The sequence below is a fragment of the Pipra filicauda genome, unplaced genomic scaffold (genome assembly GCF_003945595.2).
Source record: "Pipra filicauda isolate LSUMZ 115617 unplaced genomic scaffold, ASM394559v2 scaffold493_size893225_pilon, whole genome shotgun sequence".
Classification (NCBI taxonomy): Eukaryota; Metazoa; Chordata; class Aves; order Passeriformes; family Pipridae; genus Pipra; species Pipra filicauda.
In genome coordinates, this window is record NW_024104635.1 from 521,134 (window position 1) to 653,729 (window position 132,596).

Here is a 132,596-nt window from a genome sequence, read left to right on the forward strand (position 1 = left end):
CTAGGATCAGTTCTGGGTGGTCTCCAGTTGCACTGGAGAGACTGTTTTAATACAGATAATTTAACATTGTAAAGTATTTGGGGGTCTTTGGGGAACGATGGCAGTGAGAAAACTGTGGTATTTAACGCAGTTCCTTCAGCCTCTCTGTGAGAGGAGCCTCACCAACACCTGCCTATGTCACCTTTGGTTTGTTTGGACTGAACTTCAGCCAAATCGTTCCAGTGTCAGCCACATGCTGAGGCTGGGAAAGGTGCACCATGTGCCAATCCACCGAGTCTGGTGGACAAGGCATTAGACTGGGACAGGGAGCTATGGATTTGCCCCGAGTTCACTCACTTAGCTTTGGCAGTCTCTCAGCAGCATTTTGCACAAATATCTGCACCTGTGGGCAGGCTGGGGCTTCCCGTGTGCTACAGTACAAACCCAAACAGCAGCAGCAAAAGGGGCTGTGCCGTGAGCTCCTGATCCGAGGGTGCCGACACACCAAAGCCCAGGAACTGCTCAGAAGCTGGTTCCCCCCCTTTCCCACCGGGAAAGCACCAGGGTAATGCAGCTACACTCCAGGTTGTGGCCTGCTGGGAATTGCCTCATCACATGGCATTTGCTCCTTGACTTCTGAGCAGTGGAGCCCATGAGGTGATGAGATACAATATCTGTTCTGCTTTCCCAGTATCGTGTTTCAATGAAAATCATTGCAACAGATACCACAGAAGCACAATCTGCGCTCAGAAACAGCAGGAAAGGTGATCTGTGATACAAGCTTGTGTGAAAGTGTAGTCTACCACACAAATGAAATCAAGTCTCTGACAGACAGAGGAGGAGAGCAACACAACCCCAGCCCACAAGCCAGGGCATTCAGATGCATTAACAAAAGATCAGGGCCAGTCATACAAAGGTACATGAACACAAAGCCCTTTTGTGGCATCAGAAGATGATTGTGATCTCATAAGTCCAGCTCAATATCCACCTGAAGCACTTTAAGTTTGCTTCTGTGCTTCCTCACTTTTGCTTTCCAGCTTTAGGTCCACAGCAGCATCTGAAAGAAAGCTGCTTCTGCTGAACCCCACAGATTGTCACCCCATGCTCTTTATTCACACTGTGCCAGTACAAGCAACACTGTAAAGTCACAGAGGTGATTCTAAGCCACAAACAGTTACGTGGGGGCTCCTTTCCTCTGCAAAGTGTTGCTCTTTGAAGTGGCAGTGTTCTGACTTACTCTGTCTTTGTCAGAAGCTAAGATTGTGCCACTGAAAATCTATGGTGAAATCTGTCCCCTACTGAATGACAAAACTCTCAGCAAGTTCAGCAAGGCAAAGAACAGATTTCATCCCCTGTGTCTACAGCAACTCAGAGGCAAAATTGCACCCATGGGACCTTATAAGTCAGAAAGCAACGGGTGGTAATCATAATGAAGCTGTTTTTCCCAGGATTCCTAGAGAACAGAAGACAAATAAATAAAAATCCAGAATATTTTAACATTTAATTTCCCCAATCCCTCTTCATAAGCAGCTACAAGTCCTCAGACTTTCCCACTGCCAGTGGTCAATGACATCACTCACAGTGATTTTTCTACACCCTTCATTCGCTGGCCTTTCTTAGGGTTGTTACAGTTTCCTGTGGGCTTTGGTGTGATTTGTGTTTTTCTTGGCCATAAGCTGACCTGAAAATATGAGGCTATTTCAGGCAAAAGTCTCAAAAAACAAAACAAAGTATGCTTTTTCAACCCCTGTGGCCACACCCCTATGCCTCCTGCTATTCTACCCACTTAGCATTTTTCAAAGCATGTCATTTATTCATTATTTATTTGTGAGTTCAACTGAAATTGCAGGAGTACTCGAGGCAACCAGAGTATAAATACAGAGGCTGCTATCTGGCAGTAGAAATCATGTTCATTTGATGACCTGGCTGAGGGGATTGAGGGAACCCTCACTCAGTTCACAGGCAACACCAAGTTGGGTGGGAGTGTGGATCTGCTGGAGGGCAGGAAGGCTCTGCAGAGGGATCTGGACAGGCTGGAAGGAGGTTGTAGCAAGGTCGGGGTTGGTTTCTTTGTCCAGGCAACAAGTGACAGAACAAGAGGAAATGGCCTCAAGTTGCATCAGGGGAGGTTTAGGTTGGGTATCAGGAAAAATTTCTTCACTGGAAGAGTTATCAAGCATTGGAATGGGCTGCCCAGGGAAGTGGTGGCATCACCGTCCCTGGAAGTGTTCCAAAAATGTGTAGATGTGGCACTTAGGGACATGGTGGAGTTGGCAGTGCTGGGTTAATGGTTGGAGCTGATGATTTTAGAGGTCTTTTCCAACCTAAACGATTCCATGGTTCTATAAATTCTTGCCAAAAGGCACGTGGAGCAGCTGTGCCGTGACCGGCTCCTTGGTTTCTCCCATCGCCCCCAGCAGGCCTCCTCAAGCCACAGCAGCCTGGAAGAGCAGCCCTCACCCTGCTGACCAGCAGCACCTTCCAGCACTGCCTGGGTGTTCCTGCAGGGCTTTCCTCCACGTGCCTTTGCCCCAGCACACTGATGGGATGGCAGGATTAGGGGATACCACAATACACACAAAGGCTGCACTTCCAGCCTCCCCTTTCTTCTCAGGAAACCTTCCAAGCTTGCCATAGTACAAATTGACAGAGTATTTTAACAGACTGCTTATATCTATGTGGACAGCCAAACATATAATTGAAGGAATATTCTAATATTCAATTAGTCATATTTTTCAACTGGTATGAGTCTAACACTGTAATCATGACATTACAGGACACTTGCATGGTTTGATGTGGTCTTTCTATAATAATATACAAGGCAATGGCATCATTTTGTCCAACTGAAAATCTACATGGTGGCACTGAATCTAAGTTTTTCCAGTTGCTGAAATGAATCTCACTGTTCAACAAGACATGAAAAAGCCCTGAAGTCAATAGTGCTTCTAATTTACTGAAAGGTGCACACAAAACAAAACAACCTCCCACCCAGAACCCCATAGATTTATCCAGCCCTCCTTTCATGTTAAGGTGCAGTCATGAGGGAACTAAATTACTCAGGATAAAACTACTGTTATTGTGAGTGATGCTACTCAATGCTGCATTCCTTCTTACTGAAGAGATGCACAGACAGAACTACAGACCAGTCTAACTGCTGCAAAACTATTTTGAAATAAATAAAGTGATTGAAGAAAATGGGAAACAATTTTACCAGTGAGATGGAGTAAGTACAAACTGTGAAACACTCTGAATTTTGTGCCGTATTCTGACAGATTTGCAGCAGAAGGCTCTCATGCTCTGATCCAGCAAAGCAGGCGGGCACAAAAACAACCCTCTGAAGCAACAGAGCTCACCTGAGTCATCACACCCAGGGTAAAGGTGGGAGGGAGTCTGAGGGTATCTACGACCTGGGTGATTCTTGGAGAATTTTAATCCAATCATGGCTTTGGAAAACGTCCAGTCTATGGTTCTAACAGTCTATCAAAGTGTGTTCCGTGACCAGAAAACTTGTGAAACAGCTATCTGGACAAGGCCAGTGAGACAAGGCTCCCCCCTCAGAGCCAAATAAGCTGTACAGTGGGTATCTGGTGGCCCCTCAGCTCCACAGCCACTCATCAGAGATGCACAGGCAGATGGTCCCTCTTGCTGTTGCTCTGATTGATCTGGCTTCTGTTCCCTACTCCTACCAGGCAGCAGAGGCATCAACAAAGGCTTAACACTGGACCACAACCATGCATTCAAGTCACCTCTCCCCTGAAGAGCCCACCCGCTCCTGAGGTCCTGATCTCCCCTGTAAAACAAGCCAACACCCCTCAAATATTCTGTACCACAGCTGGTAACTTCTGTCTTGCCAGTGCTCACCCTCCACACAGGGCTTTGTCTGAAGACATCAGGAGACTGGGGACACACCACTGCCTTTAGACTCTTGTTGCAACACATAATTATTCTTCATTTAATCATTTCCTTCAAGTGCTCCAGTGACTCATTATAAAGTCAGTGATACTCACCCACATGAATACAAGCTCACAGGGCTTCAGACAAAAACATGCAAAGTTTTTTATCTCTGCTTTTCATCTGCAGCTGACTTCTCTCCAGCCTTGCTATGGCTGCTTTGATCTCACTCTGGCCGGCTTCCATGCCATCTTTCACTTCTTTTGGGAAAGATTGTACTGTGTCATTGTCAGAGGGGTTTTATGCCAAGCTCCTTCTATTCAGAGATGAAATTTCCCAAAGTGGTACCTAATTCTCCTTTCCTAGACTCATATTTGAGCATTTGGTAATCGGTTTTGGCTTTCAAAGATTTGGAGCGTAAGGCATCTTCTGACAGGAGGTATCAGGTGCAGCTTTATGGAAAACAGAGAGCTTGTTTTCATATTCCTAAATAGCAAATTAGAATTACAGGTTTCCATTTGTGGGCTCAGAGACCTTGACAGGAATGCCTATCCACTGGATTATAATTCCACATCGTTTGGCAGTGATCACTCAAGTTGTCATGAACAGTTTAAATCTCCACCAGTCACATAATTTGCTCACTGGAAGCAAGTAGCTGGGTAAAACCAGATGGTGCAGGATCAAAATGTTAAGAGGTGTCCACATGGCACAAAGCTGGGTCCAACAGACAGAGTTACAAGACCTCTAAATGGTACCAGAAGTAGGCGAGTGCCACATCACAGTTCCATAAGTTCAGCCCCTTTCTAACTCTTTCTGGACAGCAGCATACTGCCTTGGGATGGGATTCCAAACTTTCATTCATCTAATACATGTATGATCTCTTTTAAAATGTTTCATATATTTAACCTTAACTCTGTGAGACATTAACTTTTAGATTTAGCCTGGATTGTTACCCTGGCTGTGGAACAAACCTCACTGATCTTCTGGATTGACAGTTCTCCAGCCTCTAAACCCAATGGCATTCTGCAGATTTACTGGTATCAACCTCTGAGGTGGCTAAATCATCTCGGGCATTATTTAGCCACAATTTGCTCTATGGATATTTGGGAAAAAGCACTTCAGCCCAAGGGAAAATAAAACAAAATAAACAAGCTGGGCTCCTCTCCCTCAGGCCCCTTAACACTGCTGTGTGTGCAAGACACACTAACAGCTAAAGTTTAAAAAAAGGGCAAACAGCCTCTTATCTTCTGCTTTTTATGCTACTCTTGTCACTCAGACCTGGATTGGGTTGGATGGACCAGACACGACAACCTGACGGAGGCTGCCCACGAAAAGTGGAAACTGCAAACATCCCCACAGACTGACCCTTTGGAGCACCCCTTGTCAGCATCTCTGATGGACACTGTAAGCTGTTAGGAAGCTGCATTAGGCTGACCAGATTTCCCTCACATCCCTACCTCTCTCCTTGGCACTCTAAGGTAGCTGTAGCCCATGCACTAAAACCTGGAGGAAAATTTAATCTTGATCACTGCCTGCCAACAAAAACCTGTAGGCTGACTGGTACAAGTTTAGGACATTTCCCATATGTCTACTCAAATTAGATGGCAAAAGATGTCCTACAAGCACATTCCCTGTAGCTTTTTTGATGGGATTTCAAACCATATTGCACTTCCTCTCAAGGAATGCATATTTACTCTTTACTCTTTAGTTTTAAAAGAGCCACTGCTCTTTCCTGTTCTAGCAGTAGGTGAGAGGTTTGCTAGCATGACGTCTCTGTGATATGGGATAACACCTTCTCCTGTGGGAGCTGGAGGAACATGACTTTATATACCAAGAATTGTCCTTCAAAGTTGCATCTTCCGCCCGAGTCAGAAAACGATGGTGGTGTCACACATCCCACTCTGAGGGACAGTCTGCACGCCCTCAGCCCCCCACAGCCACGTCCTGTGTTAATCCAGGGCAACATCATGTTACTCCAATCACTGGAAAGCTTCACAGAAGTCAGGGCATAAAAAGGTCACCAGAGTCAAGTGAAAACAATCGTGAATCAATGTTGCGCTGCAACATCAAGATGTTCCAGATGGATTGTAAGGACCACAAGTGCAGATTGTCAGTGGTATTTGAAGCCTCTGCTGAGTCTGATTTGTAGATTTTTCCTTGTTTCCCTCCCCCACTTTGCTCTCCTTCACCCCCACCTTATTTTCATCATGTCCCTTTAACAGTGTTCTCAAAGATCCCCATGTGAATTTGGTTTCTTTGGACGGGAGCCCTGCACATAAAATTATCTGAAGCAATCTTCCTTTTATTCTAATACTGACATTCATAATCCTCTAAGGACTTAGAAGTAAAAGAAGGAATAATATCAATTATGGGAAAAAGGCTTTCATAAACTGTTTGATCTGTTTTGATCTGTTAAAATAAAATTTAAAAAAAAAAAGCACCGTCATTTGCATAACATTTCCCAGGCTAATCCCCAGTATAATTCAAATGACATGGTTTAGCATATAGAAAATAATAGAAATTCTTTCTATGGGACAAAACCACAAGGTTTTGTTTATTTAAAATAATTGCAGCTGTGGGACAAAGAACTTTCGCTGCACCAAACCATCTTCATTAAGATATTACAAATAACTGCTTTTCCTCTTCGTTCTTTTTAGAAAAGAAAGGTGATTACAAAGAAAAAGAAGTCCAACAAATCTCAGTTGTTGGCTATTTCAGCTCTTTGGAAGACTCAGGACCACCTGCACTCCCTTCAAGGGTACAGGAAGGGACAGAAAGAGATGCCTTGCACAAGTAAGAGGAGAACATCCTCCTCCCCCCCAGCCAAGGGTATTAATAACCCTGTGGGAGCTGCTAACCCCTGTCTGCTGCCAACAGGCCTGTTCTGTGCTGACAGATGATGCTCTGACTCCCCAACTCCCCAGCTGTGCCCTCAGACCTGGGAAGATACTCCACGTGTGGTAGGTATGATACCCCAACATATAGGACATCTTCAATTAAACATAAATATTGGCTCTAGACTGCCACTTGAAAACACAAGCATTTTAGAAATAAACCTAAAAAACTTGGTTCCTCTCCCTCTTGGTTCCTCTACCTCTGCTTGCGCTCCATACCAACACAAAAACATCATACTTGCAATTTCACTGACAGGTCAATATTTGGGAGGATTTAGCTTAAGTCCCTGCATTGGTTCAATTTCTACATTCCTCCATGTTCTCTGAAAGTATCTGTCACACAAATAAACAAACTAGTCAAGTCTTTTCCCGCTTCCCTGACAAACAAACCAGGAGAGTCACAAGGTCTGGTAGCCATATGCTTTTTCAAGCTGGGACAGCTCTAGGAATTATGAATCTCAATTATATTTTTATGCCATGGTTTTCTTGTTCCAAGTGAAGAGCAAAGCCCTGATTCATGCTCTGGACACTTGCAGTTGGAGTCAGAGCTGGGACTAGGATTCACACTGCTCTAATTCTTGCTCGTGTTGCTCCTCTGCATGAAAGAACAACTGCCTTAGAGTTCTGCATTTGCTGTCAGACAGGATACATTCCCAGAGCTCCTGGACTCTCCATGCCTTCCTCTCTTCCCCACCTGATAGACCCCTCAAGCCCAACTTGGAAAACTTGTTTGTAGTTTTATGGATGCTGAAAAGAGATGGGGCTATTTTTTTTTTTTTCTTTCACTGCTGGACCAAACTCGTCCAGCTTTATTTTTTCTGTCCTTCTGTAATTCCCAAAAGAATATCCTGGTCTTTTGCCACCTCTACTTCCAGTAGAAAGTCAGTTTCCAAGGCACACACAAATGGAAAAGTGTGGGAGCAACGTTAACCTTCCCAAAGTTCATGTAAAGTATCAACAGAACAAACAGCAGCTGAGGTGAAGAGGGATGCATTCACTTTTCATTAACAGATTTCAAAACAGTTCATATTTTGAGAGGGTATTGTTACTGTAACTCTTAAATCACATAGAAATGCCACCTGTCACATTAGCATACTCAAATAAATTATTATAAAGTGCTTTCTTATATCCAGGTGAACACAGACTGCATAGCTGACAGTCAAACAAGCAAAATTAATTGGCATTAACCTGTTTCTATTGAGTTGCATTGATATATCTCACAGTATGTGATGCTGATAAATTTTACAGCCACTAGGAATAAGGGCTTGTAACTTGTAAAGAAAAATGTGTTTCTGAACCAGGTGGCTGCAAAAAATCGCTAGAAAGTGTAACCAGTGTTTGTGTCCAAGGTTCAACCCTCCCAGTTTCATACTTTGCATTTCACATTTTTAATCCAATCACCTAATTATTAGCCTCATGATTCCTGAACACTGAAGATCCCACAGAGGACTCACAAAGCTACCTGTGTGGAATTTCTTCCATGTCTTTCTGCCACTTCATTGCTGTGGAGTAACCAGAAAACTCCCTGTCTGCCCTTTGTGCTGCTGTGTCCCACACGCAACCCAGTATGAACCACAGATGCTGTCAGACTTTGCTTTTTTCTTTAGGTTTAGCAAATGCAACACACTTAGAAGCACAACTTAGAGGTCTTTAGAGCACACTGCTCTCTACTAATTCCATCTAGGAATACTCTGCAGCCATCTGGTTTCTAACCCCTTACACTAAAAAAACTATCAAACCTTCAGACAATTTAAAATGCTGATTTCTGTAAGATTCAGGAGTTCAACAGTATAGGGAACATAAGCAAGAGGAACTGTCCCCATCAAAGGCAAACAGATGTTGCTATAACCTTTAAAAACCCCCCCTGCTCTTGGAAGTGTTATAGTAAATATGTAAATATGCTTTGAAATTGAATATCCTTCCTGAAGTGGAAGCCCTGGAGTACAAGGGCTCTTTGAGAGGATGTTTTGGTTTTGTGGGATTGTACATATGCAATCCTGAGCTGTGCCCAGCAAGGCCAGGAGCCACTGCTACCGTCCCCTCTGGCAAGAACTGTGCCAAGGAGAGGAGGAGATCAGGAACGTGTGTGCCCTGGGACAGCAGCCACAGGCCTCTCACCGGGCACCACCAACCTAGCACCCCAACATACCACAGGTAGAGGGTTTCTGCCTTGATATAAAACCATCTCAAACATTTTTCATGTCCCTTCCCATCTCTTTCATGTGGAGTTCCCTCACCTCCCACAGCTTTTCACCTGTCTGTTCGTTAAGCTTCTGCTTCCAGCAATAAAAGGTCTCAGAGGTGGCAGAAGTTGCATTGCCATAAATTACATCTGCACTATTAGAAATCAGCTGCACTTTCTTTGTTTACTCTGAAAGAGAAATCAAAGTCCAGCCCCCTCATCATCCCCACAGCCTCCACTGGACTTGCTCCAGGAGCTCCCTGTCCCTGCTGTGCTGAGGAGCCCAGAGCTGGACACAGCCCTGCAGATGTGCCTCCCCAGTGCTGAGCAGAGGGGCAGGATCCCCTCCCTGCCCTGCTCCAATGCTCTTCCTGATGCCCCCCAGGACACCACTGGCCTCCTTGGCCTCAGGGCTCACTGCTGGTCAGGGACAGCTGGATGTCCTCCAGAACCCCCAGATCCTTCTCAAACATTTTTCCTTCCCAGAGGTTTTCCCTCAGAGGGTTCTGGCTCCAGCCCACCCATACACTGACGAGGGTTGGGAAGCAGGAGCACCCATTGGTCTTTGTCCTCAGGAGACTGTTTCTAATTGTGGAACATGGGTTGGTGCTGATGCAGCGAGTTATGTCTCAGCTGTGGTGCAGGTAAGGACATTCCTGGGCCAGAGAAAAGCAGAACAAACCCAGAGGGTTTGGGGGATTCAGCAAGAGCAGAGACACAGGCACCTCGTGGAAGGGACAGCATGGGGCTGGGTACAGGGAACGCTCTCCGAGGGGAAGGCACAGGATGATGACAAGGTGTTTGCTGTCAGGCCAGTGCCCTGAACTTAAAAACTCTTCAAGGGTGATATTCTGCCCTCGCAAGCAGCCAGTGAACAGTGGGTAGCTCATGATCAGCTTGAATGACTGAAACCAAATCACGTTACAAAGCATTTCATCTACTGCACAATCCATGTCTCATAAATTAGAGGCAGGGGATTCATAAGCTACCCATTGCTTGTGAAGTATCTTCCACAAATATTCCCTTGGCCCATCTCCAGGGGAAAGAGCGCTCTCTCTATTCTGCAACTCCTTCAGAAACCTACAAAGAGCATCTGGAGAGAGTTCATACGCAGAAAACCCCAACAACCCTTTGCTTTACGCGTGTAACCCCAACATTTCAAAGGGCTTTCTCCTCTGAGGGGCTGCCAAAACTTGCTCTGTTCCCAGACAGACTGTGTGGATCACACAGCCACACAGCAGTGCCCACAGCTGCAGGACCAAGGGGGAGGGCTGGGCTGAGATGTGACCCCTGGGCAGTGTGGGGAGGCTCCTGCCCTGGTGTCTGTGCCACACTGGGGCTGGGCTGGAACACAGGCAGGCAAGTCCTGAGGAGGAGTCAGGGGAAGCAGCTGCAGAGAAAGCACGAGGAAGAAACAGCTACTGCTCAGTTCTGCTTTGGGACAAAACACAGGCAAGATAGGAAACACCTGATTTACCTAATCATGCTTCTAATTTTCATTATGGAAAGATAGGGCACATCGACTGCTGGAAAATCCACCCAAACTCCAGCCTCATCCTTTATTTTTCCCTTTCCTGCACTCATAGAGGGGCTGGAAAGTTGATCATGAGGGAGGGTCCTCATCTGCACTGTACTGATTTGCAAAGGCAGTCATTCAAAAATAATATTCTGGGTAGAGTTCCTGGAGAGGGATGTTGGGGTTTTGTGGTGGGGAAAAGCTGGCAACCTCGACTGTAAAAATCTTCCTTCACCCCTTACACGTTTATTGGCCTGTTTTCACACCTTGCCCTCTTTGAAGAATTATATGCAGTAACACAATGCTGGCTGGAGCTTCAGACTTTTCAAAGGTGCATTCAAGCCTGAAGCAAACCCTTGCACCCCAAAAAATACACCCCCCCCAAAGTCAGATCTGCACTGATTGTCTTCCTAAACTCTCCCTGCCTATCTGCGTGTGAAAGAACTGTGCCACTTATGTGTGTTCTAACACATCCTTCTTAACTCAACAAAATTGCCATATCTAAAGCTTTAACTGCCATATGTCCTATGCAGACATATGAAGCATATTTCTGCTTTATTCATATTTTATTGGAAGCTTTACAAAGCACACAGAACAGATGCCAGTACATCAAATTCATCATGCCGAGCCTTGATTATCCAACTCCTGAAGCCCCAGCACTGCCATACAATCCTTCCTTTCAGGAAATAAAAGCCCCAGACCAGTTTTCCCACAGGACCACTTGTGGGTAGGAGCTGAAGCCCTTATTACCGGAGGTTCCTTGGATACGATGTGAGGTTTGAAAGTCCCTCAGATGGCTGTTCACTCATCATAACACACCTCTCAAAGGCCAGGCTTGCTGCTCAAAGCTGGTACACCCACCCAAAACCAGGGAAGCACTCGGCCAAGTATCTACTTCCAGCTTGGTAGCAGCAGCCTTCTCTTTTTCTCTGAGTAGGAATGCAGCAGATAAGGAGGCATATAAACGTACACAGAGGGCAACATCCCAAATATCCACCATCAGAACTACTGAGGTGTGAGGAAACTTCATGGTAGTCACAGCAAAACGGGTCTGTCACCTGAACTAAAGCTACTTTGCAAAGAGGAGATAAAAAAGATTCCCTGAGAGCTTGATATGCTGTGCCATGACAACATACCAATTAAAAATGGACGAATAGAGCAAGATTATCACTGGCCAGACATTTCCTCCTATAGTTTGTGGTGTAAATCAAAGCATGACACATTCCAGAATTTTAGATTTATTTGCATGTGTTTGGGCTGACCATGTTTACTCACTCAGGGTTTCCACTCCACCACTTGTTAATGCACTTGGCATGGTCTCATGTAAATACATCTAGGATTTCAAAGGAGGGTCACTCTCTGTCCCCCCCTCCATGCAGGGGGAACATGCCAGAGCTCTGCTGAGGATATGGAATGAGATCACTCCAGCTCAGTCACTGTGGGTGGGTAACGATGAGGTTCCCTCTGGTGTGTGCCGATGTATTCCAAACCCTCACTATAGTCATGATATATTCACAGGAACACAACAAACCCATCTTTGAAACTGTTCCTCGATTCTCAGTCTACTTGCTGCTTTATGGAAGCCCCTCCTGCAGTGCTTTTCTGCTGATGTAAAGCTGAATGGCAGCAAACAGGGGGGAAAGGCAGTGGGGTGGGGGACGAAGCAACATTCACAACAGAGGAAGGGATACAAGGGAATGCAGGGAAAGGACGGGGGAGGAGAAGGATGGAAAACCAGGGCTCCAGCACGTATTTGAGGGTGTAACTTCAGAGCAGCTCTAACCCCTGTTGGTAAATCACTATGAGGGGCCAGCTGTGTGTGGAAATCCCAACACTCCCATGTGTGGCCAGGCCAGGGGGAGACTGTGCACTCAGGGTCACACCCTGTCAACCCTGTGCTCCTTTTTGATATTTAGAGCTTTGCAGGTAAAGCAAAGCTTCTTACAACTTAGCCAAGCACTGGAAGCTGCAAAATTTTCAGGTTTTTTTGGTCAAAAAAGGGGTTCAGTGCTACACAAGAGTGGAGATGCCTCTCTCAACCATAAAACCCCTGTAGCAATTCCCTTCCTCTGTGAGTCCAAGGAAGTGCCCTGGTCCCTGGAGAGGCAATGCCCTGCAGTGCAAAAACATCAGTTCTGGTCCCAGCTGACATGGAGGTTTTTTCATATTTATTCTGTGCTGTTGTGGGAATAAAGTCTATGTTGGTCCTTGGCTTTATTTTTGAGACTTTATGGTAAAGAGTTTTGAATTTATTTTACTTAGAATAGAATTTTCTTTCTTTTAAATACATCTGGCTAGTTGGCATAAAATATAACTACAGCTGGCTCAATCCCTAGAGTTTAAAGGAATATTTCTGGTCACAGGGGATTTAGCTCAAAATTTATTTCAGGATTATGCACTCGAGGATTAAGGCAAAACAAAATCCATGCAACACTTACTATTTTATATTTAAAATTTAGAACTGCTTTGAAAAACCCAGCCAGAAAAAATATATTTTTTTAACTTGCAAAAGATTATTGTTAATCTTTCAAGTTCTAATGATGAAGTTATCTTTCTGGAAACTGTACATATCTGTGAAATGCCTGTTTGCATGAAATGACAGGCTTTCTTGAGGTCATACTTCAAGTGGGGCTTTTTGTTTGTTTTCTATTTCTTTTAAGGGATGCACCACATTGATAACACTAACTCTTCTTCTGTACTTAGGATGGGATTTCTGAAAGCACTTATTATTGCATCTAACTCAAACCCAGCTCCATCCCAACGGTGGCTTAAATGGAAGCAGAATTATGTCATCTTAGAAGACTCTTGAAAATCCCCAATTCATCCCTATTTTTACCTCCTTTAGACCATGATAACTCATTTTTGCAGGGTACTGAACTAACACTCTTAAGAGCACTGTTTTTCATGGCTTGAGAGGAATGTAAGGTGGAACTTTACCAGCTGGGTTTCTAAAAGCCCAGAAACATTGGCCTTTCCCCTGGGTTTGGGGGAGACAGCCGCAGCAGGAGCGATGCCCGGTGCTGTGGGGCTTGTGGGGCAGGTGCTGAGCTCGTGTAGGAGATGGAACTCCTCTGAGAGACACTTTTCAGTGGAACTACGGCAGCTGAGCTGCTGTGTCTAGCTTCAAACCACCTCTGCATGATTTACTGAGTGCTTTATGTTGCTCAAGGACAGCTGGCACATGTGACCCCCTCAGGTGAGACCCCACCTGCAGAGCTGCCTCCAGCTCTGGGGAGCAGCACAGGAAGGACACGGAGCTGCTGGAGCAGGGCAAAAACGAGCTTGTTTCCTGGTGTCCCGTGTAACACCCCTTTCCTTACACCACATTTAAATGTTATCTATCTGCTGGTCCCCTCCCAGCCAGCTCCCAGCAGAGCTGACCACAGCAGAGCTAACAGCTCTTGTGACCTTTGCCGTGTGCTGATTTACCTGAGTTCAATTTTTGTATGAAACTGCCCAGCTCAGATGAGGGGCACTTTTAATACTTCTTGGGAAGGGCAACAGCAGCGCTGAGAGGGATCCAGCACTTCCAGCAAGTGGCAAAAAGAGGAGAAGCTCAGAGGAATCCAGCACACGGATGAACGGTGCGAGGCTGGGCACAAGCGCGTTGGAACGGCCGTGAGGAGGAGCCCCGGCAGCACATCCAGCTCCCTGCCCTCCTCCTGGAACAGGCATTCTATGCATTATTTTTTTCTCATCTTTAACTGAAGTTTGACTGAAACTCCTCCTAAGCAAGCCCCTTCCCTGCCCCACGGCTCCACAGCACAGCAGTTGTGTTTGAGAAGCACGAGTGGTTTAGTGCAGGGTTTGTGGATGTATCCGCTGCGGGAGGAGAGACTATTTTTAGACATATCCTGATGCATCATTGTGTTTATGTAGAAAATTTAAAAACAGTTGGTCAGAGAAAATTTGCCTTTTACCATGTTAGCACATGAGTGAGAGCTGACTCACATTTTTATTATCTGAGTGGGTCTCATCTACTGGAACCATCATTTCCAGCAGTCATATCTTGTACTTCTCACATCATCAGTTCCTTCTCTGCATGTCTCTCCCACACATATTTAACCTTTCCAGTATCAAGAATAAGGGAAGTGGGAACACCCTATGCATTGCAGTATGCAAAATAAACCACTCTTTTGGGGTTAAAATCAGAACAGCAATTCCAGGATACAGACACTGCTCAGCATCTCCCAACTGCTTTGTGCAAAGGTGCTCTGGAAGGCCCAGGGGAAACCCCAACAAGCAAAGGCTGCCATGAGTTTAACAGAGGAGTCTTTGCTAAGCTATTCCAAATAAAGTCAATCTTCAGGATACCAATTTTTTTCCAGTGTGGTATTTTCACAGGAGGATTAATACACCTGAGTTTTGTTGCATGAGACAAGTCTCGTGAATCATAAACAAGTCAAAGAATCATAAACCTGGAAGACATCTGAAGACATCATGTCACGCAATGCTCCCATCCTAGGACAGGACCAGCCCTAAATGTTACAGTTCTTCAAAACCTTAATCTCTCCACTCTCATGTTCAGTGATAGAAATGACACCAATTTCCTTGGCAGTCCTGTCCCAGTGATTCAGATTCTTACTATTAATTTTTTTCCTACTGTCTATTTAAACCCAATCCTCCTCCTGACCACCACTGGTGTAAGGACCAGTTTTCCTTCTAACACTGTGGCTTCCTATTATGGGAAACAAAATTTTGAATAAGGGAAATATGATTTTTCTGAAAAACAAAGCTAGTACTTGAGATTGCAAAACATGAGTTTTGGGGTTTTTTTCTGTTTTAGTGCATGTCTCTGCTTACTGGTTTTAGTCAAAAGCATTATGGAAAAAAAGCTGCCTTTATGGTGTCTCAGAAATCCAGTCCCAATCTGATTATGCAATAAATAAGGGAAGGCAGACTGCTGTCATGGGACTGAAGGCTGATTTCTGGACCAGAATGGTTTCAGGAAAGTTAAACTTTTCGATTCTTATCTGAACCAAGCAATTTGAGGCTGGCCTGTCACTTGTTAGTAGTCTGGCTTTTCACCTCCAGAGACTTCAGTTTAAATCCTGGTTTAGGTCACAGTGAAAATGAGTTTGGTGGTTTGCATCCTAGTGGACTTCTGTCAACAGTGAGAAACCACCACCCAATCCTGCCCAACTGGAGAGTTTTGCTCAAGAGAAAGCCTGGACTGGAATCCCAGAGGTGACTGCAAGGCAGGACACCAGGGCAATGCTGCAGCTGCACGAAGTGTGAGCAGCACCTGCCACAAGGAAGGCCAGGGATCAGCACTACAAATGCACTGCTACCTTTCCTGGGGCCTACCGATTGTTTGCTAAACTCATTTTGAAACAGCACCTTCAAATATTATTCAAAAAAATCTGATGAGAACCTCATAATGAGCAATGGTGACAGGGAAAGTGATCTCAGACACTGCACTTGAAATTAAATGGTTTGCAATATGCTTTGCCATCATCCCCACAGAAAAGAGCTGTTAGAGAAATGATGTGTTTTACAAAAATATTTCTGTATGAAGGTATATTAAAAAGTCTGATATTGCTGACCTCATGGGAAATACTGAAAATAAGGAAAGTCAAAATAATGGTGAGTTTCAGATCAGAGTACAGATTTTACATTTACTATACTACAAAGAAAAAATAAGCCTAACGTAAAATTAAAAAATGCAAATAATGTCTTCCTTGCCTTTTGCTCCTGTGGCCCTTTTCTCCTTCAATCACACACAGAGAAAAAGAAATTCCTTCTCAGCTTCCCTGCAAACACAATGGCACAAAAAGAAGTAGAAACACTCCCTTTGTAGGCAGATGCTAAGCCCAAGTTTCTCAGTTCAGGTGTTCCAAAGCTGCAGATGCCACCAGTGAAAGGGCTTCCCTGTGACCCAAGGACTAAAAGGACTTTCCACCAGCTTTCCAAAAAAGTACACATACGGTTTTAAACCAGAGGTGAAAAGGTTTTTTCATCATTCTATTTTAAAATGGGAACCCAAGAAAGCAGAACATGGTAAACAAGTAAAATGTCCTTAAAACAAAAGGCTCTTAAAAGCCTCCTCATGGCAAGAGAGAAGGTTCTACAGAGTTTAACTTCCATGTTTGTTGATGTCCACCCAGAAACATCAAGGATCAGCTCAAGGCATTTATAGCAGCTGGTCCAATCCCAGTAACTGTAATATAACCAGGAGGTCTTGGGATTGAGATAAAAAAAGGCATCAGATAAATCCACGGCCAATGCCTGTGTCAGTAGCTGTGAAGAACAGGAGTGCAGACTGAGCCTCTGTGCCCCTGACAGCTGGAACCTGGGAGGGGGCTGGGGGAAAATACAAGTGGCACTTAATGAATGCCCCCATTAATGTAAGTTATGCACTGTACTCACTATTTCCCAGCTATAAAGAAATTGTTTACTGCACAATTGATTTACCCAACAGAACACTGTAAAGGCAAGAGAATGGACCTGCAAGTGGATTTGCTCAGATGGACACAGTATTCTAAACAACTGTTCTACTAAATTAACTCCCTAGACCATTCCATAGATTCCTTTAGGTTGGAAAAGCCCTCCCCGACCATCAAGTCCCCCCTGTGCCCGATGCCCACCTTGTCCCCAGCCCAGAGCACTGAGTGCCATGTCCAGGCCTTCCTGGGACACCTCCAGGGCTGGGCACTCCAAACCTCCCTGGGCAGCCCCTGCCAAGGCCTGACCACCCTTTCCAGGAGGAAATTCCTCCTGATGTCCAACCTGAGCCTCCCCTGGCACAGCTCGAGGCTGTTCCCTCTCCTCCTGTCCCTTGTTCCCTGGGAGCAGAGCCCGACCCCCCCCGGTTCCCCCCTCCTGTCAGGGGGTTGCAGAGCCAGAAGGTCCCCCCTGAGCCTCCTTTGCTCCTGGCTGAGCCCCCCCAGCTCCCTCAGCTGCTCCTCATAGGATTTATCTCTAGACCTTTACCAGGTTCCCAATGTGATACTGTAGCTCTTTAAGAGTCAATGACAAACATCTATGAAATGTAACCCCACACCTACTATTTCAGTGCAGACTGGATGTTGAAGTGTCAGATTAGACAAACAATTTGGATTTTGTAGGCTTTATTCCATATGATAAGAGTGGCTAAAAGAGCTGGATAGGGAGGAATCAGAGTGTTATGATACTTGTGTTTGTCTTTCTGCAATTACAGGGAAGAATTTAGATGAAACCATTCTGCTGTCTGTGGCTTTAATGAAGACCACTTGCCTTGCCTAATCAAAAAACCAAGAAGTATAGAGTTGAGATCCAAAAATATCTTGGTTTAATGACGCACACAGGCAGAAGTTTATAAGTGGGTAAACTTCCTTGCTGCTCAGCCCCACTGCACCTGTGCAACAGCTGGATTTAATCTGTCGAGGACTGTATTTTAGTCTGGATTTTAGGCTGGAAACTGAACAGTGCCCCACCCAGCCATGCTCCAGTCCACAAACTACTTTTAACATTTCAGTGAGGGTAGAACAATTGTATTCTGTGGGTTAAAGAAATCCAGGGATGATTTGTGTGTTGTTGGGACTTTAAGGAAAAGAAAAGAGAAAAAAAAAAAGAGAGAGAAATTCAGCCAACAAGAAAACAACCCAACCATTTGGCCTAGTGCAGCAAACAGAACATCTGGACCTACTGATAAACTGATTGATACTTGTGCTACATTCCTTCCAGAACAGTATGGACAGACAGGACTCTGCTCAGTACCACCTAAGCTTGTAATGGTCATAGTTAAGAAATAAGATCTGCTCTTCTTCCCTATCGTTCAACAGTCACAGACCCCAACAGTCTGCACCAACAAACACACAGACTGAGACACAGAGATCCAACACTGCCAAGGGCCAAGCACAAGTAACTATCAGCCAAAGGCCAGAACAGTAAATAAGCCCAGCTCTGAGCCTACAGGCTTTCCCAGCAGCCATTTAGGAAACCTATCTTTGGACACTTTTTTCCTCCTCCCCCTCCAATCATGGGTAAAATCTTGATACCACTGACCTAAGTGGAGCCAGGTTTTTAACTGTCAGCCTTACCATACACATCCATCTGTTAAACAGATGGTATGAGCTCAGGCTATGATCTCATACCTTCTCAGGCACATTATCAAACCCCAAAGCATCTACAGCAAAGGACCTGCATGTGACAAGACCACCTCAGCATCATGAAGATGAGCAGAGTTCTCTCTGCCAAATTTGCAGAAGGCAGATTTTTCAAAAAGGACCATAAAAATGTTGTTTGGCTGCTCTGTGAGCTCTGGCACTCCAGGACACTATTCCTAAGGCTAAGGGTTGAACGCACTCCTTGAGACACTGCCCCTTCTCCCTCCCATTTTTGAATCCACTCTTCTAGCATTGAAGTTCACTGGACTGAAAAGTGAAACACATTGTAATAAAATTAACCAATATCCAACCTAATATCCAATCTAAACCTCCCTCGGTGCACCTTGAGGCCATTTCCTCTTGTTCTGTCCCATGTTATCTGGGAGAAGAGGCCAACCACAACCTCCTTTTTTCCAGGCTGAGCCCCCCCAGCTCTCTCAGCCACTCCTGGTGCTCCAGACCCCTTCCCAGCTCCATTCCCTTCTCTGGACATTCTTCAGCCCCTCAATGTCTCTCTTGTCACGAGGGGTCCAAAACTAAACCCAGGATTTGAGGTGTGGCCTCACCATTGCCCAGCACAGATGCACTTTCCCTTTCCATCAGCTCCAGATCAACATCCTCTCTCACTCCATGGCCCAACAGGTATCTGATATAAAGCTGCTCCTCTCAAGAAGCTGACAAAAACCTATCCCACAAGCTATGACATTCCATTAGTTAGACATCCATCTAGGCCTGGGACCCTGGATTGAGTTCCTTGTTTTGGGGCCTAATTATGTGTGACCTCCAGTGCCATTGCAATGACAGAAATTAAGAATCCTCCTGAGTCCGGTGACCAGGACCAAGCTCTGGGAGAAGCTCTGCTTTAGATCAAACAGGTCATTCAAGGCTGAATGAAGTGGGAACACTTGCTTTTCATTTTAATGAGGGAGAGGGAGGGAAACTAGCTGCAGTTGACCTGAAGCAAATGTTTTTTCAAAAAGTTTTGCTGAACTGGAAAATCAACTTTTCACAAAGCCCCTGATCAACACAGGGTTTTATGTTGAATACAGATGGATAAAGCCCCCTATTGTATATTACATTTTTTTCCTTAGAAATACTATTATTTTCTTCCTTTGTTCCATTTTTCCCTGGGAATTAGCTTTGCTTACACTAAACTAAAGTTTGAGCTTAGACATTCAGAGGTGCAAGGTGAGATTCCTAATCCCCTAGTGCAGTCTGTGGAAATTGAGAAAACCTTCTCATTTTAAAGATTTATCAATGAGTTTCAGTCAATCAATCAACCACAAAAGAAGGACCTCAGCCTGCATATACGGAGAAGGAAAAAGCAATTTAGCAGACACATGCATTTGAAAATATAAAATAAGCCCCACCCAAGCCTGTGCCCGAGCAGAGCAGCAGATGTGAGCCGCCGAGGCCGTGGGGTGAGACCGAGCGACGTTCCCGCGGTGTGAGAATGTGCACACACCAATTACATCTGGAAACACACAACTTGGGGTATTATCTGGGGGCTGAAAGTTTCACCACAATAGAATGTGAGAGGGTCTTTCTGTTGGTGACAAGCCCTTTCACATGGCTGTGCCCTGAAAAGAAAGGAATGCCAACACACCAAGTCACTTCTGCATCTCCTGTCACCATATTTTTCTTTCCCATGCTCATCTTGGCCAGCTGTTACATTGTCCCAGCTCCTCTTTATTTGAACAGCTTGAGGGAATTCTGGAGCAGCAAGGCAGGCAATTCCCATCCTTATCCCCAGCTCTTCCTGGTCTCAGCCATATTTCATCACACAGACACACAGCTGACTGACTGATTTACACACAGATAATGGTGGGTGGTAGAGCTCTGCAAGTAAACCTCATTTATTTTTGGTTTAGTTCTTCTTAGGAGCTTCAAAGCAAAAATTAGCCCATTTTCTTCCTTAACAACAAGCTCTGCAGAAATTCCTTTTGCGGAAATTCCCAAGAAGGAATTTCAACACAGCTTTATGCAAATCTCAGTTTGAAATGGCAGCTCCAAGTCTTCCACTCGCCTTTGGTCATGAAGCAACTAGATATTCTGACAATGCAAGAAAGAGTACTCACCACATTTCAGTGTATGTGTGACTCCTACATCACTGTGCTATTTGTTTGCTCAAATATTTATCTAAACAATACTGGTGAATGGTTAAGAAGTGTTCTGAATTTCCCATCCGTAGAACAGGAATTAGACACAGAGACACTAAGGACCAGCCACTCTCTTCCTTTCCTGCCAAACTCACAATAAAGAGCAAAGTCTGAACATAAGCATCTAATGTTCCCAAAGTGAAATTTGGGCTCAGAATCTGAGCACATCTTTCACAAACACAGTGACTAGGCAAAACATTTTTCAGTAAAAAAAATATCTAAGTACCTAAAGTTTTCCCGCTCTGCTTGCACAGGACTGAAACCTTCTCATCAGGAAGGAGGTTTCATTCTTATCCCATGGAAAAGCCTGTTTGGGAATTAAATACTAGGAGGAGTCCTTAGGCCTAAAATCCCTTAACGAGTCTGAGCATACCAAAAATACGCTTCCTAGACTGAGTTCAAAACCTAACACAACTGACTTTGTATTCAGCATCTAAAGAAAATGTATTTAAATTTGTTCAGTTTTATCTGAACGGGAGACACCAGAGCTGTTTGGGCAGAATAACTGCCATGGGGCAACGACTGCTTTGATCTGCAGCTGCAGGCATGGCAAAAGTCCTGCCCTGCAGCAGAATAAAGAGCTGCCAGGCCCAGAACACAAGGATGCACTCCCCAGAGGATGCAGGACTGTGGGGACGGAACCAGAGGTGATACAGATTCTCTGGCCACTCTTGTTGTAGAAAATCACTGCCAATCTGAAGATGATGTGCATCTCCCCAGGCAATCACATTGGATGCTCAAAAATCTCAACAGGCATTGAGAAAAGCAGATCCCTTTGGCCAAGGCCTCCCTCTCGCCAGCAGGGACAGATCCCTCTGTGTCTCCACTCTGAGGTGCAGTTGCGACAGAGGTACCTCGTGCTATCAACCTCCAGCCCACATCACTGGGCTTCCTCTGCACTGCTCACAGCTCTAGGCCTCCCCACAGCACCCAGCCTTCCATCCAGGCAGATTGCTTGGCTCTTTCTGCTCACAAGAAGAAGGCTGGTTGCAGCGTTTGCTTTGGCTAAAGTAAAAACACGCTGTAGTGCAGGGACTCTCCTCATCCCTCTGTGAGTGGAACCCCTACGGTTCCAGTTCACAGTTCTGACGGACACAGCAAAATAGCTCACAGCTGCTTTCCAGGCCGTGGCACTCTGCAGGGAACCCTTCTTTTCACACCTCATTCACAGGCTGAGCTCCCACAGGAGCATGAAGGGCAAGGTACTGGTGGAAGGGTTTTGAAGGATGGCACGGGACAGGGTTCCCAGGGGCGGCGTAGAGCACAACCGAGGAATACTCAGTCTAGTGTGGGAATGGAAAGCTACCCACCCACACAGCCTGGGGCTCCTCGGGTACCAGCTCCCCCTGTCCCCAGCACCAAGCCTCCTTGGCTCACCCTAGGCTCTCTGCAGGTTAGGCATACCCAGGGTGAAGTGTCCCACTTTCACTCCTCTGACAGCAGCTTGGGAAGAAAAAGAGAAATAACGCTTGGAAACCTTATTTTCTGACTTCGTGCTCCTCCTGGTTGCTGGAAGAGCGACTCCAAATCCTCCTCATGGCTCATGCTCTGCTCACTAAGGCTGCTGCCTTTGCCTGCACAGTCCCCAGCTCCCTGGCACATCTCCTGGCTGTAAAACACAGCCACCAGCAGGAACTTGTGATAAGCCTCAGCGTGGGTCCAATCCCACAGTTAACGGAGACAGAGAAAAACTATACTGAGCTGGGACAAATCTGTAAATTTAACCCCCATCTTTTGTATCATCCAACAGTATGTCAGAAGACCATAACACAGCCTGAAAGAGGGTAGGACAATGTGGTTTCCTGAGACTGGGAGAGACTGGAGCCAGTGACCCAGGAGGTCCCATCCCTTCCCATGCTCTTCTTTTCTTTCCATGCTCCCTTCTTGCTGCTACACATCTAAATTTAGGCTGTAAACTAATTTTAACTGTAAGGGGCATGGGGTTGACTCTTTTGAGTGTCTGACACACTGTAGGAGCAGGGTAACTAAAACACAAATGCTTATGTAAATTCATCTTTGATTTTGTAATCAATTTAGTTCACTAATTTGTTGCAGGGATTGGCTGAAGTAACATGCCAGAATTTTTACTGCCTCTGCCATAAAACTGACAAGTGTAGGTTTTCTGTTTTTGTTTTTACTTCCTTTCAAGTGTAATAACTTCCCTTTTCATAAAATGCCAACATATTCTTTTAAAACTGTCAGGCTGCCATCAACCTGGTCATGATCCAGTGCCAGGCCATAGCCAGACAAGATGAGTTACAAGGTAATCTTTTCCCTGCCAAACAATACAAAGATATTGGCACCTTTCTCACGGCTGCAAATCAGCTCAAAGGGCCACAGAAATCAGAAACCCAGGAATTGCTTTTTCCTCTTTTTGGTGTTTGCCTTGCAAGGAAAGTGGTGCTCTGCAAGGAACCTAATGTTTTCATTACTAGCACCCTGGCTTCTTCCCTTTCTCCAAGCCTTTTCCTCCACTAAAGCCCTGGATATGATTTTAATGAAGTTGAGGACACCCTCCCCCTCTCCAAGTTACACACTGGATTCCTGAACACTGGTTTCAAGGAAACAGTATTCCCAAAATGAAATACAAAGCAGCTGCACAGCTTTGGCAGGGGGTACTGCACAAATGCCACCAAAGAGTGAATCACTCTCTCAACCTCACCGGACGTGCATCAATATTCCTATTCAGGAAGGCCATCCAGCAGTGGAGACCATCCCTTACATAATGTAGAAAAAATAGCACAAAAGGCCACAGAACTGGAGGGTTGACCCCATTTTTTCATTTGGCTGCCATGGAAAATGAGGCTTTCCACAGCTCCTCTGCTGGTAAATCAACACATCAGCATAGTCAGAGTTTTAAGAGAGATCTTTAAAGCACTGGTAGTTTCACCTGATTTTGAGACTGCACTTACGTCCTTTGCTGCTGTAATCCCTCTGAATTCCTTTGGCTTTCAAATTCTTTGAGATGCATGAGGATGGTACTGAACTTCCACCTCCTTCTTCCATCCCCCACTTGGGATTTCAAAGGAGGACATGCCAGCCTCTTAATTTAATAGCTCTGAAAGGGCCTCAAGAACAGGGATGGAAACAAGTGTCTCCATGCAGCGTTTCCTGGGATAAGTGCAGAACTGGCAGGTTTGCACATGCAGAGATCAGGTAGGGACTGCAAGAAGATCCAGTTAGTGCTTCTGGGAGAATACACTGTTTTTTAAATATTTTTAATTGTATGACCATACAGCACACAGTCACCCCAGCAACACTAGTGCATCAATCCTTCCTCACACCAGTTTGCTGAGCAACACAGTACTCACAGTGGCCAAGCTGAGCACAGTCAGCCTGGACTCTGCTGGAGACACCCTGGGTTTCACTTTGCCTACCTGGCAGCCCTGGGAACAGAGATCCTGGGAGCCAGACCCTGCCTCCTACTCAGTGTGTTTCCAATAAGGCAGAACAAGGGGATGTCAAAGGCAGGATTTGCACCCACGGTAGCAAAATAGTTAACAATGCCAAGACTTACTCCCAAACGGAGACACTCTCTGGCAAAGCTTGCAGCAATAAAAATATAAATATTAATTCTTTTACAACAGCAAGCATATAGGGATATGTTATCAGGTATTTGCTGATAATGCTGTGTTATGGAGCGATAATGGTATGGAGGAAAGGTGACATTTTTTCAGAACGATTTTTCAGCACAGAAATGTCCTCTGGAAAGCACTGAATTAACTGATATGTTACTGGTAGTTATTGCTATAATGACTGGCTATTAGAACAAGTATCCACATGTGGTACTCACAAAAACACCCATACAACAAGTGTAGTACCCATCACACACATCCTTTTTGAAAAGTGAGGCTGTCATTGGAATTTAGTCAGCTTTGGGCTCTACACAAACTATTTAGCAAAAGACAGCAGCCATTTAGTGGAGAGTTGCAGCAAGGTATTATCTTTAGGAAACCTGACTTGGAATTCCCAGGTAGGTTACAGGTCCCCAGACTGGTAAGGGCACATAACTCCAGTACTCACAATACAGTGTTTGCTCCCTTTAATCCAACACAAAGTATCATTAGAAAGGTAATGTTTGCAGTCACGTTAGAAATCCCAAAGCCCAAAGCATGCAATATTACAGTGATGGCAGCTGAATATCAAACACACTATTTCAAGGTATGAGGTTTGGGACAAGCACACAGACCAGGATACGAAAAGTTTCGCAATCCTTCAGCTCAATTGTTCCGGAAGCATGAAAAGAATGATTAAAGAAAATAGAAAAGAAAGGGGACACAGCTCACTGAAAGCATGAAGTGATTTAGGAGTTTGTCTAGTTCTGCTTAGGAAGCCAAACGAACCACTCACCAAGGGAAAATGATATCCAGTAAGGAAAGGAAATCAGATGAATACACAATTTACACACCGTCCAGATAAGAGATATTTACCTTCAGATAACTTTAAATTCAACTACTGAAATCAAGTATTTCCGGTCTCCAAAACTCTTATGACTTAGACCAACATCTTTATAGCTCTAATCCGTGTAGTTGGAAATGAAAAAAAAAAAAAAGGAAAGAAAGAAAATCAAACAGAGCTTGAGGTACCTACACTCCAACTCCATCAGTTACTGGACACACAGCAAGATAAGGTACAATCCATAAGGAAGTCCTCAGGCAATCTTCTGCCTATAGAGCACTCCAAACAAAGTAGTCCTCTTTTTCTTCCTCAGTATATTTCATTTGAAATGTTTAACTAGAGAATGGGATTAGATTAAAAAGAAATTTCCAGGGAGAGCTGCACTTAGGCTGCAGCCCAGTGAGAAATATTAGACATGCAAGCCATGATGATGGAGAAACCAAATTTCCACTCTTAAATTTATATAGTATAATTAGCAACAAATCTACCCAGAAAAAGATTTTAAATATATTAGTGGTTAAGCAGCACTTTCCTTTGTGATGACATAATGCTATTCTTTACATTAAATCCAACCTCACAAAATCCAACAAAGGGTTGCTTTTGACATTAAAGTGGAGCCCAACAGTATGAAAGTGAATTAAAACTGGTGTGAAGTTGAATTTTACATGCTCTCCAAGACATCTTGAAAAAAGTGGTCAGGGTTCTCTTGGTGTTATTGACACCCAGTTTCTTTCCTAATACATCTTCATGTACCCACTGGATCTCGGTGGGTCAGGAATCAGCACCAGAATCATTCTCCTTTCCATCTTTGTGCAAGTCTCCATGAAATGGCCTCTCCTGATCCCAAAGGACAAAGCATCAACATTCCCATTTTGCACATGGTGCCAACAGCCTGGAGGGTTTTGGACAAAAGCACGTGGAAGGGTGTGAGGAAAAGGGAAAAGCCTGCAGTGTGTCCCCACCAAGGAGCTCACCATCTCTTGTAAAGGGGGCACTGTTTGATGCCAAAGCTCTAACAGCATACCAAATAAATAACTAAGCTAGAAGATAGATCTTATAAAAGACCAACCTAACTCCTCTCCTAAGGAAAGGACTCACTCTTCCCAGGAAATCCCATCCGCTGTAGGATGTATAGAGAGGGAGCACTCATTATGGGCAAGGATTGAGGTGCTGGATGCACCTAGAAAGTCAATTTGCTTCTTGCCTCAGAGAACTTCCATATAAAGAGGTCAAGAGAGAAGACAGAGACTCAGGCAGACAGGTAAAAAGCCAAAAGGGACACAGGGACAAAGGAGAACAGCCTTGTAGAGGTACCTGCAACAAGCTGCACACAAAACTCTTTGTAGGCATTCCTGAGGTGCAGGCTCAAGGAAGATCTTGAAGGACAAGGACATAATATGTGATTCTGTATGACTACAGAAGAATCCTCTGACACACAAACAGCAGCAGTAGAAGGGAAGCTTGACATATTCAGCATGTGGCAGTGCATAATTTTTAATAGAAAAATTACAAAATAGCTCTTGAAATGTCACCAACAAACCTTGAGCACAGAGTGATATTTTTAAATTATCTATATTTGTTTTGACATTTCAGCCTTTACTATTTACATACTCTAACATTAATGTTGAACCAATCTGGCTTTATTTTAGCAGGCAACACTTTATTAACACTCTAAAACTTCAAGTTTCCTCAAAAATGCCTTCAGCATGCAATTTGGATGACAGCCAGGTGTGAAAATTCACCTCTAGCTGCAAAGTACTAAGAAATGGAATGAACTTTGGAATGGAGAGTATGTGAAGTTCAGTTACCCAAGTCTTATGAAAATACAGCAAACATGCAGAGTAGCTGGTGTGCCATCTTACACAGGCTGATTGCCCAATCCACATTTCTTTGGTGGACACTTGCTCATAGCAGACTGGTGAGTAAAGCAGTGCCAGGGCTGTGAGTCACATTCACACCCCACTTCACACTTTCACTGTATTTAACAGATTTGCCTTACAGAAGAAAGAGTCCCACAGTAATCTCAGACCCCACACCCCAGGCACATCTCCTCTCTACAGATAGGAGAGGATCACTTTCTGCACCACAAATGGGAGTGAGAGAACCCTAAACATGATTTGAAAGGCCCAGCCAGTGACTTTCTAAAAGCAGTTTACCTTGCACATCCCTTTGGGCTGACGCTCCACCAGCACGGCCAAGCTCCGGGCAGCACAGGGGGGACTCCCTCCACTCCAGCTCCAAGGGCAGCTGCAAACAGTCACAGCCATGTTCTGCCCCAGCTCTTCTGCTTCAGAGAGAAAAGACACAATTAGAACAGAAAAAGGAAAACAGGGCACAGAATTAGCACTGTCCTTTTTACTCTGTGGCGGACCGGGAGTGAGGATCAGCTTCCTTGCAGAAATCCTCCAGAAGGGAAATAATGATACTTTGCTTGTTCCTCTTCTTGGGGGTTTAAAACATGATTAGATTTTAGGAACTGAACCAACAGGAGAGGGAAAGTGTTCTCACAACTAAGTGCCTTCCTTGCATTATTTCCTAGCTTTCATGGGACAGAAGAAACCAAACCAGAAGAAAGTGACTGCCCTGCCTCACCTGGTCATTTTTAATTACTGAGTTAATCAAACTGGAAAGGCCACACCACCCCATTTAGGCAGAATCTTGGAGAGAAATCACCTTCTTTTTTTTTTTTTTTTTAAACTATTAATCTTCCACTGCTTTTTAGAGGGGAGAGGGTAATCAGAAATTGTCATTTTCTCACTGTGTGGACAGGCAAAAGCCAGAACTGACATATTTAACTTGGGAGGAGGAAAGGTGAGACTTCTGGTGAATGGCAGGAGTCAGTTAAAAACTAAACACCTGTCATATTAAGTAGAAAGAAACCTGCTATCTACCGAAACTATGGAGCAGAGTCTGACCCCACCTACAGAGAGCTTGAATTACAGGCTATTTGTTACAACAAACAGAAAAATCCCAGGGGACCCAAGCCAGGAGTGGGGCTGGGCAGCCAGGCTGGGCAGTGTGTCACAGCTCTCTCCCCAAGGTGACAACCTGTCCCTGGTGCAAAGAGCAGCCCAGCTAAGGAAAAATGTGTTCCTTGCCCAGCCAACCTCCTTTTTCCCCCTTGGCCCCTGAGCCAGGAGGAAGGCAGTTCTGCTGTTCATCACATAGGAAGTGCTGCACCTTTTCATACAGGGAATGGGAAATAAAATGTTACACATGAAGTGCAGATATCCTTCAAAAACCTTCAGGTGGGAAAGGGTAGGCCTGTCAGTGGGAACAAACTCTGTAATACACATCAAGTCAGTGTAGAGTGGCACAGTGAAGTGAGGTATGTCCTTCCTTCTTTGCTGTCCTTCACCAGACAAGCAAATTACACTAATGTCACCATTTGTGCAAGGCGAAAAAGCATTTCTTACCATCCTGACTCTCTAACTGATCATCTGGAGACGCTTCCCAATGACCAGCCCTCAGATCTAACGTGGTAAGAAGCAGGACTGCCCCAAGGAGTGCAGGGCATGCACTCACTCCTTGGAATGCAGCCTATCACCCACTGCGGTTTGGGCCAGTTGATGAGAGAGCAGGGCCACAAGTGCCTTCTAAACCAGAAACAAGGCTCATGGCATCAGACCTGTTACAGCAGGGCAACAGTGGCAGGAAAGAGGAACATGCTCTGTGATACCTTGACGTAGGAGGGGTGAGAAAACAAAAGCCAGCTCACAAAAGAAGTGTCTAAAAGCGAGCCAGCTTAGGCCAAACACCTTGGATGTCCTGAACAAGGTCTACACAAGAAATGGTAGGTTAAACCCCATCCTCATCTAGAAAAGTCAACTGTAAAAAGGAACAACTCATGTTCTGCTTTGGCATGCAAACCCAGAGGGACACAGAGAAAACCCCTCCATATGTCACCCCTCCCAACTTCTGCTGCTCCCAGAAATACAGAGGGACTGAAAACAAGTAGTTTTGCAACTTTTTTCCTTTCCATACAATGTCAATAGGATAGAACAAATTCAGAAAGTAATTTGGAATACAACAAATGCCACATAAGAGCTAATACAGCTGCCTCTGCGAGGACTGGTGATGATCCATGAGAGAACTAAGGCAGCACAGAAGGCCAGTCACTGCCTTCCATATACAAACCAAATATGCTATAATTATATCAACCTTCTTACTAATAAATCAGAATTTTAATTGAAGGTCTAGTTAATCTTAGGAAGCAATGGCAAGTATAAGCCACAGCCCACTTGCTTGCCAGTGTATTTGAATACCATTACCAAAAGTGCATGCATACAGCTGGAAGGTAGAACAGCTATAATTGAGGGGGAAATTTGGCCTCGTCTCTAAAATCAATCTAAAATGATAGATTCATATTAAGTAGGAAAAAACCCCCAACCATTAGTTTCCTAGTTTAAACCTCTCACTGAAAACACACTTTAAAATCTGATACTAAACTGCCCAGCCATAGTCCTGGTACAAAATACAGCACTACAGATGACACACTGGGAAAAATAAAACAAAATTAACATACCAATGTTTGTGGCTGGACCACTGTACCATTACTGGCATTTTGCTTATGTAGTGATTCCATTGGTGTTTTGCATTACATGGCAAAACCATAGGTTTCCCTTCTAAGAAAAGAACTGTTTAATGTGCCAAATGGTACATCTGGAGAGAAGTACTGCCAGCCTGCATTGATAACAACAAAAAAAAGATTAATCCAGTGCCTGCTGGCACGGTTCCTAAATGATGATGCTCCTCACAATATTCCTATTAAGAATCATATTTTGGTAATGCACTGCCTAAAGCTGGAAGGCTGGAAAGCATTTCTAATCCATTATTCTATGGCTTTTTATTTTTTTGGCAAATCCTACAGCTGCAGGGGAGACGACTGGGGTTTTGGTGAGATAACATGTATTATTAGTGCTTTGCTTTAGCTTTTTAATTAAGTTATTCTGTTGCCTTTCACTGTCAGAGACACTATCAGGCACAGAAATTGTTTGATCATCAAATAAGCAATTTAAAATGTAGCCTTTTGCCTGGTAGTGTGGATTTAGTGTCATGGGGTATTTATGGTTCAGTACATGCATCACAGAAAATGGGTAGAAAGGATCTTTTAGGTCACACATAACACGTACTTCCACAGTGTATTACACTACTCTCACAGAAAGTCCAGTTGGCCCTTCCAAGAGGTGACTTCTGCCACTCCTCTGTGAGGTTCCTGCACAAGTCAAACTGCTTCTGGCAATGGCATTCCTGCAGGAGGGACCTCAGTGCCCCTTGGTACAGGGCTCTGTGTGGCTGAAGGTCTGCCACTGTGCATGAAGCCCTGCAGTGTAGCAGACCTCCAGCCAAAGCTTTAAATTTCAATTATGCCTCCTTTTTAGCAGTGCCTCCTTCCTGACAATTTCACTGAAAGGAAGCAAAAGCATCCCAAGCATTTCAGAGCTCACAGAGTGATCCAGGCAGCAGCCAGGTCTGCTGATCAACCCCAGGGCCAGCAGATACCACCTCTGCTCGCAGAAGGAGCCCAGCAGATGTTGTGGAAGATGCTACTGCAGCAAGGCACACAAGTAATTCAGGGTAGGTTTAAAACATCAGCGAGCCCATGTGTCCCAGCAGACAGGGCAGGGGCACAGAGATGCCTTGGAGCAAAGCTCTGTGTTGCCTGAGCTGTGCCAAACCATCCGAGAGCCCAGTCAGGCAGATGTGCAGCTCTTTCAGCAGCTGCAGGGGCTCTCTGGTTTTGAGGCTTGTAACTTACAAAAGACCATCCAAAAAATATGAATTATGATTTTTCCAGTAAAGGTGAGTGATTTTCCAACTGAATACCTCCCTGATTTGGAGGTTCTAGGCACGCTTACTGGAGTTCTTGGAAAGAGTCCTACCTTATAGCTCTTGGAGCAGAAGTTCACCAAAACATGACTTTGGAGTTGTTCACCACCAGTCTGAAATAGCCTGTGGAGCATATTAAATACTCAGTGGAGAAAAAAAGGTGATGCCTTTTCCTAACAAGTATTTCACCCCAGAAAATTCCAGAGTGCAAGCTGACATAGCTGAGGGAGGATATTTCAGGGATGACACATCAGTGCACGTGACAAAGTAGACACAACACAGGTGAAGTATTTGGAATTCTGTAAAAGCCTATGGGTCATTATTACACCCGTGCTGCTTTCTTAGGGCTGGGGAGGGGTGAGACGTGGCTCTCAGGGTTCCACCCCTCAGAAGCTGCCTTTATGTGTGAAATTTCTCCACAGTTAGAACAAGGACACTCACAGGGTGGGCTCAGGGAACTGCTGGTTTTGAAGGGCACATGTACGGCCCCATGGCATCACTGTTCCTTTGGGTGTGTGGGACTGTGCTGCAGAGCACCTGCAGGGGAGATGTACCCCTGCACACTTCAGCTAGCTAATTACCACTTCCCACAGCATCAGTGAACACTGACAGAGTTAAACCCATCCTTTTCAGAAGTCTCTGTCATCCTCCCCCCACACTCAAATTGCCAGGCGTCACAGGGAGCTCCCATGTTCCACCCTGTGAGGAGTGTCAGTCACGGTGACATTCACCAGTGCTGCCCACAGCTGGGGGCACCTCCCCACAAACTCACCGGGCACAGATAAAGGCACACTTGGAGTTTGCAAATGAGTCAAGTTTGGCAAACAAACTCACCTGTCCTCCAAATATATTGACATTTTTCATCTCGCACAGTAGTTCCTTTACTTTCCCGAAGATCAGAATTTTTACATTCCAGGAGGTAGTTTTCAGGAGTGCTCTTCAGCTCCTTCCTGAAGAAACATGTTTGAAAATTGATCTTATCTAAGTTATTTCCTTCTCTGACACAGAATATTGGCGGAAATTTGAACAACGGGCTCAGAGCAGCATCCCTGTCAACAAGGGAATGAGGAGTTAGACACAGGCTATGGAACTTTCCAAACAGCTTTGGGGAGCTGATCTCCACAAAGTCTTTGATCATTTGTTTACTTTCAATGCCCAGACCTGTGCTTCATTTTATTGAACAGTCAGCTCTGAAGTCTTCCCAGGGGGATTTAACACGAGCCTCGTATTTTAGTGTCAGACATGAAGTCCACAAATACAGCTCTCATGTCATGCATCGTGAATTTCTGCTTATTTTTATGCAGTGAAAATGTTGTTTTTCCTGAAAAACAATGTAACAGCAAAAGAACAAAGTTCACAGTGAAAATAGATGTGGTGTGGTTTTATCCTATGATAATGTAACAGGTCCTTAATATTTAACTTCCATAATAACAGCTGAATTAGACACATGCTTCCAAAGCCTAACTGTTCCAAGCCTGGCTGTTTCACAGACGGTGGATGCAAAGATTAAGTGACTGCCTGAAAAGTAATACAGGAAGCCTGTGGCAAAGCCAAAAACTGATTCAAGAACTCCTGATCTCTATCCATTGTGGGAACCACAAGGCTATTGTGCCTTCCAACTGGTGTTATTATTTTGTACCTGTATACAGTGTTTGCACTCACCATTAAAATTGCTCTCAATACCATTAGAAAACACCAGCTCTTACCTCCAACAAGCCCCATGTTCGGTCTCACCAGCCCTAACCCCCCCTCAGACGTGGATGGAGGCCCAGGAGCACCTCCCACCACGCTCCCAGCACTGAAAGCCCCCCTCCCAGTCCCATGAACACAACCCCACAGACCCCCCCACCTCCCCTGAACACGACATGCCTCGCCATCTGTCTGCCAAGCCCGCAAATCTGGCAGCGTGGCGGGGAAGTGTCACCTGGGCAGCAGTGTCTGGAAGGTACCTGTGGTTCAGGAGCCCTTCCCAGGGTGGTCTGGGAGCCCACACTCACCTGGCACCCAGCAACCCCCACCGCAGGAACGAGCTGCGGGGGCTCCTGGGGGGACCTCTGCAAATAGATCTTAGCAGGACTTCAATTCCAGGGAAAAAACCCCAGAGCTTTCACCTTTAATTTGGGATAGCTGAGAACGTGGAAAATGAAAGCCTGTATGGGAGGGATGCAGGCAAAGGCAGCCGGCTGTTACTGCTCCTGTTCCTGTGCCGGGGGAAATAAACCCCAGCTTGTGCCCTCCACAGCCTCCCCCGGGATGTGTCTGCAGCTGCAGAGCACACAGCACAAATACAGCCCAGCAACTGCACACCAGTGTGCCCTGGCACTGATCACCCTGAAACAGCTGCTGCACCTCGTGTTCACACGGCACTGCCTCGCTCAGGGGCTTCCTGAGTGAGATCCTGATGTGCCAGAAGCCATCAAATCCAGCCTCCATACATCTGCTACAAATGCTGAGGGAAAAAACAAAACATGAAAAATGTTTGTATAGAGCAATAAATGAATATGGAAGTCTATAGCACATCTAAAAATCTAAAATTAATCACTATTTTAAAAACAGTCGTTATTTATCTTTTAAAAATGTCTTAATTTTCACAAACATGCATACCTGTGTTTATTGTTCCATAAACCAGCTCATCCAGATTTGTGCCTATTTGCCAGATTCCATAACATACAGTAGATCAGAAGTGAAAAGCTGGATCCTGTCAAATGATGCCAGAAAACTTGTGATTAAAAAAGATTTCAGGGATGAAGTTTCCCGAGTAACCACAGCAAAACCACATATTGATCACTCGAGCTCAGCGCTCTCCCTTTCCCAAGGGAAAGGACTGTTTACATCAGTTTGAGAGGAAGTGGTAGAAAGAATGACTGTAATAGTGCCCTGTCCAACATTATTTCCTGATGCTCTCAGCATCTGCTGGTGTTTGAAGTGCCTGTGCACAAAGTGTACCTTTGCTAAACTTCTCACAAGATGTGAAATCTCAACTTTTTTTGGAACAACAAAATCAAAATTAGGTGATAATGGATATGTAAAAATCTATGCCACCTTCTCCTTCTCTCAGTCCCCCAGCAGGAGCCAGCAAAAATTTGTGTTTGAACCCCACCAGCACCAGTGGAAATGTGTTATTCAGTAATCTTAGAACAGAATTTATTTCATTAATTTCTATTCCCTGTCTCCAGTGGGAATAGTTCCCATAGAAAACTCAGGGAGTTGTGGAATGGCCATGACAGCAGAGAAGGAAAAGAGTATTACCATCGAAGAGACTCTACAGTGATCACTTGTCAATATTAACATTTGCACATTCTTTTTATTATAGACATAGAAATGCTGAGGAAATATTCCTTTCCAACTGTGACGTTCTCCCAGGGGTGATGGTTTTGAAAGGAATACCTTACTCATGCTGTTCATGACCTGAACTGCACAACCTGGAAAACAGGACCGTGCTTTTTCCAACAGGCCTTGTGTGGAGACTCACCCTGACCATTGGATCGGGAATCCCTGGAAGACACTCAGTCATTGGCAAATCGTCCTCCTGCTCCACAACCCGCTGGACAACTCACTGACAACTTCTTTCTCTGACAGCCTCCAGCCTGTAGCAGGCTCCAAAAGATGCTGCTAAGCTCCCAGTGCCTCACAGGTTCCAGTACTGATCAAAACAAGAAAGGACAAGATGCTGAGCATTTTCTGTGAGGGTTCTCCAGCTTAGCAATTCACAGCATGGAATTTATAATGCCATTCACTTTATTACCTCACCAGTAAGACAGGATATTTTTCTCTTTTAGGTTTGTTTTTATGGAATGACAGCAGATAGCAGGACAGCAGTGAGGGAAACAGAAGGCATCTGCTTGGCATTCAGTGCCTGATAGTCACTAATGTCATGGGTTGGAAAAGTTTATTCTAGAATTTGCCTTAAAAGAAAGAGGTAAAAATAAGGGTAATAAATAAAAGGAGATATGCGACTGTGGTGGAGGAAGAGAACTATCAGTGGATTTGGCACTCAAGGAGAAAGAGCACTGCTCTTCTCTCCATACCAGCTTCCACATAATCCTCCCCCCCATCTCCAGCACACCCTTCACAGCAACAAGCTGTCCTTGGCATGACCCATGCTTCCAGCTAGTAAAATCCTCCTCTCTTCCCCCATTCCCTCAGAAGGCATCAGTTTTCTATTTTAAAAATATCAAGTCACCCTATCTCAGCTGCATTATAAATGAAGACAAACAAAACAACCCAAAACAGTTTTGTGTGTGTGGAACAAGAAAAAAAAAAGCACTTCAAACCCAAAGAAGTTTCCAATAAGTCACTCATTGAAATTCAGGAAGAAAAAACCCCAAAGGGTAAAAATACCCCCACGTATCCAAGTTCTCTGAGGCCATTTCTTTCCCTCATCTGTGTTCCATCATCTTCTTCCTTATCCAAAAAAGTTGTGGTGTCCGTGGGAGTATGAAAAAACATTGGTGTGACCACCGAAAGGAACTCTCTGTCTGGCAGCACAAAGCCACGTGTTATCCCGTCTCCAGGAACCCAGCCCTGCTCCGACGGTCATAAATATTCCCTGATGACAAAGCAAAGGGTGGTCATTCATCCACACTGAATAATACTGGGAAACCCTGAAAAGCACACTGGGATCTGTGCTCTGTTCCCAGCAGCCAGTGCTGCCACCTCCACCCTCGTGGGATCCAGGCAGGAATGCTGGGCTTCTCCCTCTCGGAGGTCCCAACCCACCCGGTGGCCATTAAATTTATCTCAGGACAGTCTCATCCAAAGCAGCCCTGAGAAGGATTTTGGGGTGCTGGTGGGTGACAGGTTGGACATGCCCCATCCCAGAAACCCCCCATGTGCTGGGCTGATCCCACAGCGTGGGCAGCAGGGCAGGGAGGTGATTCTGCCCCTCTGCCCCTCAGGTGAGACCCCCCTGCAGAGCTGCTCCAGCCCTGGGGAACAGCACAGCAAGGACATGGAGATGTTGGAGCCAGTCCAGAGGAGGCACCAAGATGGTCAGAGGGATGGAGCAGCTCTGCTGGGAGGAAAGGCTGGGACAGTTGGGATTGTTCAGCCTGGAAAGAGGAGCTTTGGGGTGACTGAATTGTGGCCTTCCAGGGCCTGAAGGGAGCCTGTGAGAAAGAGAGTCTCTATTTACAAGGGCCTAGAGCGACAAGGAGCTTTCAGAGCTTTACAAAACATTTATCCACATGTTTTGAAGAGGGAGGGGAAAAAGACTCATTACACTACTGACTTCACAGTACACTGCATAATCAAAGGTCTCCCAGTTTTCAGGAGAGTGTTACTCAACATCTCGTTGCACAAACACTCTGCTTGGGCACGCAGATCCGAGAAGGATCAGTAACGTGTGTCACAGGCTGGCAAAAGTTATTGATGAGAAAGTTATCTTCATGAGCAACCTTCCCTTAGTCAGTGGGAAAAAAAAAGATCTAAATGCAATTCACTGTCCTCTGCTGGTCTCCCTTTCCAGCCCCCGGCCTCAAAATGAACACATTTACAATGAACACATAAACACTGTGTTTACCTGTATGCCTTCTCCTCTTATGCTTTTAAATTCAATTTAATCTCGCCACTCAAGGTAGAAACAAGTAATAAAGCAACCGGTTTATCAGCCAGTGCAGTTTGAGAACCCTGTTGGCATTTGTGGCCCTGAGGACGTGCGGGGTTGTTGACACAGCGAGGCCAGCCGTGCGTTCACGGCGCGGGCGCTCGCTCCGTTTGCTCACTGCACAGGTGACTGCCACCAGAGAATGCCATTGCTCAACAGCCTGCCCAGGGACCCACGGGAAGGACTCAAGTCATCTGAGACCTGCATTGGGAACCTGCCAGAGACCCCAGTACCACCTCGGATTTGCACGGAACGGAGGAACTGTGGCCATCTTCCGCAACAGGACAAGGGAGAGAGTCAGGAATAGCCAAAAAGGCCCCCCAACCCAAAATCTGGTTACACTTTCAGCTGGCTAAATAAAGGGTTTAGTAGTTAAAAGCTAAACAAAACAAAAAAAATCAGATTTCCAAGTTTCTGGTTTAAGAGAAAGATGAATAAAAAACTTTACATTAAAAAAAAAAAGCGTTCACATTTTTTTATTTTTCATTTTCAAGGAGTCCAGGATGTGAACAGTGTGGCCACCTGGCCACAGGATCCTAGCAAGTGTCAATGTCTCCTCATAGAAAATGATTATGACATGCTACTTTTCAAAATTATTTAAAAAAAAAAAAAGTATTTCTCAGAAAATTGAACACAATTAGAAGGGGGAAAACTGTTCCCCAGATTCAGGAAATAAAAGCTCTAAGAGCAACAGACTTCCAAGTGGACAGGTCAACATCGGTGTGGTACAGTCCAGCACATGAGATGATCTGCACCAGGAAGAAATTACCTCACCAAGAATTAAAGGCTCAAAAATAGATGCAACACCTGACTGAAAAAATATTAATGGACAATGCAATCTTTGTACCATCTGCACCTTGGCTTTATTTCTTTAATCACGTATCAAGTTAAAGTGAAACAGCCAGTGATTGAATACTAGTGAGAGGCAAGTAACAGCCAAAGCTCACTGAACATTGCAAATCAAGCAGCACAGTGTAGGATCAGCTTAATAAATCAGAATAATTCCCATACCTCTCAAGGATGCAAGGGCCATAGGATGAGATCCAGCTTGGTGGGTGCCTGCTTTTAAGCCCATAACTACTTCCATTGATAATGAGAATGTTACCCAAGCCCTGTAGTTCAGGTATATAGATATGAAAAGTAATACCTGTGTGAGTGAAGGTCTAGGTTAGGAATTCATCACTGGAAGCACTGAGCAGCTTTCCAACCCAATGGAAATTGTAACTCTCTCCAAGACCCACAATAACATAAAGAGATCCCGCACTTAAAGCAAGAATGACCAGAGGCCTCACTGGCTTGGGCAAACCCAGAATATACAGCCTCTCCCAGCATCCCACTGGAGAAGTGTTCATGAATTTTCCAGATGGTTTAAAGGATGTTTCCTGTCCACCTTTCAACAAGACACAGCTCAGAAGAACCTGTCCACTCTAAAGGTTCACCCCAACCCCACAACAAGTCATGTCCCATGACGTGACGCTCAGCTCAGGGCCCACATGTGACTTACTCTACTTTAAAAAAAAAAAAAAAATCAATCCTACAGCAGTTCTGCTAATTTCAGGTTAGTCTTTCAAACTAGTCCTTCCCCCCATCCCTCTCTCTACTTCTCCCTCCCACCCTGATCTGATTTTTCCCATTTCCAATGAGATTTAGGAATCTGCCCAATGGCAGGTGGGTGGAGGCACTCCAGATACTATGTTTGTTGGTAGCCCAGCAGTTATTTGTGGTCGACTTTTTTGGTTGCCCACAGGAATTTCCAGGGTGGTGTAAACAGACAGATGTGGGCTCTTTTCTGCTATACAGATCACACCATAGAGAGATATCAAAGGGAAAAACCAAACCCATGAATAATGCACCAGTGGCAGCATCTGCAGCTCTGAACTTTAAAGACTGGCCTCTGAATTTATTGGTTTAATTGTTGGGTAGGGACATTCAGGCCACCAGATAGCTTTGGAAAACAAAACATCACTTGAAGATTTCCCGAATATTTACAAGTGTCTACAAAGCATAAGAGGGCTCAAGTATTGGCAAACTCCGAGCTGCTCCCGCCCTGACAGCACTGCCCTCATCTGACAGGCTAAAACTGCCCCTTCCTCCTTGCCCTCAGCAGCACAGTGGTTTGGTCTATTCCATAGCTCATTGCTGCTGTAATAGTGGGAAGCTCAAGGGGAGGGTTGTCAGGGTAAGGGTGGTAAAGTAGACATTTTGCTGGTGCAGATTAGTAAAGCTCCACTGATCTCAGATTAACTCATTTTAGCCAGGAAATTCGCCCCCTTGTTCTCTTTTCTTGTTTGTTTTCTACTGTTACCATTATACAAAAACTACTTTTGCCATGTGCTTTTTGTGTGCCTTGTGCTTGCACAGGAGACACATGGTGACATCTTTTCCCTTGAGATGAACAAGCAGCCCATGATTAAAATCATGTTGAGTCAATGGTGCAACTTGCCAATCGTTCTTACCCTGGAATTGCCAGCTACAGCTTTTCTTGTCATTTATTTTTCCAGGAGGATTTGTATATGTTCCTGTCAGTCTATTTTGGAGCATGGCAGGTTACAGAGGCACTTTGATTCATGGCAGGACATGGATTATTTTAAAAAGAAGGCAAAAGGAGTGTTGGTTTTAACAGCCTTGCACTGTCATCTTGCGGTTGCGGCGCTCAGTTCCTCACCCTTATTTGGAAATGCCTGGAACAGGAATTTGATGTGAGCAGGAAGAAACGGTGATTGCCTCACTCCCGGGGCTCTGGTTTGTTTGGAGGCCTCCTTCCTGCCACTCTTGTGACAACAAGACAGACTGACCTTGCCAACTCTTTCCACTCCAGTTCTTTCCATCTCCTTCCTTGGTGAGAGGAAAGCATGACCTCATCCATAAAACCATCATTATTTAGAAGACTTATCTCCTCCAGACTTTCAGCACTTCCACCATGAACACATTTTCAGGGCAGAGCTGTGCACATCCTCCCTCCTGCCTCAGCTTTACAGAGGGAACACTCTGCCACTGTCAGCTCCTGATAAGTGTCACATCTTTTTCACAACTGAGGCAAATCATTTCCAACACCTTCTTGGCTTTACCCGCTTTACAGATCTGCAAGCAGCAACGATTTTTGCCTCTTTCCTGGACTCCTCGAGATACCAGCCAGTGTGGAATTCTCCTTGTACACTCTTTCAAGAGTTAATTTCCTGACATCTTCCTAATGTTGAAAAGGTAAGAGAAAGCCCTGAGCCAGTCTGGTTTCCCTTCAGCTCCTATTCTGCTGCTCCCAGCCAGAGACTTACTCTCCCACCTGCCTCCTTATATCCTCCTGATGGCTAAAAATAACCATATTCCTCACTGACACCCAAAATCCATCCCCTCCCAGTGAAACCTGACCTAATCACCCAAGAGTGAGTGACCAGAAATGAGGAAATCAGCCCAGCTAGTTACTTGAAGTACACAGATTCCAAAAGCTGCAATCTCTACTATCCTCCTCTATAGGCAATACTTAAATCTCCTGTTATACAGATCCTTCCTTACCCTTTTACCAACACCAAGAATCAACAGCTTAAAAGCCTACATTATTTCTACTTGTGCTCTTTACTTCAGTCATTTTTTTCAAGTTAGAAAAAAACCCTCATAGGGTCACTATCCTTACCTTCCGTTTCAGCTTCTCTGTTTGGGCTGCCAATACTCTGAGGGAATGCTTATTTTTACAGAAACCACTGTTAACATTAAAAGTTGGGGCAAAAAATCAGAAATGTGCTTCTAAGGGGCTTAGTTTAGTACCTGGAAGAGAAAACACTGTATTTTGATTAGAACTGTTACTATTGTTCCCCTGAATGGCATACGGGGTCTGGATAGTGAATTCCCATTTTCAGAAAGAACTTTCTACAGTTTAAATACTGTAATCCATGTTTACTTCGACTTCTATATGTGAAAATTGTCATGATCTTGCAAATGGATTGCCACAGATAGATCTGTGCATCAACCCAAAATCTCACTGCCAGCAGAGGGATCTTCTGTGGGCTTTGGAATCCACTAAAGCACCATTCAGAGTGCACATGGAGGTTATACTTTAAAACTCCCGACATACAAGATATTTATGCAAGAATTTTTTTCCAGCTACAAGGGGTTTTAAAATGTCACAATTATGTATGTTATCCTCACACTTTGAAAACAACTGCATTTTGGGTTAGCTTCAGAAAAAAAACTTCTTCAGGGATAAAATGTAAAACCACTTCAGAAAGAGGACTTCAAAATGATGGTGTGGTATGGAAACTTTGGGAAGGGAGACCTACCACCAGTGCGACTGCTGTTGTCAAACAAATGGACTGAAATCATAGAACCATCACAGAACCATGGAACCATTAGGGTTGGAAAAGACCTCCAAGATCATTGAGTCTACCCTGATGAGGTGCCCCATCCCCACCTTGTCCCCAGCCCAGAGCACTGAGTGCCACGGCCAGGCCTTCCTGGGACACCTCCAGGGCTGGGCACTCCAAACCTCCCTGGGCAGCCCCTGCCAAGGCCTGACCACCCTTTCCAGGGAGAAATTCCTCCTCATGTCCAACCTGAGCCTCCCCTGGCACAGCTGGAGGCCGTTCCCTCTCCTCCTGTCCCTTGTTCCCTGGGAGCAGAGCCCGACCCCCCCCCGGCTCCCCCCTCCTGTCAGGGGGTTGCAGAGCCAGAAGGTCCCCCCTGAGCCTCCTTTTCTCCAGGCTGAGCCCCCCCAGCTCCCTCAGCTCTCCTGCTGCTCCAGACCCTTCCCAGCTCCATTGTCCTTCCCTGGACACACCTTTGTGAATAATCTTACTTTTGGCAGCCTTAGCAGAGATGTCAGGAGACTAATCCAGGTGACACAGGGTGTGTGGGATGCCCCTGAGCCCAGGCCTGGCAAAGGAGGGCAGAGCAAACGCCGGCCCCGAGCTCGGTGCTGTGGGAGCAGGACAAGGCAGAGAGCACAGGGAGCAGGGCTGGCACACAGACCAACCAGCTCCTGCTGCCGGGGCCGGGGCAGGAGCCTGGCTCTGGGCTGGGGCCTCGCTGAGCAGACGGAGCTCCCCGGGCCTGCCCCGCACAGTTGGCACCGGCAGGGCCGCGGCCGCTGTGATGTGGCAGCTCTTTGCCAAGAGCTGGACCGGGACCACCAACTCACTTCAGACAGGCCACTAAACACCCATCTGAGGGTAACCACGAGGTCGCTCCAACTTGGGCTGGATTCAAACTGGGCACTTGGAGGTGAAAAGGCTCCGCATTCAATTACCAGTCCCCTGAGTCATCCCATCCACCCTCTGTAGTTAGTTCAAAGCGCTCTGGTAAGCAATATCTGAGGACATTACATGTGTTCAAAATGCTAAAAATACACATCTAAGAGGGCAGGGAATAGATCAGATCACCCAAAAGTATATTTTCCTTTCTGTTTGAAAAGAAAATAAAGGAAAAAAAGAAAAAAAAAATCACGATTTTAAAACTTGCAACTTTTTTTTTTAAACATATAAAAGGTTCCCCCTGTCCACACCCTGCTCTGCCATACCAATTAATTTCTTGCAAATATCTTTAGAATACTAAAGAGAGACTATTCTTAGGAAAAAATAAAAATATTCCTTTTACCTTTGTGTTTTCTAAATAGCTAAATCAGAACTAGAAAGGAGGAGAAAGCACTTTAGGGGAGGGGGGTGAGAAGGGTAGCAGGAACAAAACAAAATGCTAAAAGCTGGATTAAAAAGGCCCCACACTGAAAACGCCACGTCCCGGGGATTCCACCAGGGCTTCTCAAAGGTGGGATTTGTTTGAAGAGCGACGCTGCCCTCTGGTCCCCCAGGATATGGCATTCTCAATGCAGCCCCAGAGGGTCACCGATCCATTTGTGTCACCTATCCCGGGATCTGACAACTCTCCCCAGGGGCTCAGTTAAACAAGCCTGCAGTTTTTAAACAAAGTGGATTTTAATTGAGAAGCACCTGTGGCGAGAGCCCCCCGGCATTATTGAGCAGCAGATTTCTCCCAGTGAATCCCAGAGGCAGGAGGTGGGGGCAGCAGGGCCCTGGGGCTGCCCGTCCGTCCCACCTGCAGCACAGAGCCAGCCCTTCCATGAAACCCCTGCGGAGAAATGGGGAGGATTTGCCCGCACCCCACCACGAGTGTTTTTCCCAACAAGCTGTTCCCAGGGTGCTGAAAAGCTATCATTCATGGAAATGTCTGAGGGGGAAGGAGGCACCAAAGAGGAGTTCAGGAGGCCACGGGCACCAGTGGGAGCCGCAGAATGAGACCCTGTGTAAGACATGCACCTGTTTGCGGCCACCACAACAGCTCAGCTAGAAAGCTTAAAGTCCCAAAGTGGGGGGGTGGGAGAGGGGGGGAAACAGGGAAAACATAATGAAAGCTTGTCCTAATATCGAAATACACATTAACCCACGGGATGCAGGCTCACAGCAGATGGCTGTAATTTAGAACAAAGCCCTGGCAATGAGAAGTACTGAGAACTGAGGAGGGCACTTCAGACACACCCTGGTATTATCAAACAGAGATGAGCTTGGGTCAAAGACTGGAATTGCACCACTTCATAAAATATGGGGCTAAAACCCCCACTTATTAAACAAAATTTAATGTTGAGCAGTTGAGAGGAGGTGCCAAGGTCTGTCCAAATGTAGTAATCAACAATTCCTGTACACAGGGGTTTACAAGGCACGGAAAACAGAGGGAAGTCAATGCTTGGATGCTACACAAATGCTAAGAATGACAAGGAACGTGCTGCAGTTTTAATGACACTTTTTTTTTGCCTTGTTCATATAAAATCAACCTCACTTCTAAGCAAAAATAGGAACAGTGTGTGATGTGCAGGAGAAGCACATGGTGCAGAATAAAAGGGGTAAGGAACAGAAATACCACCTCCCTCCCATTCCATGTCTGGGAAAACAGGATTTTTTAAATGGTTTATCGACAATTTCAGATTGTTTGGTTGTTTTGTTTTTCTTTTAAAATGACCCTGAAATAATAGGCTACTGCTTTCCACAGTGCCTTGATCTGCAAGGCTTGATTTAACTTTTTTTTTTTAAACACTGACAACTTGGACTTAGATGGAGAGAGACTATTTACAAGAGCATGGACAGGATAAGGGGGAATGGCTTCAAACTGACAGAGAGTAGGTTTAGACTGGATAAACTAAAGGCATTGCATAACAATTCTGCAAGTGGACAAACAGGCTGAAATAATTCCTGAATGACAAAAGGAAAAATTCAAGTAGAAATCCCTTTTGTGAGATTTTGTCTCTATATTCATGTTTGCTTGTGCTACAAAAATGAAAAGAAATTTCAAAGTTTAACCTAGGTGTGTTATGGAAGTCATCTGAAGTTTAAACACTGCCAAATGCAAATTACAGTGTGTCTTGCTCAGGAACTTCTGGGATGTCTCCATGGCATCACCAGTGCAGCAGTAGCTGCACTTCTGAACTGAGGTGAGACGCTGTGCAGCAAAAACCAGTAAGTTTATTCTAAATGCTCCAGGCTTCCCTTTGTCTCTACCTCCTATGGAAAGCCATGCAAAACTAGAATTCTCTGATTTACTTGTATATTTTCTCTGTACTATTTAAATATTATAACTATTTCTTCTGAATTATGTACTACCTTTAAAGAAAGCTGTAAAGCTGCAGAAAATGCTGAGCATAACTGCAGAGTATCCTTGGTTCCAATAAGGACTCCAACCTTAATGATTCCATGACTGTACAGGGCAATTAAATGCAGCACAGAGTCAATCCCACCCAAATTACATTTGAAAGCTGACATCTCTTTTCTCTTAGCCTGGAGAAGGAAGGCTTTTTCTAAAAGGTACTTTTCGGACAGCAAACTTCTGCAAGTGTCCAGAGAACAGGAGGAATGATGCAAACTAACCCTACTCTCTCATTTGACTGACAACGTGTTCTCCATCTTCCAGGAGACCTGAACTCCCCCCTCTCCCACCCCTCAAGATCCATTCCCATCTGCTGCTGCCTTCTCCAGTCTGGGCAGTTCCACATCACATGGAACTGTGGCATCACCACCAGGCAGCTCTGGGAGAAGTGCGAGAATCCCTCACTTCTGGACTTCTTTTCCAGCACCACACCAGTGAGATGTGGAAAAGGCCCTGTACAGACACTGGACTCAGGACTGGAACGTTAATTCAGCAAATTCAGTAGCTCAGCTCCCAGGTCTGCTTTCAATGTATAAACTGAGGTTTTTCAGAGCTTACAATATGGCCAAATTAGGGATGGATTATGCCAGAGGAAAATGCATCACTTGCATTTACACTGGGAATAGATAAGTCTGCAAAAAATTGATTTTAGGGATACTATTAACATACAGAGAAAAAAATGCCAGTTTCTCATTCTCATAAATTCCTGGATGTTTTCAGAAATCACTGGGAGAGGAAACTCCCGTAAAGAAACCTAAAGCCTAAAGCATGAACAGCTTCCCCTGGAATGGTTATGCCTTGGCCACGCTCCAAGGGACTGGAGCGGGATCACCCCGCGGAAAAGCTCGTTGGCAGAGCCCTGGGCAGCTCGTCAGGACCCTGGACAGCACCGCAGGGATCCGGCCCCGCTGCCCGGCACACGCGGGGATGTTCACTGCACGGGAGGAGGCAGGGATTGCAGAGGGAGGGGAAAGGCAAGGGAATCAGGGAAGCACAGAATGGGCTGGGCTGGAAGGGGCCTTTGAGCCCAGCTAGCCCCTCTCAGACTGTTCCTGCTCAATGAATAACCACCCCTGTACCTGTTCCAGCTTCTCCTCTCCCCACCTCTTCTCTGGCCCTCACAGTTACAGGCAGCTCAGCTTTGTGCTCGTGCCCAGAGCAGGGATCCTCCACTCTCTCCACTCTCTCTAAAGGTGAATTCTCAGCACACAGCAGCTCAGTGAGTCTGAACTGGAGCACGGCAATAAGTGACTTCTTCTTGCTCTCCTACTTCCATCTGCAGTAGAATCATAGAATAGAATCACAAACTGGTTTGGGCTGGAAGGGACCTTAAAGATCATCTGCTTCCACCCCCCTGCCACGGGCTGGGACACCTCCCACTAGCCCAGGCTGCTCCAAGCCCCATCCAACCTGGCCTTGGGCACTTCCAGGGCTGGGGCAGCCACAGCTTCTCTGCCCAACCTGTGCCAGGGCCTCCCCACCCTCACAGGGAACAATTTATTCCTAAAAATGCATTCTTCTACATTCCTTCATAAATTCCCCTTTTTAGAAGTCTACTCTAAGCAGACAATGAATTCTAACCCAACAGTACAGCTCAGGCTCGGTACAAAGACTGAAGGCAATTTCGGGTACAGCCTCACATTTTCAGTACTTTTCCGTTTGCAAATCAAGGGGAGTTTTTTTCAGTCTCACTACACAAACATCTGCGACCAACCTCAAAATACAAAATCAACTGTTAAATAAAGATTGTGACAATGGCATTTAGTGCCTGGGATTTGGAGTTTTGTTGATTGTATTTAAAAATGTATTTTACAGGTACTTTACGCAAAACAAAGCTAAATTATTAGAAGCAGTAAAAAAATCAGAGCTTTGCAAACATTTCAGCTTATTTCTCACAATTTGCAAGAGAGCTCTTCCAAAATCTATTCACTTATGATGAAAAAACCAACTCCCTATTCCCTTTTAATAACAAATAGACCTTAAAAAAAAATCAAAAAAATCTGACCACCACTGTTTGAAAGCACTCGAAAGCAATAAGATGGTCACAAGACTTGATCTGCCTGTTCTGCCCCTTTACAAACTCACCAAAGCTTGCTTTTTATGACTGATTGCTGTGCTGTATTAATCCCCCAGCATATAAAACGAGTCTATTGGAGACTGGGACTCCAGTGGGGGAGGACAGGGAACCTGTTGTGTTCCGAGAATTAATCCATCCTGGAAAATCAAAAGCCAGCCACTCACAATACAGTAATCAGCATGTTCTCTGCTGTGAAAGGCCTACGTTTCCCTTTTTGAAAACACAACTATTACTTCATTAGGCACTGAAAACCACAAAACCCTCAGATTTATTTGTGTTTGTTATTATTTGGCTTATATTTACAGGCTTGTGCATATTCCATCAGTGAGTATACAACTGTCAAGTTAAAAAAAACACCCTGTCTATTCCCATCTGCTTAAAAGGAAAGAGGGACTCCCACTGCTTTTTCCACAACCAAAGTTCTCTCTGGATTTGCTTTGTGAACAGGATTTTAACTCTTTATCACCCTAAATAAAAGGAAATTATTTGTATTTTTTCCTTACACAGCAAGTTCATTTTCTGTTCAGGATAATTCTATATATTTTTTCCCACTTTGTTAAATCATTTAACATGAGTTTCGTAAGTAGTGGCACTAAAATAAAAATGTTTGAAGCTTTATAATTACTCAGTGGAAAACAGCTTCACTTCATTTCAGATGGTGTTCTATTTGATGGTCCTTTGTTAGCAAAAGTTTAATTCTTTCCTTTTAAAGATGAATGATGCAGCCTTCTGAATAATGCTTTTTTATATATAACAGTAGAATTCTTTTCCCCCCCCCACTTAGGGGTGAGAAGCATGAATCTTTCATTTTGTTATGGAGATGAAGATTAAAAAACCCCTACAAACCCAGCTGTAAATCTGATGTGACACACTAATGATACTGCTAAATGAATTCTGGCCTAAACACAAGAACTAAGGCTTAAGGAAATCATTGAGAAACCACATGCTCAAGAAGAACCACAACCATATCCCTTTTCCCTTCAGCCAGGAAAAGGCACCCACCTGTATAGGACACAACTTTATAAACCAGCACTTGGACACAACAGGGTTTAATACCCGACAAAGTGTTCCTGTCAAAATATTTTTAAAAAGCAAATGAAACACTTTGCTTATAGCCATGTTTACCCTTGGTTAACACAAAGAACGCTTTTCCCCCCATCTGTCTTCCAAGCAAAAAGTCACTAAAAGCACCAAGAGTTCGTGTCTTTGTTCCTACTGCCATCATCCCTTTCTAGACCCCGTTTACCTGAGAAGGGGCTGAAGACAGCAGTGTTGGATCCTTGCCTTTGAACCCCACAGGTGTCTAAAATCACACTGGGTCAAATCCATAGTCCCACCAGGGCACACACCGAGATCCTCCAGTTAACTTGAAACCACCTCAGCAGCCCAGCTCTACTCCCCAGCTCTGTCACACACTGCTGGGGACTTCCCACAGCTCAAAGTACTGTGTTTTTCCCATTTTTAAACCAAAAAACTGAACTGGAGGAGTGTAAGCTGATGCACATGGCTGAAGGCTGGTTACAGGCACGTGGAGTTTAAGGACATAAACTTGCCTTTCCATTTAAGAATGGGATTAAATGCCAACAAATTAACTTTCCTGAGACCTGCAAGTTCGAGATCACTGGAAGTAATCAAATGGCAGCAACAACACACAAGCAGCAGCAATATTAAGCTGCAATTCCTGCTTTGCTCGTGCATGGTTACATTTCTTGGCTTCCAGGGCAAAGCTATGGCACACACAGAGTTAACTGTGCCCCCCCACCCTGGCTTCACCCCCCTTCCCCCATCTCATTCATGCCACATTCCACAGTGGCAGGGTCCAACAACAATACAGGAGGGTACCCAAAATGAAGAGGCAGGGCCTTCCATTCTTCTGCCTCTCTTGAATTAATTAACTGGAAATGAGTTTTGTCAATGTTTTGGAAAGGCAGAGGGGTGAAAAGAAACTCCTAGAATTAATCACAGTGAGAAACTACCTCTTCAGCAGTCTGCCAGAGTTCAGAAAACCCATGAGAAGTGCAAAATAAAAGGAAAGTGGGCTGACTTACCCTCCAAAGGAACAAATAAAATTCAAACAAACACCCAAGTCTCCAAAACAGAGACATGCCCCAGTGCAAAGGAATGCAGCATCTGTTGCCACAACAGCTTCAGTTTTGGTTTTAATACACTTGTCATGAAGACTGAAAGGTAACAAGGTAGAAAAGAAGGTTTACTCATAATTTAAATACACAGAAGGCATGTTGTGTTTAATTCACTAAATATTTATGTACATCCAACATCCCGTCGATCCTTAGATAAACAGAGATATTTGAGTCCCATGACTGAAAACTTTGATTGTTTAGCCCTGACTCAGCACAGATCTTTTACTGGAGGGCAGCCTGCAAAGCAGCTCTTTCTTTGGAGAGTTTTTTAACAACAGTTATCCCCAGGTTCAGCAAAGGGAATTGTAACAACTCAATACTGCATCTATGACACCCTTCTCCCAAGGAAACAAGAATCCCAACCCACTGACAAGAAGGACTTTGTTCCACAGGCTGATTTACCCAAGTGTTCAGGAAACACAGAGGTGTGCTTCTGTTTACGAGGCAGAAGCCTCATCTGGCAGCTTTTCTGACACTGGGTGTAACACTTCCAGCAGACCGGGACTGAAAAGGAGATCTTGACTGGCTGAGCAGGGAAGACTATTTTATAAGAGAAATACTCCTCGGCTCAGGAGGGCTTTTTCCTGGCAGACCTGAGGATTAGCCTGCCCTCCCGTCTGTCCATCTCCAAGCCCATGCTGTCCAGGGCAGAGCCCTCTGCCAGCCCCTGCTCCTCCAGCCCCGCGATCAGCTCCTGGTTCCGCTCGTTCTGCTCCGTCAGGTTCCGGATGGCAAAAACTGCCCACTGGTTCACAACTGGGGGGCAGAGTCAAGGACTGGTTATTTATTCAGAGATGAAACATTGGTTATTGCCATTTATTACTGCATTCCCCTCCTTCTGCCCTCCCCCAATCCCTTAAACCTCGAAACCCAGTAGAAATCAAGGGTTTGAAAAAGTAAGACATTTAAGACAGGTGTTGACACTGAACCTGCAAATACTTGCATATGAGGGAACTTAATTTATATTAATTTTTAATAGAATGATTTATGTCCATTAACTTCAGTCAAGTTTACTAGGCTTTGTGTTAGGAAAACAACCCTAACAAAAATACAAATGAACTTCAAGAATTAAATGGAGATATTGTTTCAAACCAAAATTACAGTTAATTGAAATATTCCAATGATCTTCCTAGTGGGATTAAATTAAAAAATCAGTCACTTGTTTATGATCCAAACACTTTAGCACTACACTTCCAAGCACTGGCGAACAAAATAAGCTGTAAATCATGTCCAGGAAAGACAACTATTATTTTCACTGCAAGAGCTGAAGAGATGTAGAAAAAGAGAAATTATCCAGGCTAATATCTGAAAATAGCACAAATAATGTCAAGACACTTAAAATTCTTTAACTTCTAAGGTTACCTAAGCTGGGTCCTTTGTGCCTGGGAGCTTTTACACACTTTCCAGGAGACCAGACCCCAGGATCACCGGCAGGGAGCTCCTGCTGACATTGGAAGGGGTACAAGCTGCAACTCATTCACCTTCTAAGGTGGTCCCTTGGGGCCAGGATTGAGGCACATGTCAGGGCTGTAGACAAAGGATTTAAATTCCCAGGATTATCAACCAGGCATCTTCCAAGTGAACTACAGTGTTCATTTTATGAAGTGTCAGAGATGTTGGTCCCAGCTCTGCAGCTGAAAGGCTGTTTGATACAATCTTTCCCAAGTTACCCTTTCTGAATCACACAAGTGGTTTGCCTGCAGGGCACCAATTATTTACTACATGTAGCTTCACATCCAGGAGAGGAATATGCATAATTTACTCATCTCCTTGACGTCTTTTGGGTTGGAGAGTGCCTAAGCACAGAGATAAGGTGGTGTTCTTCTGGCATTTGCCAGGGGGTGAGGAGAGGGAAAAACTCCTCAGCTGGGGAAAATGGGAACCTCAGACAAAACAAGAGAAGAGAGAAACTGGCCTGACACAATCTTACACCATCTATCTTACACATCCCCAACAGAGAGAGAAGGGTTTGGATGAAGAGCAGCCTGGACACACCTGGCAGGGAACAGCCCTGCACTGGCATGGGTCAGTGAAACAGTCCCCTGCCTTTTAGTAGCAGTTTATATTTTTTTTCACATTCGAGAAGTCCAGAATTGAAAATCAAAAATGGCAAAGCACTAACAACTACAAGGTTTTTTTTTTTTTCCTCTGACAGAGCTCTTTACACTTTGCCAGGAAACATGCTGCACACCTTCGTGGTTCAAAAAACTCCACTGTGAGGTAATGACAGAGGAGAGAAATTAACACCAAAAAAAATTATGCATCACATCAAAGCCTTAACAGGTGAACATGACAGAGAATATCCATGTATTCTCTTCTGTCAGTGCATCACTACTACAGTTAAGTGAAAAGACAAGTGCCAAGCTACACTGAAGTTACATAAACTGAGCATTTCCACTGAAGATTACATTTGAGCATATAAACCAAAAAACTGCCTGAGAAATAAAATCACATACAAGCAGTCTCAGTCATTAGCACCAGTGGTGAGAACAGATTTCAGAGCAGCAAAGCAGGCAAGCTCATGAATGCTGACGAACCAAGGTTAAAACCTTGCAGGTCTTTCCCAGGTCTGATTTAGGACATTGCACCAGTGCCAGAAAGCAACATGAAGTTCTCCCAATGGACTGTGAGAAACATGCTACCACCCTCCCTGGCTCTGCTCCTGGGATGAGGAGCAGATCTTTCTTGTTGTGTTCCTAAAATACAGCTCTGTGTAAAACACAGCACTTACAGAAAAGAAAACCTCCTACAGGAATAACAGCAATTTTCAGTGACAGTTCTCAGTCTCACAAAGTGCCACACAGACACAAAAGTACTCGCAGAGATGCCTGTGTGCATTAGCTTTGGGAATAATCCTGTTACCATCATCCTTATGTCCCTTAACACAAACCCACTGCTAACCCCCCCAGCAAACGCTGTTTCCCCATTACCAGACCCATCCATGCTTACATAATATCTCAGACATCCCCATTATCTTATGAACTCTATCACCATTCTGGCATTTATCATTATTGACTACTGTAGCTGAAGCTGCAGACTGGTTTCAATAACATTTTCCCTCCTTCACAAACTCCTTTCTGTGTGTAGGTTGCCCATTGTGCCCTCACCATGAATATTCATGACCCCTTGTTCCTGCTGGGGGAGGCTCGGGCAGACCTGAGTGTCAGCGAGATTAAAGCCAGATTAAAACCCTAATACTCACATTACCCTCTTGCTCCTCTCCAAAGACAGAGACACAGGGAGAAAATTAAACATATTCGAGAGTCTCTAATCCTACCAACACTTTAAGCACTTTATTGTATGCTCAGCTTTAGAAAGAGAGCTTCTAAAGTTGCCATAGTTACTACAAATAAGAGCATGAGCCTGTTTGTTGTGAAACTGCACCAAAGAGAAGGAACACAGCAAGTGCAGCAGATCTCATGGCACAGACTTGTCTGCATTTTTCCAACAGGGTGTATTGCACTCTCAAATGAATCAACATTACAGACAAGGGAAGCTGACGATATTCTGTCACAGGGAAGAGGGCATACAAAAGGAAGAAAACAATTAATTTCATTTTGCAGAAGCCTCATCACCAGACTATCTGTTAAGGGACCAAAAGCAAACATTTCTGTGCATTTATAGCTACCCTTTTCCAAAACCCTTCAGTACTGTGTGCTATGGGATTCCTATGCTATTTTGACCTATGCAAACAATAACAAAACTGAATCAACCTACACAGGCATGGAAGACAGGGCAACAGCTTCATTCCACAATTTAAAATTTAAAATCATCTCCACTCCTCTGGGTTGTAACTTCAACTGTCAGGGAGGAGGGAACCCAGAGAAAAAGGAAGAGGGCTGGAGAAGATCAGCCCTAAGGGATGAGAAATGTTACTATCTGGAAGCCACGAAAATCTACCTCACTAAATCCTGTGGAAGTTTGGCCACTGACTGCAAAGGAAACTTTTCACAATTCTCCTGCTTCTTTTCCCTTGGATTGTGGTCCAAGACATTGCTGGAGTCAAGGCAGGAGCCCAGTGACTGGTCTGTAGGTTTAATGGGGTGTGAAAGTACCCCCATGCCCTGCCAGGAGTCCCCAGCCAACCCCCCGTGGCCGTGCATTACTGGGGAGCAGGATGTGCAGACCAGTTCTCAGAGAGTATTCCAGCTTCTCACTCCCAGAGTACCAAGTCCAGCTGGGACTGAACATTCCTGACAAGCCCAGTGCAGCCATCAGGACCCCTACAAACTGTCCCACAAAGCAATCTGGATTCTAGGGAAGACAGAGCAGACAAAGTTATTAATGAGGTTTGAGGCTGAGGAGGCAAATGCACAGCAATGCACAAGGAACCTTGGAAGTACATTGCTTGAAAAAGGCAAGTTTTGAAAGTTAAGTATTACTATGAACTAATACAGGATACTGAAGAGAGATGACAAGCAGAATGACATACATACATCTGTTTTCCTAAGTCCCCTTCATAGTTATTAATACTGAGGAATCTCTAAATACAACATTCTTGGTGGAGGGTTTGATTTATTACACAGTGTAGGGACTTTTTTTTGTTAAGTTAGACCATTTCCTGCACTACAGTCAGTTTTCCATAATTAAATCACTACTTAGGAACTTTCTTCCTTAAGAGTAATTAGGTCTTACGAGAAAAAGAGGATATTCTTTGTTCTATCCCATTACCTCATTTAAAATGGATTTTTATTATTTAAATATCAACTACATTTTAATCAAATATAGGAGGAGATACAAAACCTTATTAAGAAAGTCAACTCCCGTGGGTTGGAACTCTTGTCAAATGGGCTGTTTATACAACCCCCAGCTAAAGCCATTCAACCTTATAGGACCGGTTCTGGAACAGGTCTATAGGGCTAAAACCCAGAGATAACAAAAACACAATTCTTGTTAATTGTATTTCTTTCTGGTCTTCAAAAATAATCCAATTTTGATTCAAACTTCTGCAGACTGGAATGAAATACTGAAGTGTCATGTTAGAAGAGTCACTTCCACTTGCCGACGTGACTGGACCACACTGAAAAGACAAAACATCTCCCCTTCAAGCCTTTCAGTCCTTTGAAGCACTTTCATTTTACAGCACCTTGAAGGTAACTCCTCTCCCCACTAAAGAGGTCTCTGGACAACTACCACACGTGCCCAGCCCAGCTGGGAGCAGCGTGCTGGGACTGACCACACGCAGCAGACAGGCAGTTCTGGTCCCACCATCAGCCAAAGCACTTACCAAGCTCTACAGGCTTCTTCATCTAGGGGGTTTTAGTAGTTTTAGCAAGTCCTAGGAGCTGCATAAGGTGACAGCAATTTAGTACAACTCCTCTACCTTTTAAAATAAAGTCTACTTGTGCTTAAGACACTACCAAAAGTGTAGTAACAGAAAATGTAAAGAACGAAAGGTTTTATCTTAATTGACTTACCTATTTTCAAAAGCCTAATTTATATTTTTAGAATTAATGCATTGAACTCTATTTATACCTCACATTGAATTATCAGCATCAGAAAACTTCAGGAATTCAGCCTATACAAACTTAAAATGCTCTGCCTAGAAGGCAGAACAAAAAAATCTACAATATTCCAATTGCCTGTATTTTCCTATATTCCAGAGCAGTTCTTACCACCTATGACTGCACTCACCACACTCTGGATGATAAGTGAGCTTTCAAAAGCAGTATTGTATGAACTGGGAATGTCACTGCTTCCTTGCCTGGCTCTTGCAGAGTCAGAACCCATTTAACCCAGAAGCCTCCAAGGTACAGAGGTGCCCCTGGATGCCGGGAGAGGCTTTTATTCCTGACCACACTCTTTAGGGAAGGGAAAGCAGAGGTTCATTCCTATTGCAGGTACCTCTCACCTGGTGGCAGGGACGGGTGGGAGGGCTGGACCCTGCCGTGCCAAACAAGGCTCCATCCCCACCACAGCGTGGCAGCAGAGCCTCACCAGACTCCTGTGCCATGGCAGCCTGGCCTTCCCTCCTTCCCTCTCCTCACTTCAAACCACCCACCTCAAAGTCATCCAGTGTCAGTACAAAGGCAACACTCTCTGTGATTCACAGCCTACAAAAAATAGGAAACATCTGTAGCACAAAATAATTGTACATTAAAGAGTTTTTCCAGTCCCCAGGCCTTCACTAACCTCCCACACCAGTAGCTCTGCCTTCCTCGTGCAGACAAGCACCATCTTTCTGGCTACTTGTGTTAATCTCCATCTCTGAGCATCCTACCCATCATCTGCAATGATGAATCCATTTTTCAAGTGTGCCCTATGGGATACAGAGACTTATATCTTCTGTATAACCAGCAGACAGGAATGTTAAATCTCACCTAGGACTTTCAGTGAGAGCTCACCTATTTAAGTGTCCATGGCCAACAAATATAATTTTAAGACCAGAATGGACAACTAGACCTCTTTTGCCCAACACTTCTGCACAAACACAGACGAGCAAAGCTCAGCCCCTCAGGAAATCAAGTCTGTCAATTCTGTTTCACATATAAGATATTTTCCTGCCTTCTTCTGAGGGACTTTCAGTGTTGACTGGGAGATTCCACTGTGTCCCTAAATAAACTGTCCCAGGAGGTAAATCTCTCACTCGTTACAGCCTGTGATTTATTTCTGGTTTAGATTTGTTCAGAGTTGCTTCCAAACATTGATTTTCATTATACATTTAAAAGAAATAATTCCCACATCATAACCCAAGCACTTGATAAAGCATCTTTGGCATGAACTAAAGAAAGAAACCAAGGGAGATATTCCAAGCTCTGCAAAGTTCTTGTGTCTCTTCCCTCCACTTGGATTTTTCAGCATCCCTTTTGAAGCACAGGCACCAGAGGTAGGTAAAACATTCTGCCCAAATGTGCTGTATGTCTGCTTGCAGGTGCAGGGCAGCTGCCTGCTCCCCTGGCTATGAGTAATTCAGGAAAAGTGAACCCCAGCAGTTCCTCACAATATCCAGCTGCCCTCTCACTCCCAGCTGTGCTCCCAGGGCCATTTTCAGCACTGTTCAATCCTGAGAGCCAGAGCAAAGCAGGAGGCTCGTTCTGAGCTCCAAGGCTCCAACTCCCCCCTCCCCTCAGTGAGGTGCAGCTGAACGGCCCCCCAGGGTCATTAAACGGTGTTTGCTGCTCCAGCACTCCGGGTACTGAGGCCTTTCTTACCTGCACCAACATGGGGACTGTTCTCCCTTTGGTATATCTGGGTTAACAGTTCACACAGGACACACTGAGCAGTATTATACACCCAGACTGTTATTAGCCTCTAATGCCTGCCAGCTAAACATTTAATCTATATCCTATGTGCTGCCTTTCGTGCTCTGTGGGACTCAAAAACCCAGTGCCAAAACACCTTAGCATACTATGAACTTAAACATAAAATCTGGGTCAAGCACTCCAGAGCTACAAAAGCCATAGGACATGTTTAGCTCTGTCAGGCTATTTTTATTATAATGTCTCTTATGCCAAAACTTACAGAACTTCCAAAAAAAATTAAGCCATAACCTCTAGTTTGTTTTCCTTTGCCCTATACTCAGACTTGTAATACTAGCTTAAAACCATGAATATGACACATTCATTTGTGCTGCTTAGACTGCCAATTTTTTTTAAAATTATGACTTACATTTTTAATAGAAACCCATAATTTATGAGCAACTATAAATCATCTGGTTTTAAAACAGAAATAATCACACTCTTGATCAATCTCAAGTTAGTGCTCCACAGTCAAAATATTCTGCTCTTACAGTCCCTTCTCTTACACTAATCCCATTTTAAGAGTTCATGACAACTAAATCTGTTTGTTATCCCTACCAGGTACCAGGGTTAGGAGGCTGTTCTGTTATAAAGAAAAACCTTCAGTTGCTGTCACCTAACTGCTAAAAGTGCCTCAGCTTATCTTCTCTTCCCTGGTATGGAAAAAAATGCACAAATTCCATGAAGTTGAAACTCGTGTCTCAAATTACTATTAAAACCTGCCACAAACATTGAGATATGAAGCACAGGGGGATGGGGGGTGGTATCTGTGTCCACAGACTGATTACATGTCGCTGCTGTGGTCCTTTTAAATGTCCTGGGACATGGAAAGAAAAAGGCTCCACCTTCACACAGAAATATATTCATGTGCATTTACATGCATAGAGAAATAACCAGCTTTTCTAAAATGCTTTAACATGAAGATTATAGAAGTCAAATAATTCTTTCAAGAATTTGGCACCACACTTAAAAACCCAACCTGGCTCATATCTGGCATGTGGCAAAGCTAATTATAACTTACCACTCTAAGGTAGATGACAAGTTGAGCTGACACAATCTGGATTGAAGCTCTTTTTCTGTTTATAATCTCTAGGGATTCATCCATTTATACAGATTCCACAAGGATCTGTATGCCAGCTTATCTTTCAGCAAAATACGTGAGCATTTTATTGATCCAGGGTCTCTGAATAACTCCCCCCCTGCTGCTTATGGTCATCTCAAATGTCACTTTATGACAAATAATCAGAAGGTAAATGAAACTCCAGTTCCATCCTCACAGACACCAACTGATACCCAGTGTGCACCCAAAACCAACAATGGTTAAAATAAATGGGTGTTTCGAAAGATGCATCTAAATTGTAACCAAGTATGCATTTAGCAAAACAGCCATTAGCCACAATTCCATCTAGGATTTCAGGAAAGGGCTGCACCTCCTTCAGGAAATCTCCACACACCAGGAGAAAGGAACAAACCCCCAAGGTCAGTGGAAGGGACTGCAAATACACCCAGAGTGGGAGGAAAGGTGAGGTCAGGGAAACCATTTGGAAAGCGAAGGACAGTTTAACCAAAGCTCTGAGGCAGTGAGGGCAGATCATTCCGGGCTCAGGAAGGAGCTACACGGGACAAGGCACTCACCAGCTGAAGGTAAAACTGTTCTAACAACAGTGACCAAAAATGGGGCAACAGGAAAACGCCAGAATAAAGCTACTATGCAAAGCACTGGCCAGATGACATCCCAATGTTCTTTGGAGGTATGCACAAGAAAAAATGTCAAGACAGACTGAAATATGATAAGGTGGTTGTAGAAGGCATTCCATTCTCAACAATATTTCTGAACCACTCCTAGCTTTACTTAAAAAAAAAAAAACAAAACCCAAAACCTTTGGTTCTCAAATTTCTAGTGCTCTGTCTCAGCCCAGAGGGGAATTTGTCAAAAGAAAGTCTACAGAAAAATCAAGCAAGCTGTTTGAGCTATAAAAGCAGTGAAATATTATATATTTTCTTCATTTCTTTCTTTTTTTTTTTTTTTTGGGTGCTCCTGGTAACTAAAGATCTGCTTTCTTTCAAGAATTGAAGCCTGTCATGGATTTAAGTCCACCAAGAGGATTAGGGCAGAGGACAAATATGACAATATTTGGTTTAGAAATAGAGTTATTAACTTTAATTCCTCACTTTTACATGCATGAGTTGGTGCCTACAGAGATTACCCCTCTCAGGGGATTAGAAATATTAGAATGTAACATTTGAAAGAGCCTTCTTGCATTCTGTACAGCTCTGTTACACTTCCTCCAGCTCTCAGAGGGACCCTGAACATCACACACTTCTTAAGGAGGGCTGTTGTCACTCAGCATTCCTGGGTCACAGCTCATTCCTGGGCAGGAACGAGATACTAAAGAACAGATTCATATTCACATCTCTGCAAGTCTGCCTCAGGATTTTATAAATTCTCAAGGAAATTAATAATAGCACCAACACCCTCCCCCCAAAAAAACCCTCTGAATTTCAATATTTTTTACAATATTTTCAGTATTTTAATCATCCTGCAGCTGCTCTAAAAAATTAATTTTAGAAATTATAGAACCTGCAACCTGAAAGATACCGTTAGGAATTGTAAATGTCCAAACACAAAGTGTAATCTGTGGTCATTTCTGGAAGACAAAAAAAGGTAAATGCTTTAATTTCTTGAAGTATCTTTTTCTGTACTGCACACTGCATTCCTTTTGTGGTCTCAAGTCTTTCTCATATGAGGAGAACGCTGCATTTGATAGGAAAGAAGTTGTTCCTGGGGAACAGTTGGGATTACTGATAGTGTTAGTAGATGTGGAACCTCTCACAAGAAATCTCCACATTTTTGTTTTCATTCTAAGATGAAGTTTCTGGCAATAAATACTTCAGAAGTGCAGTCTTTGAGTCAGAACTCAGATCTACTAAATATCATGCTTAATGCAACAAGTTTTTTGATTGGTTCTTCACCTTTCACCAAGTTTTGCCCTGAAGAGTCTGCAGCATCAAGGAAAGATAAACAGTGGCCTAAGACATGGAAGTTGTGTTATCCCATTTCTTCAGATGTGCAGCAAATGTCAAGTGTGATTTAAAGCAAGATTAGGTTACACAAATGCCTCCTGTGCCCTTTCCAACAGGGAGCATGTGCCCAGATCCTCCCCCCCTTTGGAGCTTTGTAATAACCCCACTGAGGACATTTCAGATAATATACTGAAAAATCCTACCTGGAGTGGAATCCAGACCCCTTTGGTCCATGATCACTGCTGTAAGAACAAAACTGGATAACTTGCAATGCTTCTTTCAGGGGTGTCAAAATCACCCTGTCACACAGTGACAGCAGCAGACAGGTGACCCTCCCTACCACAGCCAATAGAAGAGCTGTGGTTGTCCCCTTTCACCAGCAGAAATAACACAAAGTTTGAAACTTCTTGGGAATCACTGAAGAAAGACCAGCCCAAAAAACTCCACCCTGATACAACACTGGGGGATTCCCTTCTGAGCCACACAGGCCCCTGGGATCCACTGTCTCTAATAAAACACAGCTCCAAAGAATTCCCAGCAACCTGCAGGAACAGGACAGGATCTGATCTGCTCAGTCAGGTGAAAGAAATAAGCCCCTCTCAGGCTGTTCCTGCTCAATGAATAACCACCCCTGTACCTGTTCCAGCTTCTCCTCTCCCCACCTCTTCTCTGGCCCTCACAGTTACAGGCAGCTCAGCTTTGTGCTCGTGCCCAGAGCAGGGATCCTCCACTCTCTCCACTCTCTCTAAAGGTGAATTCTCAGCACACAGCAGTTCAGGGAGTCTGAACTGGAGCACGGCAATAAGTGACTTCTTCTTGCTCTCCTACTTCCATCTGCAGTAGAATCATAGAATAGAATGGGAAGGGACCTTAAAGATCATCTGCTTCCACCCCCCTGCCACGGGCAGGGACATCTCCCACCAGCCCAGGTTGCTCCAAGCCCCGTCCAACCTGGCCTTGGGCACTTCCAGGGATGGGGCAGCCACAACTTCTCTGCCCAACCTGTGCCAGTGAGAACAGGTAGAGTTGGCTTCCACTCAGCTGATATTTTGCTTCACCTTTGGCACTATGAGCAGACAGATTTATGCTCTTAACCTGTGCTGACAGGTCCCGTCCCTCCACTGCCGACCAACTAAAAACTTGCTGTCTGCCGTGGTTGTTAAAGTCACAGGGACACACTCAGTACTGGCTGACAGTAAGATGCTGGTAGTGCTCTGTGTCATCCAAGGATAAGGGTAACAGCAACCAGAAATAATGCAAAATTGAAGCCCTCTACCAAAGAATATACTTCACTTTGGCCCAGGCAGACTTTAAACTTACTTATTTCAAACTCACTTGTGCAGCAAAGCAAGTGGCAAAGTGACAAGGAGAAGGGGAATTCCACAGAATCACAGAACAGCCTGGGTTGGAAGGGACCCCAAAGATCCTCCAGGTGGGCAAAACTTGACTGGGCATGAGGAATTCACTGCTGCTCTCATCAGTACCCTGGGTCCTTTACAGATCCATATCCACTCAATAACGTGATTTCATGTATGCTTGTGAAAATACAGAACCAAATAGGTCACATCCAGCTACTTAATGCACTGGCAGTGCCTGAAGGGAGCTTTCCAAAGAAAGGCAACCACTACTGATGTGACATTATGCTGTATTTTTTGGCAACACTCATGGGATAGCCACATGTACGTGAAAATGCTCAACTCTCTGATGGTTCACTCTAAAAACTCAACTCACACTCCTATTTTTGCTCTCCACTGGCCTCCATTCAGCGGCGAGGCTTTTTTACAGCATGTGGCCTGGTTTAGGTTGCACTCTGTAACTTAGAAATAAAATGTCTGTCAGCTCCCCCAAAAGTCCTTGCTGGCATCTCCCAAAAACAAACTGCCATTGTTGTAGACCAGAGCAACTTGATTTCCTCCAGCTTCAGCCAGTTTCATGAACCACAATTATACTTGCTGCTGCCATCAAGTCAGAAGTATTTTCAATCTACCTCTCAGATGACTTTCAGACTGAATATAATAGAAGCAGCTTTGGGAAGGAGTATCTAAAAATTATCTTACATTTTCTACATTTTTATACATCATTTAAACTAAGGGATCTGTATATGGATGTTCACAGCAACCACAGGTTTTCCTTTCACAAATGCTGAAAATTCTTACTCCTAAAACATAGTTAGCTAGGTGTTTACTTGTATATATAACATATATGTGTGTATACACACACACAGACATATATATAAACATATATCCTCACAGCAGGATATATTTTCTTCAAATAACCTGAAAAGCAGGATTTGGAGTAAATTTTTTATTGGTATTACCCAGACAGGCATCTCCAACCCACTCTGCTACCCTGTGGCATGTTTAATTTCTTTGTTCTTAAACACAGGTTACAAAGGTAAAGCAAAAGGTTTCCAACTTTTCAGAAGCAGAACAAGAAAATGAATTTTCAAAACTAAAATAAATAGCTCATGAAAGGACCTCTCCTTAATCTAAAGGCAAACTATTCCACTTGCATTTTGAAACAGCCTGACTGCTATTAAATACAGAGGGACAGTTATGATTAGGGTGCAGCCAGTCCCAGACAGAAGATCTAAAGGGTATAGAAAAAGTGATATTCAACCTCCTCTGAAGTTTAACTCCTCAGGCTCTGAGGTCTTCAATGAACTCTAGTCTAACTCTGCTTACCTTTTCCCCTCTGCTAAAAGCCCAGCAGCTCACAGTTGAAAATCTGGCATCTTTCAGCACTTCTCCATTGAATTTACTTGGAAACATGCAAAGTTGTAGTAGCTGCAAATTTAAAATACCAATTTGAATAATTACAGAGGTACAGCAAATTTGTTCTTAACTGTCCATAATCATATTGGTGTCTGCTACCAATGAGGGTGGTGCTTTGTTGGCCTGTACTCATCAAATATCCTGAAGGAAAAAATACTCCTTGTTAGTATAAATGTAAATGTTACAAGCCTGAGATGTAATTAGACAAGGTAACAGTTCTCCCACACTGGGCACTGAAAGATGAATTTAAACAATTAATTAGAGCAACGCAAACATGTCAGTTGAACTTTGTAAGCTACAAACTCCCTGGTAGTTCTATGAATGCTACAGAACTGTTCAGGATCTCACAGCAGGCAATTTTAAGGAAATGACAGGTTTACAAAGGAATTTATTTTAGGATGAGAGCAGACCCATTTCCTCTTGCAGCATTCTTCCATATGCTACAAACAATAAGACTCAAAGAATTTTTCCTCTCAAAAGTAATAAAGAGCTCTTTAACATCTAAAATGGCAGTCCAGCTTCTCCTGATGAATTGCATACTTTAGGGAAATTATTTTTTTCATCCAGGAAGAAAATCCTATCACTTTTACCATTAAAGTTACATTTTTTTCTTCAGAAAATTTTGTACCTGTAATTTGGAGGCAGGGAGGGGGCAGAGGATGGAGCAGGCTCTGCTCGGGGGGCCCAGCAATGGCACAGCAGGAACGGGCAGGAACTGATGCCCAGGAAGCTCCACCTGGGCATGAGGAAGAACTTCTTTGCTGGGCAGTGACCCAGCCCTGAACAGAGAGCAGAGAGGGTGTGGAGTCTCCTCACTGGGGATATTCCAGACCCCTCTGGACACAATCCTGTGCCATGTGCTCTGGGCTGGCCCTGCCTGAGCAGGGAGGTGGGACCAGATGAGCCACTGTGGTCCCTTCCAGCCTGACCCATCCTGGGATTCTGGGATTTGTGCCAGGCAGGACTGGGGTGCACAAAGAGAGCAAAGAAACAGCTGAATCTCTTCAGAGATGATGCAATTGTTGTGCAGTGGAGTCAGGCCCCACGTGCTGCTGAGGACCTGGTTTGTGGTGGCCACAGGTAGCAGAATGTGCTGCAAAGCAGGTGAAAGTAGAAACAGCTAAACTGCAAACTCCTCCTCTGCTTCCCTGTGTAAGTTCTGCTGGGAAGGCAGCAGATGAGGAATGTCAGAGGCAGGGGAGCACTAAGTTCATGTAGCACAAGAGCACCTGGAACAGCACGAGGTCAGAGCGAGGCCCAGAGCAGCAGCAGGAGCTGCACTGCCAACGCTGACCCAGCAAACCTGGGCACAGCAGGGCAGGCCCCTCTGCCCACGTGCTGCTCACTCGCCTGTATCCCCCTGCACTCTGTGCCACGGAGCAGTGGTGAAAGCTCACATAGTTATGATGTCTTTAAAAACCAAGTAAACAAAATTTTATCCTCTGGTAAGAAGTTTATGGTGCAGCCATAAAACGTCAGCCTGTATCAAAAGGTGTAAGAAGTCCCACGTTGCTCAAAATGCAGTAAAGACTCCCTGGGTATTTTATTTTCATTTCATTCAAGATTGTAAATTAGAACTCCAGCCTTTGAAGGCCTCCAACTTTATCCTCTTTTACTAACAGCTAAAATGAAGGATTAATCCTAGAAAGACATTCTAGAGGTAGTTGCACAGCTGTGCTTTCCAGCAAAGAAGTCACTTGGGACCAAAGCTCCCTACCAGGTTTTCTCAGGGCTGCTCTTCTGCTCAGGGAAAGGGAACCTTCCCTGCCCTTCCCACCTCATCCAGCAGTGCCCCTTCCCTGAATGGCCCCACGGAAGTACAACTCTGCTCCTCAGTGCCCTGTCCAGAGCCACACTGCCAGGTCTCCAGGTGCAGAAACAGTGAGGAATGTAAAACTTGTGCACATGAAGCAATGAAGTGAGTAACTCAGAGGATACTTAACACTCCTTGCTCCTCCACTCAGCCTGTGCTGTCATCTACATTATTTCAAGACATATTTATATGTAGATGATGTTCCACAGCACACAACTGAGAGAATATGTACCATTTTCACAACTTAATTTTTGTGTGGGTTTTTTTGATACTTGTTAGAAAGTGACCTTTTTCTTATCAATTAATTTTGAAAGCTCGTTTCATGTGTTCAGTATAAGAAAGGCAACATGACTCTACACAGGAAATGCATTTGCTTTCCAGACACACTCACCAGAAACTCACACAGAGCTAATGATCAGATGGCAGAAAATCCCTGACTGAACACACTTGGTAGGATGACTGTGTGGTACTTGAAGAGATGGGAAACTCTGCTTAACAACTGCTTCTCTTCAATATAAAGTTATTTCTCTCTAACAGCAATCTGTCTTGGAAAGTCTCTATTCTTAAACCCCAGGAAAAAGATAGTATGAAGCACAATACCATTTATATTAAAATCTCCCCAACATTTCAGTAATTAGCACCACTGATTTTCTCAATTATACACATTCTTACAACAGCTTCTAAGCCTTGACTCTGTGCTTAGAATAACCTCCCCAACCCCATTTATTAAGTGCAGAGAATTGATGGGGTACTGTTTCAGTCTCCTGAACAGATGCTTCAATGGAAGCAAAGGCTCCAAGATCTGACACAACAGCCAGAATCTGGAGTCAGATTCCTGTCACAGCTGGCTCTCTGAGCTGACATTTGCAAACCAGCAATATTTATTATTTTAGGAAACAGAATATAACCACAATTCAACTTACTTAGAATCCAGCTCATGAAAGCCTATTTGTGCCTTTGCTCACTTCTGAACCATTTAAACACAACCTAGAAAGTCCTGAGGCCAGTCACACTTGGGCACCCAGTGAAAGCAGTGCTGGCACCCATCTGTGAAACCCCACACCTCTCCTCGTGAGTCACACTCAAAACCAGAACTCTTTTGTAAAGGATACAGGGATTGTTGTCATCAATGCTGCAGTTGTCCAGAATCAAGGGGATGCCGTCCAACTCATACACCTAAATAAAAACAGAAGTTTAATTTAACGGATGTCTCAACAATACAAATGATGTTTTGTGCAAGCAATATGTAAAAAGGTAACAGGGCTGTTTGTTTAATCAAAAACATTAAACAAACTACCAGGCATTACAGAGTAAATCTGGTGTCAGCAGTGAGTATCAGAAAACAGTAACACAAGCAGACACTGATTTCACCTTCTGCCTTCATTTAGCCTGTGTTTGACTGAGGTGTTTTCTGTGGGGCTTCTCACATGGAGGCAGACAAGCCATGCTCAGTGACAGCTCGTGCTTGTTTCCAGAAGGAAGAACCAGGAAAAACTGCTGAGTGGAAAAATAGGGGCAAAAAAAAGTTGAAAAATACATCTCCCCACATACACAAGTTCACAGGGAGCCACGTCTCCTGCACCTTCAGAAACAACGTGTTACCTCTACGTGCACAGGGACAGATTCTTTATATCAAGTAAGAGCCACTGACATTTCTCCTCTGAGGTGTTTTTCATGTTATCAGCAAAACAGCAAACACAAGAACTGGCACTTTTTGTTTCCTGACCATACCCCACACAGGGGAATTCACAAATTGCACTGATCCATGTGTGTGTGTGTGAGATAACAACGTATAACCATAATACACACACACACACACTACCCAGAACTTGGGATGAGCTGATGGTAACAATAAATATGGAGCAGGATTATCTTGAGGGAAGTATATTTCCTAAGAGATTTGTGTAGATTTCTAAGGTACACTGTAACATCATGCATGCACAGCTACAGCTTTAGAAAGTTCTATGTACTTAAACGAAACCCTGCTCTAAACTAGCTGCAAAATTTCAACCTTGAAAATACCTTCTTAAGACACAGGAGCTTTTTAACTCTATTTCAAAAGTAGTTTTAAAAAACCTTGAGAGGATGAGGATTAATTGTTTATATTCTTATACTCATATACTATTTATATGCTTTAAGGCACCTGCACATGGTCCTGGGCAACCCGACCTGCATCGAAGCAGGGGGTTGGACAAGAGGTTCCTTCAGAAGTTCCTTCCAAACTCAAATATTCTGTGATAGCCAAATTATATTTGTCCAAATCTTAAGTTCTTTAATTCCTTAAAATTTAGTCTCAAACCAAGAACTGTCGGGCAAAGGAATTTAAACAGAATTTAGGCCACGGCTTGATGACGGGATTCTCTCTCCCATCTTTTTTGTCCCAAGCAAGAGGCACTTTCGTGTACCAGGGAAAACAATAAATCCCAAAGTTTACACTGCAGGATCATCAGCTTTCTGAAGTTCAAGTTCTGTGATAAGAGAAGTCAGTCAAGTAGGAAGAGATTTAGAAGTGAAATCCCTGACAGCCAATGGACCAGTAAAACTGAATTCAGAGACAAATCTGAGCACACCCTTCTTACAAGTTTCTTCTCAGATAATCTTACTGCAGAGTCTCAAGCTATAACACGAGAAAGCAACAGTGACAGACAGGACACACAGCCAGGCAAGCCTGACACGTTTGAAAAGCAAAGAGCACGGTCAGGTCTTAAACCCCAACTTCCACATCTGTGCTGACACGGACAGCTTTACCTACACGAGATACAGTTAATAACACAGGGTTAAAAATATCCACAAAATGTTTGTGTCTCCTGCAGAGGCCGTGGATGATATCACACTTCAAAGGCCGAGCCAGCAGTGAGCTCCCAGGAGCACAGCCCCTGCACGTGTGGGGAAACGCTTTGATGTTCGGCTGCAGCCAAACCCTGGGGTGCCCTCAACGGTACCTTTACTGTCCACCAGTGAAACGCTGAACAGTGCAAATGAATCGGGATTAAGTGCTGTCAGCTGAAACAAACCATGCCATAATCTGCTGCAAGATGTTTGGTTAACAAAGTAAGTATTTGGGGAAAGCAAAATTTTAATTAAAATCCACACACGCTTCAAAAAGTTGCTGTGGGAATATGATGAGATTCCTTCAAAGTGGGAACAGCAGCAGCACACCACAGTCTTAGTGATACCTTCATGCCAACTACCTCTGCCTCACACCCATCCTTAGAGTCCCCTGACTTGAGAGACTCTTGAGTATCACATCATTAAACTGGACATATCATTTGCTCGAGTTCAGCACAGCTTTTGTCACCATGTTAACAGCTTTAGTGTGCCACCTGTGACTTCCTGCTCAGGGAAACGAAGCAAGGAAAAAACCCTTACAATTCACCCACCCAAGACAAATCTGTGTACTCCTCTGAGTGACTCTGAGATGAAGAGACCAAACCGTGAGTACAGCGCTAGAAAAGTTGCAGTTCATGCCAGCTGTTCCTGAACCAGCAGTGATCCACTGAAAGGGCATTTTATGGCCCCCTGAAATGTGTGCCTGTGTTCAGTAATGAGCCAGCTCAGCAGTTGCTGTGCAGGGAGCAGAGCTGTTTCTGCAGCGAGAGTGCCACAGACAGTCAGAGGGAGGAATCACCGTCCCACCCAGGGGTCCCCTCTGCACTGCTGAGAGCCTCTCACATCTCACTCTGATCTCCCTGTAACCTCCCACACCACAGAACTCTGTAAACATCAAGAAATCGTCCTACATCTCAACCATGGCAACTGCACCGCCCAGTTCAAAGGGCTCAGGAAACTTTTCCCACTAGTTATTTGCCTTACAGTTTTGCTCTGAAGAGAACTGTGAAATGCCCAGTGCAGAGCAAGGCAGGGGACCTTTTGCAGGGATCTTCTGCAGGGCTCAGGGAAGGAGTCAATATTGCACAACACTCAAATCTTACTTTAAATATGGTGTGAAAGTATCCTGTGAGAAAAAACACACAGTGGCTGGTGTGAAACTAGCTGTAATCCATCCAGATTTGGGGAGAAAGTACAGACAGAAACTAAGGAATAGGATCGTTCCGGTGTCTGTCTCATAAACAGAACTGCTCACACTGGTCTGTGTTACAAAAGCTCATTGAATCCATTATCATCAGCACAATCATTCACAAGAGAGCCCCAAAAAAGTATAAATTAACTGTAGCCTATTTACTGAATCTTTCCTTCTAGCAGCAACAGTGCCAAGGTCAGGGGGAAGAAGGTAAATTCTCCAAGCATGACAGTGCTTGTTGATGGATCTGCCTGCATCTAGTAAAATGCAACCAGAGTCTCCAGGTCCAGCAACTGCACTGACAGAAAGAGGAAAAATAAAAAATAATCCAGCAAAAAAAAATCTCTCCACAGAATAATTAACACTTCAGGAACTGGAAATACTACCTAGTCAACTAAGAGTACTATTCCACAAAAAGAACACTCATGTCTTCAGATAACAGCTAGAACATGAACTGCTCTCCCACCAGAACGTGACGGATTTTCAGCCTTCAGTTGACACAGAAAGCAGAATGAGAAAGGTCTTTGTTTCAGGCACAGAAACACTCCTATTTCTTATAAGCTGAGTTTGGCCAAACTACAGATAAGCAAAAGGAAATGCACTCTCAGAAATAGAAGAGAACTAGAGTTTGAGTATCCATCTCATGCTAACACTTGCTCCTCTCTTTAATCATGACTGATAATCACTGAAAAACAGAAATACAAATCTCTAGGTTAAAAGAGGTTTGGGGCAGGAAACACGTACTCTAGAAATGAGTCAAAACCCGGGAACAAGCAGGAGCCATTCACATGGAAAACCTCCAGATACAACATTCATTACACATCACCAGTTTCCTACCAGACAAAAAGTCTGTCTCCAATCATGTTTAGCTCCACAGTATTCAATTTCAATTCACATTATGGAACTTAAAATGTTTCTGGGAGCAACAAAACAGGCAAACTTCACATTTTTATGGACTTGGCTCCTTCCTTCACTGTTTGCAGTGCTCCCAGTTGTGTCACACAGCTGGAAACACCAAAGCCCACCCAGCAGCAGCAGCACCTGGTTCACATGTACAGCTGTGCTGAGCAGTTACCAAACTCAGCCTTAGTCCACAGTGGATCTGGGCTCAAACTGCCACTACACAACTTCCCCTCCCAGGAGCACCTCTTTGGTTGCTCATCTACCTGTCTGCTGATTCTCACGAGGCTAAAAGTAGGAGTCTAACAATAATTCTGATCCCTGCATCCCTCAGACAGATTCAACTGGTGAATGCACAGAGCACTGTAACACACTGAAACACGAGTCCCAGGCTCCTGGAGCAGACAGGTCTCCACAAACCACCTGACAAACCTTAACCATGAACACTCCACCTGGTCCTGCCCTGGGCAGGTGAACGGTTCTGACCCTTCCAATCCCTTCTGTCTAATAAGTCTGCATGACTTTCTTAGTCAGACAATCACACCAGACTGAATTATGCCCAAGGCAAGGAATCCAATGACATATACATTTGGGGATTTGTTGCCAGTCTTTGGTCATCATTACAGATACTTTTAAGCCTTTTAATGGAGTCCCATCTGAATGTACCACATGATGACTGCATAATGACAATGTAAAGTAAATACACCCCTCAGACCCAGACACCAACCAGGCTGACCAACAACAGTCTATTTTCCTCCACGACCTGCTCAACAAGCAGGTAATTAGTGATGAGACATCTGAGCAGAATCCAGCACTCAGTGTGAGTAACAGAGCAGCTTAATAGAAGTAGGAATGTACCAACTGATCAGGTTCCCAAACAGCTCCTGCACACCTTTGATGGTACCGAGAAACTTATTTCGTTTTTTTCATTTCCGAGTCCTGGGTTGGGGCTTTTTTGTTTGTTTTTCCAAACAGCAGAAGTGACAGAAGATACATGGGAGATTCTACTCACAAAGGCAAAAGAACCCTTCAATCCTTTGGTGCCAGTGGATTCCTGGGCCCACTGCAGACTCCAGGCACTTTGGCTTAGAACAGAGGCGGCTGCGGCCATCGCTCTATTATAGGAGTTCACCACATCCTGCAGATCCACTGAAATACTTGTGGACAGAGGCTCCCTTCTCCAGGACATCACAACAGACTTGCTTAGCCCGTCTGAGAGCTCTTTGCACCAGTGGGAACAACTTTGGGAGCCAAGAGGGTCCTTTATGTCCCTTTCAGCCAAGGCCGAGTCCCCAGAACACTCCTCCACCTCTGCACTGCCCAGCTAAGCAGGTACTGAACATTTCAATGGCTGAAATTCAGAAATCACGGCAACAAAACCTGCTGCTCCTGCTCCATTCATTTCAAATATATTCTCCCTCTTTCAGCATTATTTCCCAGAGGAGACATGGGGTTTATTTCAACTCTACCGCAAGAGGCAACCCTTATAAAAAAGAAATACTAAAAAAAAAATCTTAGAATCTACATGTGGGATATCTTTGTGATGTCCTGAAACACTCTGCAGAGAGCTAATTTAGAAGAGGAGGGTTTTGGCCCTACAGAAGGGGAAGGGAAGATGAAGGTAACAAGCACACCATCAGGCTTGAGCCAAAACAAGCAGACACTGGAGTGTCCAGCTACCAGGACAGGGTAACAAGCCACCTCAGCTGCTGAATAGTTTTTTCCACTGGTCTTTCCAAGAGCAAAGCACAGGATTTTCCAGCCATTGAGATGATAATATAAACACTTGAGAATTGGGAATAGGTTCCCGCAAGAGACAGTAACACAAGTGGAACTTTTGTTTTTTAAACAATCCCACTTTGCTCATTGCCTTGGACAGTTCCTGAACCAGAAGCCACTTTTCAGTAACAAAGAGATGCTGCCATAAGGAGCAGGACCTTGGCTCTGTTTAGGTTTAGATCTGTGACCTGACTTGGATAAAGGCAGGTCCAGCACAAGACTGATGTTGCTGGAGACACACCAGACTTGCCTGTCCTGGCAGCAGCAGTGAGAGAGAACAACGGTGCTGAGCATCATCCAAGAGAAGTCCTGCACTTCAAATCAACTGAGCTGGTACAAATCTGCATCAACACCACAGCACACATTTCCGTCCTTCCAGACACTCACTCTCCCATTCTCAGCCCACCAAAGCCAATAATCAGACAATCCTAGTTTGATGATTTCCAATCACTGCTATAAAAGAGGTTCTCTTAATTTTCTTCTTTCATCAGAACAAAAAGAAAGCTAAAGGAAATTAAGTTAGCTATGTGACTGAACACGTGTACAGGAGCATCAAAATTTCAAAACTGTATTTGGTTCCAAAGCAGATAGAACTGAAGACTTCAAATTACTTCAAAGCTCCGAAAAAACACAGGGATAGAGGTTGACTAAGTCACACAATTCCTTTCAGCCACAGTAATAACCATTATAATAGGAAGTTCCCAATCATTCTGGCAAGTTGCCACTGTTTTGGTGGGTATGGTATTTTTGTCTTCCATGTCAAGTTTTAGAAAGCATTTTATGAATCTCTCAATTAAAATGAGGGACTTTGCTTTGATGGTTGCATGCACTGGGTTGTGATTTTTGGGTGGGTGGTTTGGTTTTGTTTGGATTTTGTTTGTTTGGGGTGGTTTGTTTTTTTTTCAGTTTCACATTTTCTATTACATCAGGATAGCTTTTCTTCTGGAACAACATTCCAGGCACTCCAATAAAATATCCCCATTCTGAAAATCACTGACATTGACAGAAGACTGCATTACCACAGAATGTTTCTGTTGAAGGTTTCCTCATTAGTGTCCCACAGACCATCACAGCCAAAAATCAGCACCACAGCCTTGTGACTCTGTCAGACTCTTTGCTCTGTTTCCCTTGCCAGCTTTGGTACTTACTCCATTCTCCTGCACACACCTGCCTTGCTGCTCCTGAAACACAGCCCAGCTGAAACCCCTGAAAGCTGCTGGCTGCTTACAGCTTGGAGAGAGTGGGAATGGAAAAGGAGGAAAAGCATCCCAAACTCATACTCTCTTTGGAGGAACACACACCCCTACACAGGCCACATGTGTCATCACTCTCACACATCACTACTGTACTCCAAAACTGCTTCCACTCCCAGCATCAAGGATTACAACTCTTACTTGGAAATCTCTGAATTCAGCAAGGACAAATAAATGCCAGTCAGATGTTCCACTCTCTAATGATGACTTCTGTTGTGTCCAGCATTACTTAACATTCTCATTTCATTTCACTTTGAAACAAGGATTTAAAAAAAAAAAAAAAGAAATCGATGTCAGACATATAATTTCATTTGCAGCAAATGCTCACATGATGAAAACAATGTGTGTGAAAATATGGAGGATGATTTCAAAATGTGCAGTGCTTTGTGCCAGGGATTGCTGCATTTCATGGTGAAATGAAATAAATAAATCCATGACCCAGCACACTGAATCACTGACAGCCTCCAGACTGAGAGCAAAGTCCCACAGCCACCCAAGTGGGGGCAGTTTCCTGTAATTCCTCCCAGTTTCCTATTGCTCGATTGTGAAGGGACTTTAGCAGTGATAAATTCTTTTAAGGAGCTGTAAAGAATAAGTTATGGAGTATGTTTGTATCACCCCAGTCTTCACAGCCTAGGCAGGATGGGAGGAAAGAAGAAAAGGAGACAGTTTGTAGGTTAGAAGACTGGAAAGAGTACACAGACATTCATCAATGGCATTCCCAATTCTCTGCTTCCACAGTGTCTTGCAGGCAGAGCTTCCAAGATTTTAGTGACAGGTCAAAGAACAAACCATTAATTTTCTAGTACGTGTGTACAGGACATGCACTCTGTTACATGTTAAGTACAAAACCAGCCTTCACGATAATTCAATTTTTCAGTAGGTTAAAACATCGTAAACCCAAGTGTTCCAGAAAGAGACTGTAAAATGCCTTTATCAGGCAGAAATGGTAAATGGGAGACTGCAGGACCCAGTTGGCTACTAAAAGCAGCAGTTCAATGGTGTGTGCTGCTTGTGTTTGAAATCAGAGCAGCTGGGGGAGCCACAGAAGCCCCGAACCCTGCAGTAAATATCCTGCCACGCTGAGCAATGCCAACCTCACACTGCTTCATAGGAAATGTCACCTCTTCTGAGACACAAGCAAATAACACAGCTATGGGCCTTTTGAAAGGGAAAAACCAAGCCCATTCCAAATATTGCAATTACCAGAAGTGTTTTGTTTCAGGACTAACAGATGTGGCCTCACTTTACTGGGGATGGGTCCAGAGGAGGCCAGTGCAGGTGTAAAGGGAGTCTCAAGCTGAAGAAGCTTTAGACATGCACTGTTCTACTGAGATTGATCCCTGGCTCCCTCCCAGGAACTTCTTCCTTCATGACACCTCCAAGTCACAGAGCATGCTTCATCCAGAACAGAACACTATTTCAAATACAAAGCAAAGCAACTACACTTTCTTTTATTTTGCGAGAGTAATTCACCGGCTTTCTTTTTATTTTATAATCCCATAAAAACATCAATCCTGGTCTAAATAATTCCTGCAAAGCCCCTTCCCACCCAAACCATCCTGATATTCTGTGATTTGCTGACCAGCTCAGCTAAAGAAGTGGGGGAAATCCCTGTGCATGCACACTATTCAAGTATTTCATGTTCCTCACATGGCAGAGCAGAAAGGTTTTTACTTTGTTTGGGGTCTTTTTTTACAGCTTTTATACAAACAGGATTAAACCCTCAATGATTCCAGGGTTTTGCCAATAGCAGTGTTTCCTTTTTAACTGCAAAAGAAATCTGAATGCTGATCTTTTAATGACTGCCCAGCATTTTTGACAACTTCTACCCCTTTTGCTAATAGAACTTCAGACAAAAATAACTGTTGGAGAGTTTTCCCACTGACAATCATTACGAAACGTGATTCTGGTGGCATAAAGTTCTCATTACATTTCCATTATATTTGTGGCAAGTCCCACACTGCCACAGCACAAAGGGATTCAGAAATCAGCCAAATGATGTACTGGGTTACACCAATACAACAGTTCAGTACCTGCCCCCTCTCAGCCCTTATCTACAGCCACAGCAACACATGAGAGCAGAATAAACCCCTGCACTGGCCCAGCCCTCCTGGGGCACTGACAGTGTTTCTTTGCTGACAACCCAGACTTACAGAAAGTTGAGCAATTATTCTCTGCAGTTACCTGAAACTCTAAGAACACACATTTTCTTCTAATGATTCACCAAGCGTAACCTTTGCACAGGATCAGATTCTCTTATTAAGATAAATTTAGCCACCTTGTTGAGATTAAGATCAACTTTACATTTAGAAAACAAGGCTCCTGATGTTGTGATTTATATGTCTATAAAAGCCATATATTTAGTATGCATGATATACAGTAACTCAGGTATGCACTAAATTTCATGCTGAAAGCTGCTGATGCCTCGGGCTACTGAGCGAGATGATACATGATTCTGTACATAAGGAGATTGCAAAGCAGTTTCTTAATTTACCTCTAAATTACAGTTACCAGAGGGTTTTCTGAGTATTTGTCTCTAAATGTCTTGTAGTCTGGTAATAGCAACTGCAGGTACTATGAAGGTAAAATTGCCAGCTTCTGGCTGAACTCGTATATCCGCGATGAACAAAAGTCCAAGTTTTTAAATTTGTAAAGGTCTTGTTCACATGGTTTTTAGAACGCCATAAAAAATGTATCCTTTCCTATGGTCAATTCACCTGAAAATATTACTGTGCAAAACAAGGCATGTATGTATACACACTCAAGCACTAAGCCAAATATTTATAAAATTTTAAGTGTTCTGTTTTGGTTTACTGTTATTTCCTTTCTCGCAACAGATCATTCATTTGATTACAGGTTTGTGCCTATAAAAGCCAAGACTGCAGGTTCTAACTGAAAACTAGAAGAGTTCTTGTTTCAAGACAGTTTCATTACTCTACCTTAAGTATATGTATGTTATTCCAACTTCACTAAAGGAAACTACCCAGGCACAGCAACTCTTCCTATCAAGTCCATTACAGAAAAACAGATCTCATAGGAACAGAGCTGGAGGGTACATTCCAGCAGATGAAATTTGTACCAAAATAAATGCAGTCATAAAAATCCTAAACAGTTTTAAAAAATGTGAAGTTCTACGAGTCACTATTTTTGATTATTTTTTGAAAACCTCTGCAGGAGTTTAATAATAAGCAGTGTTTTGTTTGAAGCTGGTTTTCAAAGGGGCAGGCCGACACTTTTACAGCCCAGCCTGCAGGAGCAGGATGACAGTAATGGTGGGTCAGGAGGTGAGAGGAGAAAAAGCCTTGAATCAGAACCTCCATCACCTGCCACCAAGTTGATCTATTGTAGGGGAACTAAAAATCACATTTTTAGTCTCAAATTTACAAAACCACCTGTAAGCTTGGTTTTTTTCCTTCTCAGCAGGTACCAATTCTAAAGGCACTAAATGGTGAGGTGCTTGTGAAACTGCACAATTCCAGAGCTGGAATTAAAAAACAACACCAAATACTCCACTTAAATCACAAGTTCCAGAAGAACTGGCAGTAGTGAATGTCCTCTCAAATTGCATCAGCTCCTCATGACTGGAGCTGTGGGGAACAGGCAGAGCTGAGACAACTGAGCAGACCTGGCAGGAAAATGCCAAAGGAGTGATGTCCATGTACAAGGGAACACAAGTTAGACAGATGCAGCTTCAAGGGAACTTACCAATTTATTATTAATTTCCACTGAGCTGTTTCCATTTCTGTTTGCAAGTAAAACACTGTTTTTTGGGGTTTTTTTAGCTACAATACTGAACAATTGCCTGAGATAAGCCCCTTCAGTATTTCCAAATAAAGCCCTCTGATATTTCCAAAGCCAAATACACAACCTTAAATTTCCTGGACTTAAAGGGGAAAGATTTTTAGAGAAGTTGGAAACTGTCTTACAGAAAATTGCAAGCCCTAAACAGCTCCATGGATAGCACCCCTCATTTTCTAAAAGGACAGGAAAAAATTAATTTGAAGGTAAATATTATAATTTACCCTTACTAAAACTCATGTTGCCAACTTCAATATGAATTCACTGAACTCCATAATTATGCTGTAGAACAGTAATTGCTAGACCAAATTCTAAATCCTTCTTATTTTGTCATAGGTAAGATTAATGTCAAACCAAAGCTGACTGTAATGCTAAAACACACACAAAACCCAGAAAGCAACTCAATACTTACTTTAGATTATTAAGAACACTAAAACTTTTATCTTCTCAAGATGAAGCTAAGTCTCATCACAGAATGATTTGGATTGGAAGGGACCTTAAAGTTCATCCCATCCCACCCCCTGCCATGGGCAGGGACACCTTCCACTATCCCAGGTTGCTCCCAGCCCCATCCAACCTGGCCTTGGACACTTCCAGGGTTGGGGCAGCCACAGCTTCTCTGGGCAACCTGTGCCAGGGCCTCCCCACCCTCACAGGGAAGAATTTCTTCCTCATATCCAGTCTAAACCTGTTCTCTGTCAGTTTGAAGCCATTCCCCTCATCCTGTCACTGCAGTTCCTGATGAGCAGTCCCTCTCCAGCTTCCCTGTAGGGTCCCTTCAGATCCTGGAAGGTGCTGTGAGGTCTCCACTCAACCTTCTCTCCTCCAGTTATACATTCTCCCCATTACAAAAATAGGGGCTATATTTTTTATTATTTAGTAGTAGTAGTGTGTTATTAGTGCATTTACTAATGTATTAATGATGTTACTGGGAAAAGAGCTCTAGTGGGACTGGAAATCATGGAAAAGCACATGTGAAAGCCTCCCTTCGTTCCAGAGCCAGCAGGCAGTTCCAGAGCCTCTGGTAAGGCTGTTCCCAGGGTTTTCCTGCTGGGCAGGAGGCTCCCAGCCAAGCTGGCCAGAGAAGAAGACCCTTCCCAGCTCGTGCCCACAGTTGCCACCGTGAGGCACACAAAGAACAGCCAGTGCTGAAGCGCCAGGTCCCTCAATGCACTGGGCACTTGGCTTGTTGTACACCCACCATCTGCCCTGTTCACATTATTGTTGACTGAATACACAGAGCAAACTCTGTAAACCCAGTACGGGGTGTAAATCAGACCTACATTGTGAGATCCACTCTGAGGGGAGCTGGGAACCAGAACTCCCCCAGCTTTCATTCAGTGTGAGGGCTGACCACGCACCTCTCTGAACACCCAACCCTCCCCTCTGAACCTGCCTTTCTGTGCAGTGACAGCAGCTGCTTCCCCTCCTCCTGAGCACGTGTTTATGGATGCAAACTGCCTCAGGAATGAGCAGTGTGTTTATCTGAACCCATTTGGATGTATCAAACCAGGGGAAGCTGCAGACAGGAGATCACATCACCAGCCTTTCCAGAGTTTCCACGGCACTTCAATAGTGTTCTGTGATATCACACACACCAATCTAAGCAATTTTCAAGACACTATAAGGCAATAATATTTTCAGGCAGTTCATAGCAAGTTAATACTCAGCTTCCACTGAAAACACTAACTCTGCTTAACTGCTCCAGGGGCCTTTGAAAATCTCAGCAAAAGAGAACAATAAGCAGTAAATCAACCCTTTCAAAACGAAAGCAACCCCCTCCCCTCCACTGTCATTAGGTATTCCACAAAAATGTATTTCACTTCCACAAACACATATTACATCATAGCAGGGCAGAGACAGAACTATGCAAGAATGATTAACAGGACTAATAAAACTTCTCAGAAACATTAAAAACTTTGATTATATACTCTAATACGAACGGGGAAGTGGAAGATCATTTCCATATTCCCCATTTAGAAGACCATACTATTAGAATTTGTCAGACAAAGACACTTTTAGCAGTGCTTTTCTCGCTGACATTAAGTTAGTCTAACAAATCCTGGAGGAGAGTCACATCTTTTATCACTCAAAGAAAAAAAAAAATCATATTTAAAGCTTGCCGCCCTTTCCTCTTTTTCCTCACTGTGCAAACAAAACTGATTTTCTATACAGGAATTATAAAATAAAGGGTTCCAAGAGATTTGATAGAGGTGGACCTACATCTTTAAAGTGACATGAAAAATGGAGGGACTAATTCAAAGACTTAAAATTCAGTTCATGTAACAATTCCCACCCATTTGCCTTCACCTGAAGTTGAAATTTAGTCTCAGACTTTTTAAAGAAAGTGCAAAAGTGAAAACCACAAAGGAACTAGGCATTGGTTTGCATTCTATAGGGCTGGAGCGTAAGGTAAGCAGGCAAACATTGCATTGTTATTAAGAAACTCAGCATAATTGTGGTAGTAATTCGAAGACACACAAAAAAATCGCCTCCTTTACACCATCAATTCCAAGCCCTATTTCTAGACCAGCAATATATTCACATCAAGGTCAGGAATCTGTTTACATGTCAGAGTTCTGCCAGAACAATGTGTAAACTCACCTTGTCTTGGTTTTCCTTATTTTTGTAACACAAATTTCCAATCAATCGAATGAGATGAGATTTAAAACCCACGGCTGGATGTGAAACTTCTTCCTGCCCTGTCACAGCATGTGTGGCAGTGAAAACATTCACAGCTTGTTTCCCAGCAAGGTGAGTTAATCTCAGGGTATCTACAGAAAACAAAACCACTTTAATTCAGCAGCACGTGGAAATCAGGATCACTTGGCACAGAGCTTCACTATTGATTGCTGAGCTCAAAGTTAAACAACCCAGTGTCAGATATTCAGCCCCGTGTCAGGAGAACTGTGACAGCTTGCTTCCTTCCGTGGTTTGTGGTAGTGCAACCATGAAAGACCACCCCAAGAGGGGAGTTCTGCACACTTTCTACACACAACATGGTTCAGACATGAAGTCTGAAGGCTGCTGCTCTCCATCTCCATTTGAAGAGGCTGTTGAGGATTCTGGCACCACAAATACACTGCTAAAAACAATTGGGGGTTTGGGGTTTTTTTTAACCTATTTCTCTTCACAGTCCATAAGCTTTTACAATTTTCTCACAAAATGGTGGCATATCTCAGTCTCAGAAAGTGCTGAAACTAGGAAAGCACAGGTCAGGGTATGTACACCCCCTCCTCATTCCTCCCTGACTATACAGAGCCTGTCTGGAACATCCTGGTTCTTTTCTTCCCTTGCTCTTTCTTAGCTCCTTTCACACTGACCTTCAAAGGTCACTGAACTTGGTTGGTAACATTCACACTGCACTTCAGGTTCAGTTCTCAGAAATATGGGAAACTGAAGGGAACAGGCATGGAGGAAAAGCCCTGTTTGTACCTCTGGAGGGAATTCTTCCATGCATCCAGCCAGTGGAAGAACACGGGCAGCAGCTGTGCTGCCCCTTGCACAGCTCTGTGCACGAAGAGCACATTGCTGACACCTCAGTCAAGGCTCTGTTGGGCTACAGGGGCTGACAGAGCGAGTGGAGAAGCAGAAAATTTCCAGGAAGGAATCAAATATTTGAAAACGCAGATGAACCTCATCTGCTATTTATTTATCTTATGGAAAGCTCAGAACCATAACGACTGCCTGTTGTGGAAAACACAGAGCCCCCTGGCATGAAGAGGCCAAGGGGCAAACCCGGGGGGCTCACTCCCCTACAGCAAACCCAGGGGATCACTCCCCTACAGCAAACCCAGGGGCTCACTCCCCTACAGCAAACCCAGGGGCTCACTCACCTACAGTAAACCCGGGGGATCACTCACCTACAGCAAACCCGGGGTGCTCCCCTACAGCAAACCCGGGGGCTCACTCACCTACAGTAAACCCAGGGTGCTCACTCCCCTACAGCAAACCCGGGGGCTCACTCCCCTACAGCAAACCCGGGGGATCACCTACAGCAAACCCAGGGGCTCACTCACCTACAGCTGCTTCCAGCAGCCCAGGCAGAGCCTGCAGCCGGTCCAGCTGCCCACTGCTGGAGGTCAGCTCACAAAGGACATCGAGGAGCCGGACTGTCACCAGCGCTTCCTGGGAATGGAAAGGGCACTTCTGAAAACCCTGATGAGGAATATTGTACAAACACAAACCCGGGCACAGAAACAGGGGACAGGAACTCTCAGCACCTCGAGTTCCTTGCAGGTCTTCTAAAACTGCCAAGAACACATTTATATAAAATGAGGACATCTCTTTAAAATAACAATAGTGTATTACACTGCAATAACTTCTTTCCTACAGCGTTATATGTGCCTGAAAAACCATGGGGAAACCAAAACAGAGCCATAAGGGATAAAATTTTAACAAAAACACAGGAGCTTCCAAAAGCAGAAATACAGAAAATTGCTAGCTGAGAAACTTATTTCTGTATAAATGTTTTCTTTGAGTTTATTCAGTCGGAGTGTCCCGCTTTAAAGACACAAACGCCGCCTGCAAGACACCACTTTGTTATCCGCAGGAATTCTGTAAAGTTCTGTGGTCAAATGAACTTTGGCTGCGAGAATTTACATTATTCCTGGGTAAACAGGGTTGGGACCAGAGATGCAGTATATTGGTGAGGTACAAGACACACCATTTTATTTGCATATTATTTATTCAGCCAGGGAACTATTTTTTCTCATGGAATATGTTGATGCTGCTCATAATGACAATCCAGCACTTGGAGGAACTACCTTAAGAGCACTTGGCAGAATCTGGGACACCACATATTGCTCAGGTGCCAGGCTGGGGCTGCAAGATGATCCCACTCAAGGTGTGGTACATAAACTGCAAGCAGCCATGAAAAGGCTCACACGTTGGTCACAGGAACTATTCCTGCCTTGTGTGCTCCAGGACAAAGACAGGCTTTCTTACCCACAGTATAATATTTGTGAACCCCTATAATCAATATAATGTAATTAAAACCATCAACGATAGTGCTGAGTAATTAAGTACTACAATTATAATCGTTCCTTGCTCCTTGAAGACACCAAATCACTACAGGGTCCAGGTCCTAAAGCTTCATTTCCATTTTTTATCTCACACAGGTGTAAGAAGGTGCAAGTCTTGCCCTAAATTATTCAATAGATTGCCTTCAACAGCACAAAACCAGACTGTAAATACATCAGCCATTATCCTGCTACAAATTAAGAACACTCCAATTGTATTTCAGAGACAGTAACCAGCTATTTACAATTTTTAAGAGCAACAAACTATTTAAAAATCACAAAAGAACTCCCAAATTCTTAACTACATTTGAAACTCAATAATCTCAAAGAAACTGTTTAAACATCTCTGGTTGAATCCCTCCCCTGCTGTCAACCAAATTTTCTTTTGGTTGACACCTGTACAAAAGGAAGGCAGTAAAGGAGAATACTTCCTTTTGAAGTTCAAACCCCCCAAATATTTTGAAATCTGAAAGCCATCTTGATATGAATATAATCTGAAAAGTAAATAAGGAAATAATCGATGAGTTTTTAAATAAACATATTTTAGGAGATATGCAGAAAAGATATTCCTTATAAAGAGATGAAATAACAACTTCAAGTCCAGGGAAGGGTTTTATTTTGCAAGCATGGCTGAAAGTTAGTGCAAGCAAACTGATGCTGAAGTCAGGCTTAGAATGGAAAAGCTATTTTAAATGTTGGTTTAAGCGCTGCAGAAGCATATGATTAACTTCTCATGGGTTTAAGATGGAAGCTACAAGACCTGAGGTTCCTTAAGGAAAAAAGGCAGTGCCTACATGTAATAAATTAAACAGTGGATGGGACACCCAGACAATATTTTGGGAGCCAGGCCAGCCCGAGGACTGTTCCCAAAGGCACTTTCGCTGTGGCCTCGGAGCTCTGGAGTCCAGGGCAGATCAGTGGGACAGAGCCTGGAGTCCAGGCAAAGCTGAGTTCAGTGTCACACATGTTGCCTAAAGCATTTTTAACGACAGACTCCACGTGCACAACTGCATTTTTTGCAGTCAAACACAGCTCTTAAGCAAAACCTAAAATATTTATACAATCAAGGAGAAATTGGTGCAATTCTTCATGATTTCTGGTAAGAAAACAAACAGCTCTATGAATTTGGGCTGGAATTTCTCTTCTCCCATGGCAAGCATATGTTATGAATAAATGTATACACACAATACACATGTACACATAGTGCCCTCCAGTTATTCAGCTGTTAGGACTCAGATTTGGTGCTCATTCGATGAGCATCACTTCCCACCAGTGACACTCAACTTAGAGCACATTATGTTTATGTGAGAGAGGAATAAGAAGTCAAACAGGTTGGATTATTCAATAATATTCACAATACTGCTGCCCCAGCACCTTCAAGTTGGACAGAGACCTCCTTCTGCTGGGTGCAAACAAATGGGTTTTTTTCCAAGAACTGAAACCACAGACTACTTGGAAAGTAACCACAAAGGATTAAAAAAAAATGGGGAAAAAACCCCCAAAAATGAATTGCCTCAGTGTATGTCCTGTTACTGCCAGGCTAGTACCTTTTCCAGAAATAGCCAATTAAGACAAGAAGAGATTGCTGTGTGCTCATTGGTTTGTGTTTGTTTTTTTTTAACATATCCAACTATCACCTCCTCATAAAGTGATTTTTAACATCTTTTCATAACAGCTCTCAACTTAAACTTAAAATTCTTGTGCCTATTTAAACAAACAAACAAACAATCAGCAAGTATAAGGGTATTTAACATTATCCTATCAAAGCATTCAAGCCGTACCTGATCCTGTGCCTGTGGAGCAGCAGCGAACCTGAGCACGGCTCCACACTGCTCCTGGAAACAGCCCGCCAGGAAGGTGGCATGGCTCTCCAGCACCTCCAGCTCCTCACTGCCAACAGAGCTCTTCTCACTCACCTTCGCCAGCATCAGCTCCAACAAAGTAACTCTGGGAGCAGAGAACAACTCCTTAATCACCGAGCCACAGAGAACGATTAGTACAATAAACTGATACTCCCCTTAAAAATGTTACAAACAATTCGCATGCAGAGGGGATTGTAAAAATTAAGAACTCTCACCAATACTGGCAATGAGTTCCTGCCTGCTGGTTTATTTCTGCACACCAATAATTTAATTCATCGTTCAAGTAATACTATCTGCCCAGACAGTCAGTGTTTTTCTCAAGTCTATTTGAATTTCTAATTTCTCATGTCCTAACACAATGTTACTGTGACTGCACATTCCCTCTGTCTAAAGTTTCCACCAAAACAGCTCTTAAAAGCTGTTGTTAAGTTCAGCAAAATAAACACAGACTATTTGTCAGCTTCTGTTTGAAAATAGCAGCTTTTCACAACCCTTGCCTTGCCCCCAGTCCTCCACTAGGTCTCCTCCAAGACCCCAAACCAATTCTGAGCACAAACAGGAAAATAAAAATTGATATGTACTTTATATATCAGCTGTTCTTTACAGTTTTATAATTGCCACTTTATGGACTAAGCAAATCCAAGTTAATCACTTGTATACTCAGTAAGAATCACTGTGCATATCAAGCCAGCAAGTAAGAGGATACATAATGAAGCTGCTCTACAAAATGTACTTGGGTCATTTTTCTTAACTGCTTCAATGTCACTTTATTTCCAATATCCCTTCACGCTGTCAGGGCAAACTGGAAGCAGGACTTGGAGGTGGCAGAGGCCCTCCCACAGCTCCCTGCTCCACCCGGGCTCCTGAGTCCCACTTCACCCTCTCAGCCTCAAAGGGCACTATTTATTGAACGGATTCAGGAGCAGGCTCGGGGTTTTCTTTCACTGAAATATTTGCAATTCAGATGGAAGGACCAACATTTAAACATGTGGAATAGTTCAAATGCTTTTTCTTTTAAATTTACCAAGCAGGTTGTCAGGAGGGGAAGAGAAATGTCTTTCTGTGTGGAAAAAGCTCGGTCACTGCTTTGTTAACCTCCAAGAACCCACCCCTATTAATCACGTAACAGCTCCTCAGTCCTTGCTGAACTGAGCCCTTGGTGCCACTGATCCAGCTGCACTAACCCATTCTCTCAGGAGCACAAAACCCTTTTCAACACGGCAGCACAGCAGCGCTCCCGGCTCCTCTGGGACGGGAGGCTGAGCCCCCTCTCCCAGGCTCTGCCTGCTCCTGCTCTGCAGGTCCCAGCAGGGCACCACACCCTGCCCACACCTCCAGGCTGGCAGAGCCCAGGTCCCCAGCACCCCTCACCCACCCAGGCTTTCCCACCCGGCCCACCAGACAAAACCCAAGGGACGTGTCCTTCACCCCCCACACAGGGCTGGGCTTGACAGGCCACTTGTCCCCAAGTGTAGGGCCTTCCCTGCATGTGCTCAGCCAAGAACACAGGCTGCTCACAGACTTGATGAACACAGGAGTCATTCCAATAAAGCACTACCTCCTGCTTGGCAGGATTCTAGTCAGCTCTTGTTGCGCCAATAATCCAAATAATACCCGTTCAGAAGTGACAAGCAATCCTTCTGTGAACAACCTGGAGGGTCACCACATAAACTATTCAACAGATTAAATAGTCGCCAACAGGGAAATGTTTTGCATGACTCTTCCTCTAGCAATATAATTGGGTGCCTTTTTCCACAGCCATAATCCTTCCAGAAAAACAGGAGTGACGTTAAAACACCACCTGCGTGACATTGCTTTAGAAGGTTTTCTGTTCTCCTTAGGCATTCAAGTCAAACCGTTTTCCTGAGTTTCATTCCAGGCACAGTCATTCAGGACATGCCCATCTTTCCCTGAATTTCAAGCAACTCTTGCCATTCAGCCAATAATTTCCTGCGAGCGACATGCTTTGTTCGGGTGCATGTTCTCTCACATTCCTTTCTTCTATTGTTTCTCTCAGTTTTCTTCCAAGACTCACCCTAATTTTTCCAAGTTAGTTCTCCCACCCAGTGCAATTTGCCCATTTCCTTTAAATGATCTCAGGACTCTTTAGCCATAGAGATGAAGAGTTTATTCCTACTTGTTTGTCTAAATACAACAAATACGTATATACTTGGAGCTAAATACAACAAATATGACAGTTGTTATTACCAACTGAATTTTTCTAACACTCAGTTCAGTATCTAAAATAATTCTGTATATTTTATTTATGATTATACTTCTATTTGAAAATAATCATGCCCTGTCATTTTCCTTTTCCTTAGGTAACACTGAGGAACACTTTTTGTGAATCTGTTGCTTTCTCTCCTCTGGCCAAATTTAAACCAGTTCTTCTGGATGCTGACTAAATTGGCATGAACTTAGAACAGCTACAATAAAGTATTTGCAATCATCAGTAAAACAAACTTCTGTCTCCTGCAGCCTGCAAATAAACCACAGCATTCAAGTGCAATTTAAATCTGGAAGCTCATTACTACAAAATACAGTGCTGTCTCACTAAGCCTAAAACTAACAGTGTAAAATTCTATTGCTTTTATTATCATCAATGTTTGCATCAAGCGTGCCAGCCACTGAGTGTCAGCCACTTGGGGCATTCTTCCTCTAACTTAGACTCCTCTTTGCTGAAACACTTCCCTGACAGCAATGGCTCCACGAGACAAATGAGGTCCTTCCTCAAAGCTTCCACTTCTTTCACCTTCAAACGACACTTGCAAGCACTGTATGAAATGCCAAACGGTGAATTTGTGCGTGGCTGTAATTCAGTGCTGCTCTGTGTCTGTGAGCACTGCCAGGGACAGACTGAACACGAGCATGAAGTGGAGCCACTTACGGGACTGCAGTGCCCACTGCCCGGCAGGCACCTGGATCCCTGGCTGCATCCTTCCCTCAGGACACCCCCTGGCACAGCACAGACACCAAACCCAAGGGTGCAAGTAGCTGAGCAGCTCAGAAACACCTGAAGCTATTCCCCTGCATTTTTCTTGCTGTTAATTACAGAAAAACCCCTTCCTAAAAGAGACAACACAGATGTACACATCCTGAAGATTTTACAATGCAATTAAGGCAATCAGGGCATTAACTTACATTGTCCATGCTCAAGGCTAACTTGGATGAAAGCAAAACAGGCTTTTTCTAAATACTTCTGCCAAATACCTGCACACACGTGCAGGGACATCTCCAATCTGCTGAAAAATTCAAGAATCTCCACTCTTTTGGCTCAATACTGTGGCCAAACGCTTCTCCAACAGGCCCCTGCAGAGAACCAGCAGGCATTGCCACAACCTCATGGGATCATCCACGTGATCCTGCACCAAAAGCCCTTCAGCCGAGGGATCCAATCCCCCTCTGCACCACGGGGTGTGAAACAAAATCAGCCCAGGGCTCTCTGGAGACTGATTACACCTCCTGCTTTAAGGACAACAGCACCCTCACCCAGTCCTGCCTGTCCTCAGGGGCATCAGAAAACACACAAACCACCTGCCCTTCATGGTATTCCCCAAAAGAATTAAACCCAGCTCATTCACTTAAAACAGTCCTTCCCACAGCTGGTTAAGGAGCCCCTACCTCCAGGCACATATTTGCTCAGCTCATACTTGTTCCCATTTGGTCATCCTGAATTCTGGAGAGAGGCAGCATTTCCCTCCTCACCGTTCCCATCCCATCCCTATACATTAATGATATTTAATTTATGGTTCAAACCCATCACACATTTTTTCTTTGCCTGACACCTCTTTTGTTTCCTTATAGTCTCCAGTCAGTGCCTGCACCTCATTTGTAATGACACTGGAAACACAACAACACTCAGGAAAAACCACATTAAAGCACTGTTTTGTTTAGTGCTTCATCTCTCACCTACAAAAACTATGTAGGGGGAACTTACAGCTCCCCTGAGCAGAGGGGGAACAAAGCAGCCATGGTGAACACACAAGCAAAACAAGATCTTCAAGCAGTTGGAGGAGCTGTAGCATTCTAGGACAGATTTTCAAGTTCATTGCCTTAAAATAATTTTTTTATCTGCCCCAATTCTCTATTAAAGCAATTGTAAATGAGCATTTTCCTACTACAGCAATGGCCATTTCCCATTAATTCAGCACACATTTACTCAAGCACTTGAAGGAAAACCAGCTATGCTTCTTCAAGGTGAAGGTTCCCTGAAGCTTCTGAACAGTGAAATATTAAAAGATTAAGTAATCATGGGGATCTGCACATTTCTGTAGGTTTTGTAGGTTCTGCTCACCAGTACTGGACACACTTCCAGCTGTAGCAAAGACCTCCTTTTAATTTCTTGTCATGACAACAGAAGTATGAACAGCTGAGGACGTTTCTAATGGAGCTGTAAAACCCTGCAGGGTGTGGTGCTCTTCTGAAATCAAGAGCCAGGCATGAAATCCTGCCCTTTTTTTTTTGTGTGAAGTATTTCTTTACCAAGTAATGGCGCCAACCTGGATTCTGCAACCCTACATAAATCACTGCCAGTTGTGGCTAAGCTGTAATGTTAACCAACCAATTTAAAACCATTACTGACATAGAAACATGTATTTAGAGATTTTGTGCCAACTCTGAAACCACACAGTTTTTCAATCATGTGAACAGGATACTCTATATGGAATGCTAAATACTCAAAGCCACACTGGGTTTTGGGGTTACCTTTCTTGATTGCTCAGTTTGGCGTAGAGGGCTTTTACCAGCTCGGGACACTGCAGCAAATGGTCTGTAACAATCAGCAACCTGAAGGAAGAAAGGAAAAGTGTTACTGGTGCTACAAAAGCACCATCTACATTTATTCCAAATAGTGCTGGTTAGTTTTACTTACAGATGAACGGGTGACATGCTTTTGGTCCTGTCTGCTGAAAGACAGAAATCCAAAACTGACAACAGCCTATTCTTTTTTCTTAATAATTCCTCTGGAAAGTGTGGCCAGCCTGCCCTTGTGCCAGTGTCAGTGTTTACACCCACAGCAGTCCATAGCAGGTGACAGGCCTTTAATTTCAACCCAGGCTCGTACTCTCAGCATTATGGGGAAAAAAAAAAGTAGGTAAAAGTATTTATCTCTTCAAATTACACTCCTAAGAGCACCTACGGTGTCATTTATTCCTCATAGGTACACACAAACTAAATGATGTATTTTTAAAGCAGCATGTCTGGCTACTAAATATACAGTAATGACAGGTCAAGTCTCAGAGCATCCTCTGAGCTGATGAGGCCACAGAGAAAGAACAGCTAAAATAATATTCAAGCCAAGTGATTTCAATATTCCCTCCAGCTCCTCCTTAGTTTTCCCTTCACTGACAGCCCTTCTTTTGCATGTCCATAATCCACTACACAGCTAACAGGCAGATCACACAGGAGCCTTCCAGCTGCAACAAAGTACTTTTTAGACAAGTGGGCAAATAGGAGAACAAGAGGTCCAAAAGATTAACAGTTATTCCATTTCTAACAGTACATTTCTAACAGACTGAGCCGGCAACTGGTTCAGTTACTGTAAATGACATTTTTTAGAGGAGGAGGGATTAAAAACTATTTGTGCTGTGCTTTTTTTTACTGCTATTTGTACATTCACGAATGGAAAAAACCCAGCAGAGGCATAGGGAATCACCAACTTAAAACTGGCATGTTGAGGAGTGAGTTTCTGAGCACAAGTTTGACAAAACAAGGCTCCCCCGAAATCAGGAGCACAAATGTGTTTCACCTGAGCCAAGTCAGCAGCAGAGCAGTCCAGGGGAACACTGCCACAGTCCTGAGCCGACAGCTCACAGCCACCCACCTGAAACCTTCCCCGTGGTAACACCTGACCTTATTTTTCAGATTTAACCAGGAGCACAGGCTTTGCCTGGAGCTGTGAAAGAAAACACAGCACTCCACGCTGTGCAGAACACAGAACTTGGCCTCAGTGTACAGATTCCAGCTGACAACACAGCAGAGTGGAAGTGCCTTCAAGGACACAGCCTGAAGCTCCATTTTTTTCCTGCGGTAGGGACTATGAATTAAAATCTTAATTTTCGTGTTTAACGTTACTTTGAGGAAACCTTCTTGAAATTTGCCTCTTAATTAAAAAGCGATCCATAATTAGCACAAGAAAGGCCTAATGCTCCCAGGTGCACACCCCTGATCACTACTGCAAAGTAGAGGGGCTGGAGTTCAGCCATTCCTTGGCTCTACACTCCTGTATTTACTCACACACGCTTTTCACACTCACTAGAACTCTACTGCTTGAGGAGCTTGGAGTATTTCAGACTTAACGTTTCTGCTTCTTACCCTTCTGATTTCATGACATGATGTAACACCTTAGAAAAGAGAAGCTGTGGCTGTCCCATCCCTGGAAGTGCCCAAGGCCAGGTTGGATGGGGCTTGGAGCAACCTGGGATAGAGGAAGGTGTCCTGCCATGGCAGGGGGTTGGAAGCAGATGAGCTTTAAGGTCCCTTCCCACCCAAACCATTCTGGGATTCTATGAAGTGTCTGCTTCTGTATTTAAATGTCTCTTTGACCTTATCCACATCCTGCACTACTGCATCATGAAGAATAGAGCATGAGCACATTTTACAAGAGCATCACCAAGAGATAACAGAACTATCAGCAGAGGAAAGCAAGGACACAGCAAACTCAACCCAGTGTCTTTAGTCCTCAGCTCTCCTGTTTTTCATTTTGGGGCAGGGGAAAAGAGGATGAAAAGTAAGCCCATCCACAGCTCTGAAATAAAGACATTCAGTTTTGGGTTACTGACTGAACATGGCATGTCAGATGCACACAAAAGGCTTTGGGAGGAGATTGAAACTCTCTTTGGGGGCCGACAGGAGAACCACTGGGATAAACTGAGGACCACTGTAATTTGGTGAAGGAAATGGTGAAAATTAAAGCTGTTATGCAAGCGTAACACAGGAACAAATGAACAGTGTTAAATCTGCCAATTTTCTTGACTTTTTAAAAATTGTTTGGCTAAATTCCTAAAAAAATCCATAGTAGATAAATACAGGAGGAGATGTTCAAAGACTTTCTAACAGCACAAGGGCTGTATTGTACCAGACTGAAGTTGAGAAGCAGCCAAGACAACGTGGTATGAGCTGCATTTGCACTCAGTGTATTCCAAATGCCCACTAAGCTCGCTCCAATCCAGGCTGGGTGCAAGCAATCAGCTTCATCATCAAATGTCATGCTCCACATTAAGATGATTTGATCCCATTAGCAAGTTTAGAGAACAGGCTCCTCAGTCTCAGAAAATGAGGAAGAAAACCCCAACAAATGTTTTCAAAGTACCAAGAACAAGCCACGGCAATTCTCTACTTGATCAGCAACTTTCTCTTTCAATCTCAAAACCAAAAGCATTTTTCATCACCCTACAATAATGCCACTATCCAAAATATTTAGTAAGAACTAAGTAGCTATCTTTTTACTGTAATTTAACAGACAAATGTAACGAATCATCCAAATTTTGAAGAAAAAAGGTAGAAAATTCAGACAGCTAACCTTTCAGAGCGTTATCATCAGCCTTTTTAGATGCTTAAAAAGCAGTGTGCCTCATGAGGAATTGTTGGGAACCAGAACATATTTTAGAAGCAGAAGGATATTTCACACTTGCGCAAGAAAAGCCCCCTATCAAAAACATTTTAAACCCAACAATTACAAGTATGAAGTTATTTACTAACAAATGGAACATGCCTTGTCATAACACGTCTGTAAAGAAGATAATTCACCCCACTCCAACACCAGCACTTCTCACTCAAGAGAAGAATAAGGTTGAACCCCAAGTCACAATACTCCTGTCCTGTGGGCTGTGCTCCAAGCACAGCACTGAACATCCTTCCATCTTCCAGAGGCATTCCCAGAATGGAAGCATCCTGCCTGCAGGCCACGACAGTGTCCAGCCACCAAGTCACCCCTCAGGTCTAGAGGGCCAAGTTCAGACTATGTGCAATAGTTCTCTGATACAGAAGGCACTCCCACTCAACTTGATACCTACCTCTGAAAGGCACTGAAAAGAGATTTATTTTTACTCATATGTGCAGTTGGAACATTTTTTTTCTGAAGAGCTAACAAGGAAAAAACTGGAGGATGATGAGCAATAGCCAACAGCACTTTGTGCTAAAAGCACTTCCTGCTCCCCTCTCTCCACAATGCAACGAGAAGAAAGAGGTGACAAGATAATGAAATGTGTGAGGTTGGGCTTTGAAAGATTGAGGAGATCTGTGCCAATTCACTGCTACTGCAAATAGAATGTAGAAGCTGCTCAGATCTCTACAATTAAGGAAACTTTTCCCAATTGTCAGTACTATTTAAAACCACAGTTGAACTTGGAACCTGCAACAGAACTCCGACTTTCCTGGAATTAAAAAAGGAATTACTTTCTGGAGAGGAGAAGGAGGGGTTGGGGGACATCCTAAACTGCCCAACAGAAGAAACAAATTTTCCTTCCCATGCCAAACAGCTGACCACACTCTTAATATCACTCTTCTGGAAGCCAAAAGGCACATTATGCCTCTTACTTTAAAATGGAGGAGTTTTCTTCCTTGCTCTTCAGGAATCAAAAATACAACCTGATTTTCCTTTCCTTATTAGCTACACTGCCCTATGCACACATTTGGAAAAACTGATGACACAAGGTATACTCTCATCTCTAATGGAGGCACCAAAGTATTTCTAAAATAAACAGCTTTTAGAACACACATTGGTCTTGGTTAGGATAAATTATAATGTAATTTGGTACCATTTTTTCCTAATTATTTTACAAAACACATATGTTTGCAGGTCCAATATTCTAAAATAGATCTCACATGACGATTTCTGTTCTAAATACAGCACCTTCTAAACTGTGCAATACACTGTGCTGCTGCTGATTAACACAAACCCCAGGGGAGTGGAAGTGGATGTCTGGGGAAACACAGAAAAAAACACCTTTTGAAGGCTCCATGATTTCCCAGAGCCTAAGGCATAGCTCTTTACATATTTAAGAAACAGTTTCTACTGAAAAATCAAATAAAGGGGCAGTGCTTGGCAAACCTTTTCAGCACACTGCACCTTGGGAGGAAGGAGGGAGTTGGTTACAGAGGGCTCTTCAGGCCTCGCAGAAATCCCACAGAAACAGAGGAGTAGGGAACACATTTCAGCTACTGAACAGCATATTCCAGCTTTGTTTCCTAAAGAAAGGTCGTGGCCAACTCCCTGACAGCGTTTTGTAGGCAGCAGCTGCTGAAAGCAAGCAGCACTGGAGAAGGGAATTACCTTCTGGAGTAAGGATGTTTGCTTATGTGTTTAAGATATTTAAACATTAACACATTTAACTGTTGGAGCAAGTCCAGAGGAAGCCACAGAGTTGATAAGGGGACTGGAGCAGCTCCCCTATGGAGACAGGCTGGGAGAGCTGAGACCAATCAGCCTGGAGAGGAGGTTGAGTGGAGACCTCACAGCACCTTCCAGGATCTGAAGGGACCCTACAGGGAAGCTGGAGAGGGACTGCTCATCAGGAACTGCAGTGACAGGATGAGGGGAATGGCTTCAAACTGACAGAGAACAGGTTTAGATTGGATATTAGGAAGAAATTCTTCCCTGTGAGGGTGGGCAGGCCCTGGCACAGGTTGCCCAGAGAAGCTGTGGCTGCCCCAGCCCTGGAAGTGTCCAAGGCCAGGTTGGATGGGGCTGGGAGCAACCTGGGATAGTGGAATGTGTCCCTGCCTGTGGCAGGGGGTGGCACTGGATAAGCATCACAGTGCCTTCCCACCCAAACCATCCTGTGACTCCGTATGTTCAACTCAGCATGTCAGCAGCTCAGAATTAAATCCATGTATCAGAGACACATTGGGAAGATGGAAAATAGAGAGAAAATGAAGGACTGTCACATAAGGCCTTGGAAAACCTGCTCATCCCTTTGAATAGAAATGTAAGACGAAGAGAGTGGTGGAGGAAACAGAGCCAAAAGATCACAGTTGAAGAGACAGCTCTGCTGCTTCTGGGGACTAAGTAACACTAAAAGAAAAGGGGGAAAAAAAAGATCTCAAGAGGGTGGAAACAACAGAAGTAAGAGGTTTAAAAACTTCCCATGTACAAGGAAGCATTTTAGAGGGAATGCTAATCCCAGAACTGATCATGAGCAGAGAAAGCTGGAAGTAATAGATCATTAGCTGCCCCTGAAAGGGAGATAAAACAAATGCAGTATTAGAAGAACAAACGAAGGCGAAGAAATGGGGGGAACAGGTATAAGATGAATCACAGAAAGGCTCTAGAACTAGTAGGATTCAGAAAAATCAGCCCCTTTAGAGCAAGGAATTATCTCTTTCCCTTTCAAGGCAATGCTGTTTGAACACCTGCTCAGTGTTTGGTATTACAGTGGTGCAATGCACTTTTTGGGTTAGATTTTGCACTTGTGAAGGCACCTGACCTGTGCTGCAGTGCCAACATTCCTGAAAGATTTCCATTTATAATTCAGACTGCACAAACTGCCAAGAACCATACTACAAATTCATCACTTTTTCTTTCAATTGGAAAACCTGATAATGAGCTCTGAGACTTTACAAGCCAATAAAGTACTAGGAAAGAAAACCAAATGTATTATTTTCTTAAGGGCTGGAAGAAATTCCAGTGCTTTTCCCCATACGAGGAACTGAGCATTCTGACAGGAATCAGAGGGCAAACTTTCTGCAAATGCCCTATGGCAGGGCCAGGGTTACCCTTTCCACTCCTCTCTTTTCCTTCATCAGGGTCTTCTATCTCGTATACAAGTTTACCCCTTTTTAACTTGAAGACAACCCTGAAGAGAGTCTCCCACCCACCTCAAACATCCATGTGGAGGTAAGACATTTTCATCACAACATCCACAGAATGCACTTAAGACTGGAGAGATTAGGGAACTGGATCCCTCAGCATTCATTTTGATGCTGCATTTATTCTGCAATTACCTTCGAAACATAAATTTACCACCACAGCTTTCATATCTCAGTCAAAACACATTTCAGCTCATCAATACATAAAGAAAATTAAGGATTATCAAGATAATTATCTGGAAACCAACCTTTCTGTTATTGCAAATGACAAAACTAGACTTAGTTTGCCACTTCTCCAACAGAAGTCTCGTCACCTGACCCTGAAATTAATTTACAGTTTGCTTTCTGAGAACTATTTATGTCCTAAGCAAATTGACCTTGTCATAAAAAAAGCCCAGCCACAAACAAATTTAAAGTAATTTTTTCAGTACAAAAGCAAACTATTAAATGACATTTGATTTTCATTCAATCATCTTAACTCTCTTTAGAGATTTTCCAAACAACTCGTAAAACCCCCACAATTCTTCCTAATTAAATTCTAAATTTAAACATGACCTTCAAAAGAATGCTACAAAAACATACAAACCATTTTTTTTCCCCTTGGAATACATCACATAATTAGCTGACTGTGTATCCTTGCTGTGCAGGGCAGAACATTTATCAAATGCATAACTGACAACAATATTTACAGGAATGGCCATTAGCAAAAAAAACCAGAAAAGCTCAGTAGAATAAAACCACTGATTAGGTGCCTTAAAGTATGAAAATAAAGATTCACAAACAAAACTTCTTCTGTTTTGGTATAAAAATGATGGCACGTTGCACTAGACAACAGATTTGTTAACAAAGAAAAAAAAAGAAAACCCCCAGGTTTTGTGTGGCAATCCCAAGCACTACTCATACAAGTCTTCCTTGTCTGTGCTAACTTGAAAAAACCTCCACAGGCCAGCACACAAATATAAATTAGTTAGAACCCTGTTACATTAAAAAAAAGAAAAACAGACCGTGATTTGAAAATTCTGTTACATATCCACAACAAAAAATGTAGCCTTATTTTAGCAACAATCAAAACAGCCATTGAAACTATCATGAAAATTCCCTCTGTACTAAGTGGCTAATTGCTAAATAGATCTGCATTTCCCACCCAGCAGTGTCACAGACTGAGACATTTTAACACAGATTTACACCAGGAAAAGCCAACTCTAAAGATACATACGACCACTCGGACTCCAGCTGCTCCCTGTAGACCCTCAGCACGTGCAGAGCCACAGCCAAGTTCCCGGGCTGCAGCAGCTCTCCCACCTTGCCCGGGCCCAGGCAGGTGAACAGGACCATGCAGCAATAGGCAACAACCTTCCTGTCGCTGTACGTCAGGCACGTCCTGCCAGGGAAAACAGGGAGGGACAGCACCTTAACAGGAGCCTGCAAAAGCAGGCCAGTGGCACCCAGCTCACTGAGCTGCTCTTCCACACAACCACGAGTTGGGCTCTGCCTAAGAGGGACAGAATTCACCCCAAGTCCCAGCTGAAGGTCAAACTTAACAGGAAACTTGAAAATATTCATGCGAAATTAGAACTAACTGAAGAGCTAGAAACTGGGGGGAACAATAATAAACTGCTTCATAAGGTCTTTCTACACCCACTCAGAACAATTCTCAAGCCTTTGTCACCAGCTCACTATGAAAAGTCTGGGCAAACACATCAACTACGTTGCCGTGTGTCTGCACAGGATAGTTTATTTAATATTTCATTACACAAACATGACGAAACCTCCAGGAAGATATGCTGGTGAGCTCAGGAGGGGGACAAAAGGATTGGAAGACACAAAGATTAATGGACCTGTGTAGATTCTGCATGATCCAGCAATACTGAAAGGCCTGCACAGCGGTGAAAAAAGAAAACGCTGCCTTCTTGGAAAGGAGTGTAACTGCTTGAAAACACATCTGAAATACAGCTCATGGTTGAAGCTCGTCATTCAAAATAGGGTTTTCTTCCAGTTTCCACCAAATTAAATCAATTTACGGTTAGTGTGGAACAAGCAGGTTTCGAAAGGCCCTGACCCTTGCGGTTGGCTAACAAAAAACATCTACAGGATATGGTCTCAACCATCCCCTCCTCACCAAAGTTATTTTTCAGAGTTTCATGGTGCAAAGGGCACAGCCATCATGTGCAAGAGATTTGAACACAACCACAGAAATGACACCAGGAGAAAACCCGCCTCCATGCTTACAAGAAGAGATCTGGGAAAGCACACTTCCAAAGGCTATTCTGGGAATCTCCATTTCCTGCTGCAATGTTTCCAAGAAACTGGAGACTACAACGAAGAGCTGAAAAAAAACCAGAAAATAATATTAACAGGAATTCAAAACACCAACTAATACATTTCATATAAACGACATTTCGGTATTACAGACACACAGTGCAGAACCATCTCCACAAAGCTTCAGGTGCAGTATTTCACTGCTACTGTACATAAATATTGGCATTTTCTCTTCTAATGCAAATAATTTTACAAAGTATTTTAGAATTATACACAGGACTTGTTTGGGTATTAAACACTGGCAACTAGTGATGACAAGAACGAATTGACAGTACCTTGCTATTCACATCACATTCTGCTTAGCTGGTCAAGTCATTAAAGAATATGACGATGTGCTCAGTACCTGGTAATTTCTATCCCAGAAAAATCAAAGCCAGCACTCCAAGTTACTTTGCCTCCAATTTTAACACTGAATTTAATATGGCAGATTTCTGCTCTTACTACAAAGGATTTATTTTAGCCTCTTCTCAATACAGATTTAAATATGGGAAGATGGTATTTCACCACACAGTTTAATATCCTAGAGCAGCCAAAAGGTCTAAATTCACAAAAAAGAAAAACATGAATCCACAGACCTCACAAAATTAAAACACTTTGCTAGCCCTATTGACAGCTCTCAATAGCCTGGGCCTTGTTAACAGGCTGGCAAAGAAACTTCAAATTAAATGTTTAAACTCAGTTTAAGAGCTATTACAAATATCAGCCTATTACAGATGGAGGTGGCTGATATTGCCAGGTTCTGTAAATCTAAAATTAGGTCTCTTGGAAGGATGTTGTGCCAGCTGGCAGCCAGATTTCCTGCAGAAGTCTGGGCATACATTCCCTTGGGAACAACAAGAAAGCAAGTCAAAAATGAGGTCACTGGGGCTTAGGGAATAGTAACTTGTCCTTCCACGTGTATATATATATATGTTTAAGCCCAAAGTATGTATGTCTTCTCCATAATGCATTTTGAATCCTATTCCCCTCTAGTTGTGATGATGCCCGTTCTCTCCCTGCACATCTGCACTGTTTCTTTATTTCCTGCTTGTCCCTGTGCTTCTGCTTTTCCTGCCCATCTGCTTCCCACCCTGCTGACTCAGGAGTTTGCTGAGGGACAAGCACAGGCACACCAGAGGACACTTTATGGGAAAAAGAAAACCAAAAAGGCAGCAAATCCTAGGAACAGGGTATTGCTTCCTTTGGGGAACTCCTTACCTACACTGTGAGGAGAAAGGCCTCCCATGGATACAAGAGGTTGGCTGATTATACCCAGTCTTTCCCTGGAATTTGCTTGACCTTTTCCAGCTATGAATTACACTTTGGTCATTAGAGATTAGTCTGCCCAAAAACTACTACAGACTAGGGAAAAAACACCACAGATCTTTTAAAGCTACCATTCTTACTGTACAGACACTGCTTTTCTCCTCTGCAAAAACTTCATCGCCATAAAATCACAGACTCCTGGAATCGTTAAGCTTGGAAAAGACCTTTAATATCATCAAGTCCAACCATCAACCCAGCACCATCATGTTTCACTACTACATCATGTCCTCAAGTGCCACATCCACATGTTTTCTGAACACTTCCAAGGATGGTGACTCCACCACTTCTCTGGAAGCCCTTTCCAATGCTTGACAACCCTTTCCACGAAGAAGTTTTCCCTGATACCAAACCTAAACGTCCCCTGGCACAACTTAAGGCCATTTCCTTCCATGGCCTTTCCATGCCCTTAGAGCAAAAGCAAGAAAATCTAGAAGCTGATGAAGACAGCCTTCCATTTTTCCATTTGCTCAGTGTTCTTTCTGAAAAGGGGAGGAAAAAGGAAAAGAAAGAAAAAGAAAAAAAAAGGGCAAGCTTATTTCACTTTTCCCATGAAAATGCACACATCTTTATGAAGTTAAAAACAATTATCAAACACCGACTTCAACAATTCTGTAGCTATCGGCACAGCCACATTTTAACTGAAAAAAGGTTACTCTGTGTGTGGTCACCAGGACTATTTTTAACCTGATGGTCAACCACTGGGAAATTACGTGTACTAAGATGTAACTTCTGACACGCAGATGGACCCTAGAGTTGAAGAGATTTTCGCCCTCAGTGAGGCTTCAATGGCTGCTGCAAAAGAAGGGTGTCCTTTGGCAAATGCAAACACACAGAATGCACCTTGCCCTCTCAACCAGCCTGCCATGGGTCATGGACACTTCTCTAGGTTCTGCAGAAACAACCTCTTTATACAACAGGGCAAGGGGTACAAGTGGAAACACTGACTCTTTAGTAATGAATTTTGGTACCTAAATGCTTGTCTACATGTAAACTGATCTTTCAGAGTCCTACAGGCCACCCACGCAAAAGGTGAGGCAGCTGATCCTCAGTGGCCCTGCAGGAGGATGGTTTAAATGCACTCCAGCAGGTCAGTACCTTCAGCACCACAGCTCCCTCTGTTCCCTGCAGTGCCTTATGACGACACAACAACTGAAACAGGTTCTGGTGCATGCTTCTCATTTAATTATTAGATTGAAATTGTATCATTTAACAATAATATTATATGGTCTGAAGGACACAGAATCCCAGGATGGGTCAGGCTGGAAGGGACCACAGTGGCTCATCTGGTCCCACCTCCCTGCTCAGGCAGGGCCAGCCCAGAGCACACGGCACAGGATTGTGTCCAGAGGCTTCTGGAATATCCCCAGGGAGGAGACTCCACACCCTCTCTGCTCTCTGTTCAGGGCTGGGTCACTGCCCAGCAAACAAGTTCTTTCTTCCTCATGCCCAGGTGGAACTTCCCGGGCATCAGTTCCTGCCCGTTCCTCCTGTGCCATTGCTGGGCCCCCCGAGCAGAGCCTGCTCCATCCTCTGCCCCCTCCTGCAGCCCCTGACACACCCTGGGGAGGGCCCCTCTCAGGCTCTGCTCTGGAGGCTGAACAGCCCCAGCTCCCTCAGCCTTTCCTGCTCCCAGAGATGCTCCAGTCCCTGAATCATCTCCAGCCTCTGCTGGACCCGCTCCATGAATCTCCACAGGCCTGACCTGTGTCCCTCTCCTCACAAAGACATCATTTCACACAGTGTCATTTGCAGAATCCGATTTTGTATAAGATGAAAACTTAATCCCTGAAGTTCTTAGGACAAAGAGTTTAAGCATTAGGATTTTGAAATACAATACACTGTTTCCTTCTGCTCCACATGGCTGGAACAGCAGCCCTTGAACTTGCTCACCGATCACCTTGGAACACCTTGACAGCAGCTGTAGAGGCTTAAAACAGGCCTAAGAGATTTCCCTTCTTTTTATTTGGGGCAGACAGCACAGTGATAGCTGTGATCCTCTGCCTCTACTACAATTATAAAACAAACAGAGATATAAAACAAATCCAACCAAAGCTGGACAGCATCGCTGGTCAGACTGCAACATAAGGCCTGCAAACCTGCATCTCTCATTTAATGCTCTGCTAAGCACTAACATGCAGGAAGGGCAGAGCTGCAGTGCCCCCTCTGCACTGGGCAGGCACTGAGGCTTACAAGGACCTGGAGCACATCCCACTCTGCCCTCCAGAGCACCTCTGGTTGTTTGTAAACAATGGCAGAATGCTCTGTGATACACTGCCACCCCGGGGAAAATAAAACCTCCAGCTCAGCAGAAGGTGTAGACCTCTATTCCTACAAAATGTGAGTTTCCACCACTATCATCCGGTCATTGACTTGTTTCCTTGTGGCTGCAAGTTAAAGCAACTTCCAGTCATAAAAAGAGTTATTTGCCTCTTCACCACCATGAATCATACCACAAATACTGATGAAAATGTATTTTCCTTGGAAAACAGTCTGTCTAGACTACTCAAATTGAATGTCCAATACATATATGGGCTCTGTCATTTAACGTTATTAAAGCAGTGCTCGGTATTTTATTTCTGTAAATAAAATGAACGTCTAGCTACCGATGTGATTTCTGCCTTGATCTTCCTGCACTTGCTGCAGTGCAGACTAGGAACCCACTTTTACCATCTGTGGAATACCAGCAATGTTGTGTTTAATAAGTTTCTGCTCCCAATCCTCAACCCCTCCACCTCCAAAACAAAGTCGGACTCTTAATTTTTTTTTTCTTTCCCTCCAGAAGTGCCAACTCTAATATTACCAGAACATTCCGTGCACTGACTGGACAACCCCTCTGTTCTTGCAAGATAAACGTCTAGGTAGAGTATCAACACGGTGTTCTGACTGAACAGGAGCATTTGACTCCACGGCAAGTGAAATCCCCACCGTGCCATCAGCAATGTGCAGCTACAGATGAAGCAGAAGAGAGCTGGAAGAAACCATCAGAGCACACATCAAATTAGCCTCTGATGCAAATTAAGTTCTAACGAAGTCTCACAATGGGAGACTCAAAAAAATTTATTTCTGCATTTCCTAGGAAGGAAAAGAGTCAGTTTGACAGACCACTGAGGACACGAAGTTCACAGTGACTCTGATTCAAACAGCATTAGCAAGGCTTATTAAATACAGTAACAGGACCATTTTCTTTAGCTCCTGGTATTTTAATTGCATCATTTCATTTTTAGAAAGTAAACATAAGTGTGCTCATTTCTTTAATAAATTATCTACTAAAATCTAAAGGCATATGAAATGGGACTCGTGTTACATCCCCACAAGCAGCAGAAACATGCCTGAGAAGTTTCCTATGTGAAGTAAAACACGTCTAAGTGCTTGCAGACCTGGAACTGCATTTATAAGCTTCCTGCACACATTAGCATGTAAAATCTTGTTCTGGAATCAGCCTAAAAGCTGAGCCTAAATCTAACAGACAATGTCTCTTTAAAGAAAGACCCTGCTGTAGCAAAATCAGCAAGTTTGAAGTACTGGGGAGTCTCAACCTGGGCTTAAACCATGCCAGGAAACCAAGAAAAATAACAAGGACTGGCCACCCACTATGCATTACTCGTGGTGTCTGACCCTATGACACACTCCTACATGAGACCTTGTACAGGCCTGAAAAAAAAATGAAAAAAGGAAATTATTAACACGTAAAATACTAACCAAGATTATGAGCAAATTTCTCCAATTATTTTTGATGGCATACTGTGGATGTTGTTCCATTTAACCCCAAATTTCCACCTAAGTGTTTATACTTTCCCTCAAAAAGCTAAAGGATCTCTTTCTGTAAGTCTGTGGAAAGGGTATCAGACTTCCCCCCCTCCCTTGTAGCATTTATATTCTGCATCTGCCTCATAGATGGACCATGGTCCTTTTGCAAGGACAGAAAATGACAAGTATACTTACATTTAATATTTTCAGTTGCATATCCACATTAATATACAGCAACAATTTTAGCACCAACCTTTTTGGGCATTACCATTTATTTTTATTTATTTTTGATACCAATAAAGGCAGTTTGCCTCTTCCCATTACCATATTGTGGTCCCTTTTGTATCACACGTGCTGTATTGTGCAGAGGATGGGAGAAAGGGAAAGAACTTGATGTCTCTTGGTAAAAATCATGTAACTTGGCAATATTCCCTAAAATTATCACCAAGAAGGTAATGACAGGCACAAGGCATTTCTCTCCAAGCCCAAAGTTGGTAGCAAAAAAGGATGCTGCAAAATGGGAAATAAATCTGGTAGCTTGTGTCTGGAAAGCCACAGTCACACAGCTCCCTTTTCCCACTGGAACAATGCTCCTGTAACTGGAGACTCTGGAAGTTGTGCCTTGGCCATGATAATCAAAAGGTTCAGAGAATGCCATGGTGAACTTCTACACAATTATAACCCCTTGGATTTTTATCCCAACAGGTAACAGTTTATCCAAAGACAAGCAGATGCCTCCCATTGTTCTCTCTGCCCAGATCTTCCTCCAGCTTTTTTCCATCCCCTTCCATCTTCACTTTCCCTGGAGGAAGAACTACAGCACCCTTGGGCCTTGGTGGAAGGTTCTTTAGAAGGGGCATTTCCAGCTCAGCTCCTTCTCCCTGCATTGTATTTAGGATGTTCTGCCTTTACTAAGTTCTCTGCAATTAAAAGGTTGGTTTGCCCCATTTTTCCCACCTTTATCTTGAGATCCTGATGCCCCTGCTGGAGAAAACATGGCAACCATATTAAATCTACAGATATTTCTGCAAGGTTTGATTCACATATATTTATGTAGATCAGAAACCTGCCTCATTATCACTCTTGCTGACATTATTTGCTGGTGGGGTAGGGGACAGTGAAGAACGAGGAAGGAAGGGAAGGGCTTACAGAACACTGTATTTAAAGATCCACAGAAATATATGCATTACTGTTCATTTCAAGCCTCAACCAAAGTAACCAGAAACCATTCTAATTAAATAGACATCAGCAAACTCCTATTTCCTTTGTGCTCCAAGTGGATATCAGTCCACATTAGAAAACCACTATGCATGTGGCATAAATCAGCAACATCTTGGCAGGCTGTACTAGAAAGCCTCCAAATTGCAGGAGCAGGAAAAAAACCAAACCAGCTCTACACACTGTCTAAAAGCTGTACCAGCAAGGAGAGCAGGGAGCCCACAGGGCAGCCCACTGGCCTGCTAATTGTGCTGCCTTAGGGATATTTCCTCAGGTTAGTCTCTCTCCTAGAAGGAGCAAAATGCTTCACACTGACAATGACACACCACTGCCTCTGCCTTCCAGTACAGCAACCAGTGAGTGCCACGGGAAGGACACCTTGGATCATCAGCACAACACCAAACTGTTAGAAAGCAGCAGCGCTCCAGTCACTGTTTCAAAGTCTGCTCCCAGTGCCATCCATGCCATCAGTACCTGGCAGGTGAACATCATCAGGCAAGATCTGGTCTGTAGTTCAAACTGTAGCTCAACAAGGTGTTGAAATAAAACATTTTTATACTCACAGTCCACAGTAAATGAAATAATTCAGCTCAGCACAGCTTAAATGGAGAGAGACAGGACAAGGAGAAGGGCTTCAAGCTGACAGAGTAGGTTTAGATTAGATATTAGGAAGAAATTCTCCCCTGTGAGGGTGGGGAGGTCCTGGCTTAGGTTGCCCAGAGAAGCTGTGGCTGCCCCAGCCCTGGAAGTGTTCAAGTGTCCAAGCTGGGACGGGGCTCTGAGCAACCTGGGCTAGTGGAAGGTGCCCCTGCCCATGGCAGAGGGTTGGAAGTTGATGAACTTCAAGGTCTCTTCCAGCCCAGGCCATTCTGTGATTCTATGATCCTAAATCAGTCAGTCACTGCAGAAACAACAGGACTTAGGCAGAGGATCGAGCCCACAGAAGGAAAAAACCACTACCAAGAACCACAGGATTCAAACACAGGACATTTAGATCTAGGAAAAGGTTTTAAAATGAGAGAGACTAATAAAGGATAAAACACAGCAAACCAGAGTTTACTGTATTTCCACACCAGAGCCTGTGCAATGATGATCCAAGCCCTGCTGGAAGTTGGAAGCCCCACTCTCCCTCCCATGGCCGTAACCCTTTTCCTAGGTGTTCTGAAAACAGTTCAAAAAAAGCTGTGGCAGTATCCACCAAAACCCAGCAGAGAGAGGGCAGCTGTACATTTAGAAGTGCAGAGCAGGGCAGGACTGGAGCATCTGTGCCCGGGGTACCTCCCCCTGCCCTGCACCAGGAACCAGCCAGGGGAACTGCCCGCGGCCACAAATCCTGCTGCTCCCCTCCCACCAGAGACCTTGCTGGCTGGGGCTCACACTCACTTTTAAGAGCAGCTCAGACTTGTCTGAAGAAACCAATACATTAAAACAAAAAGAGCTAAACAAAGGAACAAAAAAACCTCACCCCAACTGAACAACCCCTAATGGTACAAGAGAACAAACCAATTACTTAAAACCTTCCTGTCTGGTAAAAGTAGTAAAATGCTCTGAGCTATAGTAATTAGGGGATTGCAAAACTCAAAAAAACAGAGGATTTTCTTAAGCTATGGAAACACGAAACCAAAATCCCAATACAAGTGCAACTAGCAGTTTACTCCTACCAGATAGTGTATCAACTGATTGTTAGGGCACACACTCTGCAAATGCTACAGAGACCATGAAAATCCCAATATTATTTTTACAGATTGGAAAAACACAAAGGCCAAAAACAACACCAATAACTCAAATAAAAAACTCATGCTTATGTTTACATAAAAGTTTGATGAGTATAATATATTCGTCACACTCCCACAATTATTCCCCGAAAATACTATAAATATTATTTTGACAATGTAATTATAGTTTTTACTTTAACAGTGGCAGCAAAGTGTTGGCACCAATCCCCCATACAAAAAGCCTAACAGACAAAGCAAAGATCACACATAGGAAACTGGCAACTCTTATTCCTATGTCCCTTATTCCTATGGCTAAAAAAAGTCCGTTTAAATTAGCATCTGGTCTCTTTAAGCTGTAATACACAAGTAGTTTTAATTATGCTAGCAGTAAGCAAAAGGAAACCCCAAACACAAAAAAAAAATAAATGGAAGTGCAGATGTTTAAACCCTCTTTATTTCCAAGCAGCTGAGGCATGCTCCTTTCACGCTGCTGTTTGGGAATCAACCCCACACACTGTGGGTCCATCTGGGAACTGCCCTCTCCCACCTCCCCTCCCTCAAAACAAAAGCCATATGAACCTAAACTGACAAATGTCACCCATGAACAGTTCATGATCGGCCTCTAGGACAGGTAAAGTGATTCAAGCTTTATAACCACTCACTCATTCCACATAAATCAGCACCTAACGTGACTCATACCAAAAAATCCGCAGCACAAGAATTTACAGTAGACCCTCAGAAACAAAACAATAACAGACACGATCCCCAACAAACAGTATGCCTTCTCCTCCAGAGAGAAATACAGGAGGCACTGATGTGGGAAGAGAGGAAGGATGAACTTTCCTTCCTTAATCCTGTCGGTTTAAATTTAGTAGTCATTGTGTATAAGAGTCTCCAGGACAAAATTCAGAAGTTACACCTTCTCCAAATCCATATAACAAAGCTTGTGTGGAGACACGTGTTCAGAGAGCTACAGACCCCAGTCCACAGACAATAAATCTCAGGAATGGTTTCCCAAATGCATTGGGTGAGCTCTGAATATTTGCTCTGCTATGATGTCTGTCCAGTCAAAATCTACATCACACCTTCCAGGCATGCTTTAAAATATTTATTTTTTATATCACTAGTGGTGATTTGGAAATGTAACCATTCAGTGCAACAGGATTAAAGTGCTACAAAAAGCAGAGACAGCAAAATGCAATTTTTTTTAAGAATAAAATAGGAGAATGAAAGTTCCTGGACAATACATAAAAGACAAGCACAAAAGATAAGAGAGTGACTCCTTTGGTCGATATTGGCATTCATATAAAGAACATTCAGGTTCCATAACTGACCACTCTGTTTCTCCTTCCTGCTCATTTAAAATACATTGCTGAATGACCAGGCATTTCAAAGGATAAGGTACACACAAAAGTATCAAAAAGGGGGGGGAAAATAGTTAGACTCTGATGTTAGTAGATAAGCCATAAATGCTCAGATTTTCAAACTAATTAAGCCTTAAATATCCAGAATTTCTAACTCATTCTGCAAAGGTACCACTCCAATGCACTCCAAAAAGGTCCAACTATTTGCTTCTAGCTCAGTTTCCTACTGGTAGGAAGGTAGTGTTTTTAAGGGGACCAAAAGTAAGAGTGCTGCTGTTGCCACTGCCTTCTAGGGGAAGAAAACAAATAAACAGATAAATATTGACAAGAAACAGTAAAGGGTTAGGGACACGTGGCTGCCCATTTAAGAAACAATACAGGAAAACCAGTTCAGGCTGGTTTGGCAGGTTTGAGACCACCTCCTTTCCCTGCCCTTCTGTACCTTCCAAGTTAGCCAGTCTCAGTTTTCCACGGCAATTCCCCTCTGCCAGTGGTTCAGTGCAGAACTGGGAAAAGATCAGAGCAAAGGAACATCTTCTGGTTTGTCTCACTGAGCCATGACAGAACTGAAGCTTTATTTCTCCCAGCCTCTCTTAAAGTAGAAATCATTGAAACCACTTCACTGGTATTCATCCATTTTTGCTTTCAGGAATACTTTTGCAAATATAACAATTCAACCCTGTTTTACTCAGATTCTTATTGAGCAAAACAAAAACATTTGATTAAACATCTCCTTTTCTGTAGATCTTGGACAACGACTTTGAATTAACAACTTTTTAGAAGGGAGAAGGTACCCAGTGCAGCTGCTGAGAATCTTATCTCCTCTTCCCATCCATTTTCAGTAATCTCTCATAACGAAACTTCAACGTGATTTTCTAGTGCTACATGAACTCCCACAGCTTACAGTTCAGTGGCTTTTGAAACACAGCATGTCTTCACCTTCAAAAGCTTATAAAGAAATCAAGTATCCTTCTTTGCTCAACCCTGGGATGTTCTCCTGCAGACCTCAGGAGAGGTCTTGTTACTTCATCAAAGATGAAATGCTTCCATCCCATCTGGCTTTTGCAAGAAATGTAATCTCTGGAACCTATATATAGGCCTAGGTCCCTTAGATCTTACTGCTGAAGCACACACACAACCCCGTGTTATTTTTTTATTTTTAATGTCTATAAAGGACTGATATTTTTATTTGGACAAAGCTTTGAATTCCAAGGTTACTCAGTGCTGTCTCTTCTGCACTGATAGACTAAAATGTACTTCCCAAGGCATTTGCTTCCTAGACAAGGAGCAACCCATAAGTACCAAGGTCTGGGGTAACTGGGTTTTCATTAACTAAAACAAAAATATGCATGAGAGCTGATCAAACCAGCCAGAGCATTTAAACACCACAGACTGAGGCCAAACACAAGGGATTCCCAAGGGATTACTAATGCTCCTGGTGGGCAGAGAGAAAAGAGGCAGCAGGAAAGGAGAGAGAAAAAAAAGAGAAGAGCTAAAAAAGGAGGAGAGGGAAAAAAGGGGGGAAAAAGGGAGAGAGGAAAAAAGGCAGGAGGACAAAAGGTAAGGAGGAAAAAAGGCGGGAAGAAAAAGGCAAGAGGAAAAAAGGTAAGGAAAAAAAGGTGGGAAAAGAGGTGGGAGGAAAAAGGCCTGAGGGAGGAAAAAAGGGCAGGGGAAAAAAGATGGGAGGAAAAAAGGCTCAAAGCAAGACACATTTTCTATAGCTCCCTTTTAAGAACATGACATTTGCAGTCCTTGAAAAATGTTTAAAACCAGATATTCCATATTTTCCCACACATCCTCCCTCAAGAAAGGAAGCAGGAACAGGTGTTAGACACCTGATATTCACGTTGCTGAACATCCTACCAGAAAATGCTCCAGTTACTATAATAAGCACAGTATTAAAAAATTTACACGGGGTCATCTTTCAGCACTGCTTTTAAAGGAATGCTTTCAGTTCTGTTCTGAAGAGAGTATCTGTAGCTGTTTAACTACACCTGAACACTTTGCAGAACATTGGAAGCAAAGTCAAATTCCTGTTCAAGGATTCCAGCTTATTATCCACTACAATTTAGCCGAAGTTCCTGGGCTTCGTAGCACTCAGAGCAGTGAACACCCCAAACCTTGCTCGAACTGCCAGCACACCTGGGCACGGATTTTGGCTGAGATCCCCAGCAGTGCCCGTGCCATGAACACAGGCTGCTCACATTCTGCATCAAAAAATTCTGCATCAGCCACGGTGTGTCCAGCAGGAGCAGGGCAGGGACTGTGCCCTGTGCTGGCACTGCAGAGGCACCTTGAGGGCTGTGTCCAGTTCTGGGCCTCTCATTAAAGACATTGAGGGGCTGGAGCGTGTGCAGGGAAGGGAACAGAGCTGGGAAGGGGTTGGAGCAGCAGGAGCAGCTGAGGGAGCTGGGGGGGCTCAGCCTGGAGAAAAGGAGGCTCAGGGGGGACCTTCTGGCTCTGTAACCCCCTGACAGGAGGGGGGAGCCGGGGGGGGTCGGGCTCTGCTGCCAGGGAACAAGGGACAGGAGGAGAGGGAACGGCCTCCAGCTGTGCCAGGGGAGGCTCAGGTTGGACATCAGGAGGAATTTCTCCCTGGAAAGGGTGGCCAGGCACTGGCAGGGGCTGCCCAGGGAGGTTTGGAGTGCCCAGCCCTGGAGGTGTCCCAGGAAGGCCTGGCCGTGGCACTCAGTGCTCTGGGCTGGGGACAAGGTGGGGATGGGGCACAGGGGGGACTCCATGACCTGGGAGTGCTTTTCCAACCCTAATGATTCTGGGATTCCCCCATTATAACACATTTTGAGGCAGCTTACCCTGATTGCTTAAAACTCCCAAAAACTTCAGGGCCACGGCATCAGCACAGTACAGTAACACCAACACCTGTGCTACTTGATTTAACACAAGCTCTGCATCCCCAGGAGCCTGGAAGTTTGGAATGCTGGAGCCACGCTCGGAGCACCTCCCAGGCACACACTGAGAGCTCAGTTCTGCTCAGAGGGGACAATCACCTCATTCAGAGAACTTGCACAACAAATTGTCTGAGGCAGGGCAGCCATCAGGCACTCAGTGCCTTTTCATACGAGAGGGTAGAAAAGTATTTTGGCAGATGAATCGTTTTTAAGCAATTACGTTGGAATTCAAGGCACGTTCTTCAGCATCGGCAGTATTTTGAGGCGGTGAAAGGTTTGAGAAGATCTATTTACAAACAAAAAGATTAAAGCTCCTCCTGTCCAAGCTGGAGTGGGAATAAATGAGAGGATCAAATGGGACATGCCTACAGAACGTAAGCTTGCTGCAAAACACATATGCCTTTGCTTGCAACTATCTTTTCTTTTTTTTTTTCCAGATTTCAGAGATGAATCCTAAATCCAGTTCTCTCACTCTAGAATTTAAAGATCCATCATCTTGACAAACCTCAATGTACCTTCCCAAAGTTCTGCTGGAAAGCTTAGGATTTGCCATAGCAAAAAGGAAAAAAAGAAACAAACCTAACCCCATGAGACACATGCAATGAAGTGAAGGAGATTTTCTACTTGGGCTTCTGACAAGGATATTTCCTATGTCTGCTGCAATCCCAAACATACTGAACTACTTCTTAGCTCTTAAGAGATGTGGGTCTGCTTTAAGTTCAGATAAAGTTCATCTGGCAGCTTCATCAGCTGCTCCTCTGGCAAGTGCTTTTTGCTTTTGTACCCAGAGCAGGAAAAAAAAAAGGTTGTTATGATGAAACTTTAATTCTTTTAATTAAAAGAATTAATGTGAAAATTCCACTAAATCTATATTCTGCAGAGAGTTCAATTTTTCCCTACAACTTAAAGTAAAAAATTGAGTATCTCTGCTCCAAGGGAAAAAGGGACAAGATGAGAGGAAACAGCCTCAGGCTGTGCCAGGTGAGATCAGGTTGGACATCAGGAGGAACTTCCTCCTGGAAAGGGTGGCCAGGCACTGGCAGGGGTTGCCCAGGGAGGTTTGGAGTGCCCAGCCCTGGAGGTGTCCCAGGAAGGCCTGGCCGTGGCACTCAGTGCTCTGGGCTGGGGACAAGGTGGGGATGGGGCACAGGGGGGATCCGTGGGCTGGGAGGGCTTTTCCAACCCTAATCATTCCATGATTCTCTGAACTCTCTGCACACTCATCTAGCTGTTGGCTTCACTGTGCAACTCCTTAGAGCAGGGTCCCTCCTCCAAGTAGTAAAAAACTTGCTCCAGACAGATTCTTGCTATGTACTGTAAGCAATTATGAGAAGGGACACGAGGCTGTGGAATGCAACTCAGACTAACTGGGAAGTAAGCTGGGAGAAAGAGTGGGGACAAATAGCTAACTGCAGCAACACCTCACAGGAAAGGCCTAAAAATGCTGGTTGATTTTTAATGTAAGTATGGAAAAGAAAGGAGAATATTATTACAGGGACAGCTGGCTTGCAGGTGGGATTGGACAACCCTTATATGCCATATGTAAGAATTAACTATTTATTTTTAAACCTATCTGAAGCCTTAAAGAGCTATTTCAGGACAGGCATTCCAACTCACCTTCAAGTTTTCTGGCCCACTGCCTTATCATGCACTCAAAACAAAAGCTTTGTTCACAGTTGGCTGGGACAAGTACATTACAAGCACACAGGATTTTTTTTTTTGGTACCATTAAAAAAAGAAAAAAGAAAGATATATGCCGAAAACTCACAGTAGAGTTGTTTCAGTAAATATACTGAAGTGAGGAGCCCAATTAACCATGTATATAAAACCTAGGCCTAAGATAAACTATTTTTAAAGTATTTCTCCTAGCAGAGAAGATGCAAAGGATTCTGGATTTAATTGAATAACTATTAGCAACAGTTTTTAGTCACGCTACTTAGCACAACACCTCCTTTTTGGCTGCTTTGATCACATCCTCTCCCTTAGAACTACCACACTGGTCACAGTAGTGGCCACAGAATATATACTTTATTTCATTTCTGGTTTTACCCATTTCAAATTGTACTACACTGAACTTTCCTACAAAAATTACCCCACTGCTCAGACTCGCCAGTGGATAAGAGTGCAAACATACCATAGATCAGGTTAAACCAATTTTTCAGTCTGCAGGAAGAATTTTCAATCTCATCTTCATAAATACAATAGTGCTGGAACTTCAAATTTACTCAGCCTACAGTGATTTGTTACACGGTCTGAAACACTGCTCAGTGCTGTTCACTCTGCAATACAGCATTGCCTCTTTCTCCTTTTAGTTTGTTGCTGTGGAAGCAACATGAAGGTACTTTAACAAACCTAAGGATATAAACAGGCACCAAGAGGGATCACCCAGTCCAAGCAGCCATCTGAGGGAGGAAACGGGACACATATCCAAGTGAACACCTTGAAATATTCCACTTTACACCTAATTATCTGCTAGAACAAAATACACATGCTACTCTAGCCCCATGACCTGATTCCCTACATGAAACATGAGGGGAATCACGAAGCAGAATTACAGTTAATAAACCCAGTGCCATTTACTGATTTCATGGGTTTCTTTTGTTTCAGCAGTGCCATCCAAGCCCAACTGAGCGATTTGCTTCGCTTCTGACACCACAACTAATAATCCACAGTCAAATTGAACTGTTCCCTTCCCAGGTACCCCCTGCAGCAGGAGCTGCTGCTCCAGGCACCAGCTTCATTTCCACTTAGAACAAAGTTCATCAGATCACTCAGCAAGGAATTAGCAACACTTGCTTGTCTAGAATTTTTGTGCTGTTGTGCTGAGACACAGGGAATACATAAGCCATGCTCTTCACTGAGGTTCCCCAACAGTATCAGATGAGCCACCTATCCTGGGTCAATACAGCAAACTTCAGTTCCAACTCCAACGTGTTTGCTGAATGGCTACATCGAGTAGCAGTCCCAGAACAACTCTGACTGAAACACTGTTAGAAACTGGTCAATGCCACCCTTGTGTTCATGGTGACAAACAGACGGTACACCAGCCTGTGGTTAGGAAAAGGAACCTGAAGCAGATAACCAAATTACTGGGTTCCATCCCTCCTTTTTTTCCTCAGCAAGATTCCCTGCTGGTTCTTCAGCCCCCAGAGCAGAGACCAGCACACGTGTGACAGTCCAGCAAGGAGGGGACAAAGGAGGGGACAGCAGCAATGAGACTATGGGGGAAACCTCAGGCCATGTCTGTACCCAACAAGGGGCACATCCTCCTCCCTCTCCTGCAGCTGCTGGGCTGCCCCTCTGAGCCCACCTCCCCAGGACAGCTTTGGGAACCCTCTGCTGTCCAAGGCCCCAGCAGGGACAGTGTCAGGCTGGACAAAAGCAGCATTTCAGCTCCCAACACTTTTCCTTTTATCTCATTGGTCTACAGAGGGGTTCCCAGTCCTCCCTGTGACATGGCTTGAAAGCCACTCCTGGGTGCCATCAGTTCCTCCCTTCCTGGCCCCCGAGCAAGCCCTCTTTTTGTCACCCACAGGGCTTACAGTTCTGGCCCTCCCACACTGAAGGGCCATGCTGGCAGCACTGCTCCTTCCCTGGCAGCAATGGGTGCAGGAGTGACCTTGGCTTAAGCACAAACCCTCACGTGCCTCGAAGGCTTCGTTTGAGCCAAACTGAGCAGCAAAAGAAAGCCCAGTGTTCTGGACCTTGCTGCTCCCCCCAGCTTCACAAAGGTGTTTGAGGGGCAGGTGCTTAGGACAGTTGTTTCACTTGCTTCCACACAATGATACAAAAGCAGCAGTGGGAACCCAGGGAAAACCTCATCCAAGGAATGGGAATGAAAAGAATTGAAAGTAGAGAGACAAACCAGATGTTCCTCATCACTCTCTGAAAATGCCTTAATCCAGTGAAATGAGTTTGGGAGAAATCAGTAGCAATAACTACCACTAGGGAGGAAGGGCTCTGGAGTCACATTTTCCCTTCACTGCACAGAAAGAAAAAATTCACTCACTAAGGAAACATGAACACTACTCAAATCAGCACCTAATTCTTGGCAGGTATCATCCTGACTGGCCAGCAAGCACCATGCACAAAGGAAAACTTAAAAATCAGTTTTAAAAAGTCACAGCTGCAATCTGCTTCCTGGAATCAGACAAGTTATTTCAAGTATCATCAAAAAAAAATCATTTCACTACATTTGCACATGGAATAAAAAGACAGTAAAACAGCAGAACATGTTTTGAAGGGAGGTACTACAGGAGCTTTTCATTTTTGCAATGCAGATATCCTGGTTCATTTCAGAGTTTCCACATATCTTCAACAATCTACAGGGAACAGTTCATGGAAAATACAACTGGACTAGACATGAGGCCAAGATTTTTTTCAAGCAATGTAAGAGAGACTCCCCCCTGATTCTTAACTACAACTAAAGAAACAATTCACCTTTATCAAACAAACACAGCAGTAAAGGGACATTGCACCTCCCCCACAAAAAAAAATACAGAGCAGGCTATACCTTTAACAAAACCCCAGGCCTTACCAGGCAATAACAATTCTTCTTTGACTTGCATTCCATGAAGCAATTTGATCAAATGGACAGATGCAGAGATGAGACCCAAGTTCCTATTATTAAATTGAAGAAAAAAAAATAATAATTTGCTCGATATGAAACACACTTGAGTAAAATTAAAAGGCTTTTCACCAAAGTTAACAGCAAACCTTTAGCCTCTTCAGGATCTCCAAAATAAAAACCAGTTTCTCCTACTTTACTGCCTATCAGCAGCCACATTATTGCCATCAGAAGCAAATCAAAGGGGCTTACAGCATCAGCCTGCATTCTAACAATTCTGGACACGGTACCTTCAGAGCTAAGTAGCCTTTCCTCTCTTTTTGCTATTCTCCTAATCAGATGTTAAAAATCAGCAAATTATTCCTGTAATTTGAACAGCTTTACTTGTGTAAAAGCATCCAGGGAAAGAGTCACGTACATTCCTCTGTAATAAACTTGGAGGATTTTCAATGCCAACAAAGCAGTTTGTGACACCATCAAAAACCAAGGGGGCCAGCTCCAAGGGAACCTTACACAACTCTCAGAGGGAAGCAGAGAAGGTCAAGTAACCATTTATCCTTCCTCCAGTGAGGAGGAAAATCATAGGTGCCATCTCAGAATGGTCTGAGTTGCAACTCTTGTGGCATTAACAAAACTCTGCCCCAGCACAGAAGCTACGACTTGGTCCCAGGGCAAAATTACATTTAGTTCAATAAATCAAATTTGACAAGTCCCAAGAAGCCAAATTTGCAGACTGTACTCCACAGTAAGTCTTTGTGACCCACAAGAAACTTGTAACAGGCCTTTGGGTTTTTTTTTTTGGTCAGTTGGTTTGAGGTTCTTGGGCAGGATTGGGGCAGGGAGAGTGTTGCTGTTTTGTTGGGTTTTTAAAAAACAGCAGCCAGACTACCAGGTTTTCACTAACTACAGCTCCTTGTGTCCCAAGCATCCCTTCAATGCTGCAAGAGACACAGGCAAAAATAAGAGAGGCTAAATAACTTAAGGAGCCAGATTGACTTTTCCTCCATTAATATCAGTTTGCCTGGGCATGTATCAGGGTTAATATGCACAAGTTCTACATGCTTTCCTTTGCCATGAGGGCCAGACAGATCTAAATGTACCTTAAAAGACACTACTTCTGTAACTGGTAATTTTGACTATTTACTCATTCATTATGTTATCCAAAAAATTGAAGAAAGAGAAAAAAATGGGTATTTATACAGTCAGGCTTCCAACAGGTTTATAGCATTTGCATCATCAACTTGTATTAAGGACCCAGACGGTCGTTCCATTATTCAGCAGAGCCCCAAACTCAGACCGACAAATAGCTCAGCTGTTTTTGTTTCTTGCATATTTGATTTCAAGTGATTGTATCAATCAGAAAATGCCAGTTAATAAATCAACCAACACAGCAGAGTAAAACAATAATCTCTGTATGAAAGCACACAAACATCAGGTGGTGGTAATTTTTCGTGGGCTAAACCAGCTGCTGACTGTACCTCAGGAGGTGCTGGTTCCTGGCACACTGCACACAGGCATTCCTCAGGCACCTGAAGCACTCAGCCACGAGCAGCAGGCAGGTGTCCACATCTGCCAGCCCACAGGAGTCCCTGCAGCTCTGCTCAATGGCACGGGAGGCACTGGTCAGGATTTCCAGGAGCTCTCGAAATACACTTTCTTCTGCCACTTCTCTGAAATAAATAAATTTGCGGTGAAAAAGAGGAAAAAATGCCCTGCTGCTAAAAAGCCTCTGGCAATGACACTTCCCACTGTAAACCCAAAGACGTTTCTGCAACAATCTTTAACTATGCACAGTATACAAAGTCTTTCAAGTAGGAAGAGCAAAAGACATCACACAGTCCTCCCACCAGCCTTTTCAGAAAAGGGGCTGTAGGAGAGTTTTGTTCCCTTAGTATTCCCCGTGACTTTTCAACAGATCTTTGGAATCTTAGGGAAAAGGAAAAAGTCTCCCCAGTGCACAGGGCTGCCTTGTTTATACACGACACTGTGTGTTGCTTTAAGAGAAGGTGCTCTAATTAATCAACACAGTTCAGGTGTCCCACATTAGATCACAGAATCATGAACATCCTGAGTTGGAAGGCACCCACAAGGATCATCAACTTGAATGGAGATGAGTTAAACACATGACACACATTGCTAACTCTGATATCACCTGCTGGTGAAGAGGAGCCACACCTGAGTTCATGGCATTGCTAAAGGAAGTTCAATCAATTTGCTCATCCAACCCTTCTGACCAGGGTCAGCAAAGGAAATCCAGATGTAGCCTCCCTGAACCTTAAAGAGACTTGTTGTGTACTCAAGATCAAACAGAAGAAAGTGAAATGAGATCAAATGTAAAGTAGCATTAAATAAAATGCTCACACAGAAAACTCTCCCTGAAGAATTTAAGACCTTCTTGATCAAACACTTGTATATTATACAGTATTACCTGTGTTCTGCTGCTCACTCAAATGTCTAAACAGAGAATTAGAAATTCTACCTCCTCTTTCATAAGTGATCACATCCATAAATCAAACCACAGAATCAGTGAGGTTGGAAAAGACCCTTAAGATCGAGTCCAACATTAACCAAACACTGCCAACTCCATCATGTCCATGCACATCCTATCCATAATCCCTTTGACATGTCTGGAGACAGCATCTCCCACCTCTGCTGCTGTCGTGTTTTCTTTCCTGGACTGAACAAAACTCACTCTCTTAGTCTTTACTCACTGTTCACATTTTCTAAGTCCCTTGTAAGACCTTTTGCTCCAACAGTGACACTGCTTTGTTTGTCTACATCTTACTGACAGCACAGTGCATCCAGCATTGAGGGCTGTCAGGGTGTGGAGGAGACTTACACACAAGGGAGAGCACTTGTGCTGGAAAACACAAAACAGTGCAAATTAATATCCCTAAATTACTACAACATTAGATTTCAGATCCCCAGGGAGTGTGTATTTCATCCTGCAGCCTCAGAGTTGATCAAGAGCAGTACACTCGCACATTCTCCATCTACATTAAAACATTAAAAAAACCACCACAGCATCACAGAGGGTTATGGGGGGGCGGGGGGAGTAACTACATTTTGCAGTGATGCAATACTAGGGGGGAAATACCAAAGTGGCACAACAAAGACCAAAAACAGAGCTGGCCTTCAGCCATGAAGAAAACAGTGGAGCTTACATCACCAGAAAGAAGGTTTGGAACTTGGTTTTGTTTCAGGACATAAGAAAATATATTCGTGGAACCTGAACCTTCCAACTCGCAGGAAGCGGTGCAGCTCCTGCCGCTTCCTGACATGCCAAAACACTGCTCCGGGGCTGGGGCGCCGCGGCCCCGTGGGAAACGCGTCCCGGACACGTGTTTCTGGCAGAGGAGCCCCCGGGCGGCCCGAACACACAGAAATGTTTCCTCCATCGAGCAGAACCGTGAGCCGGGAGTTCTTAGACACGGGCACCGTTCTGAAATGGCAAAACGCTCAGTCCGCTGCAGTTTCCCTCCTATCAGCCTACACCACGTGCTGGGCTATCGCACGGAGCTGACCCGCTTCGGCCCCGCCTGCCCAAGACAGGAGCCGGCGGTCGGAGCAGGCCGTGCGAGCGCTCGGCCCGGCCCGGGGGCAGCCGGGGCTGTGCGGGTGTCCCGCGGCGGAGGGTCCAGCGGGCACCGAGCGCCCCTTTCCCGGCTGCGCGCAGGGCCGGGCCGGGCCGGGCCGGGGACCCTCTGCCGGCGCCGCCGCGCCCCCCCCGCTACCTGCGCCGCGCCTCCCGGAGCTGCCCCGACAGCGCCCGCACGCTCTCCAGGCGGGCCGAGCACAGCGACACTGCTCCGGCCGCCGCCATCGCCAAGGCACGGCCCCGCTCCGCCCCCGACACGGCCCGGCCCCGCTCCGCCCCCGACACGGCCCCGCTCCGCCCCCGGCCCGGCCCCGCTCCGGCCCCGACACGGCCCCGCTCCGCCCCCGGCCCGGCCCGGCCCCGCTCCGGCCCCGACACGGCCCCGCTCCGCCCCCGGCCCGGCCCGGCCCCGCCCCGCCCCTGCCGAGGCCCCGCCCCCGCCGTGAGGGCCGATGGCGGCGGTGCCGCCCCGCCGGGCGGGAGGTGACGCGCGCGGTTCCGGCGGCAAAATGGCCTCTGAGCGAACACTGAGGCACATCTAAAAATACATAAATTACGCGAATAATAACATCTCGCTTCGTGTCTAAAGGTGTCCCCGCCCATGGGTGGGGCTAAACGAGGAACTGGACTCGATGCTGCTGTGGGCTCTCTTCCAACTCGGCCTGTTCTGTAATTCTGTGATCTTTAAGCTCTCTTCGCACCCAATCCATTCTTGTGATTCTATGACATTAATTTTTTTTTCAGTGTTAAAATATTAGCCAGCAGCAACAACAAAAAAGTTACATTTTCAATGTGTAATATTTGTTTTCCAAAAATACAGTTCAGCTTGTTCTAAACATGAGTATGAAAGGTTAATTTATATACATGTAGGGGGGAAAAAAAAAAATCAAGCCTCCCAGGGATAAAAAGACTTAATGGTGGCCAAACACTATTACTCGTAGGTGTTGTACCTCGAGCTCATCTGATCTGTCCGGTTCTGTGAACACAGGCAGATCACTTAAACATCCAGCTTTCCCCCCAAAGAGCTTACAGTCTAAATAACATTTATTTTTCTTAGCAGAGACTTAGAGGACTGCAAGAAGGGAAAAAAAATTCCACCTAGAGCAAATTATTCCATCTGAAAATAAAATTATGCAGAATTTATTTTTAACAATTCTCCATCAAATTAAAAGGTAGACCAGGCTCTTGAGGCAGTGGTGTTTGAATCTGGACACAGAGAAAGATCCATCCCAGCGGAGACTCTGGAAGACAGAGCAAATGCTGGCTCTGCAGGAAGCGAAGCAGGTCAGAGGCTGTGAATCCTTCCCATCTCAAATGCTAAGACATGGCCACTCATCATCACAACGTATATATTGGCATTTACTAAGGGCAACTTCCAGCAAAAGATAAAATTTGGGCTCTGGAAAAAGTTACTTTACAGTAAAGAGCAAATCCCACTGCATGTTCTATTTCCGGCATAAATATTAGTTTTCCGACTCTTATTTGGGGTCTGTGTTAAATTAAGTATGACTTGGGCCACAGAGCTTTGAAGCTGTAGACCAAATGCTTTTATTTTTGTTATAGTATTTAATATGATCCAGTGAAATTGGTTGATGCACTTGGAGAAATGCTTTTGATTAGCCTTTGTTGTTGAGCAGTGAGCCCCTACCCTCATGCCAGCCCTCAGCTTCAGGCTTACACTGGGCAAAACACAGCCCTTTTTCAGGAATTCTGAACACCTGCTTTAAGATGAGGAAGAGCAGATCTGAGAGGAGGTAGCACCATCTTTTCAACCACCAGAGGTAGAACACAAACCAGCTTTTAAGTTTTTTGGATGCTTTCAATAGCAATGAAGAATCCATATGAAATGGATACTGCAGACTGTCTTAAACCCAAGAATAGCTATTGCAGTCCAAAGCCAACTCCAGAGATTATTTGGCTTCAGATGAGATGTTACACGTGTGTCTGAGGGCCATAGAAGAGCAGTTGCATTTGATGCTGGGGTGTGTATGTGTCACCCCTTTGTTATGGATGCAGCCTGGGCCAGTGGAAGGTGTCCCTGCCCAAGGCAGGGGCATGGAATCCAAACCATTCCATGATTCTGTGATTGACACTAATATACGGTTTAACACTGCTACAGGGAAAAAAATTTGGCTACCAGAATTTAATTTCTGCAGAAAAGGACAGGGATGGTCCAGGCCATACACAAAGCCAGGAAGGACATCTCTCTCCACAAGGCAGGCTGCTCTGGACACCAATCATGGGACTAAAGGAAAAGAGATGGAGGTGGCAGTAAGCAGTGGGCTTACGGAAAGGGATCATGCTGCCTAGACAGGATATCTGAAATAAGTTCCAAGCATCTTGTTTAAGGTTTTGTGGGAAAGGAGGAGCCTCAAGGAGGACTGTGAAGGTGACAGTGTGCCTTTACTAGTCTCCTCTTGTGACCCTTTTCACTATCCAGTGTTATTTTAAGTCCTAAACTCCCATGAGCAGTGCTAAATTTGAGAGTTGTACCGTATAATATGGATTTCCCATACAAATACAATCAGATCTCATCTCTCACGTGAAAATCTTGGCTTTTCCTGTGTTTTGATAGCAGCAACAGTTTTTTCTGGACTTCAGCAGCCCAGACAACCGAGCATCCAAAAGCTTGCTATTAAGCCAGTGTGCATAAATCACCCCTGTGCTCTCTGCTGAGCTCACCAGGCTTTTGTGCATCCCTGGAGCCACTCTGGGCCACAGGACAGGGAGTTGGAGCAGACTCACTGCTTTTCCACACATTGTGGAGTCACTCCCCCCATGCACATAAAACCTGCTGCAACTGCATCACATTTGCAGGGCTGCACATGGGACACTTACTTTTTCGGGCTGCAACAGCCACTGTGAGCAAAATCCCCCCAAATCCTTCATACAGGCCTGAGAATATTATCCTGCTTCTGTTGCTTGGGAAATTTAATCCACCTGCTGTCCAGCCTGCTTCCTTGAGAGGTCTTATAAAGATACCATTTGAGAGATGGGATTACTTTCTGAAATTATATGTTCTTCCCAGAAAATAAAAATAAATATCCCCACGAGGAAGCAGAAACAGCCAAAAAGCTCCTCACCACCTCGTTGCTGTCAGGGAGTAAGAAGGCATGTGCTTGAATATTTCCGAGGAACTCACGAGTTATGTATTCTTCCCTAATAGATGTGTCAAGCCTGGCCCCTTTGGAATGGAGGAGCAAAGGGAAATGCCCCCAGGGAATCCCGTGTTACTCAGCCCTGCTCCCATTTATCAGCTGTGCTGGACCTTGTCAATGCTGAGAAATTTGCTGAAGGGAGAAGACTAGAGCTCAAAAGAGTGAAGGACAAGAAAAACCAATATAGTGACTCAGGGTATCTCCTATTTTGAGTTACTGCTGGTGATTGGAAGTGGAGAACTGTAGCTGTGATCCTGCCCGTGCTCCTCACTGTGCCGTAGGGATTGAACTCCTCCAGCACTGTCGGCAGCCTGACATCTAGTGGAGGCGAAACAGCGGGCAGCAGAACCCAGCCTGACACCATCCGGCTGCAGCGGTCATTTATCCACTGCAGGTGTGGAGTTCATTGCATTTATTAATCCCGTTTGTGAAACATAAAATAGTGAGTTAATCTACTCGTCTTTATCGTGCACTGAATACACGGGAGATGGGTCCCTTCCGACTCAGGATAGTCACAAGGATTCTGAATCACAACAACCCAAGACTTTAGAAGGTTTTCTGCACCTACAATACTTGTTCAGCAGATAAGCTTTGTAGGATGAGTGCAACGGGCCTGAGATTGGTATCTTCATGTCAAGAAACAAATACCTACAACGTTTGCTTTTGCAGCATCTCTAAAAGCCAGTCTTATGTCACCTTAAGAAATAATATTTGGGAAGATGCTATTGGTAACTAGAAGTCGCCACATTGTCTCTAAGGACAAAATATACCCAGTTGTTAGGCTGACAGATACAGATATGAGAAATAAAGGGTTAAATTTCAATTTTTTAGAATCCCTTTCTTTAAGTCTCTGTTGATTTTTGCAGCTGTAAGAAAAGTTTAAATGCTCGTGAGAAAAGGGTGTTGGAAATTGTGAGCATTCATTTTAATATAATCCTACAAAGCTCGTGAAGTTCTAGTTAAAAATGTCATAACTCATTTTCTTAGGATTGTCCTATACCAGCTTAATATTCCTTTGAAAGACACATGCAACCTAAACTTTAAAAAAAAAGGAAGAAATATTGCCATTAAAATAGTATCTCTAGAAGGTTTCAGAAGATTCATGGATATGGGGATATTTTATTGCCTTTTAATTTCATAACCTTAACGCACTGAAGAAATATCTGATGAAACCTTCCTGTCATACCTGTGGACCTGAAAAAAAAGAAAATTATGTTTCTTTTAAACCAGTATGTAAAGTCTGGCCAAAAAAATCATCTAATTACGTATTTGAAGGAAACTTTTATCCATTTGTGTTTTATATGACTTTTCCCCACAAGGTCATGTCAGTAGACTAGATTATTAATTTTTTTAAACCAACATCTTCAATATCTTAATCAGCCACAAATATAAATGAAATTATATACTTTCTTCCTGCATTTGCTGATTATGAGATCCAGCCTCTGCAGAAGTCATTATTTGTATTTATATGACAGGCTTCTAAATTTAAAAATCCCACACTCTTTAATGACTGAGAATAAGAGTGCTTTGGAGCTGTAAATATCCCAGCTCCCCCGGATATAGAAGCAGATTTTGAAGGAGGGGGGTGTCCATCTGTTCACCTGGGCAATGCCCTCCCAAAGCCCCAAACTCCTCCCAGCACAACCAGCCCTGTGTCCCTCTGTGTGCCACACGTCACCCACCTGCCAGATCTGGGCTCCGTGGGTCCCTCAGCCTCCCCCAGAACTCACCAGCCTGGGTGTGCCTCAGGAGCACAGCATGCAGTTACTGCTATACATTAACAATTAAAATATTAACTCTTAGCGCCCTGCACACACAGGCAGGTTCAGGACACTGCCGGGGAAGGGCGAGCCTGCTTTTGGTCTGAGCAAGTGCTGGTATTGACAGAACACAAATACTGGTTTCACCGGACTGGGGAAACCAGGAGAAAACCCAGTGCTGGGTCAGGGGTGGAGCCTCGGTTGGCAGGAGCTGGGACTGGGATCTGACATCTCTCTTCCCCTTTCTCCTCGCCCATCATTTTTGTTACCCAGGACTCGGCACTGTCGCATTCAGCGGGAAAAATGTGGAGTCACTTGATAAATCAAAAGCAGGTAACAGAGTCAGTTTTTTCCAGCAGAAGGCAAAGCTTTGTAGGACCATCATGTTGGACACAGTCTGAGCCCGGCGTGCACCTTCATTCCTGAAGCAAGGAGTGCCTCTGCCGAGGAATCTGTTATAAATCACATTTTTAGTGAGACTGGCAAAGCCGCATAACTCTGGCCTCGGGGAATCTGTCTAATTTGTCAGCTAAAATTCAGCCTCCCGATAGAAAACTAGTCCATTCATGCTCCGTGAAGGCTAATTAGCCATGGAAGGAATCTGCTCAGGGAACTGTCAGCAGCGGTGTGCTGTGGCACCCTCCTGGGGCTGGGAGCTTCCCGGGGAAGGTGGGCAGAGCTCCCGCTCCTCCCGTGCTGAGCCTCAGCCCTGCAGCCGCTGTGCCCATCTCTCGGGCACACCTGCACTGTCACTGGGATGCCCTGAGACAAGTGTCCCGGTGGGATGGCTTTGCAGGGAAACCCCTTGCCCCCAGCAGCAGGCTGCCCTCTGTGCCTGGAAGTGGCAGGATTGTCTAAAAGAGGCGGGATTTGCAAGAAAAGGGGTGTTTGGTCGGACCATCAGCACGGCTGCAGAAGCCAGGGGGGTTCTTGGCACCCACGTCCTTCAGCCCAGCAAAGGAAGCTGCTTACAAACTCACTGTCCCTTACGTGTCCAGACAGAAGAGACACAGATAGCATACAGCAAATAGGAGCCTCCAAAAACAATCCTGGGAAGAAACATCCCTTAAATTCTTATGAACTTGGTTTTTATAATCATTACAATCATATGATTATAATCATAATCATATAATCATGCATTGTGAGCTGCAAAAACTCCAGCATTGAATAAATTTCCACAAATCTAACATCTCTTATTTCAGAGAACTGAGTTTCCTTACCGGACTAATGAAAGTAGTTACAAAGATTTTCTAACTACAAATCAGAATTTAATTCCCTTCCATAATGTTCAGCGTGCAGTATGTTTTTTTTCTTCTGGGATATTATCCTCTCTCGTTTGTCCCAAACTTCAATGGGCAAAGCACCTCTGTAGCTCTCTTCCAGCTCAGTGACATTTTTAAATGACCATGTTTTGTGCTACTAAATATGTAGCCCAAACATACAGTATGTCCCTGGGATAGCAATTAAAATGGGAAGAGATTTTGGAATAGTTGTTGATTGTTGGGGAAAAAAGTGATCATTCACAGTTACTAGCAACCATTAACAACTAGAGGTTTAGTACCTGTCAAGGCCAGGTTGTGATCCTGTAAGAAATCTCTTTGTTTGGCTGTTTAACTTACTTTAGCAGTCTTTTGTCATACAGTTATGAACAGGTCTCCTGGACTGAACTAATTGTATAAAATAAGGAAAACGGGTATGAACAAGAAGAGAATTGCTTGGATAACAGATATGTCCAGCCCAAACCTCTCTGTAGCCACTTTTTCATCTATTATAAGAAGACTAAGTTGAAAAATACTGTTACCAAAAACTCTTTGCTGGAATGAAAAGTATAAAGCAGAATGACCAGGAGAGCCTGACTTCAGAGGGTGCTGAGTGCAAGTTTGCAAGAAACTGAGCAGTCCTGGGATGATTATCAACCTTGAAATAATGCCCTTGTTTAAGTTTCTTGATGTACCAAGGCCCTTCTGTCCTGTTTGACTCCATCAAGTCTGTGTGTTTGTTCTGTTAGATGGCATCAATAACCAGTCTCTTCTCAAAGTGCTGTGTAGAAAAGGGGGCATAATTGTCTGAAAAGAGGCCTGGTAAGTGTTTGCTTTTAAATCAAAGAACACTTTTGAAATATTAAATAAAGAGGGACTACAATATATAAGTCACTCCAACCCATCTCAAAAATACTGACAGACATTAATGATTTACTTTGGGCTCATACATCTATTTGCTTTTGCATTCAGAACACTGCATTGTTACCTTGGTAACCCCAATATCTCACAGAATTTAGCTTATTCTCCATCTAAAGTACACCCTCTTGAGGAAATTCATACAGGTTCTCACGAGAGCACTTTTCCCTTTTCCCCCCATTGTTTGTAAAGGAAGAAATAATGACTGGTTTTGTCGTGAATGGGCCACTTTTGTCTTTTCTTCCTCCCCTCTCCCATCCCATTAATGACAGCTGAGTTTTAAACACGACATACATTCAGCCTGTGTTCACTGTTTAACAATGATCCCAGTCTTAAATGAGTTGGGTGGCTCTGCTCCCATACTGATATGCTGCAAAGGCCCTTTCTAAGGAATTCCTCTCCTTGTTTGGGAGGATACCTTCACTCTCAGCAGTCTGTCCTCTCACATGTACTCCTCTACACCAGAGCAGGAGGTGGGGGCTGCGGGAACGCGGGGCAGGGATGGGAGAGGGCAGGGTGGGATAACTGGCATTGCCACCTTCCCACAAAGCCTGACAGGGCAGGTGATCCTGGGGAGGGAAGTCAGAGCTGGAAAGGAAGATAAACTTTGCCGTTTGTGCTGTGACACAGCCCAGAGCTATAGCAAACCCAAACTAGACCCAAGCAAGCAGCTCCTGAACCAGAAAATGCCATCCACGTCCCTCCCATCCCCTCCTGGCACAGGGCACCATGGGGCTGCCACACCTCTCTGAGCACAGGCCAGAAGGATGCCAGTCAGTGGAGAGCTCTGGAGAGTTACACCCAGGGGAAAACGAGCCCGAGAAGGGGTGTGTGGAGGAGTCCATCCCCTGGGCAGGGACAGCACAGCCACAGCCACACACTCCCTCTGCCAGAAACAGCAACAACCTCGTACCAACCTGTGGGCTACAGGACAAATCAATTTTTATTCCAGATGCTGATTTTAATAATTAAGAAGATTTATTCAGACTGGTACAGAAGAAATGCAAGAGGTAAATGCAAGCTTAAAGCTACAGAAGAGTTTCAAAGCTTGTTACTCAACATTATTTACTTGCTGTGTAATCTCTTCTCATCACTCATTGACCACTGGCAAACAAAGCTCTGAGCTGACAGCAGCTTCCAACTTTTCTTCCTCAAGCCCTGATTCTTAAAAATACCTTCCTTTTGAAGTTATATTTCAACCTCTACAGACACTCTGTCCCAAAATCTTTCCTAAAAGCACCATCCTGCCTGTCTTTTGCATTTAAGAAATTCACAGAGGACCTCACAGTAAGTCAGGCAGGGAGATTATTTTTTCTTAACAAGACTAAAGAGGAAAAAAATTCCAAAGGGAGTGAAGCCAACCTGCTTATAGAAAGAAAAGAAGCCTCTTTTCTTGATTTTTTTCTCTTTGATTTATAAAAACATCTTGTTAATCCCTGCAGGGTTTCTGAGAGGAAAAATGTCTGAGACCCCTACACAGCAATATAAGTTAGATACATGTGAAGAAGAAAAGATTGACTGATTTAATGATTAAACAAAAAGAGGAGGTATAAATGACTGAGGAATCTATCAGGGAAACATATTAACTGCAGTTTCCTGATCTGTCTACCTTTGCATTCTTAATAATTCACTTGGAGGACATGCTGAGGTGAGTGTCTCAGCTCTTCCTAACCTTAAACATCGAGAGGTTTTATCCATTTCAACCACAGAAAAACCCCATCAGACTGTATCCAGCTTGTTACAGTTAATAAATCTGACTCAATACTGATGAAAGTATTTTGGATTATGTCATCTTTATATATTTTTTAAATTTAGATGAAATAAAGTGTTTTTCAGATTTATTTTTTTTACAAAAACAGTGTGGGTTTTTTTTTTTCTAGGCAAATTTCTCTGAAATTGTCCCGGTTTTGAAGTGAGGATAAAAGATGTTTACAAGCATTTAAATGTGAAAAAGGAAAGAAAAATTTATTAAGAGATTTGCAGCATTTGGATAAAACAAGAGTAAATAGAGTGCATCCTAATCTGGGTAGGAATGACAACACACAACTGCTTTTATAACCATTATGTAAGTGAAGAACTGCAAAAACTAAGGGCCAGCAATACAGCCTTAAGGAATATTATGAAAAAAGTACTGACTGAATTTGCTGGTTTAGCGACAGAAATAACAGAATAAATTAGTCAAATGAGTCTAATGAGCTCGAGCCATAGTATTTTTTCCTGTCACGCAGAAAGGGAGGGTATTTTATAGGAGTTACCTCCAGGAGATGAACAACCTTCTGCTGAGCACAGATGGAATGTTAATGGCTTTGAAAATGAAAGTTACTTGGGCATCCAGAAGCTGCCATTGACCTCAGACAAGGATGGCTAAATCAGACATGATTCCCCTCAAACAAGGATGGCTAAATCAGACATGATTCCCCTCAAACAAGGATGGCTAAATCAGACATGATTCCCCTCAAACACAGATGGCTAAATCAGACATGATTCCCCTCAAACAAGGATGGCTAAATCAGACATGATTCCCCTCAAACAAGGATGGCTAAATCAGACATGATTCCCCTCAAACAAGGATGGCTAAATCAGACATGATTCCTCTCAAACACAGATGGGTAAATCAGACATGATTCCCCTCAAACAAGGATGGCTAAATCAGACATGATTCCTCTCAAACACAGATGGCTAAATCAGACATGATTCCCCTCAAACAAGGATGGCTACATCAGACATGATTCCCCTCAAACAAGGATGGCTAAATCAGACATGATTCACCGTCTTATGGTTCTACCTTTGCTGAGGGACATCAGTGAAAATTCTGGAAACTGAGACCCAGAATATTGCTGTTCCTTCATATGGGAAAAGCTCCTGGTGTAATTTGTGCTGTGCTCATTCTATGGGCAAACCCAGACATTTTGCCACAAATTCAGACGGATGTAAGAGGAGATGAACTCTGTGTGAGTGGAGCAGCCTCTCCTCTGTGTTCTGGTTGGGAACACACTCAGTTACAAGGGGCACATTATCTTCTCCTCCACGAAAGCTCAGCTGTGTTGCCTTGCAGATGACTGGAAAAGAAAGCCAAAGCACCATTCCTGCATGATCACTCCCATGTTCCTCCCCTCACCCCCCTGCAAAGCCGCCCCAAAAGCTGCCCGTGCAGCCCTGCCCGTGGCCAGCCCTGTGGAGGGGAGAGGTGGGAGAGGAGGCTGTGGCTGAAGTGACAAAGGAGAAGCCTGGAGGGTGTTCTCCTCTTGCCTTATCAGTGTGGGAGCAGAGGGCTGGGGGGAGAAGGTTGTTCCTGGCTGTAGTGCACATTTCCCCAGCTCAGCTGGAGTACTCCTGCTTGTGGTTCATCCTCACAAATGCCATGTCAGGCCCTGGGCCAACACAAACACCAAGCCTGTCTTCAACATATGCAGTGAAAAAAACCTTAGTTCCAGCTCTCTCCAGATGAGAGTGTTTGCAGCCAGGGGGAGGAAATGAGGAGGGCTCTGGTTGTTGTAGCCGGGCAATGCTGATCTCTGCCCTCGATAGGTCCTGTTGTGGAGAGCACAGCTACTTCCCCTAAGCTGGCATGCTTTAGAGGGGATTACAATACAAATAAAAAGGTGTTCAAACACTCCAGGAGAAGACCTTGAAGGAGCATGTCTTAATTCAGTAGGAGAGCTGTGACAGGAGTGCCAGCACACCCTGTGATCCAAGGCAGATACAGGTGCCTTATGCCCCATGCCAGTGGGAAACCTCCAGTGTTCCTTCCTGATAAACACGTGTTAACAAGACACAACATCTTTGATGATGTTTGTTTGTTTTCTCTTTAAAATATCCCCACGTTGTAAAAGTCTGCAAAACTCTCAGGTGTTGGTAAACACATTCAAGCCCGGTATTTAAATAGGCTGAGACCTTGAAGTCTTTTTCATTTTCTTGTGCCTGGAGAGCCAGTCATGCATGAAGCAGAAATAGCATGAATAAAAAAAATTAAACAAAACAAGAACTTTGCAAGAGAGGGAGCAACTGAAATGGATCCTGTTTGATCACAGCTGAAGATATGAAGAAAAAAAAAAAGAGAAGTTAACTTTGTTTGCAGGCGGTTGGTCACTAAAAATGAAATAAAACCCCAAAGATATCATAAATTAATAAATTATTCATGGTAATTAGGTTACCAAGCATAAATCCACGCAGTTTTCACTGAGAATAAAGATCCCAGGCTGGTTTCCTGGCCTGGATCCAGATAAGGTAATTACATTGTGCCTACTCAAATTTCCCCTTCAGTTCAGCCTGATGTATTTGTCTTCCTCTCTGAAATCTGTTGTCTAACAAATCTAAAATCTGCCACTTGCCTTTCAATGCTGGGAGGCTTTGGGGTTTGCTACAGGACTCTTTATACCTCTCCCCAACTAGGCTTCATATTTCTTAGCCTGATAGCACTAAAAAAACAGAGCTCAAGCCACAGCATTGCTAAGTGCTAAGATCTCTAAGATTTCCATGCAATCTTACTGCCCTGGAGTGAAACTTTTAGCTGTGCCAAACCCCACCCAGTTCAGCCCAGCCTCCAAAAGCTGCTACAGGTTTTTAGCATGAGTTAGGAACCAAATTTCAGTCAGGCTTCCCTCTGCAGATACAGACATTGCATCCTAATGCTTCCCTGTGGGCTGAGTTTTGGAGAAGCTCACAAACACTTCAAAAGCACTGGAGGCTGTTCCTGCAGCTCCACCTTTTGGGAGCTGGTTATTCCTGTACTAGAGAGGGACTTAACCTTGTATTTGTGGCTGACATCAATCCCTAAAATATAAAGAATAAAGGACCTTGGAGCTTTTGAAGATGCATTGATTCCTCCTGAAAGATCTATAATGTGTTAGGCTGGAGATACTTTTGTTCTAAATAGTTTCTGAAGGCTGCCCAGTATCAGCAAAGACCCTGATTTATATCCATATTTATCATCACCATCAAAATGTTTTCTTTGGTGCTTTCTGCTTAAGATTTACTTGGAATCCTTGTGCCAGATTGGGACATGCTCAAAGTAGACCGTGTCAAATATGACAGCATCTGGTCCACGTGGAATTCAATATTATTCTTGTAGGTTTGAGATGGATTTGTTTTCTAATCCTCCAGTTGCAGACAGGAGCCTTCATGCAGTAAAGTGCTGAGTACCCCCAGCACAGTTGGGTGATTTCTGTGCTCCAGTGGGAGGCCAAATTATCCTGTCCCTTTTTGAGAGTCTGGCACAGCAGGAGCAGGTGCTACCCTGTACTGGGGGTCTGAAGATATTTGAAACATGCAGAAAGCAACCTGCATGCCATGAACTTCCAAAACACCTGGATCTGGACTACAGCACTAGTTCACCTCTGCTGGAAAAAGCAGGGGTGTGCTGGAGACTGAAGGCACTGCTCCAGAGCCCACCAGAAGTTCTGACACATCTGCATTCCACTGGGACTTGAACCAAGTCTGCGGTGGGTTTTAAGATGAAAAGACACTGTGGCAGCCAAGAGTGACCTTTAAGAGAAGAGAATCTCCCCAGAAAAAATATCCTCACTTGTTGGTTCCAGAAACTGGGGGGACGAGTGAAAAAACTAATAACTCGCAGATCAACAAAAAACCCTTTTTACCTCTTTTCACTCTTCCACCATGGATTAAATTGCTTTGATGAATATCAGACATGTATTTGCCTTTCATCACTTTTCATGTTCTAAGCCTTGCCCCCAGACTCAGCATCTCTGTTTCAGACTACTAAATATTGTATGTGCACAGGAGCAATTTGGTGTATATAATGATAGGCACGATCGTTAAATTGGTTTCCAGTGTCTTCCAGGCTGCGTCCCTGCAGAATTGCAATTAAACACTTGACAAACCACAAGGCTATGCTAATCCCACTTCAAAAATCCCTGCTGGCAAGGATGGCAGTCTGCCTTCCTTCTGCACTGAAAGACAGGGAGCCCCGGCATTACTCAGGCCCTTCTTAGAAATACTCTTTTCCCCCTTTGGTGGTTCGTGTTTCAGCTGTAACATTCTGCCTGAGTTGGCCATTGCTGTGTAACAATCTCCTCTTTGTTCAGCCCTGCTACCTCATTTCTCTCTATTAGCCTTTAATCCCTGTCAGGGTTTCACCTTTGCAGCGATGAGGTCACAGCTCATGTTGATTGGGAAAGGAAATCCTGATGATTGTTGCTGACAGAAAGCTGATAATGCTGGTTCAGGCAGCAATAAATTCTCAGTCTCTAAATGAAGACTAATCTTTGAGCCAGAAATCACCTCTTTCAGTAGTTTTTTTGGGCCTCATTCACAAATATTTTCCCATGCTCAAGCTGCCTGACCTTTGGAGCATTCAATGCACCTATGTTATTGTGCAGAACTGTTTTTCAGGGATCCAAATAAGCAGCCATCTATCAGTGAGAGGCAGGTGAAATTAGGAAATAAATCAGTGTGTTCTCCTCATTGGGAATGCAGCACTTGGAGCTCTCTGTAGCCTCTGCAGCCCAAAGTGCCAAACTGCTCTGTGCTGCTGAGCCATTATGTCCTGTCAGCATTTTTATTTCTTCAAACGACTGGTGTTGTCAGGACCAGTTATTTTTTATTTTTTTGGGGACAGAAATACAACATGCAGAGAGATGAAGAGGTGAGTAGGATGTTAAATTCATGTTGCTGACCTGATGAGTGATTCAATAAAGACAGTTCTTGAATAACCCTGAGCAATGCAGATGCTCCTTTCACAACATCATAAATGCTGTCTTCAGTGCAGTTCACCACCTTAAATCAAGTGTGGCCCTTCTCCTCTGCGTTAGCCATGACATGCAAACCCCTTGCACCTCCTGCAAGGACACAGCTCCTTGCAGTTGGACAAGGAGAACTTCATTCGAAATCCAAAACTTCAAATAATCAACAGCACTGTCAAAAAACTTATCTTCTGCACATTATATTGTCTTATTCTTTCTGTTCCTCCTGCTGTTCCCCAAAACAGATGTTCCCTCAACACACTGCAGTCTAATCTACCCCAGTGTCTTATCTGCCAGAGGCTCAGTGCTCCCAGCTCAGCTGCTCTGAGCCCTGATTCCCTCCTGGACAGCCGTGCCCAGGCTCAGTGCTCCCAGAGCTGAGAGGCCGCCGGCTGAAAGCTCCAGCTCCCTCCCTGCCAGCCCAGCCTGGCTATTGTTTTTGTCTCTCAGCAGGCTGTGCTCACCCCTTTGATCAAAATAACTCTGGTCTGAATGCAGATTTGAACTTTACAAATTGGGTTTCCCCCAGCTAACAAAGTGGGCATTTACTGCCTTTCCTGCCAGCAGTAACACAACTCCCTGCTCCAGCGCACAGCTGGGAGCACTTTAGTCCAGCAATCCCTATGTAATCTCTTATAATTTTTTTCTTCCTTCCACAGTGTGTTTGTTGGTCTTTCCAATGGCAAAAATCCACTATTACTTGGCCATAGTTCTCCCTGAGTACAGGCTCCAGCAGAGCTCCTGAGGGGAGCAATTCAGGTACCTGAACACAGATGTGCAATGCCACAGCGGGCGATTTGGGCTGCTGAGACACCCACACCGGGCTGGCAGAGGGGATGGAGGAGCTGTGGAAGAGACACACGTTTCTGGAGGGGCAGCCAGAGTCCAGGGGGGCTGTAATGGAGCCTTGGCAAGATCTCAGTTGGTTTCAGACACCTGAGCCTGTCCAGCACCGTGCCATGGGAGGGGCAGATGCTCCTGTGCTCACCAGCAGAACGGATGGGTAAGTTTGCACCATACATTATCCAGGCTCAGAAATGGATTGTTGCATCATGCACAGAAACCAGCACTGCAGTGTTTATACTGGTATTCCCACCTTTCCAAGGATAAATCTCAGTATGTTTGTATTCTTATCCTTATGCCTACAGGTAACTACTTTATGTATCTTATACATGTCTGCATCTGTCTGCATGTATCAGATTTTCCAATCCTTCTGTCAGCTGAATCTACTGGCCTGTGGGTTAAACTCCTTGGAGGAGAAAGGGGAGCTTTGTTCCTTGAATTGCTTTGACTTTAGGATTCTTCCCTATCTTGGTTTAGGGAAAACTCTGCTGTCAGCTACGTTTTATGTGCAAGATAAATTTCTCATTAGAGAAATTTGGCTGGACCAAGACTCCTAAAGCTGCCTCACATCTCCAGCCTCTTCACACACCCACATCCTACTGTGCTGGGGCAGCTCAGGAGCCCAAGGGCAGCAGCAAACACCAGGGCTGTGGGGCAGACCGAGGTCCAGCTCCGTCTCAGGCCACGGAGCTTGAGCAGATACCTGGGAAATGCTCAGGAAAACTCAGCCCAGGGCAGTGCTGTCCCTGGAGCACAGAGCCAAGGAGCCAGGGTGCTGATGGTCTGTGTGACAGGGGAAGGGGCAGGAGCACCTTCCAGATGGGATTTACTGACCACAGACCCAAGTGGAGAGGCTGCAAGTCCTTCATCAGTGACCTTCTTCCACTGTTTAAACAAGTGACTGTTGGCTCTGCTCTGTAGGTCCTTTATATTTATTTGAATCATATTGCCTTGGAATCTTATAGAATATCAGCATTTCTATTCCTCAGTCCCCTTTGCTGCAAGTTTCACATACATAATCTGTGGTTTAAATTTAAGGATGGGCAGAGGGAAAGCACAACATCACTTTCTAGTGAGTCCAATATATTTTATTCTAGTCAGGGAAGGGTGGCATTTAAAGAAATTACTTCTGTAAATACCTTAGCACATACTTTCTTTTTTGTTATACAGCCAAATTTTGAGGAGATTAAGGACTAGATAATAAAAAGCATTGACATACCTAAATACCACAGATAGCTAATCTGTCTTGACTCCTATGACAATGTCAGTCGGCATCTCTAGATTTTCAGGAATCTGGCCATGTGGAAAATAGTTTCAGATTCACAGAGCCTGTCAAATATTTGTTGGGTTCCTCCACATCAAGAGTTTCATTTTTGGTAAATAAAAAATAAGTTTGATGTGTTATGAGGGATCTAATTCATCTATCATTGTAGAAGGGTTGAAAAGAAAACAGAGGATGGGGAGAGAGACAGCAAAAGATGCCAAGTCATTAGTGAAATTATCAGGTCAAAACTAATGGCAGTGCTCCATGGACTCCAGGAAAGTAAATTCAGGCCATGAACCACAACTGGAAGAGAAGCCAGGATGCAGTGTAACTTCAGAGGTGGATGCTGTGCAGTTATTTCTGAGGCAGAGCCAGCACTGCACTTACCCACGTGCTCCTTATTTGAGTGTGAGTTCAGTGCCATGTAACACTTACCAGCTGCAGAACAGAGCAGGGCTCGGTCCCCAGATCCCACCTCAGCTGACCCTTGTGCCTGTTCAGAGTCCCAGGCCCCTGCCCAGGTAAGCCCATCTCTAGCTCTGGTTTAGCTCCCCTCTAGCCCTGTCTCAGTAAGCACTTCTGCAGATCTGGGAAATCTTGTGGGGTTGGGGGAGGAGGGAAAACATCTCATTTCGTCAATCCCCTTTAATGAGAGCAATCTTTTAGCCACCCACACCCACCAGGTAACTGTGCTTGGCCAGACACCAAAACCAAAGTCAGGCCTGAGCCACCAGTGATTTCAGTGTAACCTTTTCCTGGAAAGGGGCTCGGGGAAGCCCCTGTGTTCTCAGACTGCATTAATGCCCACTTGGATGCTTTGCTGCCTCTTTCTCCCATTTCACCCACATGGCCACCTTCTCTGGTCTCTGTCTGACAGGGGGCCAGCAGCTGCACAAACCCAGTGGCTTATGGGGGCAGAACATCCCACTGCTCTTTGACAGACACTGGCATCCCAAACACTCTTTCCGTGTTCCCAGCTGTTCCCCATCTGAGAAAATTAAGGAGGGGGAGGTGGAATAGGGGGTCAGGTGCGACTCTTGCTCAGGGTAAAAATGAATTAAAGTCAGAAACATTCGGAGAGCTCAGCAGCCACAGGTACATGCGTTGGAAAGAACGGAGCTGTTCGCACGAGCTGAAGAAGCAACACTGAAATCAGTCTCACACGTAACTCAAGGCAAAACGAAACTCACTGTTACTAAAGAAAGCAAAGTTTACATGATCTGTTAACTGATGGAGTCTGACTAAACAAATAAACTATGAGAT

The 132,596-nt window shown here is 44.2% G+C and overlaps 1 protein-coding gene and 1 long non-coding RNA gene across 2 annotated transcripts; both read right to left on the bottom strand.

The window, feature by feature from the left end:
* Positions 1 to 33,283: 33,283 nt before the first annotated feature.
* LOC113999349 lies at positions 33,284 to 34,571 on the bottom strand. The gene is made up of 3 exons (XR_003544842.2): positions 34,408 to 34,571; positions 33,540 to 33,633; positions 33,284 to 33,384 (listed from the first exon to the last, which is right to left on the bottom strand). It is a non-coding gene; the product is annotated as an uncharacterized LOC113999349 (long non-coding RNA).
* Positions 34,572 to 48,443: 13,872 nt separating this feature from the next.
* ATXN10 (ataxin 10) lies at positions 48,444 to 115,679 on the bottom strand. Its single transcript, XM_027742835.2, has 11 exons — positions 115,567 to 115,679; positions 113,311 to 113,502; positions 111,803 to 111,885; positions 94,918 to 95,014; positions 93,905 to 94,069; positions 86,587 to 86,667; positions 81,802 to 81,967; positions 79,019 to 79,127; positions 77,604 to 77,773; positions 64,358 to 64,421; positions 48,444 to 49,152 (listed from the first exon to the last, which is right to left on the bottom strand). The coding sequence occupies exons 1-11, from the start codon at positions 115,653 to 115,655 to the stop codon at positions 48,965 to 48,967; spliced, it is 1,404 nt and encodes a 467-aa protein (XP_027598636.2). The 5' UTR covers positions 115,656 to 115,679; the 3' UTR covers positions 48,444 to 48,964.
* Between the last annotated feature and the right edge of the window lie 16,917 nt (positions 115,680 to 132,596).

Excerpts from the sequence above, each read along its gene's own strand:
- ATXN10 (XM_027742835.2), bottom strand. The coding sequence starts at position 115,655 with ATGGCGGCGGCCGGAGCAGTGTCGCTGTGCTCGGCCCGCCTGGAGAGC. Across the intron at positions 95,015-111,802 it reads AGAAGAATTGTTATTGCCTG|CTCTTCGTTGTAGTCTCCAG; the intron begins GTAAGGCCTGGG and ends GTTTTTTTTCAG. Across the intron at positions 49,153-64,357 it reads CATTGATGACAACAATCCCT|TTGTGAACCAGTGGGCAGTT; the intron begins GTATCCTTTACA and ends TCTGCCCCCCAG.